At 44.3% G+C, this 144,179-nt stretch overlaps 1 protein-coding gene and 1 long non-coding RNA gene across 2 annotated transcripts; one reads left to right on the forward strand and one right to left on the reverse strand.

Annotated features, from left to right (window-relative positions):
* Positions 1-2,589: 2,589 nt before the first annotated feature.
* LOC123724515 (uncharacterized) lies at positions 2,590-5,987 on the reverse strand. The gene is made up of 2 exons (XR_006757095.2): positions 5,703-5,987; positions 2,590-5,232 (listed from the first exon to the last, which is right to left on the reverse strand). It is a non-coding gene; the product is annotated as an uncharacterized LOC123724515 (long non-coding RNA).
* Positions 4,784-81,803, forward strand: si:dkey-106n21.1 (solute carrier family 23 member 2). The gene is made up of 12 exons (XM_014125661.3): positions 4,784-5,007; positions 12,523-12,678; positions 21,783-21,940; positions 27,611-27,782; positions 33,750-33,931; positions 51,286-51,403; positions 53,230-53,386; positions 69,698-69,951; positions 70,264-70,428; positions 73,480-73,588; positions 80,955-81,050; positions 81,207-81,803. Exons 1-12 carry the CDS (start codon positions 4,936-4,938, stop codon positions 81,386-81,388), a joined length of 1,821 nt encoding a protein of 606 aa, XP_013981136.1. The 5' UTR covers positions 4,784-4,935; the 3' UTR covers positions 81,389-81,803.
* The last annotated feature ends 62,376 nt before the right edge of the window (positions 81,804-144,179 follow it).

A 144,179-nucleotide genomic window follows, 5' to 3' on the forward strand; every position in this document is an offset into this window, starting at 1 on the left:
AATATGTAGTGTCATTTTATTCAATCCATTTTTCATAGGTGTGACATGCATTGTAAAATTGAAAAACTTTATTGACCTGGAATTAGTACTAAATTCAGGTAAAACTAAGTATATGTTGTTCTCTAGAGCGCAAAAAAAAGAAGTCTGATGATTTAAGCATATGTACTTTGGTTGGTGTCCATATTGATCGTGTCCGTGCTTACAAATATGTGGGCATCTGGATAGATAAAAAGCTGCCTTTTAAAAAGCATATTGATGAGTTAGTTGAGAATAAAAATGGGCTTCTTCTATAGAAATTGGTCTCGCCTCTCACTAAATAGTAGGAAGCAGATTATTCAGTTGTTAAATGTGATGTTGTGGTGCCTCTAGGGAAATTCAGAAAGCTGATTGAGGACCTTATTACTGATGAAGGTGTTTATTTTTATTACTGGGTTTTTCTTTCTGCTTGAATTTTGTATTTATATTTTGATATGCGTATTTTCTGTAATTTATGTAATTCAGGGCTCATCTGTAAAAGAGACCTTGATCTCAGTGACTTTGTATTCCCTACTTAATGCTCTTTGTCTCTTGCTTGACATGCATGAATGTATAAACATATCAGTAACATGTATGCCTATAGAAAGTCTACATCCCCTTGAACTGTTTTCACATTTTGTTGTATTACAAAGTGGGATTCAAATAGATTTATTGTAATCTTTTGTCATTGATCTACACAAAATATCCTGTAATGTCAAAGTGAATGTTACAAATTAATAAAAATGCTATAACTAATATATAGTCATTGCATAAGTATTCACCTCCTTTGTTTAGGCAAGCCTAAATGAGTTCAAAAGTGACATTTGGCTTAACAAATCACATAATAAGTTCACTCTGTGTGAAATAATAGGGTTGGCATGATTTTTTAATTGCTACCCCTTCCTTCCTCTGTCTACATACATACAACATCTGTAAGGTCCCTCAGTCAAGTATTGAATTTCAAGCACAGATTCAACTACAAAGACAGGGGAGATTTTCGAAAGCCTTATAAAGAAGGGCAGTGATTGGTAGATGGGTAACAATAACAAATCATATATTGAACATATATTTAAGCATGGCCAAGTTAATAATTATGCTGTGGATGATGTATTAAACCACCCAGACACATCAAAAATGCAGGACAGGAAGGAAGCTGCTCAGGGATGTCACAATGAGCCCATTGGTGAATTTAAAACAGCTACAGAATCAATGGCTGTGATGGGAGAACTGAGGATGGATCAACAACATTGTAGTGACTCCACAATAATGACCTAAATTACAGATTGAAAAGAAGAGCAAAAATATACAGACTGAAAATATTGCAGAACATGCTTGTTTAATGCAACAAGACACTAAAGTAATACTGAAAAGGAATACACTTTTTGGCCTAAATGCAAAGCCTTGCTGTATGTTTGGGGGCAAATCCATCACAACACATCACTGAGTAACTGCCTCCTTATGTTCAAGCATGGTGGTGGCTGCATCATGGTATGGTTATGCTTGACATCAGCAAAGACTGGGGAGTTTTTCAGGATGAAAAGAAAAGGGATGAAGCTAAGCACAAGCAAAATCCTTGAGGAAAACCTGCTTCAGGCTGCTTTAGACCAGACACAGTGAATTAACCTTTCAGCAGGACAATAACCTACAACCCAAAGTCAAATCCAAGCTGGAGTTGCTTACCAAAAAGACAGTGAATATTCCTGAGTGAACAAGTTACAGTTTTGACTTAAATCTGCTTGAAAATCTATGGCAAAATTGCTCTCTAGCCATGATCCCCAACACCTTGACAGAACTCGAAGAACGTTGAAAAGAATAATGGGTAAATATTGCACAATACAGGTGTGCAAAGCTCTTATGAGACTTACCCAAAAAGACTCACAGTTGTAATCGCTGCCAAACGTGTTTCTAACATGTATTGACTCAGGGGGGTGAATACTTATCTAATTAAAGTATATTTGTGTTTTATTTTTCTTTCATCTTTAAAAATGTGAGAATTTTTCTTCCACTTTAACAGAGTATTTTTGTGTAGATCATTGACAAAAAAATGACAATTAAATCAATTTTAATCCCACTTTGTAACACAATAAAATGTGAAGAAATCCAAGGAGGTGTAGACTTTCTATAGGTATTTTTTCCCCTGTATGTCTAAAGAAGAACACCAGTGGAAAAGAGCATGTGTTAGTGTTAGAGTTAGAATTAGTGTTGAGTCTTCAAAATGTATGAAATCTTGACAGAATGTAATGTATGTAAAAAACAAAAGGGGATGGGATCTCCCCCAAAATATAGTCTCTGCATCTGTGCCAATCTGGTAATGAGAGTTTGTGACATAACTATCGGTGGAGTTGATTTTTATTCGGTACATGAAAACGTAAGCAAAAAAGAAAATCTATGGACAATGCATGTGATAAATGATCATATGAAGAACGTTACTCAATTTCTACACTAGAGAACTGTATACTGTCAAGGTTTTTTTCTCTCGGAGATACAGACCAAGTCCTTTGCTGTTTATTGGAAATGTTTTGGTGATAACTTAATGCAGGAAGCAGGAATGAGATTCACCAACCAATACTGTCATTTTAGCCAAATACAACATTTTATTCGGAAATCAAAGTTTGTTCGTCACATGCACAGGATGTAAACAGTACAATGAAATGCTTACTTGAAAGCTCTCCTAAACAGTGTAATACACTTTATAAAAATGTAATACAAATTAGGAACAAATATTGATGTTGGAAATGTATACACAATACGAATATACAGTAAATACTAAAAAAAATGCTAAAGTGGATAGTAATACAAAAAAAAACGTTACATTTGTAAAGCGCTTTTCATTATACCGAATAATCTCAAAGTGCATAAAATAAAAAATAAAAACCCAATTGAAAATAAATGGATGCAACTAGACACGGCAACTGACGCAAAGAGCCCAGCTGACGCTACAAGGGACGAGGACACCAAGGAGCACAGATATCAACAGAAAGCCTTCCTAAATTGAAAAGTCTTTAGGCCCATTTAAAAGGAGCCCAGAGTCTGTGGTGCCTTCATGTGGTCTGGGAGGGCATTCCAGCGGCTGGTGGCGGTCGTGGCTTGGTTAGTGACACTATCAAGTTGGTGACTTTGTATTTATTATGGATCCCCGCTACTCTTCCTGGGGTCCAGCAAAATTAAGGCAGTTTATACAATTTTAAAACATTACAATACATCACAGATTTCACAACACACTGTGTGCCCTCAGGCCCCTACCACATATCTACAGTACTAAATCCATGTATGTATAGTGCTTATGTTATCGTGTGTGTGTGGTGTGTGTATGTGTCTGTGTGTGTGTGTGTGTGTGTGTGTGGAAAAAGTCTATGCAAATAGTTCAATGTTATTTCAATGTGGGTACAGTATGGTGTGTGTGATCGTGTTTAACTATACTTGTGGGGACCAGAAGTCCCCACAAGAATAATAAACAATAAAAAATGTAACCAACTGGGGACAAGATCAAATACTATTTATAGTGGGTTTAGGGTTAGAATTGGTGTTAGGGTTAAAATCTGTGTTAGAATTGGTGTTAGGGTTAGAATTAGAGTTAGTGTTAGGCTTAGAATTAGTGTTAGTGTTAGGCTTAGAATTAGTGTTAGGGTTGGAATTGGTGTTAGGGTTAGAATTAGTTTTAGGGTTAGAATTAGTGTTAGTGTTAGGGTTAGAATTAGTGTTCGGGTTAGAATTAGGGTTAGGAGCTAGGGTTAGTTTTAGGGTTAGGAGCTAGGAGCTAGGGTTAGGTTTAGGGTTAAGGTTTTCGGGTTAGAGTTAAGCTTAGGGTACGGTTTAGGTTCAGGGTACAGGTTAAGGGTTAGGAAAAATAGTTTTTTAAAATGGTACTGAATTGTGTGTCCCCACAAAGTTAGTTGTACAAGACTTTGTGTGTGCTCCTGCTTGTGTTGTGTGCATGTTTGTGTGTGCGTGTGCGTGTGCGTGTGTGTGTGTGCTCGCCGGCATGTGTTAGCATGTGCCTGTGTATAGTGTCTCATCATCTCACATCAATGAATTAAAGGAAGGGGTTTGGTCTGCAGATATATCACACAGCCCAGCCCACGAAGTGACTCTTATCAACTGTGTGCAAGGATTCCTCAGTGTTGATCTCACCAGCCCCCATTGTCACACCTCTGGGTAGCAGAGGTTATGTTGTCTTTACAGGTCTGTACATCTCATATCTGATTGGAGGTTAAAATTACAGTAATGCTGTTGGTCAACAAATCAGATGTTATAAAGGGGTCTCAGATTCATTGTATCTTTCTCTTTTTTGTTCCTGAACTGCTGTGGTGAGATACTCTCTTTCTTTCTCCCTCTCCCATGAGCTAACGGCCATGGCTCAAGCCATGGTTTCTTTGTCTCTCTCCCACTCTGGTCATGCTTAGAATAATGCTTAGTAATGCGTGTTAATGCTTTGTAACTTTAGCTTTATGCCTTGTAAATGTAATCATTAAATTTACAAATTAATTAAATACACTTGTATTTAGAATTCTATTCTCAGACATTTCTTGATTGCCTATTATTGTAACTGAACTATAGTCTCTTGCATAATGCTAGATCATCTGATGGAGTCAGATTCTTCATTTAATAGACTTTGTTAACATATTCATTGAATAGTCTTATTACGAGGCATATATATCAAATATTACCCATTACAACATCACAATAGACACATGACAAAAGGTCAGGGGCTAAAACAACAAATAGTTTGGAGGGATTATACAACTTTTTGCTAGTGATTAAACTGTGGTTCCCTTGACAACATGACGGGACTATTCATGCTTTCCTAAGGTCCAGAATTTCTCAGAGTTTTCCAGTGAGTGTGTAGCGTGTGGAGAAGTTTGAGGGATCCCTGTGAGCCTCAGCGTCCAGCCACCACTGTCTCTGTGCCTACGCACCAGCATGCATTTTACCCAGGACCCAAAGGTGGAGATAGGACTGAGTGATCAGGGGACGGTCAACCCTGCCTTTGGGGTAAGTGCTGCGTCACTCTCTCAAAACAACTGAAGAACTGCCAAATCACACTGCCTTAAGTATCACAGACTCTCAAATGTATGTAAATGCCTTCAGTTCAGTGTTCATTGGTTCCTTGAAATCTTTGGTTTCTTAAACTGAATTTCATGATGTTGGGTCTCAATTGAACACAATTTTAGTGGGATGTGGGAACTTTTTCCCCACTGCATTCATGCTGGTTTACTTCTGTGCAGGAGGAAAACAAAGGGCTGAGTTATTCATCTTAGAAACTAGAGCTGAATTTAAGCTACTGTGGAATGTAATTTTCCCAGAGCATACTGAACAGACTGGGTAGCTCAATGGAAGACATTGTTTGATACCACAGCATGTAGCATAGACATGTCGTTATCAAATACAAAACCAATATATATATAGAAATGACAAGAAATTACATTCAAGTGGTAATAACACAGTTCTAACCTATAAACTGTGTTTGACTCCTAAGGAATCATTGAAATATTCTCTCCATACAATTGGCCTTTTTACTTATTTATATGCGTAAGTTCTCTCTCCCACTGCAAAGCCTTAATGGTAATCAATGTCTAGAAAACTGACTCAGAAAAGCAGTTAGCCAGGATGAATTAAGATGATAATAAGGATGATTATAAGGTACCCAAAATGCCATCAGATAGCTATATTGAGTCGTTTCATCTTACCGTCCAAAGGTAATGCATGCAGCCGGGCTATACACTGGTATCCTCCGTGAACGGTTTCGTACATAAAACCTTCTCCATTCAGGCTGAAAAGGAGTTCATTTCCTTTACTCAATTTAATGGCGAGAGGAAGGGAAAAACTGGGAAAATATGCATACTTTCTTTATGAAACACCATTTTCCACCACCATGCTAGTAGCTGTCAGCCAATCAGCATTCAGGGCTCGAACCACCCAGTTTATAATCATCCTTATAATTAGCCCTAAGGCCGGCAACTTGCGATATTGAATTGTTTCATCTTACCGTCCAAAGGCAATACATGCATACACTGGTATCCCTGTGGACCAGTTCGTACATAAAAGCTTCTCCATTCAGGCTACAAAGGCGTCGATGACAAAACATTTATTTTTACTGCTCTAATTATGTTGGTAACCAGTTAATAAAGCAATAAGGCAATGTGGTATATGGCCAATATTCCACAGCTAAGGGCTGTGTCCAGGCACTCCACGTTGCATTGTGCATAAGAACAGCCCTTAGCCATGGTATATTGGCCATATACCACATCCCCCAGGCCTTATTGCTTAATTATAAGATGATAATAAGACATGATAGGGGTTGTACTGTGCGTACTTATGACAAACAAGTCTTAAAATGTTTTGTAACCACTTAATAATGCATTATAGTTATGGAGCTAAAGTAAATCTTGCTGAATTAGAATTTGTATTTATTTCAGACTGAATGGAGCGCTTAGTGTACACAGCTGGATTGAGACTTTATTTATTTTCACCCCCCAAGCATATTTCTCCTCAACCTAACAAGACAACTAAAACAACAGCTGCCTGCACAAAATCTAAATAGCAACAATTGGCTGAGCCAAAGCAAACGTTGATGATAAATGTATGTGTTTATTTAATTGCTAATTCAATATAATGCATTCAACTGTGGTGGACTAAACTGCAGTGTTATACATCTTTCTTCATGTCGTGGCATTTTCCCAGCACATTGAGTTGGGAAAATGCCAAGAACAGGCAAATCCCACAGTCAATAACCCTAAGACCATGTACCACACATTAAAATTGTCAAATCAAATCAGCTAAATCAATCAAATGAATAGCACATTATTATACAATCATCTGAGAAAAACAAATAAAGAAATGTATACGTTGAAGAATGTTTTCTAATTCCTACACTATATCTCCACTGCAGTATTTCCAACAATGACTTTTGTTGTTGCTGTATTTTGACAAGATAAAGACTTTGCGGTGAATGAATAACATTTGGTCAAATATTTTTTACCAGGATCAAAATCTCAGAGTAAAAATGTCTCACAAGTGTAAAAGATTAACATTGAGACCATGACTAGAGTCCATGACTGTCTGGAGGTTTGAAATGTTTTTCCGACTTCATGACAGCAAGTGGAAGATGTATCTGAACCAACACCTTGTGTGTCCGAGATAGATCCCAGCATTTAGAGCGAAATGGTCCGGGGGACAGACTCCGAGTCCCCAAGTGTTGAAATAACAAATATGGTGTATTCAGTATGAATTGAGCAACAGCATGATGCATTAAACAGTAATGTAACTGTTGCATTCCACATCTGTTCTGCACTAAATACTATGCTCAGAAATGGAAGTGATGTTGTCTACTTAAAAAAGAGAAATATCCATAATACACTATATATACAAAAGTATGTGGACACCCCTTCAAATTAGTGGATTCGGCTATTTCCGCCACACCCGTTGCTGACAGGTGTATAAGATTGAGCACACAGCCATGCAATCTCCAAAGACAAATATTGACAGTAGAATGGGCTTACTGAAGAGCTCAGTGACTTTCAACGTGGCACCGTCATAGGATGCCACCTTTCCAACAAGGAAGTTCGTCAAATTTCTTCCCTGCTAGAGCTACCCCGGTCAACTGTAAGTGCTGTTATTGTGAACTGGAAGAGTCTAGGAGCAACAACGGCTCAGCACCGAAGTGGTAGGCCACACAAGCTCACAGAACGGGACCACCGAGTGCTGAAGCACATAGCGTGTAAAACACTCACTACTGAGTTCCAAACTGCCTCTGGAACCAACGTCAGATAAAGAACTGTTTATCGGGAGCTTCTTCCCAGAAGAGTGGAGGCTGTTGTAGCAGCAAATGGGGGACCAACTTCATATTAATGCCTATGATTTTGGAATGAGATGTGCGACGAGCAGGTGTCCACATACTTTTGGTCATGTAGGGTAATTTGCCCATATATGGTTGTTGAAGTTGGTGAAAAGCCACAGTTGATTGTGTTCGTAAGGTGGCAAATTAGTAACTGATTGCCAAGACTCTGGACTCTTATACTTCTAAAAAGGAATGAGGGAAGTGAAGGAAGTTCTAGTGGGAAGGCATATGGTTATGATTCGGGATTAGAGGGTCGTTATGCTCGTGTCATGCTGTACAGTAGGCTACACACCCACGTGCAGTGAAAAGCTCCCTTCAACTAAGCTATTAGAACATTTCTATCAATGTCTATGGCAGGGATGGGCAACTTCAGTCCTCGTTGGCCTGATTGGAGTCACACTTTTTCCCCAGCCCCATCTAGCAGACCAGACTCCAATAATCATCTAATCAAGATCTTCAGTTTAAAATACAATTAGTTTAATTAGCTGTATTTGCTAGGGATGGGGAAAAAGTGTGACACCACTCCGGCCCCTGAGGACTGGTGTTGCCCATCCCTGGTTTTGGGATGGCCACATGGTGATCCACATTTAAAGGAAGGTGGAGGGGAAATCCATTAGGTGGCAGCAAAAGGTTAGCAGATCGTAGCCTGTGCACATCCCGCTGAAACCAGCTGTTGGATAAGTCAATCTTTAGTGGCTCAAACAAGCAAAGACACATGGATTGGTTCTGAGAAATCCTGTTGAATTTTTTGACTGTGTTCATGTGATGAGGCATTGGAGGTACTGTTCTCAGATTAAAGGCTTTCAGAGTGATTTTAAGGCTTTTTTTGTGACAGTTGTAAGATTTCTTTACCTGTTGAACACATTGCTATCCATTTCTGCTTTAACCTTTTTCCCCAATACAGCACCTGCTTCCTCTCCACCTCTTGCCAGTGAAAACGTATTCATACCACACATTTCATACATATCATTCACCTTACCTCAATGACAGATTAGGCATCATGATGAAGGTAGCTATGTTAGCAATAGTTACAAAAGAAGATGTAACAGGTGCTTGTAGATACAGGTGTTTGTAGACACAAATAAGGTGTATGACTGAACATAAGCGTTATCATGTGCGTGTCTCTAGAATGCAAGGAATATCTATACCTGCTACTGTATAATTGGTCAAATCAACTTCTTGCTCGATTAAACATTGCTAACGTTACTTGAGCTCAGTCAACAAAGCAGTCCCCCTTTTTAAACAAGATTTAATCCATAGTGAATGAGTACTCTATACCATCTACTGCATCTTGCCATCTTGATGTAATGTATCACTAGCCACTTTAAACAATGCCACTTTTATATGTTTACATATCCTACATTACTCATCACATACAGTGAGGGAAAAAAGTATTTGATCCCCTGCTGATTTTGTACGTTTGCCCACTGACAAAGAAATGATCAGTCCATAATTTTAATGGTAGGTTTCTTTGAACAGTGAGAGACAGAATAACAACAAAAAATCCAGAAAAACACATGTCAAAAATGTTATAAATTGATTTGCATTTTAATGAGGGAAATAAGTATTTGACCCCTCTGCAAAACATGACTTAGTACTTGGTGGCAAAACCCTTGTTGGCAATCACAGAGGTCAGACGTTTCTTGTAGTTGGCCACCAGGTTTGCACACATCTCAGGAGGGATTTTGTCCCACTCCTCTTTGCAGATCTTCTCCAAGTCATTAAGGTTTCGAGGCTGACGTTTGGCAACTCGAACCTTCAGCTCCCTCCACAGATTTTCTATGGGATTAAGGCCTGGGGACTGGCTAGGCCACTCCAGGACCTTAATGTGCTTCTTCTTGAGCCACTCCTTTGTCTTGAGCCACTCCTTTGTTGCCTTGGCCGTGTGTTTTGGGTCATTGTCATGCTGGAATACCCATCCACGACCCATTTTCAATGCCCTGGCTGAGGGAAGGAGGTTCTCACCCAAGATTTGAAGGTACATGGCCCCGTCCATCGTCCCTTTGATGCAGTGAAGTTGTCCTGTCCCCTTAGCAGAAAAACACCCCCAAAGCATAATGTTTCCACCTACTTGTTTGATGGTGGGGATGGTGTTCTTGGGGTCATAGGCAGCATTCCTCCTCCTCCAAACACGGCGAGTTGAGTTGATGCCAAAGAGCTTCATTTTAGTCTCATCTAACCACAACACTTTCACCCAGTTGTCCTCTAAATCATTCAGATGTTCATTGGCAAACTTCAGACGGGCATGTATATATGCTTTCTTGAGCAGGGGGACCTTGCGGGCGCTGCAGGATTTCAGTCCTTCACGGCATAGTGGGTTACCAATTGTTTTCTTGGTGACTATGGTCCCAGCTGCCTTGAGATCATTGACAAGATCCTCCCGTGTAGTTCTGGGCTGATTCCTCACCGTTCTCATGATCATTGCAACTCCACGAGGTGAGATCTTGCATGGAGCCCCAGGCCGAGGGAGATTGACAGTTCTTTTGTGTTTCTTCCATTTGCGAATAATCGCACCAACTGTTGTCACCTTCTCACCAAGCTGCTTGGCGATGGTCTTGTAGCCCATTCCAGCCTTGTGTAGGTCTACAATGTTGTCCCTGACATCCTTGGAGAGCTCTTTGGTCTTGGCCATGGTGGAGAGTTTGGAATCTGATTGATTGATTGCTTCTGTGGACAGGTGTCTTTTATACAGGTAACAAACTGAGATTAGGAGCACTCCCTTTAAGAGTGTGCTCCTAATCTCAGCTCGTTACCTGTATAAAAGACACCTGGGAGCCAGAAATCTTTCTGATTGAGAGGGGGTGAAATACTTATTTCCCTCATTAAAATGCAAATCAATTGCTAACATTTTTGACATGCGTCTTTCTGGATTTTTTTGTTGTTATTCTGTCTCTCACTGTTCAAAGAAACCTACCATTAAAATTATAGACTGATCATTTCTTTGTCAGTGGCAAACGTACCAAATCAGCAGGGGATCAAATAATTTTCTCCCTCACTGTATGTATATACTGTACTCTATACCATCCACTGCATCTTGCCTATGCCGTTCTATACCATCACTCATTCATATATTTTTTTTAATGTACATATTCTTATTCATTCCTTTACACTTGTGTGTATAAGGTAATTGTTGTGAAATTGTTAGGTTAGATTACTCGTTGGATATTACTGCATTGTCGGAACTAGAAGCACAAGCATTTCGCTACCCTCGCATTAACATCTGCAAACCATGTGTATGTGACAAATTAAATTTGATTTGATTTGTTTACCGTCAGAATGGATTACTAGCTGCCCACACTGGTGCCATTTTCTACCATATTGCCTATCACATGCTCCCATCAGACTCAGTATAGATTTCCCTTTCACGGTCACAGGGTGCATGGGACAGAAGATGGACTCCATAGCTCAGGCCATAATGGTGACATGGATATGGATTCCTATGGGCCATTTCAATGATTGAACAAGCACTGTGGCCGTTAAACAGTAGCACTAGCACATATTAGACATACTCGTTTTCCTTGTGGTAAAATAAAAATCTCTTGGGATGGTAAGAATACTCCTTAGACTTCCTTCACAGGCAGATGTTTCTTGTTTTCTCTTTTAGTCTTTGGCATACTGTTCTTTTAGAATGAATTTGACATCAGAGAAGAATGTTAAAGGGAGGTAACACAATCCTGTGTGGTTGTAGTAGGACTGTTTCTGTTCTGTTTTTCTCAGAAAACCACAAAAAACTGTATCTTGAGATATAATGTTTTATTTTAAAAATGATTCTTAGTCTTTGAAGAGTACTATACTTTTCTCGCTAACTTTTTTTCTCTCCAGGAAATGGTATATGTAAGATTATAAACTGGGTGGTTTGAGCCCTGAATGCTGATTGGCTGACAGCCGTGGTACAGTATATCAGGTATACCACGGGTATGACAAAACATGTATTTTTCCTGCTCCAATTACATTGGTAACCAGTTTATAATAGCAATAAGGCATCGAGGGGGTTTGTGATATATGGCCAATATACCACGGCTAAGGGCTGTGTCCAGGCACTCCACGTTGCGTCGTGAATAAGAACATCCCTTAGCCGGGGTATATAGACCATATACCACACCCCCTCTGGCCTTATTAAGTATACTGTACTGTATGGCGTCATGGAAGTGAATGGTCAGTGAACTAATTCATCAAGAATTGTAGGTTTTTAGATCGTTTTGGGAATTTCTTATGATTATAATAATAATTTACTTTGATGTCTATTTTTTTTACTTAACGGGTAGCCTCAGAGGGTTATTTGTAGGTCATGTATGGCAAAACATGTAAGCTTATGTAAGTATGAACAGTATTGTATTGATTCTTGAAGAATATAACTTATAAATACCAAAATATAAGCTTGTTTTACTCCAATGTTTGTAAATATAAACAAACACCATATAGCCTCAAAACATAGTTAAAAATATAATTTTGATATCATTGATGGTCACCCCTTACAGCCATTGCTGTGTCTATGAATTTGAGAGTGGTTTCATTTCTCCAGCCCCACCCCTCAGCTTTTTACCAAAATAGTGGTGGGAGACAGTTTGTTATTGTTTCAACTGGAGATTGTCCATTTTAGGCCACTATATGGAACAACGAACAAAACTGCAAATTTCAACTTCCCCTCTAAAGACATTTTTCCTCGACAGGGCCCAGACAGTGGTCAGTCAGAGAGGATTGACATGGATGGGGCTCAGACGGAGGGCCTGGAAGAAGGTCTGGAGGACCAGAACAAAGGCCTGGACCTGGTCTACTCAATCAATGATAGGCCACCATGGTATCTCTGCATCCTGTTGGGCTTCCAGGTAAGGGAACAACACACTGCAGGTTGTACCCTGTGTTAACCACCAGGGTTGGGCTCAATTTAATTTTAATTTAGTTAATTCAGGAAGTGAACTGAAATCCCCCTTCCAATTGAAAATTAAGAAGCTTCGAGGAAAATTGGAATTGGAATGTCAATTTACTTCTCGAATTGACTGAATTTAAATGGGATGGACCTGAAACCTGCTGCGAACCAGACATCTTCTTTATTGAGGAAACATGTACTTACTATGACACTAACTGTAAGTTGCTCTGCATAAGATCGTCTGCTAAATGACTAAAATGTAAATGTACATCCTTTACCTACTCCCTCTTCCCCTGTATAAATATATCTTAGTCTACAGTTAAGTCTCCCTCCTATAACCATTTCCCATCTAGCATTTCTTGGAAATAGTTCTGCATGTTGGTTCCTAGCAGTCATATACTGTAAGTCCCCATCTCATGCCACTCCTGCTCTGTCTTTCCTTACTCACTTCGAAGTCACCCCATATTTGATGTCACCATTTCTCAAAGGTAAAAAAACAATGGACAGGAAACATATCTTAATTAATAAGAACCACCATTGTGCCGGAGTGATTTAAGACTTTTGACCCCTTTCAAACATTGTTTGTTTGAGCAACAGAGTTCTGGGTTGTACCATTGGATTAGTCTATTTCTTCTATTTCTTCTGCATCCGGTGGTTGTGAGACAAGGGTGGACCCCAAAGAAGCCCGGGGCCGGGTATTTTTTACAAAAACGTCTGTAGTCAGAATGGTTTGAGCTGCAAACTTGTCGTCCAAAAAGTTGTACTTTTGACTCATCTGTCCATAGAACATTCTTCCAAGAGTCTTGATGATCATCCAGGTGCTTCCAGGCACTTTTTTTGCAATCTTGAGTCAACTTTTTGGATGAGATGGTTCCCATTATGTCTGGCAAAAACCAAACAATGCATTCCACAGTAAGAATCTCATACCAACGGTAAAGCATGGTGGTGGTAGTGTGATGGTTTGGGGATGTTTTGCTGCCTCAGGACCTGGATGACTTGCCTTAATAGAAGAACCATGAATTCTGCTCTGTATCATTGAATTCTAGAGGAGAATTTTAGGCCATCCGTTTGTGAGCTGGAACTGAAGCTGAAGCGCAGCTGGGTAATGCAGCAAAACAATGATTAAAAACACACAATCAAGTCTGCATAAAAATGGTTAAAAAGCAACACATTTTAAGTTTTGGAATGGCCTATTCAAAGTTCAGACCTAATCCCAATTGAGATGTTGTGGCAGGACTTAAAACAAGCAGATCATACTTGACAACCCACAAACGTAGCTGAGTTAAAGCAGTTCTACATGCAAGAGGGGGTCAGAATTCCTCCACAGCGATAAGAGAGACTGATCAACAACTACAGGAAGTGTTTGGTTGCAGTCATTGCAGCTAAAGGTGGTACAACCAGTTATTGAGTGTAAGGGAGCAATTACTTTTTCACCCAGGGGAATTGAGTGTTCCATAACTTTGTTAATTAAATTTAAAAATATGTATATTTCTTGTTGTTATTTGTAAACTCAGGTTCCTTTGATCTAATATTAGGTTTTGGTTGAAGATCTGACAACATTTAGTATCATACAAATATGCAAAAATAGAGAAAATCAGAATGGGGCAAATAGGTTTTCATAGATACAGTGCTGTGAAAAAGTAAGACTGTCACGAACACGCACGTGTAACATGTTTTTCTCTATGACGCTCACAAGTTACACAATAGTTGTTAGAAGGTAAGAGGTTCTTCTGCACAGAAGATCATAGGAAATCCCAGGACATAGTGTCTATAATACTGCAATAAGCTCACATAGTTGCTGTCAAAAACTCCAAACTTCACACAGTTGTCACTGGATATGAATTTCCCACAGAGCAAACAATTTCTGTACTTACAGGCCTACAAAAAGGGGTGCCGCCAGTCGCCCATCCCTGACTTACAGCATTCATATAAAATCATCGTTTTATCAGGTTTTTGCTTTTGACGACCCTATTAGTTAAATTGACATTTGTCAATACCACTCATTAATGCAACTGTTTGTATCAAATTGTTCTGTGTTCTACCTGTAGCCAGGGTTGTCCTGAAAATATAATGGTAAAATTGTCACAGATGTCGTATGAAAGAGACCAAGGCGCAGCGTGCGTATCGTTCCTCCCGCATCGGCGGCGGTTCTGGTGCGGGACGAAGAACCCTCTCATCCTGCGAACCTGCCAGCATAGGAGGCGGCTCTGGTGCAGGACGAAGAACCCTCTCATCCTGCAAACCCGCCAGCATCGGTGGAGGCTCCGGGCTGGGGACCGTCGCTGGAGGCTCCGGGCTGTGGGCCGTGGGCCGTCTCAGAAGGCTCCGGGCCGTGGACCGTCTCAGGAGGCTCCGGGCCGTGGACCGTCTCAGGAGGCTCCGGGCCGTGGACCGTCTCAGGAGGCTCCGGACCGTGGACCGTCTCAGGAGGCTCCGGACCGTGGACCGTCTCAGGAGGCTCCGGACCGTGGACCGTCTCAGGAGGCTCCGGACCGTGGACCATCTCAGGAGGCTCCGGACTGTGGAACTGTCGCCGGAAGCTCTGGACTGTGGAACTGTCGCCGGAAGCTCTGGACTGGGAACTGTCGCCGGAAGCTCTGGACTGGGGACTGTCACCGGACTGGGCAGGTGCACTGGAGGCCTAGTGCTTGAAGCCTGGACAGGTGGCACCAGACTGATGACACGCACTTCAGGGCGAGTGCGAGAAGCAGGCACAGGACGTACTAGACTGGGGAGGCACACTGGAGGCCTGATGAGTGGGACCGGTACAGGTGGCACCGGACAAGTGACACGCACCTCAGGGTGAGTGCGAGGAGGAGGCACAGGACAAACCTGACTGGGAAAACGCACTTCAGGGAGAGTGCAGGGAGCAGGCGCAGGACGTATCTGACTGAGGACACACACTTCAGAGAGAGTGTGGGGAGCAGGCACAGGACGTACTGGGTTGTGGAGGCGCATTGGAGACCTGGTGCGTAGAACCGGTGCAGGATATGCTGGACCGTGAAGGCGCACTGGAGGTCTGGAGCGTAGAGCTGGCACAACCCGTCCTGCCTGAATGCTCCCTTTAGCCCGGCAAATGCGGGGCGCAGGGACAGTGCGCACCGGGCTATGAATGCGCACTGGAGATACAGTGTGCGCATCACCGCATAACACGGTGCCTGACTGGTCACATGCTCCCCACGGTAAGCACGGGGAGTTGGCTCAGGTCTCAACCCTGACTCCGCCAATCTCCCCGTGTGCCCCCCCCCCCACACATTTTTGGGGGGAGCTGCCTCTCGAGCTTCCGTCGTTGCCATGCGAGTTCCTCGCCATTCCTCTCGAGCTATCTCCGCCTGCTTTCATGGCAGGGTCTTGTCCCCTTCCATTACCTCCTCCCAGGTCCAGGATGTCCTCTACTCTCTTCTCTCCCAGGCCCAGGATCCCTGCTCCTCCTGGGCACGCTGCTTGGTCCTTTGGTGGTGGGAGATTCTGTCACGGATGTCGTATGAAAGAGACCAAGGCGCAGCGTGCGTATTGTTCCACATCTTTATTTCTATGTGAAACTATGCAAGACAGACAAACTATAAACAAAAACAACAAACCGTGACGAAGAGGTGCTACATGCATAAACTCAAAATAATCTTCCACAAACACTAGTGGGAAAAACAACAACTTAAATATGATCCCCAATTAGAGACAACGATGACCAGCTGCCTCTAATTGGGAATCATACTAAAACCCCAACATAGAAAATGTAAACTAGACAAAAAAAACAACATAGAAAAAAGAACCTAGAACACAACATAGAAAAATTAAACTAGACAAAAACCCCAACATAGAAAAAAGAACCTAGAACCAAACATAGAAATAAATAAACTAGACAAAACCCCCCAGTCACGCCCTGACCTACTCCACCATAGAAAAATACGAGCTCTCTATGGTCAGGACGTGACAAAAATTCTAAATTGGGAGGCTAAATATAAATATTAGTCGATAAATGAAAAGCAGATTTTTGCTTGGGTCTCGGGACTGATAGGGTTACATTTCCCATAAGGATGAGGAGGTTGGACAGACCCTTTAACATGAAGTTCTAGTGTATAGCATTGACCAGCTCTTTCTGGAAGACCTGAGCAGACATCAAACATGCATAAGCTCAAAGGCTCACCATAAGGTCAGGATATATAGTATATGGTGCCCTCGGAAAGTAAACAGACCCCTTAAATTTATCACATTTTGTTACCTTACGTTTTTTTTTTTTTTTTATCCTCAGCAATCTACACACAATATCCCATAATGACAAAGCGAGAACAGGTTTTTAGAATTTTTTGCTAATTTCTTAAAAATAAAAAACAGATACCTTATTTACATAAGTATTCAGACCCTTTGCTATGGGACTCAAAATTGAGCTCAGGTGCTTCCTGTTTCCATTGATCATCCTTGAGATGTTTCTACAACTTAATTGGAGTCCACCTGTGGTAAATTCAACTGATTGGACATGATTTAGAAAGGCACACACCTGTCTAGGTAGCCTAGTGTAGTGGTTAGTAGCGTTGGGCCAGTAACCAAAAGATCGAATCTCCAAGCCGACAAGGTATATAAGGTCCCACAGTTGACAGGGCATGTCAGAGCAAAAACCAAGTCATGAGGTTGAAGGAATTGTCTGTAGAGCTCCGAGACAGGATTGTGTTGAAGCACAGATCTGGGGAAGGGTACCAAAACATTTCTGCAGCATTGAAAGTCCCCAAGAACACAGTGGCCTCCATCATTCTTAAATAAAAATACTCTTCCCGCTGGCCAAACTGAGCAATCACGGGAGAAGGGCCTTGGTCAGGGAGGTGACCAAGAACCCGATGGTCACTCTGACAGAGCTCTAGAGTTCCTCTGTGAAGATGGGAGAAGGAAGGACAACCATCTCTGCAGTACTCCCCCAATCAGGCCTTTATGGTAGAGTAGCCAGACGGATGCCAGGGACTGGGAGACTTGTCAGGATCAAGGCAAAGATGAACGGAGCAAAGTACAGAAAGATCCTTGATGAAAACCTGCTCCAGAGCACTCAGGACCTCAGACTGGGGCAAAGGTTTACCTTCCAACAGGACAACGGCCCTAAGCACACAGCCAAGACAACGCAGGAGTGGCTTCGGGACAAGTCTCTGAATGTCCTTGAGTGGGCCCAGCCAGAGCCCGGTCTTGAACACGATCTAACATCTCTGGAGAGACCTGAAAATAGCTGTGCAGCAACGCTCCCCATCCAAGCTGATAGAGCTTGAGAGGATCTGCAGAGAAGAATGGGAGAAACTCCCCAAATACAGGTGTGCCAAGCTTGTAGCGTCATACCCAAGAAGACTCAATGCTGTAATCGCTGCCGAAAGTGCTTCAACAAAGTACTGAGTTAAGGGTCTGAATACTTATTTAAATGTGATATTTCAAAAATGTTCAAAAAAACTGTTTTTGCTTTGTCAATATGGGGTATTGTGTGTAGATTGATGAGTAAAAAAAACAATTTAATTAATTTTAGAATAAAGCTGTAATGTTATAACATGTGGAAAAAGTCAAGGGGTCTGAATACTTTCTGAAGGCACTGTACACAAGGCCTTCAGAGATTATTCAAAAGATAGACACACACAAAGAAGGAAGTGGATCTAGCAAACCATGAGGGTCCTGGGATGTGTCTAAAATGGCACCCTATTCCCTATGTAGTGTACTAATTTTAACCAGGACCCATAAGGCCCATGGCACCCTATTCCTTTTTTAGTACACTACTTGTGACGTGTGCCTATAGGGCTCTGGTCAAAAGTTGTGCACTAGGTAGGGAATAGGGTTCCATTTCCCACTTATTCTTTCTCATTTCGACGCCAAACTCAAAACTGGTGTGCGTGGCCAAAGAGCTCTATTTTAATGTCATCTGACCAAAGCACCGGTTCCAATCCAAGTGCAATGCCGTTTAGTGAAGTCCAGGTGTTTACATTTAATGGACAATATGAAAATAGAGCTCTTTGGCTACGCACACCAGCGGCGGGTTTAGCATCGAAATGAGAATGCATGGGCAAAAAATAACCCCATACCTACTGTAAAATATGGTGGTGGATATTTGATGTTATGGGGCTATTTTGCTTCCACTAGTCCTTGGGCCCTTATTAAGGTCAACCGCATCATGAACTTTATCCAGTACCAGGACATTTTAACCAAAAACCTGGTTGCCTCTGCCAGGAGGCTGAAACTTGGCAGTAAGTGAACAGTATCATCCAGCAAGACAATAACACCAAACACACATCAAAATCCACAAAGAAATGATTAATTGACAACAAAATTATAATTTTGCAATGGCCAGCTCAGTTTTCGGGCTTAAAACCCATTGAATTGAAGAGGGCAGTCCATAAGCACAGACAAACGATATCAAGGATCTGGAAGGATTATGTATGGAGGAATGGTCTAAGATCCCTCCCAATGTGTTCTCCAACTCATCAAACATTTTAGAAAAAGTATCAGTGTCGTTATCCTCGCAAGGTGAGACATTGATAGGTATTGAAAACAGGGGTGTCAATAATTTTGAACCTTACCTTTTTGATAAAAGAAATATGACTTGTTACACAAAATCTCAGAGCAATTATATTAGTATAAGATAATATATATTTTTAGCATACAATATTACTCAGTAATTGAATGACTTATTTTATACATCATTTTTGTTCATCTTTATCAAGGGTGTCAATAAGTTTGGACCCCACTATATGTATGTAGTAACTTATATTATTAATGGTAGCGGTATTTATATTAGTTGTAGGACTATTAGTAATTTAACAACTTATTTTGTGCTTAACTTTTTGTTGTTGTTGCTGTTAATGTAGGTTCATTGCCAAAATCCTGACCTATCCCTTTAAACCAAATGTCATTATCGACTAATAGGGTATTTTCCCACTGCACTGTGTCAACACTGGACTATCCAGTGCCAGGCATAAGCGACATAATCGGTCGCTTAGGGCCCCAGTTGGGGTCTCTTGGCAGTAAGAATACACCAGGTGCAATTTCAAAATGTGGTTGTGCATCAGCAGTTTTGCCTTGTTATGTCAGTCACTGATAGTCAGTGAATTAGCCATGTCAACTAACAATTTTTAGATTGGTAGTTAGTCTAGCCAGCTATCTAAACTTGTATTAATCATGGTCGAATACCAACTGGACACGCAGGGCCCTAACCTCCAGGGGTCCCCCATTGATTTTGTTAGTCATTCTCACTCATATTATACATTGCTCCAAAAAATAAAGGGAACACTTAAACAACACAATGTAACTCCAAGTCAATCACACTTCTGTGAAATCAAACTGTCCACTTAGGAAGCAACACTGATTGACAATACATTTCACATGCTGTTGTGCAAATGGAAGAGACAACAGGTGGAAATTATAGGCAATTAGCAAGACACCCCCAATAAAGGAGTGGTTCTGCAGGTGGGGACCACAGACCACTTCTCAGTTCCTATGCTTCCTGGCTGATGTTTTGGTCACTTTTGAATGCTGGCGGTGCTTTCACTCTAGTGGTAGCATGAGACGGAGTCTACAACCCACACAAGTGGCTCAGGTAGTGCAGCTCATCCAGGATGGCACATCAATGCGAGCTGTGGCAAGAAGGTTTGCTGTGTCTGTCAGCGTAACGTCCAGAGCATGGAGGCGCTACCAGGAGACAGGCCAGTACATCAGGAGACGTGGAGAAGGCCGTAGGAGGGCAACAACCCAGCAGCAGGACCGCTACCACCGCCTTTGTGCAAGGAGGAGCAGGATAAGCACTGCCAGAGCCCTGCAAAATGACCTCCAGCAGGCCACAAATGTGCATGTGTCTGCTCAAACGGTCAGAAACAGACTCCATGAGGGTGGTACGAGGGCCCGACGTCCACAGGTGGGGGTTGTGCTTACAGCCCAACACCGTGCAGGACGTTTGGCATTTGCCAGAGAACACCAAGATTGGCAAATTCGCCACTGGCGCCCTGTGCTCTTCACAGATGAAAGCAGGTTCACACTGAGCACGTGACAGACGTGACAGAGTCTGGAGACGCCGTGGAGAACGTTCTGCTGCCTGCAACATCTTCCAGCATGACCGGTTTGGCAGTGGGTCAGTCATGGTGTAGGGTGGCATTTCTTTGGGGGGGGGCCGCACAGCCCTCCATGTGCTCGCCAGAGGTAGCCTGGCTGCCATTAGGTACCGAGATGAGATCCTCAGACCCCTTGTGAGACCATATGCTGGTGCGGTTGGCCCTGGGTTCCTCCTAATGCAAGACAATGCTAGACCTCATGTGGCTGGAGTGTGTCAGCATTGATGCTATGGACTGGCCCGCCCGTTCCCCAGACCTGAATCCAATTGAGCACATCTGGGACATCATGTCTCGCTCCATCCACCAACGCCACGTTGCACCACAGACTGTCCAGGAGTTGGTGGATGCTTTAGTCCAGGTCTGGGAGGAGATCCCTCAGGAGACCATCCGCCACCTCATCAGGAGCATGCCCAGGCGTTGTAGGGAGGTCATACAGGCACGTGGAGGCCACACACACTACTGAGCCTCATTTTGACTTGTTTTAAGGACATTACATCAAAGTTGGATCAGCCTGTAGTGTGGTTTTCCACTTTAATTTTGAGTGTGACTCCAAATCCAGACCTCCATGGGTTGATAAATTGGATTTCCATTGATTCTTTTTGTGTGATTTTGTTGTCAGCACATTCAACTATGTAAAGAAAAAAGTATTTAATAAGATCATTTCTTTCATTCAGATCTAGGATGTGTTGTTTAAGTGTTCCCGTTTTTGAGCAGTATATTAACATGTCATAAGTCATTACAAAAGGTGTAGAACTGCAGGAAATTACCTGCAAAACGGCACATTTTTGCTCTCTACCCCATGACAAAATGAGTAGAATTGCAGGAAATTAACTGTAAAACATATATATCATTTCTCTACACCGTGAAGAGGGAGGCCACAAAAATGTTTTGCCATGCTTGTGTTATGCTAGTATAACACAAGCATTTGCACACCTGCATGCTGAAAGCTCAGGGCTAACATGTCTTTGACACATTTCGGTCTTTCTTCTGCTTCTGTCAACAGCATTATATCCTGGCATTCGGTGGCATCATTGCAGTGCCTCTGATCCTGGCTGAGCCTCTCTGTATCGGAAACAACAACGCCGCCAAGAGCCAACTCATCTCCACCATATTCTTTGTGTCGGGTGTGTGCACATTGCTTCAGACCACTATCGGAACCAGGTAGTTAGTCCTTAATAGCTTACCTTTCACGTAAGGGCACACACATACAGTTGAAGTCAGAAGTTTACATACACTTAAGTTGGAGTCATTAAAACTTGTTTTTCAACCACTCCACAAATATCTTCTTAACAAACTATAGTTTTGGCAAGTCGGTTAGGACTTGGTACATGACGCAAGTCATTAATCCAACAATTGTTTACAGATTATTTCACTTACAATTCACTGTATCACAATTCCAGTGGATCAGAAGTTTACATACACTAAATTGACTTTGCCTTTAAACAGCTTGGAAAATTCCAGAAAATTATGTCATGGCTTTAGAAGCTTCTAATTGACATAATTTGAGTCAATTGGAGGTGTACCTGTGGATGTATTTCAAGGCCTACCTTCAAACTCAGTGCCTCTTTGCTTGACATCATGGGAAAATCAAAAGAAATCAGCCAAGACCTCAGGAAAAAAAATTATGACCTCCACTAGTCTGGTTCATCCTTGGGAGCAATTTCCAAATGCCTGAAGGTACCACGTTCATCTGTACAAACAATAGTACGCAAGTATAAACACCATGGGACCACGCAAGTATAAACACCATGGGACCACGCAGCCGTCATACCGCTCAGGAAGGAGACGCGTTCTGTCTCCTAAAGATGAACGTACTTTAGTGTGAAAAGTGAAAATCAATCCCAGATCAGCAAAGGACCTTGTGAAGATGCTGGAGGAAACAGGTACAAAAGTATCTATATCCACAGTAAAACAAGTCCTAGATCGACATAATCTGAAAGGCCGCTCAGCAAGGAAGAAGCCACTGCTGCAAAACCGCCATAAAAAGCCAGACTACAGTTTGCAACTGCACATGGGGACAAAGATCGCACTTTTTGGAGAAATGTCCTCTGGTCTGATGAAACAAAAATAGAACTGTTTGGCCATAATGACCATTGTTCTGTTTGGAGGAAAAAGGGGGAGGCTTGCAAGCCGAAGAACATAATCCCAACCTTGAAGCACGGGGGTGGCAGCATCATGTTGTTGGGGTGCTTTGCTGCAGGAGGGACTGGTGCACGTCACAAAATAGATGACATCATGAGGCAGGAAAATTATGTGGATATATTGAAGCAACATCGTAAAGACATCAGTCAGGAAGTCAAAGCTTGGTCGCAAATGGGTCTTCCAAATGAACAATGGCCCCAAGCATACTTCCAAAGTTGTGGCAAAATGGCTAAAGGACAACGAAATCAAGGTATTGGAGTGGCCATCACAAAGCCCTGACCTCAATCCTATAGGAAATTTGTGGGCAGAACTGAAAAAGTGTGTGCAAGCAAGGAGGCCTACAAACCTGACTCAGTTACACCAGCTCTGTCAGGAGGAAGTGGCCAAAATTCACCAAACTTATTGTGGGAAGCTTGTAGAAGGCTACCCGAAACATTTGACCCAATTTAAAGGCAATGCTGCCAAATAGTAATTGAGTGTATGTAAACTTCTGACCCACTGGGAATGTGATGAAAGAAATAAATCATTCTCTCAACTTTTATTTTGACATTTCACATTCTTAAAATAAATTGGTGATCCTAACTGACCTAAGACAGGGAATTCTTACTAGGATTAAATGTCCGGAATTGTGAAAAACTGAGTTTAAATGTATTTGGCTAAGGGGTATGTAAACTTCCGACTTGTATATACACTGAGTGTACAAAACCGCTGCACCACTCGGGCTCCCAAGTGACGCAGCGGTCTAAGGCACTGCATCTCAGTGTAAGTGGCATCACTACAGTCCCTGGTTCGAATCCAGGCTGAATAACATCCTGCCGTGATTGGGAGTCCCATAGGGCGGCGCACAATTGGCCCAGCGCTCTCCGGGTTTGGTCAGGGTAGGCCGTCATTGTAAATAAGAATTTGTTATTAACTGACTTGTTTGACATTAGGGCTAGTACTTACTTCGACCCAGGTGCAGAAACACAGCAGGCAGAGGTAAGGATAAATCCAGAATAATTACTTAAGGTCTTCATAACAAAGCAAGGGCACATGAGAACAGTGAACAAAACATGAGACTTGAGCAACTGGCCTAGTCTACAGAGGAACCTAAATAGTCATCCAGCAGGTGATCCCAATAAGCCCAATCAGGGTCACCTGGACACTAGAGGAAACCCACGGGTGCTCTCCAGTGGCAACCACAGGTAGTACACTCCAGGTAGAAACCCTGACCTGTGACAACTTTCTGAGTTAAATAAAAGTTAAATAAAAAATATTTCAAAAAGAACACCTGCTCATTCCATGACTTAGACTGACCAGGTGAAAGCTTTGATCTCATATTGATGTTACTTGTTTAATCCACTTCAATCAGTGTAGATGAAGAGGAGGAGACAGATTAAAGAAGGATTGTTAAGTCTTGAGATAATTGAGACATGGATGGTGTACGTGTGCCATTCAGAGTGGGCAAGACAAATATTTAAGTGTTTTTGAAATGTGTATGGTAGTGGAAGCCAGGCGTACCGGTTTGTGTCAAGAACTGCAACCCTGCTGGATTTTTCACGCTCAACAGTTTCCCGTGTGTATCAAGAATGGTCCACCACCCAAAGGACATCCAGCCAACTTGACACAACTTTGGGAAGCATTGGAGTCAACATGGGCCAGCATCCCTGTGGAATGATTTCGACACCTTGTAGAGTCCATGCACCGATGAATTGAGGCTGTTCTGATGGCAAAAATGGTGGGGTGCAACTCAATATTAGGAAGGTGTTCTTAATGTTTTGTACACTCAGTGTATAGGCCTCAGTGTATAGGCACAAGGATGTATAAATGCAAACACATGTAGGAGCCTACTTTAACTCCACAAAGGCTTAAAAGAACACAGACAAGGCTGTGTGCATGCATGCTTGACTAGACACGCAATTGTGCACACATCTGAAACCAAACACACATCTGAACCCAAACACACATCTGAACCCAAACACACATCTGAATCCATACACACATCTGAACCCAAACAGAGATCTGAACCCAAACAGCGATCTGAACCTAACATAAATACTTCTCTAAACTCAGCAAAAAAAAGAAACGTCCTCTCGCTGTCAACTGCGATTATTTTCAGCAAACTGAACATGTGTAAATATTTGTATGAAGATAACAAGATTCAACAACTAAGACATAAACTGAACAACTTCCACAGACATGTGACTAACAGGAATGGAATACTGTGTCTCTGAACAAAGGGGGGGTGGGTCAAAATCAAAAGTAACAGTCAGTATCTTGTGTGGCCACCAGCTGCATTAAGTACTACAGTGCATCTCCTCCTCATGGACTGCACCAGATTTACCAGTTCTTGCTGTGAGATGTTACCCCACTCTTCCACCAAGGCACCTGCAAGTTCCCGGACATTTCTTGGGGGAATGGCCCTAGCTCTCACCATCGGATCCAACAGGTCCCAGACGTGCTCAATGGGATTGAGATCTGGGCACTTCGCTGGCCATGGAAGAACACTGACATTCCTGTCTTGCAGGAAATCACGCACAGAACGAGCAGTATGGCTGGTGGCATTGTCACGCTGGGGGGTCATGTCAGGATGAGCCTGTAGCAAGGGTACCACATGAGGGAGGAGGATGTCTTCCCTGTAACGCACAGCATTGAGATTGCCTGCAATGACAACAAGCTCAGTCCGATGATGCTGTGACACACTGCCCCAGACCATGACGGACCCTGAACCTCCAAATCGATCCCGCTCCACAGTGCAGGCCTCGGTGTAATGCTCATTCCTTCGACGATCTACGCGAATTCGACCATCACCCCTGGTGAGACAAAACCGCGACTCGTCATTGAAGAGCACTTTTTGCCAGTCCTGTCTGATCCAGCGATGGTGGGTTTGTGCCCTTAGGCGACGTTGTTGCTAGTGATGTCTGGTGAGGACCTGCCTACAAGCCCTCAGTCCAGCCTCTCTCAGCCTATTGTGGACAGTCTGAGCACTGATGGAGGGATTGTGCGTTCCTGGTGTAACTCGGCAGTTGTTGTGCCATCCTGTACCAGTCCTACAGGTGTGACGTTTGGATGTGCCGGTCCTGTGCAGGTGTTGTTACACATGGTCTGCCCATGCGAGGACGATCAGCTGTCCGTCTTGTCTCCCTGTAGTGCTGTCTTAGGCGTCTCACAGTACGGACATTGCAATTTATTGCCCTGGCCACATCTGCAGTCCTCATGCCTCCTTGCAGCATGCCTAAGGCACATTCACACAGATGAGCAGGGACCCTGGACATCTTTCTTTTGGTGTTTTTCAGAGTCAGTAGAAAGGCTTCTTTAGTGTCCTAAGTATTCATAACTGTGACATTAATTGCCTACCATCTGTTAGCTGTTAGTGTCTTCATGACCGTTCCACAGGTGCATGTTCATTAATTGTTTTTTGTTCATTGAACAAGCATGGGAAACAGTGTTTAAACCCTTTTCAATGAAGATCTGTGAAATTATTTGGATTATTTACGAATTATCTTTGAAAGACAGGGTCCTGAAAAGGGACGTTTCTTTTTTTGCTGAGTTTATTTCCATCTAGGTAATCCTTTTGGAAATATATGTCTCCAGTTCTAAGTAAAGTAAAGTTCCAGACAGCTTAATGCCCTAATGTACAGTATAGTGAGGACAGGGATAGGGCCTGGGCCTACCACAGTTTAAGAATGATTCCTGTCCAAAGCCTTATGTTGAGTTTCCATGAGTTAGAGCTGAAGAGCCCAGGTGCAGGATTGGTCAGTATGGTATTATATCACTATAAGACCAGACAATCACCCAGATGAGTCTATCACAGCACAGCAGTTATGTATCATCAACATAACATAATAGCTACCTTATTTATTTAAGCTGGTTTGAACTAATACGTGTCCCCTCTAGTAGTATAGGGTAATGACACTGAACAGGCACTAAGTATACTAAACATTAGGAACACCTTCTTAGTATGGCGTTGCCGTTCTTGATACAAACTAGTGCGCCTGGAACTTACTAAAGGCACTTCAATATTTGTCTTGCCCATTCACCCTTTGAATGACACACATACACAATCCATGTCTCAATTGTCTCAAGGCTTAAAAATCCTTCTTCAACCTGTCTCCTCCCCTTCATCTACACTGATTGAAGTTGATTTAACAAGTGACATCAATAAGGGATCATAGCTTTCACCTGGATTCACCTGGTCAGTCTTTCATGGAAAGAGCAGGTGTTCTTAATGTTTTGTACACTCAGTGTATCTCAACTGTTGTAAGACCAAAATGGGTTGGTTGTATAAGGCTAAACCACTGGACCAGGGATGCATCCAGTGGAAGAAATCAGGCAAATAGGCACCTACAGTAGCTACCCAACCAGCTACCCAACCAGCTACCTTACTAGCTACCCAACCACCTACCCATTTCAATGAAGCTTATCGTTACTATACATAATTTCTTGGCTCCAGATATCAGGGATCATTCTGTGACCTTTGAGGCGACATTGGGATAATATTGGGTATGTCGTGATCGAGTTAACTTGAGCTTCTTTAACAATCTGCATCTATACACCTTTAGGTCAAAGGTTAGCTAAACTCATCTAAAGAGCCCAGGGTACTCTTTTAAACTTAAATCTTATTTGCTACCAGGCAGACCACTGGTAGATGAACCAGACCATTCCACCCTTAACCCATGCATGCTACTGGTTGCCTCTTTCTTTCCACAGGTTGCCAATCCTCCAGGGGGGTACCTTTAGCTTCATCACCCCCACCCTGGCCATACTTGCTCTGCCTAAGTGGCAGTGCCCTGCCCCCAGTGCCATGTCCCAGCAGATTCAAAATGCCACTGGCTCCCTGCTAATAGACTCTGATGAGGTGTGGAAGTCACGCATGAGAGAGGTATGTTTAAGGTCTAGATCCAACAAGTGATATACAAAAACCTCCTGAACTAATATCACATAGCAGTATAACTCAAGACTAAATAAAATTGTATTTTTTTGCCTGGAGTAAGTGATATATTGCTAACACACTGTCTGAACTCATGTCCATACCACTCAGGACACTAAATCAATTGTACTAAGTATCGATAGCACTTCTTTTTTCCCCTTTTTTCCCCCTTTATTTAACCAGGTAGGCAAGTTGAGAATAAGTTGTCATTTACAATTGGGACCTGGCCAAGATAAAGCAAAGCAGTTTGACACATACAACAACACAGAGTTACACATGGAGTAAAACAAACATACAGTCAATAATACAGTAGAAAAATAAGTATATATACAATGTGAGCAAATGAGGTGAGATAAGGGAGGTAAAGGCAAAAAAAGGCCATGGTGGCGAAGTACATACAATATAGCTGTCACGTCCTGACCAGTAAAAGGGGTTATTTGTCATTTTAGTTTGGTCAGGGCGTGGCCGGGCTACAGTGACCATCCAGCCAGGACGGGTTGTGCAGGCCGTGCGCCCTAGACCTCCAGTGCGTCTCCAAGACCCAGTGTTCCCAGGGCCTGCTCTGCGTACTCTTCCTCCAGTGCGCCACCATAGCCCAGTATGTCCTGTTCCTGCTCCCCACACTAGCCTGAAGGTGCGTGTTACTAGTCTGGCACCTCCTAAGCCAGCCCCACGCATCAGACCTCCAGTGCGCCTGCACAGTCCAGTACGTTCTGTTACGGCTCTCTGCACTCCCCCTGAGGTGCGTGTTACTAGTCTGGCGCCTCCTATGCCAGTCCCACGCATCAGGCCTCCAGTGCGCCTGCTCAGCTCTGAGCCTCCAGCGACGCTCTTCAGCCCTGAGCCTCCAGCGACGCTCCTCAGCCCTGAGCCTCCAGCGACGCGCCTCAGCCCGGAGTCTCCAGCGACTCCTCTCAGCCCGGAGTCTCCAGCGACGCCCCTCAGCCAGGAGCCTTCAGCGATGCTCTTCAGCCCGGAGTCTCCAGCGATGCCGCGCAGTCCAGAGTTTTCTGAAGGGGAGCTACGCCCAGAGCCAGAGCCACCTGCGTAGTGGGAGGATTGGGAAGGGGGGGTGTAGCACAGGGACCGTCGTTGACGGTGGCCACCCTCCCTTCCCTCCCTTTAAGTTTGGGGTTGTTTTGTGTTTTTTTTTTTTTTTGGTGCATTCGAGGTGCATGACTTTGAGGTGCATGACAATAGCAAGTAAAACACTGGAATGGTAGATTTGCAGTGGAAGAAAGTGCAAAGTAGAAATAGAAATAGAAATAATGGGGTGCAAAGGAGCAAAATAAATAAATAAATACAGTAGGGGAAGAGGTAGTTGTTTGGCCGAAATTATAGATGGGCTATGTACAGGTGCAGTAATCTGTGAGCTGCTCTGACAGCTGGTGCTTAAAGCTAGTGAGGGAGATAAGTGTTTCCAGTTTCAGAGATTTTTGTAGTTCGTTCCAGTCATTGGCAGCAGAGAACTGGAAGGAGAGGCGGCCGAAGGAGGAAGGAGGAGGAGGCTTGAATCTGTTGTTGACTTGGCTTTCGAAGACCTTAGAAAGGCAGGGTAGGATAGATATAGGTCTCTAGCAGTTTGGGTCAAGAGTGCCCCCCCCCCCCCCCTTGACTCACTTTACATCCAGCATTCAGGTATAATGGTTTGACTTATTACTTGTTAGAATATCTTATGTATCTCTATGCATGAAATTGTCAACTGTCTCAAACTGAGGCTCCCGAGTGGTACAGCGGTCTAAGGCACTTCATCTCAGCGCTAGAGGCATCACAAACCAGACCCTGGTTTGATTCCAGGCTGTATCGTGACTCGGAGTCCCATAGGGCAGCGCACAATTGGCCCAGCGTGGTTAGGGTTTGGCTGGAGTAGGCCGTCATTGTAAATAAGAATTTGTTCTTAATAACTGACTTGCCTAGTAAAATAAAATTGTTGGGTGCACTTTCATTTAATTGTGCACCTAGCAAAATATTGTTTAGCGATGTTTCTGAAATGTACAATGTCTGGAAAGGGGGTACCAAGTCAGTTGCATAACTGAATGCAGCCAACTGAAATGTGTGTTCCACATTAATTAATACAACCCCTCTGAATCAGAGCGGTGGGGGGGCAGTTGTATTTGGTGTTAACTGCCTTTGCTCAGGGCCAGAAAGGCAGATTTTTCCACCTTGGCTACATTGGATGGCAGAATTTGCTAAACAACTGCCCTCCCGATTGATACAAATCATCATGATATCATTCTGCCAGGTAGGCTTACTTTGCAGCCGACATTTAATGCAGAATTAGCTAAACAAATGCCCTCCCAATTGATTCAAATCATCATGATATCATACTTTGCAGCCAATAATTAATTGGGAAGATTTTGGGGGAAAGCCTTTAGAAATCTTCATTCAAACAGTGCCAAATGTAAAAAACAATGTAGTTGTTTCAACTAATTATTATTAATGTCACGATTCCCACCGATGGTGGCGCCCCCTCCTGCTCGGGTGGCGCTTGGCGGGTGGCGCTCGGCGGTCGTCGTCACCGGCCTAGTAGCTGCCACTGATTCCCTAGTGGGGGTGATTAGCGGGGCTATAATTATTAGCTGGCCCGCCTTCTCTTTGTGCAGGATTGTTTATTCTGTTGTATGCTTGTGTTTGCGCTTGTGCGTTGGTTTTGCACCGACTGTGTTTTCCCCTGTGTTTGGGGCACTTTGTTTTGTGTGCGTGCTATTCACTGTTTGAGGTGGCTTGTGTTTGTTCGCCTCTTGGCCCATTAAAAGCCACTACCCTGTACTCGCTGCTTCCTGCGTTTGATTCCTCACCCACGACGCCCGAGCATTACAACTAAGTAACTGGTTCCACAGACTTTTTTGTTTTTGTTTAAAGAAATATGTCCTAAACTTAGCTCCAACTTGAGAAAACATAGGCAAAAAATCTGTCGACTTAAAATTATGTTTGCTCAAATGTTCATTTAACTCGAAATTATTATCTGAGCATCTTACCTAAAAAAGGCTACAGAAGTAGTTACACATAGAGTGCTATTAATAACATACAACATTTTCAACTTACATGATTACATTGTGCATGCTCATTTATACAGTAATTAATGTTCAACATGTCCTCTCCTGGGATTTGAACTCACAACCTCTCGGTTTATAGCATTCCGATCTTCCTGCTACGCCACCATGTCTGTGTCAATTAATGATTTCACCTGTATTTTTACACTTTGCACTTAAGAGTAAATCTCAGCTCTGTTAAAAATACACTCAAGAAAAACTATTTTATTTATCATTGTGATTAAGGAGTACAATTTAAACAGAGTAATATGCCCCACCAACATTAGACAACTATAAGTATAAAACTAAAATAGGTAGTGTAAATCAAATCAATGATGAGAGAAGACTCAGATTAATTAACTGATAATTGACACAGACATGGTGGTGTAGCTGGAGGGTTGAAGTTCAAATCCCAAGTGATGACATGATGAATAATTGTTAGTGTGTAAATGAACATGCAAAATGTAATCATGTACGTCAATGTGTGTCAAATATGTACGTTGAAAACATTATATGTTAAAAGAATTGTGTGTTTGTAACTAATTCCACAGCCTTTTGTAGGTAAGATTCACAATTGATCATTTCTAGTTGAATGAGCATATGAGACAAGTTGAGCAAACACATCATTTTAAGTTGACTGAATTTTGGCCTACGTTTTCTCAAGTTGGTAATACTTGGACCGAAAAGTTAAGTAATCTAAACAAGGCTGTGGAACCAGTTACTTAATAATAATTAGTTGAAACTATATATTTTTTTACAGTGCATGATGAATGAATTGTGCATGGCAAAGATTTAACGAATACTTCAGACCAAACTTTTTTAATACCTGGTTTGCATACCCATTGTTGCCTTAGTTAGAATTTACTGGTAGATATCATAAGTTGAAACGTCTTTCCTACCCTACCGGCTGCCGATGTCATTCAATTCTGTGAGCTGCTCCATGCCACAACCAGTTGAGAGCTGCAGGCTCTTGCTGCCTGATATTCCGGTGAAACTAGCTATGTGTGCCTGGTGCATGTGAATAGAGTTCACGTGCTTTGCGATTGTGTAGGCTACTTTGTACATTATTTCTCTATTGAATTACATAATTGATACGGCGTATACCTCAGCTATACTACTTTGATACACATCAGTGGCGATTAAGAATATGAGTATGAGCATATGCAATGCCCAATGACATTTTTTGGGGTATACCGTACATCTTAATATACCTGCGTATATCCCCCACTACAACTCTGTATGTACTGTGTCTATATCCAATAGTGAGTGCTAAAAAGCTAACAAACTGTCTTTTTTTTCACTGAGTTTCTTTAGTCTTCGTACTGTAAGACTTTAAAAATGCATTATGTATCCTCAGCTGCAGCTTGTCACAGAGCATTTCAGATATTTCAGCCCTCATCAGGTATGAGTCACTGCCTCTTATATAAGCCTTAAAAGTCATTAGAAACTACACCTAGTCCTCAAGGGAGGCCCTTACAAATATACTTGACACTGACAATTTTAGGGCTTAGGCAAGATTAATTACCTTAAATAGTTTGCAATTCAGTGCCTGTGTGCTGTGTGTTTATTGCTTCCCCCCAAATATTTGATTGAAAACATTGGTAGTTTAGCGAAGACAAGTCTGGACAGTAATTCCACCCAATGCATCTTTTACACATTGACAAGACAGGTTTGATGTGTTTTTTTTGTTTTACAATTCACAACACACCCTAAAACATTCAACGTAAAACGTTCACCCTAAAACGTGTTGATAGATGTTTATAGTGAATGTTGATGGATGTTTATAGGGAATATTGATTGATTTTAATAGGTATGACAGATGTGATTGTACTTCGTAACTCTTGCGTTGTGTTTTTAAAGAAAGGAATGCCCAGCCAGCAGCCCCAGTTGATTGATATTTATTTTGACAAGAAAAGCACATTATAGTGCATTCGGAATGTATTCGGACCCCTTGACTTTTTAAATATTTTGTTGCGTTACAGCGTTATACTGTAATTAAAAAAAAATACAAAAAGTCTTCATCAATCTACTCACAATGCCCCATAATGACAGAGCAAAAATCGTTTTTTTTACATTTTTCAAATGTATATATATAAAAACATTAAATATCACAGGTATTCAGACCCTTTACTCAGTACTTTGTTGAAGCACCTTTGGCAGCGATTACAGCCTCGAGTCTTGGGTATGAAGCTACAAGCTTGGCACACCTGTAAATACGTAATTAGAATGCACTATTTTAGAACGTAACCTACCACTTGCATGTCAATATCAGACTGGGATAAATTGAAGTTTGCAATCGCCCCTATCTGTAAGCATGACCAATGTCTAAAACGTTTCACTGGGATGCTGGCCCATGTTGACTCCAATGCTTCCCGCAGTTGTGTCAAGTTGGCTGGATGTCCAGTGGGTGGTGGACCATACTTGATACAAACAGGAAACTGTTGCGCTGGGAAAACCCGGCAGCTTTTCAGTTCTTCACACACTCGAACCAGTGCGCCTGGCACCTATTACCATACCACTTTCAAAGGCACTTAAATATGTTGTCTTGTCCATTCACTCTCTGAATGGCACACATACTGTACACCATCCATTTCGCAATTGTCTCAAGGCTTAAAAATCTTTATTTAACCTGTCTCCTCCGCTTCATCTACATTGATTGAAGTGGATTAACAGGTGACATCAATAAGGGATCATAGCTTTCACCTGGATTCACCTGGCCAGTGTATGTCATGGATAGAGCAGGTGTTTCTAATGTTTTGTACACTAAGTTTATTTCTGCAGTGGCAAGTGGAAACATAACCAACCCTCTTACATAGGAAATACATTAGCTTCCAGAGAATAAAGCTAATCCAGTCTCACGCTAATCTCTTTGCCTTGTCATTCACAGATCCAGGGGGCTATCTTGGTGTCTTCCCTGCTCCAGCTAGTCCTGGGCTTGTCAGGTCTAGTGGGTCTGGTGCTGAAGTTTATCGGGCCCCTGGCCATCGCTCCCACCATCAACCTCATTGGCCTCTCACTCTTCATAGAAGCCGGGAAGAAATCTGGGGCCCACTGGGGAATAGCTGCCCTGTGAGTAAAAGGCATTTTGCAATATTCCTGTGAAAACTGACTTTCACTGTTGTTGAATATTCAATGGAGAAGTGCAGAGGTATTGAACAGGTTGCTCGAGGCTTCACTTGGCGCCACAGCACTCAAAGTTCAGATAATTTGACACTTGTTCTGTGACCCATGCAACCTTGAGGCGAGAAAACCATTAATAATAAGAGGGGCCTGACAATGACCAAGCCTTCTTGTAGGTCTATAGACGCTCTGTTTTTGTAGCCTTTTGAATGCAAAACCAAATATGTGACCGACCGGCTCGATTCTGTCTTATGTAGCAACATTTTAAATTGTGTTTTTTACATTGGATAAAAGTAGAGTCTCAGAGCTAGAAAATGGTATATCATACACTACAGTTGAGGAACAATGGGAAAGTTATTCTGCTTGAAAAGTTGCTAAACTTTGAGAAAATTACCTGTGAATATTTGAGTACACCTACTGGAGAGCGCTTTGTCTACACCCATTTAGCATCGTTCACACCCTCTTAAACCTTAACCCCAACCATCTCTTTCATATATAATGTGCTAAACAAGTGAGTACGGTAGTGTACTAAACTATCACGTTTCAGGTAAGACCCAGATGCAGACAGTGTCGAAGTAACAACAGTTTATTACTAGTACAGAGGCAGGCAAAATGACAGGTCAAGGGCAGGCAGAGGTCAGTAATCCAGATAGGGTGCAAAAGATCCAGAATGGCAGACAGTCTCAGGGTCAAAGCAGGCAGGGGTCAATAATCTAGTGTGGTGTGGCAAAGTACAGAACGGCAGGCAGGCAGGCAGAATGATCAAAACCGAGAAAAACAGGAACTAGAACAGACAGGAGCAAGGGGAAAACCACTGGTAGGTTTCACGAAACAAAACGAACTGGCAACAGACAAACAGAGAACACAGGTATAAATACACTGGGGATAATGGGGAAGATTGGTGACACCTGGAGGGGGGTGGAGACAAACTCTATGTAAACTGGAAACCACATATCCTGAGGTTGCATTTATTGTAACTGGGGATTTTAACCTCTCTAGGGTAGGTGGCACCAAATCGTCCCACCTACGCAACAGCCAGTCTAATCCCGTGGCGCGATATTCAAATACCTTAGAAATGCTATTACTTCAATTTCTCAAACATATGACTATTTTACACCATTTTAAAGACAAGACTCTCCTTTATCTAACCACACTGTCCGATTTCAAAAAGGCTTTACAATGAAAGCAAAACATTAGATTATGTCAGCAGAGTACCCAGCCAGAAATAATCAGACACCCATTTTTCAAGCTAGCATATAATGTCACATAAACCCAAACCACAGCTAAATGTAGCACTAACCTTTGATGATCTTCATCAGATGACAACCCTAGGACATTATGTTATACAATACATGCATGTTTTGTTCAATCAAGTTCATATTTATATCAAAAAACAGCTTTTTACATTAGCATGTGACGTTCAGAACTAGCATACCCCCCGCAAACTTCCGGGGAATTTACTAACAATTTACTAAATTACTCACGATAAACGTTCACAAAAAGCATAACAATTATTTTAAGAATTATAGATACAGAACTCCTCTATGCACTCGATATGTCCGATTTTAAAATAGCTTTTTGGTGAAAGCACATTTTGCAATATTCTAAGTACATAGCCCAGCCATCACGGGCTAGCTATTTAGACACCCAGCAAGTTTAGCCTTCACCAAAATCAGATTTACTATAACAAAAATGTTATTACCTGTGCTGTTCTTCGTCAGAATGCACTCCCGGGACTTCTACTTCAATAACAAATGTTGGTTTGGTCCCAAATAATCCATCGTTATATCCAAACAGCGGCGTTTTGTTCGTGCGTTCAAGAAACTATCCGAAATGGTAAATCAGGGTTACGAGCATGGCGCATTTCGTGACAAAAGAATTCTAAATATTCCATTACCGTACTTCGAAGCATGTCAACCGCTGTTTAAAATTCATTTTTATGCAATTTATCTCGTAAAAAAGCGATAATATTCCGACCGGGAATCTGCGTTTCGGTAAATAGAGGAAAAAAAAGAAAGACGGGGGCGACCAGTGCACGCGCCTAAGCCCACTATCCCCTGATCGGCCACTTGACAAAGGCGATAATGTGTTTCAGCCTGGGGCTGGAATGACGACATTCAGCTTTTTCCCGGGCTCTGAGAGCCTATGGGAGCCGTGGGAAGTGTCACGTTACCGCAGAGATCCTTTGTTTTGGAAAGAGATGTCAAAGAAAGCCAATAAATGGTCAGACAGGCCACTTCCTGTAAAGGAATCTCTCAGGTTTTTGCCTGCCATATGAGTTGTGTTATACTCACAGACACCATTCAAACAGTTTTAGAAACTTTAGGGTGTTTTCTATCCATATCTAATAAGTATATGCATATTCTAGTTACTGGGTAGGAGTAGTAACCAGATTAAATCGGGTATGTTTTTTATCCGGCCGTGTAAATACTGCCCCCTAGCCCTAAGAGGTTAACAAGGCTAATCTGAAAACAAGGCTCCCTAAATGTTATCAGCATATCGAATTTGCGACCCGGGCTGGCAAATCCCTGGATCATTGTTACTCTAACTTCTGCGACACATACAAAGCCCTCCCCCGCCCTCCTTTCGGAAAATCTGACCACGACTCCATTTTGCTGCTCCCAGCCTATTGACAGAAACTAAAACAAGAAACGGCCGTGCTCAGGTCTGTTCAATGCTGCTCCGACCAATCGGATTCCACGCTTCAAGATTGCTTCGATTACGTGGACTGGGATATGTTCCGCATAGCGTCGGACAATAACATTGATGAATACGCTGATTCGGTGAGCGAGTTTATTAGCAAGTGCATCGCTGATGTTGTACTCACTATTAAAACCTTCCCCCAACCAGAAACCGTGGATTGATGGCAGCATTCGCGCAAAACTGAAAGCGCAAACCACTGCTTTTAATCAGCACAAGGCGACCGGAAACATGACCGAATACAAACAGTGTAGCTATTCACTCCGCAAGGCAATCAAACAAGCTAAGCATCAATATAGAGACAAAGTAGAGTCGCAATTCAATGGCTCAGACATGAGAGGTATGTTGCAGGGACTACAGTCAATCACGGACTACAAAAAGAAAACCAGCCTGTCGCGGACCACGATGTCTTGCTCCCAGACAAACTAAACAACTTCTTTGCTCGCTTTGAGGATAATACAGTGCTACCGACACGGCCCGCTACCAAAACCTGCGGGCTCTCCTTCACTGCAGCCAATGTGAGAAAAACATTTAAACATGTTAACCCTCGCAAGGCTGCCGGCCCAAACGGCATCCCTAGCCGCGTCCTGAGAGCATGTGCAGACCAGCTGGCTGGTGTGTTTACGGACATATTCAATCAATCCTTATCCCAGTCTGCTGTTCCCACATGCTTCAAGAGGGCCACCATTGTTCCTGTTCCCAAGAAAGCTAAGGTAACTGAGCTAAATGACTATCGCCCTGAAGCACTCACTTCTGTCATCATGAAGTGCTTTGAGAGACTCGTCAAGGACCATATCACCTCCACCCTACCTGACACCCTACACCCACTCCAATTTGCTTACCGCCCCAATAGGTCCACAGACGACGCAATCGAAATCACACTGCCCTAACCCATCTGGACAAGAGAAATATCTATGTAAGAATGCTGTTCATTGACTACAGCTCAGCATTTAACACCATAGTACCCTGCAAACTCGTCATTAAGCTCGAGACCCTGAGTCTCAACCCTGCCCTGTGCAACTGGGTCCTGGACTTCCTGACGGGCCGCCCCCAGGTGGTGAGGGTAGGAAACAACATCTCCACCCCGCTGATCCTCAACACTGGGGCCCCACAAGGATGCGTTCTCAGACCTCTCCTGTACTCCCTGTTCACCCATGACTGCGTGGCCATGCACGCCTCCAACTCAATCATCAAGTTTGCAGACAACACTATAGTGGTAGGCTTTATTACCAACAACAACGACGAGACAGCCTACAGGGAGGAGGTGAGGGCCCTCAGAGTGTGGTGTCAGGAAAATAACCTCACTGACCTCAATGTCAACAAATCAAAGGAGATGATCGTGGACTTCAGGAAAGGAGCAGCCCCCTATCCACACCAACGGGACAGTAGTGGAGAAGGTGGAAAGTTTTATGTTCCTTGGCGTACACATCATGGATAAACTGAAATGGTCCACCCACACAGACAGTGTGGTGAAGAAGGCGCAACAGCGCCTCTTCAACCTCAAGAGGCTGAAGAAATTTGGCTTGTCACCAAAAACACTCACAAACTTTTACAAATGCACAATCGAGAGCATCATGTCAGGCTGTATCACCACCTGGTACGGCAACTGCCCCGCCCACAACCATAAGGCTCTCCAGAGGGTAGTGAGGTCTGCACAACGCATCACCGGGGGAAAACTACCTGCACTCCAGGACAACCACCCAAGCCACTGCCTGTTCACCCCGCTATCATCCAGAAGGTGAGGTCAGTACTGGTGCATCAAAGCTTGAACCGAGAAACTGAAAAACAGCTTCTATCTCAAGGCCATCAGACTGCTATACAGCCATCACTAACATTGAGTGGCTGCTGCCAACATACTGACTCAAATCTCTAGCCACTTAATAATTAATGGATGTAATAAATGTATCACTAGCCACTTTAAACAATGCCACTTTATATAATGTTTACGTACCCTACATTACTCATCTCATATGTATATACTGTAATCTATACCATCTACTGCATCTTGCCTATGCCGTTAGGCCATCGCTCATCCATATATTTATGTACATATTCTTATTCATTCCTTTACACTTGTGTGTATAAGGCCGTTGTTGTGAAATTGTTAGATTACTTGTTAGATATTACTGTCACGTCCTGACCATAATAAGTTGTTATTTTCTATGGTAGAGTGGTCAGGGCGTGACAGGGGGTGTTGATGTGTTTTTGTGTTCTATGTTTTCTATTTCTATGTTGTAGTTCTAGTTTGTCTATTTCTATGTTGGGGTTTATTGGGTTGACCTCCAATTGGAGGCAGCTGGTCCTCGTTGCCTCTAATTGGAGGTCATATTTAGTAGGGGTGTTTCTTCATGTTGTTTGTGGGTGATTATATTTTGAGTAGTGTGTTTTTTCCCCTCTCTGCGTCACGGTTTGTTGTTTTCTGGTTAGTTTAAGTATTTATGTATTGCATCACGTTTCACTATTTAATAAAGATGTGGAACTACGAAAACGCTGCGCTTTGGTCCGCTCCTTATCACAGCCGTGACATTTACTGCATGGTCGGAACTAGAAGCACAAGCATTTCGCTACACTCGCATTAACATCTGCTAACCATGTGCATGTGACAAATACAATTTTATTTGATTTGAAGACAGGTCAAACAGGTCAGGGTGTGACACTAAACAACCAAAGCTTTCAAGAATGGTTTATACTTCGTCTATCGACATGTCTGTATACAGTTGTCTCAGTGACATCATTAATGTTTTTAGGCCTTCCGAGTGGTGCAGCTGTCTAAGGCACGGCATCTCAGTGCTAGAGGTGTCAGTACAAACCCTGGTTTGATCCTGGACTGTATTACACCCACCACTGTGACCGTTATACCGTTACCACCCACCACTGTGACCTGTATGCTCTAGTCGGCTGGCCCTCGCTACATATTTGTCGCCAGACCCACTGGCTCCAGGTCATCTATAAGTCTATGCTAGGTAAAGCTCTGCCTTACCTCAGCTCACGATAGCAACACCCACCCGTAACACACGCTCCAGCAGGTATATCTCACTGATCATCCCCAAAGCCAACACTTCATTTGGCCGCCTTTCCTTCCAGTTCTCTGCTGCCAGTGACTGGAACGAATTGCAAAAATCGCTGAAGTTGGAGACTTTTATTTCCCTCACCAACTTTAAACATCAGCTACCTGAGCTGCTAACCGATCACTGCAGCTGTACATAGTCCATCTGTAAATTACCCACCCAATCTACCTACCTCATCCCCATACTGTTTTTATTTTATTTACTTTTCTGCTCTTTTGCACACCAGTATTTCTACTTGCACATCATCTTATGCTCATTTATCACTCCAGTGTTAATCTGCTAAATTGTTATTATTCGCTCCTATGGCCTATTTATTGCCTACCTCCTCATGCCTTTTGCACACACTGTATATAGACTTTCTTTTTTTTCTACTGTGTCATTGACTTGTTTATTGTGTTATTGGCTTGTTTTTTGTTTACTCCATGTGTAACTCTGTGTTGTTGTCTGTGTCACACTGCTTTTCTTTATCTTGGCCAGGTAGCAGTTGTAAATGAGAACTTGTTCTCAACTAGCCTACCTGGTTAAATAAAGATGAAATAAAAAAATAAATAAAGGTAAATAAAAATTATATTGACATCAAACTTGTCGTTATGAAAAATTATACACAAAAACAATAAGCTACATTACATCAGCAGCGTGGTGGCCCAAAATTGCATAACTGGTGTATTTTAACACCAATAAACCCATCCGTTTAAAAATGTAGTTAGTATTATGTAAATCTAGCAAAACAGGCAACTGAAAGCAACTTTCTAAACAATGTTTTGGTTTATTTCTAGCTTGTTAGTTAGCTAACCAACGTTAAGTTAGCTGGATAGCCAGTTCAAATAATGGCTATATCATATAGCTGACAATGTTTTAACTTTAGCTCATTTGTATTCGTTATTACAGGAAAATAAACTCACAAGATCATTATTTACAAGTTAATGGAGAGCTAATTACAGAAAATAGCTTACGGTTGTGAGTGTGACAAAATAAAAGCTGGGCTTTCTACTGCAGAATTTTATAACTTGGATACTGTCTTGTTGGCCTAACGTTATATTCTAATTTGACTTTGATGCAGGTCATGTTGTTCTTCACATTATCGTTTCTGGTATTTGTATTTGTGCTACGGGCGCCCAGGAGTTCGCCATCTGAGGCAAGGGACGAGGAGCGCCCAGGAGTTCGCCATGGATTTTCGAACCCTGGCCGCCGGCGCGGGATGGAACAATAGGGCCCTGATCGACCACTATCGCTGCAGTTTGCGCGAGGACGTCCGTCGGGAGTTGGCCTGCAGAGACACCACCCTCACCTTCAACCAGCTGGTGGACCTGTTCATTCGGCTGGATAACCTGCTGGCTACCCGCGGACGTCCAGATTGGGTTCTGTCAGTTCCATCCCCCAGCACCACTTCTCCGGTGCCCATGGAGCTGGGAGGTGCTGTGCGTAGGGAGACTGGAGGAGGTTCCTTCTCGTGCACCATCTGTGGCTGCAGAGGTCACACTGCCGGTCGGTGCCGAGTTGGTTCTTCTGGGGATCGAGGCAGCAGGCAGGGCACTCTGGCGTCATCCCAGGTGAGCCGGCACCATTCTCACCCAGAGCCCTCTTTTGCACACATGTTTTTGTATGTTACTTTTCCCGAGTTTTCCCCGCATTCCCAGCATAAGGCCCTCGTTGATTCAGGCGCGGCTGGGAATTTTATAGACAGATTGTTCGCCCTTAGTTTAGGGATCCCCATTGTTCCAGTGGCTATACCCTTCCCAGTTCACACCTTAGAGAGTTGACCATTAGGGTCAGGGTTGATTAGGGAGGCCACCGCTCCTCTGGGCATGGTGACGCAGGAGGGTCACAAGGAGAGAATCAGTCTCTTCCTCATTGACTCTCCTGCGTTTCCCGTGGTGCTAGGCCTACCCTGGTTAGCTTGTCATGACCCCACTGTTTCTTGGCAACGGAGGGCTCTCACGGGGTGGTCGCGAGAGTGCTAGGGGAGGTGTTTAGGGGTTTCCGTTGGTGCTACTATGGTGGAAAGTCCAGACCAGGTCTCCTCCGTGCGCATTCCCTGTAAATATGCAGATTTTGCTCTCGCCTTCTCTAAAAGGAAGGCGACTCAATTACCACCCCATCGACGGGGTGATTGTGCAATAAATCTACTGGTAGACGCGGCACTTCCCAGGAGTCACGTGTATCCCTTGTCACAGGCGGAGACGGCGGCTATGGAAACATATTTCTCCGAATCCTTGCGTCAGGGGTACATTCAGTCCTCCACTTCACCCGCCTCCTCAAGTTTTTTTTTTTTGTGAAGAAGAAGGAGGGAGGTCTGCGCCCGTGTATTGACTATCGAGGTCTAAACCAGATTACTGTGAGGTACAGTTACCCGCTACCGCTCATCGCCACAGCAATTGAGTCAATGCACGGGGCGCTCGCTTCTTCACCAAACTAGATCTCAGGAGCGCATACAACCTGGTGCATATCCGGGAGGGAGACGAGTGGAAGACGGCATTCAGTACGACCTCAGGGCATTATGAGTACCTCGTCATGCCATACGGGTTGATGAATGCTCCATCAGTCTTCCAAACCTTTGTAGACGAGATTTTCAGGGACCTGCACGGGCAGGGTGTAGTGGTGTATATTGATGACATTCTGATATACTCCACTGCACGCGCCGATCATGTGTCCCTGGTGCGCAGGGTGCTTGGTCGACTGTTGGAGCATGACCTGTATGTCAAGGCTGAGAAATGCCTGTTCTTCCACCAGTCCGTCTCCTTCCTAGAGTACTGCATTTCCACCTCGGGGGTGGAGATGGAGAGTGACCGCATTTCAGCCATGCGTAATTGGCCGACTCCCACCACGGTAAAGGAGGTGCAGCGGTTCCTAGGATTTGCCAATTACTACCGGAGGTTTATCCGGGGTTTTGGTCAGGTAGCGGCTCCCATTACCTCACTGCTGAAGGGGTGCCCGGTACGCTTGCAGTGGTCGGCTGAGGCGGACAGGGCTTTTGGTCACCTGAGGGCTCTGTTTACCTCGGTTCCTGTGCTGGCCCATCCGGATCCTTTTTTGGCGTTCATAGTGGAGGTGGACGCGTCCGAGGCTGGGATAGGAGAGCTGTGCTCTCTCAGCGCTCGGGTATGCCACCGAAGCTCCGCCCCTCTGCCTTCTTCTCGAAGAAGCTCAGCCCGGCGGAGCGAAACTATGACTTGGGGGACTGGGAGCTATTGGCTGTTGTCAAGGCTCTGAAGGCGTGGAGACATTGGCTTGAGGGGGCTAAACACCCGTTTCTCATCTGGACTGACCACCGCAATCTGGAGTACATCCGGGCAGCGAGGAGACTGAACCCTTGCCAGGCAAGGTGGGCCATGTTTTTCACCCGTTTTGTTTTTTCCCTTTCCTACAGACCAGGTTCCCAGAACGTGAAGGCAGACGCACTGTCCCGGCTGTATGACACAGAGGAGCAGCCCATGGATCCCACTCCCATACTCCCGGCCTCCTGCTTGGTGGCGCCGGTAGTGTGGGAGCTGGACGCGGACATTGAGCAGGCGTTACGGGCAGAGCCCGCTCCCCTCCAGTGTCCCGCTGGGCGTCTGTAGGTTCCGTCTGTTGTCCGTGACCGGTTGATCTATTGTGCCCACACATCACCCTCCTCTGGTCATCCTGGGATCGGTCGGACGGTGCGCTGTTTGGTTGGGAAGTACTGGTGGCCTACCTTGGCCAAGGACGTGAGGGTTTATGTTTCCTCCTGCTCGGTGTGCGCTCAGTGTAACGCTCCTAGGCACCTATCCAGAGGGAAGCTACACCCGTTACCCGTTCCACAGCAGCCTTGTTCGCACCTGTCGGTGGATTTTCTTACCGATCTCCCCCCCTCACAGGGAAACACCACGATCCTGGTCGTGGTGGATTGGTTCTCTAAGTCCTGCCATCTCCTCTCTCTGCCCGGTCTCCCTACGGCCCTACAGACTGCGGAGGCCTTGTTTACGCACGTCTTCCGGCACTACGGGGTGCCTAAGGATATAGTGTCTGATCGAGGTCCCCAGTTCACTTCGAGGGTCTGGAAGGCGTTCATGGAACGTCTGGGGGTCTCGATCAGCCTTACCTCAGGGTTTCATCCCGAGAGTAATGGGCAGGTGGAGAGAGTGAACCAGGATGTTTGATTTGATGTGGGCAGGTTTCTGTGGTCATATTGCCAGGATCGGCCAGGGGAGTGGGCAGCGTTCGTGCCCTGGTCCGAGATGGCTCAAAACTCGCTTTGCCACTCCTCCACTAACCTCTCCCCCTTCCAGTGCGTACTGGGGTACCAGCCGGTTCTGGCGCCTTGGCATCAGAGTCAGACCGAGGCTCCTGCGGTGGACGACTGGTTCAGGCTCGCGGAGGAGACATGGGACGCCACCCATGTTCACCTCCAGAAGGCCGTGCTTCGCCAGAAAGCCAGCGCAGACCGTCACCGCAGTGAGGCCCGGTGTTTTCACCGGGGGACCGAGTCTGGCTCTCGACCCGAAACCTGCCCCTCCGCCTGCCCTGCCGGAAGCTGGGCCCGTGGTTTGTTGGGCCATTTAAAGTCCTGAGGAGAGTGAACAAGGTTTGTTAAAGCTTACAGCTTCCCCCCGATTACCGTATTAACCCCTCGTTCCATATGTCTCTCCTCAGGCCGGTGGTGGTTGGCCTGCTCCAGGAGTCTGAGGTGCAGGAGGTTCCTCCGCCTCCTCTGGACATTGAAGGGGCCCCGGTGTACTCCGTCCTCTCCATACTGGATTCGAGGCGTCGGGCGAGGGGCCTTCAGTACCTCGTGGAGTGGGAAGGGTACGGTCCGGAGGAGAGGTGCTGGGTTTCGGTGGAGGACGTGTTGGACCCTTCAATGCTTCGGGAGTTCCACCGTCTCCGTCCGGATCGCCCTGCATCTTGCCCTCCGGGTCGTCCCCGAGGCCGGCGTCGGCGCACTGCTGGAGCCGCGCGTCAAGGGGGGGTACTGTCACGACTACCGCCGAAGTCGGGTCCTCTCCTTGTTCGGGCGGCGTTCGGCACTCAGCGTCGCCGGTCTTCTAGTCATCGTCAATCCACTTTTCATTTTCCATTTGCTTTGTCTTGTTTTTCCTCACACCTGGTTTCAATTCTCTCATTTACTTGTTGTGTATTTAACCCTCTGTTCCTCCCAATGTCTTTGTGTGGGATTGTATATTGTAGTGCTTGTGCACGTTCCCCGGGAGCGCAGGACGGGTTAGTTTGTGGCCATTTATTCTTGTTGTTCTGGATGCCGTTGGTTTTGCTTAATTAATCTCTGGTTATTACCAAGTTCTGCTCTCCTGCGCCTGACTTCTCTGCCACCCATTACGCACCCCGCTACAAGTGTCTACAGTAGCAGAGAGTCAAATCCAGTTGCAAATGTTCAGAGCTGCCCTTCATAATGTCATTAAAACTCACATGGACTAAGGTATAATTGATTTCCAAGTCCTGGCGTGGTACATTCAGGAGCAGCTTAGTAATGTCTTTACTCAAGCTCCGGCATAGGATATTGTTTTTGCACCAGGTACGGTCACATTTCTTACCAGAGAGCTGCCCAAAATCACACCTTGCGAGAAGGAGGAGGAAATCCGCCCACTCCCACGCTTCAAAGGATTCGGAGAACCCTTTATGGACGGGCGAGAGGCAGGATAACCTGAGCCCATTGCTCCCGGCGCCTGGTGCAGGCCTCCGACAGATGGAGAAGCCCACTCAATCCAGAGCAGGGGCGGAAGGTTGCTGACGTCGACTTTGAAATCGTAGGAGTAGGCACTGCGGCTGCAGACACAGGTACCCCCAGCGACGAAGGCGCAGGAAGATCAGGCTCCAGGATGGCGAAAATATTTGTTGTATGTATCTGCTCCGGGCCTCTCGTTTGGAGTGTAGGCCTCTGTTTTCGTCTTCCATGGCTCATGACATGCGACCATCTTTGATTGTCATGCTCCTCTTGCTGTGCTCCTTCGACTCTGCTATCAGATGGGGGAGCTCCGGGCAAAACCGACCAGTCGGGTAACGACAAACAACAAGGTGGAGATGCATCCAACATGCGCGAACGCCGTCCAGCCATCATCATAGAAAAGGTAACATTCCACTCTGTGTTTTCTCCAATTTGTTTCGTAGGCTGGCGACCTGCGTGACCAAGGAAGCCACCTCAAGCCTATAATCCTCAGCGTCAAACAATTGCCGCATTGGAACTCTGAGTGATCCGGTTTTCCCCGAAACAAAGCATAATAGATACAGCTCCTACAGCGCTGGAACCTTTCATTTATTTCTCCAGACAAGCACACACTATATCAAATGAAATCAACCTTTATTTGTAACATGCACAGGATACAGAAGGTGTAAACTCTACAGTGAAATGGTTCACTTGCGTAGTGGAGTCTTTTGTTTAGACATGTAGCTAGCTAGACAATGAGCCATAATCCCAACTCATAATGTTACTACCATGCATGAATCTACAGGTAGCTAAAGCTAACTAGCTAGCTAACATTAGGCTATAACTAGCAATGCAAATGTCTCTGGGATACGAATAACATTACTACACAGATCATACACGTAACGTTAGCTAGCGAGCCAGCCAGCCAGTTAACTTTAGCTGGCTAGCTGGCAGTACGCCTTAACTTGCAAAGAAAACAACTTTCTGGCAAAAGTAGTAACGTATAATATCTGAAAATGTAGTTAGCTAGACTCTCTTACCTGTATACATGGATGAACGCTTCTCCCTCTCTGTTACGGATGCCATGGTTGTCCTTAGTTCGTAAATATAATCTGGAGACGTGTTTTTTTGTAGTTGTTCATGATATCTTAAAAAAATATGTGTTAGAAAGGATTACCTACACATACTGAGCAGCTCATGTTATAGACATGGCAGACCAATCTGAACTCATCTCCCGGCATGTCCAGCCCATCCATTATCTCAGCCAATCATGTATGGCTAGGGTGAAGGTTCCTGACTTTTTTCTGTGGCTGAACCAACTAGGCTCATAATTTAACAATTTTATTCGTATTGTGGTATCCTGGGAGGTCTGGAGGCGAAAGAAATGCACACCTGTTTAGGCGAGGTGCTGGTTAGTGGAGTAGAACACTCAAAAAGAAAAGGAGAGCCGCACACTCTTGGAGCTCAGATGCAATAATTGAATAACCTAATAACCAACATTTCTACAGACAAGCTATCTTCATCAGGGTACAGTATAATGACAAACACTGCAGGTCACTAGTTTAAATAGTGTCAAAGGACATACACAGGTGTCTGTAATCATAGCCGGGTGTGGCCTGCTATGATTGGTTAATTCTCAAATATAAACAGAACAAACAAAAAACATGAATGGATATCATACGATCATAGATACAATTTGGCTACATAAGCCTACAAACAATTGCAATGAATAGAAAATCACAATAATCACAAGAATGGCTTCAGATCGAAGTCTACGTTGAGACCGAAGAGAGCAAGGGTCTTTAAATTAAAGATCCAGGCAGCCTCTCATTTTAACAATAAATTGTCGAGGTCACCCCTTCTTCTAGGGAGATTGACATGTTTGATCCAAATATAACGTAGGGACAGAATCGAGTGGTTCGCTCCCAAAAAATGGGCCGCAACTAGGTAAGTCGGGTTTTGGTGCTGCGATGCTAAGAGATTCGTACTTTTAATTTGCACTTTGTTTTACCCACATCATTTTTACCACAAGAACAAGGTATAAGATAAATAACTGCCTTTGTGGAGCACGTGATAATGCCTTTGATTGGGATCTGTTTCCCTGTTTGGGGGTGTTGCATTGAGAGCAGCCATTGCACTTGTAGTTTCCATTCGGTACAAGCGCAAATATACGTGAGGTGGTAAATCAGGTTTACCCAGGAGGTTGGTGATAGAGGGGAGGTACGTGCCGCAACATTGGCTCCCTCTACTTGGAGTACCCGGGCTGGGAACCCCGAAGCTGATGGCACAAATTAGGGGCAATTAGGGGAGAGTGCCAACCAGCAGTGCAGGCCACATATAGGGAGCACTGTGGCATACTGTAGGAGAGAAAAAGAGAGGCAGGGAGTGAGCCAGGAGACGGGAACAAAGCTCCCGGGGCATGGAACCGAATACGAGGAGGTGGCCCAGAAAGTTATTTTGTTGTTACGTTTATTTTATGTTGAAATGTATGTTTTATGTTGATATTCTAGTCAGAAAGGCATGCTTTCTGACTAGAATCGCCCTGTCTCTGTGTCTATCCCTGTGCGCTCAAATCTAACACCCCGTGGTTTACCACAGTATTTACAGATGGCATACAAGTTTGTTATTAAGGCACATGTTCCAGAAGGCATTTCTGCCAAAAAACGCATTTTGATAAACAAATGTTTACTTCCAAATGCCTCTCCTGTGAAGTAGTTTCCTAAAATGAGTCACATATGATCAGCATGGTCTAACAAACAAGCCAGTAGAACATGTGACAGTCTCTTCTAAGAGGTAACTCACAGTAAGCAAGGAGAAAAAAAAGAAAGATTTTCCCAGGAGACACAGCTTGAGTTGACCCAATGTTCAGGCTTTATCTGTGTCACAATAGTTGGTTCTGATTCAAGTCATGCAACTTCAGTCCCGACTTCAGTAGTCATCCTATTCAACTCTCATCCCCAAATGACAATTTAAGTAAATGTTTCCGATTTACTGATCTGTGTTGTACTAAATGCCGTCTGTACAGGCTCTTTGCCCAGCGAACGGACGACATCTGCTCCCTACCGGTTAATCTGACAAAGCTCCAACCGCCTCAGATCTTAAAAAGTGCCCTGCAGACAGAACTGTCACCAGCCAACTTACTGCAACCCTCGCTCAGCCTCTCCTTCAACTCTTACCCCCCCACCCCACCCCACCCAAACCCCTGTGAAATGTGTCTTTATTCACAGAGGGGTTGGTGGGTGGGCGTCTCTGGATAATGTCATAACTAAATTCATTACGGTGAGAGAATCTTGTGGCCTCCTGTCTCCATGTCTGGCTACTAATCAGCCACATCCCACTTAGCCTAGTGACCTTTTCCTCTCTCTCTCCTACCATCTTGAGTCCTCCTGCGTGCTCAGGGGCTTAGCCGAGTCACGGGGACGCCACTGTTGTCGTTGTTGTGCCAGACAGTGTCGGTTTATGAATGGAAGCTGCAAAAGGGACCACTGAGCTTCTAGACCAACATCTGCATTTGATACCGTTCCATTCATTCCATTCCAGCCATCCTCATTTTCTTCACCTGCCTCCACTGCCGGCAGACAGGCATCCACACCCTTCCTTGGAACCTCTGTCAAGCGCCCTTTAGTGCTGGGGAAATTATTATGTAACCACTCTTTCTGGTAGTAAGGGGAATCCGTCTAAATTCTGGAAAGCTGTCAAATCTCTGATGCAAATCTTATCATTGATGCATTCAATCTGCATTTTATTTCAGCGGGATATATTTTTGAAAGAGTGTCTAACCCTAATATCTCTAAGAGTGGGCTAAATGCTGATTCAGGAATTTTGCATATTGAAAAGGGTAGTGACGTTTTTCCATTTCAGCATTTCATAGAAAAACAAGTCCTTGATACAGTAGCTTACTTGCTATAGATACCAAGAAATCCACAGGGGCTGACCAATTCGAGCCGGGTCTGCTCAAGTGTGCTGCCCCCCTCATTGATGTCTCAGTAATCCATATCTTAAGTTTAATTGTTATCAGGAAATATTCGAAAAGCATGGAAAACAGCTTATGTGCTGCCACTCCATAAGGGTGGGGATAGTAGTGAACTTGATAAGTATCGTCCCATCTCCAGGCTTCCATGTCTAGCTAAGATTCTTGAATCTTTGGTAAATAAGCAACTTTGCTATTTTTATCTGAGCATGATATTTTGAATATTAATGAACCTGGGTTTAGGCCACAGCACTATCACAGCAACCACATTAGTTGTTAATGATTGGATTACATCTTCACTCATCGGATGGTTCTGTAATCAAATGAGTCCCTGCATACAAATAACTTTTTAAAAAACATACGAATGAGCTGGTTAAGAAGTTAAGATTTAAAGTAGTCTTTTTCTACAGAAACAGTCAGCAGGAAGCAGATTGTGCAGTCAACTTTTTTACCTGTTCTTGATTATGGTGAAACTATTTATCAAAGTGCAGCTGCCACTACTCTCAAACCCATGGATGCCGTTTGTTTTATCACAGGAGACATTTTAATTACTCATCACTGCATTCTTTACCAAAGGGTGGCTGGACCGCTTTAAAGTAACACGCTCTTTTTGTTTACAAAGCTCTGCTCCACAAACTTCCAACTGACCTAACATCAAATTACAATTTATCAAACCCATTCACAGGGGTGTCTAGAGAGTTAGGTAAATCAGCTTTTAATTTCCTTGTACCCTATGTTTGGAATAATCTCCAAAATACAGTACGTTTCGACTGGATGCTTCGGTGTCCCTAGGGCAATTCCGACAACTGACAACTGACTGATTTTTATAATGAAGAATGTGTTTGTTTTAATTGACTGTGTTTTGTATCTTAATATGTATATTGTGTATATTTATGTTTATCTATACTTGCCTATTGATGTACTTGTTTTGTATTGTGCAGGTCAGTGCTCATTTTTAAAAAGAGACTTTAGTCTCAATATGACTTCCCTGTTGAAATAAAGGTAAATAAAGAAAATAGGGGTCATAGACCTAGCCTGTGTTCTGGGAAGGTTTGCTTATGGAGGCGAAAACTGTGGTTGCATGGTTGGAGGTGTCGATATTGAATTAGATCGACTTTATTCCTGGAAACAGTGCTGGGAGTTGAAGAGAGGATCTGCATCGTGGTGAACACCCTTGACCGGCTTCATCCAGCTGTCACAATATTAGACGGCACCGATAACACCCAAGGCCAGGCAGTGTAGTGTTAGGAAATACGCCCCAAATGGCACCCTATTCCCTATATAGTGCCCTACTTTTGCCCGTGCACCGCATAGGAAATAGGGTCCCATTTGGGATGCAAATTTAGTGAACAGGTTATCACTCATCTCAGCGCTGTTATCAAACTACAAATAGTTACCATCAGTATCCCACAATTACATAAGATAACATGCATTTGATTGTCATAATATGTTCTGGGGTATCTGTAATACACTATGAATTTTCAGTTAGTTTTATCACCCAGGATTAGCCGTAGTCTCCCTTTTGTTGTGAGCTTTAAGCAACGTCTTAACGTCTTAAATAAAGGGTGGGATCACGCTCGCACAACTGCATGTAATGACATGTTATTCCTCGAGCTAATTCACTCCAAGTTGATGTGTATGAAAACATATTAAGTCTATATATGTGGGCGGCAGGTAACCTAGCAGTTAAGAGTGTTGGGCCAGTAACCGAAAGGTTGCTGGTTTGAATCCCCGAGCTGATTAGGTGAAAAATCTGTTGATGTGCCCTTGAGCAAGACACTTTACCCTGATTGCTACTGTAAGTCCCTCTGGATAAGAGTGTCTCGTAAATTACTCAAATGTGTTTGGGGCCCTGTTGTGGCCCTATTGTGGCCCTGGGTTAGAAACCACTGGCTTAAGGTGGTCCAATGTGTGAAAACCTTGTGTTTGTCTTTCCTTCCCACAGGACAGTGTGCCTCATCCTTCTGTTTTCTCAGTACCTGAGCAAAGTTGAAGTTCCTTTGATTGCTTACAAGGATAAGAAGTGGGAAGTGTTCCAGTATCCTCTCTTTAAGCTGTTTTCAGTAAGTTACTATACCTGTTTTCTGTGCTGAAAGATACTCGCTTCATATATACAGTACATCACCGTTTTATAAACCACACTTTAATTCTGCACACGTTACAATGTTTCAGGCACAGACTCTGCGTGTACTTTGTGGCCCTTCGTAGCCCTTCGTAGCCCTTGCATAAACAACTACAGTATACAACTTACATTTTAAGAAAATGCGTTTCTTGTAAGAAAATGTATGAACATTGCTACCATTTATACATCTGTTACCATAAAAACTCTATTGTTCTAAATTAAATGTATACTTAAACGACAAATATCTTACCGTACGGACTCGGGAGAGGCGAAGGTTGAGAGCCGTGCGTCCTCCGAAACACAACCCAACAAAGCCGCAGTGCTTCTTGACACAATGCACACTTAACCCGGAAGCCAGCCGCACCAATGTGTCAGAGGAAACACCGTACACCTGGCGACCGTGTCAACGTGCACTGCGCCGGGCCCACCACAAGGCCAAACCCTCTCCTAACCCGGACGATGCTGGGCCAATTGTGCGCCACCCATGGGTCTCCCGGTTGCGGCCGGCTGTGACAGAGCCTGGACTAGAACCCAGAATCTCTAGTGGCACAGCTAGTACTGCGATGCAGTGCCTTAGACCACTGCAGGTTTCGGTTTTACTAGGACGTGACGGATGGACGTAAGCATCTACCTCTGGTGCTAAAAGTTGCATGTTCAAATCCAGTGACAGAAAGTGGTTTTTCGAGTTTTGGTTTAAGCCTGAACCTTAACCCTTACCTTAACCATTCTGATTTAAAGCCTAACCTTAAGATATAGGTGTTAATGGCTAAATTTAACCCTAACCTTAAAAATGTGGAGTTAATGCCTAAACTTAACCTTAAACACTTCGAAATTTGACATTTTTGAAGAACGTCTAAATTTGACATTTGAGAAACATGGATGAATGTCTGAATCTGATGTGAGAGCTTGTTGTTTAGTCCAGGACTAAATTTAATCTGGGTCCAGGAAACTGGCCCACAATGCGCTACAGGAACAGAACACTTTTGGAGCCAAGCATAATAAGAAAGTCACTCTCAGTGCCTTCTTTTTTAACACCAATTTAGTAACAATACATTCCTTTGGGAGTGATGATTAATGGACAGTCTGCCAAAGGCAAGTTAAAAAATGTGATAGAAAAAAAGCTAAACCATTGATGAAAAGGAGTTCACAGCAGGGTTTAGTCATTCTTATTTGCACACCACGATCTACTCCTCAATGCACCTATATAGAACTCAAATTTTACCAGTTGGGGAAGTGTCACTCAGGTGTCAACATCACAACAAAAAGCAGAGATGTAACAGAGCTAAACAGGCCTAGAGTTTAATATCAGAATGAGGATGTTCCACCCTGCAGCTAGGGAACTTCTGGAGTTAACTTGTGATAGTGTGAAAAAGATACTGTATGTCAAGACAAGCACACACTTTACATTTACATTCTAGCAGCACTTTAGAGTTGTCACCTGTCTGCATGGATACCTACCATTCACATTTCAACTCGACGTCTGATGGAAATGATACAATGAATACAAACAAAAAAATGCCACAAAGTAGCAGCATAAATACTATATGTCTCTAAACGATGTCTAAACGACATCTAAACTAAATGATATGTCTAAACAATGTATCTAAATTGTATTTTTAAATGATATGTCTCATTGAGATGTCTAAACTAACCGATGTTTCTAAATGATATGTCTAAATGATGTCTTAATGAGATGTCTAAACTAAACAATATGTCGAAACAAAGTTTAAACTAAACAATACATTTCTCCTTTCTGTTCACCCACAGGCTTTGTTTGGGATGTGTGGTGCTTGGTTGGTCTGCTTCTTGCTAACCATCTTTGAAGCCCTTCCCTCTCAGCCGGACCAATATGGCTACACAGCCAGGACTGATGTGAACCTGGATGCCGTCACCAGCGCACCATGGTTCCACGTCCCATATCCAGGTGAGATGGAGCAATATAATTTATTATTTTATTTTGAATTCTTTCGTTATTCAGGGAAAACCCATTGAGACCAGGGTTTCATTCCCAATACTGCCCTAATCCCAGGAACACAAAAAAACAACAAAAAACAATGTAAAACAAAACAGCAGAAAAGGACTATTACCATTGAGTAGGCTTGGGTTTTTCTAGGGCGTTCTGGACGGGGGTGGTGGATAGGCGCAATCCATTGACTGAAAATGGCACGCGAATGGATGGACAAAGACATCGATCATGTGACACCATTCATTCCTATGTGAAGACTCAATAGTGCATTGAAGCCAAATTACGTCGGTTCAGATGGCATCTGATGGAGACATAACATGCGCAGTTTGAGATACTCCAGGAAATGTTGTTGCAGGCTAGTTTAGTGCTGCCCCCTCTCATTGAGTAACTCAAGTTGAAGGCTGACCGGAGTACTGTAGGCTGCCATTAGAAACTAAATTATTCTTATAACTTCTTCTGTGTGCGATTTAAAAATAATGAATTCAAGGACATGCATATGTTGTATTAGAATCAGTTATTGGTACCATGATTGCGGTAGCAGAGAAAATAGTCTTTGACTTAGGTGACTGGAGTATCTGAAAATTTTATGGGCTTTCCTCTGGCACCGCCTATTATATAGGTCCTGGATGGCAGGAAGCTTGGCCCCAGTGATGTACTGGGCCGTATGCACTACCCTCTGTAGCGCCTTATGGTCAGATGCCGAGCAGTTGTGTCACGTCCTGACCAGTTAAGGGTTATTTGTTGTTGGAGTTTGGTCAGGATGTGGCAGAGGGTATTTGTTTTATATGGTTTGGGGTGGTGGTGTAGGTAGTAGGTTGTTTTATTTATGTATTCCGGGGGTTTTGGGCACTGCTCTGTGTTTATGTATTTCTAGGTTTAGTTAGTTAGTTGTGGGTATAGGTTCTAGGTTTGTTTTCTATGTAGAGTTAATTGGGATTGGACTCCCAATTGAAGGCAGGTGTGTTGAGTTGCCTTTGATTGGGAGTCCTATATTAGTAGGGTGTGTTTGTCTGTGTGTTTGTGGGTAATTGTTTTTGCACTGCGTTTTGTGTGCCTGCAAAACTGTTGCTGTCGTGGTTATTATTGGTTTTCCTGTGGATGCTTTACTCTGATTCATTAAAAATATGAGTATCCACATACCCGCGGCAGTTTGGTCAATTCAACACGGCACCTTTTGTGACAGAATTACCCACCAAACCAAGACCAAGCAGCGGAGAGAGGAGCGGCACGCTAAGTATATGGACTATGGGGAGAGATGGACTTGGGAGGAGATTTTGGACGGGGCTGGACCTTGGCATCAGGCTGGGGAATACCGTCGCCCACGGCAGGAGATCGAGGAAGCGAAGGCTGAGAGGCGGCGTTTTGAAGCCATGAACGCGCTGGCGAGGAAGCCGGAGAGGCACCCCCAAGATTTCTTTAGGGGGGGGCACACGGGTAGTTTGGCTAGGTCTAGGAAGAGCCATAAGCCAGCTACCCGTGAGTATGTGGAGATGCGTAGGGAAGGTGAGAGCGCCGTGTTTCGCTGAGGTGCGCACTATCTCGCCTACACGCACGCACAGCCCAGTCCGCCCTGCACCAGCACCCCGCTCGTGCAGGGCTACTAGTTCCATCCAGCCAGGACGGGTTGTGCAGGCGGTGCAATCACGGCCACCTGCGCGCCTCCATGGCCCAGTCTTTCCGGTTCCTGCCTCTCGTGCTTTCCCGGAAGTGAGTACCTCCAGTCTGGCACGACCAATACCAGCAACCCGGACCAAGCTTCCCAGTAGTCAGCCTAGTCCTGTTCAGCCTGTTCCCGCTCCCCGCACTAGCCCGAAGATGCGTGTGCCCAGACTGGTACATCCAATACCAGCCCCACGTATCAGGCATCTAGTGCGTCAGCCCAGCCTCGCCAGTCAGGAGTTGCCAGAGTGGCCCGACTGCCCGGGTCTGCCAGAGCGGCCCGACTGCCCGGGTCTGCCAGAGTGGCCCGACTGCCCGGGTCTGCCAGAGTGGCCCGCTGCCCGGGTCTGCCAGAGTAGCCCGACTGCCCTCTGGCCCAGCCCGAGTGGCCCGACTGCCCTCCGGCCCAGCCCGAGTGGCCCGACTGCCCTCCGGCCCAGCCCGAGTGGCCCGCCTGCCCTCCGGCCCAGCCCGAGTGGCCCGCCTGTCCTCCGTCCCAGCCCGAGTGGCCCGCCTGTCCTCCGGCCCAGCCCGAGTGGTCCGTCTGCCAGGGTCAGCCCGAGTGGCCCGTCTGCCCGGCGCAGCTATCGGCGCCACCGAAGTGAGCGACGCCGAAGGTGGAGCGAGGTCCACGTCCTGCACCTGAGCCACCTCCAGGATAGGTGGGTTGGGGAGGGAGGGTGTAGCACAGTGCCGTCGTTGACGGCAGCCACCCTCCCTTCCCTCCCTTATTGTTTAGGGGGATATTTTTGTTTGGGGGTTTGTTTTTTCTTTTAGGTGCATTCCGGGGTCTGCACCTTTAGGGGGGGTACTGTCACATCCTGACCAGTTAAGGGTTATTTGTTGTTGGAGTTTGGTCAGGATGTGGCAGAGGGTATTTGTTTTATATGGTTTGGGGTGGTGGTGTAGGTAGTAGGTTGTTTTATTTATGTATTCCGGGGGTTTTGGGCACTGCTCTGTGTTTATGTATTTCTAGGTTTAGTTAGTTAGTTGTGGGTATAGGTTCTAGGTTTGTTTTCTATGTAGAGTTAATTGGGATTGGACTCTCAATTGAAGGCAGGTGTGTTGAGTTGCCTTTGATTGGGAGTCCTATATTAGTAGGGTGTGTTTGTCTGTGTGTTTGTGGGTAATTGTTTTTGCACTGCGTTTTGTGTGCCTGCAAAACTGTTGCTGTCGTGGTTATTATTGGTTTTCCTGTGGATGCTTTACTCTGATTCATAAAAAATATGAGTATCCACATACCCGCGGCAGTTTGGTCAATTCAACACGGCACCTTTTGTGACAAGTTGCCATACAAGTTGGTGATGCAACCGGTTAGGATGCTCTCGATGGTGCAGCTGTAAACATTTTGAGGATCTGGGGACCCATGACAAATCTTGTCGTGCCCTCTTCACGACTGTCTTAGTGAGTTTGGACCATGATAGATCGTAGGTGATGTGGACACCAAGGAACTTGAAACTCTCGACCCGCTCCACTACAGCCCCATTTATGTAAATGGGGTCTGTTAGGCCCGCCTTTTCCTGTAGTCCACGATCAGCTCCTTTGTCTTGCTCACATTGAGGGAGAGGTTGTTGTCCTGGCACAACACTGCCAGTTCCCTGACCTTGTCACTATAGGCTGTCTCATCGTTGTCGGTGATCAGGCCTATCACTTTTGTGTCATCAGCAAACTTAATGACGGTGTTGGAGTCGTGTTTGGCCACGCAGTAGTGGATGAACAGGGAGTACAGGAGGGGACTAAGTACACACCCCTGAGGAGCCCCAGTGTTAAGGATCAGTGTGGCAGACATGTTGTTGCCTACCCTTACCACCTGGGGGCAGCTCGTCGGTAAGTCCAGGATTCAGTTGCAGAGGGAGGTTTTTAGTCCCAGGGTCCTAAGCTTAGTGATGAGCTTCGTGGGCACTATGGTGTTGAACATATTGTGTGTAGATGGGTGATATTTAAAAAAATATTTCATTCATTTTGAATTCAGCCTGTAACACAATAAACACAATAAAATGTGGAACAAGTCAAGGGGTATGAATACTTTCTGAAGGCATTGTATAATGGGGGATCCTGTTTTCTACTAACAACGTGGCTTTAATGAGAGGAAGTGGTCCTTCTCCCCTGGCATAATCCCATTACTCCCGATCAGAAGGTTAGATGTTCAATTCCATTGGTGGACACTCATTAAATATATATATATATATTGTGGTAAACCGTGGGGTATTGGGATGAGCGTGCAGAGATTGACACAGAGATAGGGAGGTTTAAGTCCACAAAAACAACTTTACTAAGACAGAAAATAAACATAAAGAAAATCAACAAATTTCATTTGGCCTCCACGGCTGGTTGGCACTTTCCTCCACTTAGAGCTGTCCATGTCGGGGAGCCCAGCTCCTGTATTCCCAGCAGAGGGAGCCAACGTCGCCTCACGTACTTCCCCTCTATTACCATCCCCTGAGGTAGACCTCCTGAGATACCACACTCCCCCCCCTTAGCCCTGACTGGGGGGAGGCATGCTAAGGGCTAGGTTTGCATCCCTCGGGGATAGGGCGTCCGCATTGCCATGCTGGGCCCCCGACCTGTGGATGACAGAGAAAGAGAATCGCTGTAAGGTCAGGAACCAGCGGGTGACACGGTCATTCGTGTCCTTACCTCTTGCCATCCACACAAGGGGGGCATGGTCAGTAATCAGGGTGAACTTCCTCCCGAGGAGGTAATACTTGTGGGTGTCCAGTGCCCACTTCACGGCGAGGCACTCCTTCTCGACAATTGAGTATTTCTTCTCCCTCGGGAGGAGTTTCCTGCTGACATACATGATGGGGTGCTCCTCGCTTTCCTGCTATTGGGACAAAACGGCCCCTACCCCTGTGTCAGCTGCGTCTGTCTGGACCAGGAGGTTTTTTGAGAAGTCCGGGGTGACGAGTACTGGGTGAGAACATAGTGCATCCTTCAGGGCCTGGAACGCCGCCTCTGTGTCTATCGCACCGTCTGGGGTAGTCGTGCCTTTGATAAGTCTGTGAGGAGAGAAGCTATTGCGGCAAAGATAGGTACAAATCTACTGTATTACCCTGCTAACCCCAGGAATGACTTAACCTGCATATTGGTTCGGGGGACCGGCCATCCCCTAATGGCAGCGATTTTTTTCTTGGGGTTTCACATTTCCCCTCCCGATCTGATTGCCCAGGTACTCCACCTCGGCGTAGCCCAGCTTGCACTTGTGGGGGTTTGCGGTCAGACCTGCATCCCTTAACGCATCCACCACGGCCTGTAACCTACAAAGATGTGACTCCCAACTGTCACTGTGCACAATTATGTCGTCCAGATAAGCAGCGGCGTACTCACTGTGTGGCCGCAGGACGCGGTCCATGAGTCGCTGAAAGGTCGCTGGTGCCCCGTGGAGCCCGAAAGGCAGAACCTAGTAGTGGTATAACCCCGCCGGGGTGGAGAAGGCAGTCTTCTCCCGGGAGGCCGCTGCCAGTGGCACCTGCCAGTACACCTTCGTCAGGTCCAAGGTGCTGACGTATCTCGCCATCCCCAAGCGGTCGATCAGTTCATCCACCCGGGGCATGGGGTAGGCATTGAAATGACTGACCTCGTTCAGGCCCCAGAAGTCATTACAGAAGCGGAAGGTTACGTCCGGTTTCGGAACCAGCACTATGGGGCTAGACCACTCACTGTGTGACTCCTCCAGTACCCCCATTTCTAGCATTGTCAACACTTCCCACTGGACCGCCGCCCTTCGGGCTTCTGGTATCCGGTATGGCCGTTTACGCACTTTTTCTCCTGGACCAGTGTGAATATGATGTTCCACGAGATCCATGCGGCCCGGCACCTCGGGGAACACGGCCGTATTCCGCTGGACCAACTCTCTGAGCTCTTGTCGATGGGTCGGGCTGAGGTCTTCCCCCATTGCAACTTCGACCGAGGGTGGGCCCTGTTGTGGCCGGGTCCACGTTACGCACAGCGCCTCGCGTGCGTGCCATTTCTTCAGTAAATTCACATGGTAAAGCTGGAGGGGTTTTCTCCTCCCCGGTTGGTGGACCTTATAGTTGACGTAGGGCCCATGCCACGTAGCTAGGAATTTACTCTCCATTGTAGGGATCAGCACCAAGACCTTCTCAGCTGGTTGGAACTCTTGTGGTTGGGCACCCCGGTTGTAGACACGGTCCTGGGAACGTTGCGCCTGGGCCATGTGCTCTCTCATCACTGGCCAAATTGCCATCATCCTCTCCCTCATCTCCTCCACATGTTCTGCTACGCTGCGAAGGGGGGTCGGCTGCTCTTCCCAGACCTCCTTGGCTAGGTCAAGCAGCCCGCGGGGCCGACTGCCATACAGGTGCTCAAAGGGGGAGAACCCCTTGGATGCGTTGGGTATCTCGCGCACTGAAAACATCAGGTGGGGCAGCAGCTGGTCCCAGTTCCTCACGCCTCTCTCGATGACCTTCTTCAGCATCTGTTTTAGGGTCTTGTTGAAGCATTCCACCAGCCTGTCCATTTGTGGATGGTACACACTGGTCCTCACCTGTTTTAACCTGTTTAGGATAGGGGGCAGTATTGACACGGCTGGATAAAAAACATACCCGATTTAATCTGGTTACCACTCCTACCCAGTAACTAGAATATGCATATACTTATTACATATGGATAGAAAACACCCTAAATGTTCTAAAACTGTTTGAATGGTGTCTGTGAGTATAACAGAACTCAAATGGCAGGTCAAAACCTGAGAGATTCCTTTACAGGAAGTGGCCTGTCTGACCATTTCTTGAACTTCTTTTCCATCTCTATCGTTTACTAAGGATCTCTGCTCTAACGTGACACTTCCCACGTCGTCCATAGGCGCTCAGAGCCCGGGAAAAAACAGAATGTCGTCATTCCAGCCCCAGGTTGAAACACATTATCGCCTTTCTCAAGTGGCCGATCAAGGGACACTGGGCTTATGCTCGTGACCCGACCGCCCCCGCCTTTGGGATTTTTTCCTCTGTTTGCCGAAAAGGAGATTCCCTGTCGGAATATTATCGCTTTTCTACGAGAAAAATGTCGTAAAAATTGATTTTAAACAGCGGTTGACATGCTTCGAAGTACGGTAATGGAATATTTAGAATTTTATTGTCACGAATTGCGCCATGCGCGCGACACTTCTTTACTATTTCGGATAGTGTCTGGAACGCACGAACAAAACGCCGCTATTCGGATATAACGATGGATTATTTTGGACCAAACCAACATTTGTTATTGAAGTAGCAGTCCTGGGTGTGCATTCTGACGAAGACAACAAAAGGTAATCAAACTTTTATAATAGTAAATATGATTATGGTGAGTGCTAAACTTGCCGGGTGTCTAAATAGCGAGCCCGTGATGCCTGGGCTATGTACTTAGAATATTGCAAAATGTGCTTTCACCAAAAAGCTATTTTAAAATCGGACATATCGAGTGCATAGAGGAGGTCTGTATCTATAATTCTTAAAATAATTGTTATGCTTTTTGTGAACGTTTATCGTGAGTAATTTAGTAAAATGTTAGCGAATTCCCCGGAAGTTTGCGGGGGGTATGCTAGTTCTGAACGTCACATGCTAATGTAAAAAGCTGGTTTTTGATATAAATATGAACTTGATTGAACAAAACATGCATGTATTGTATAACATAATGTCCTAGGGTTGTCATCTGATGAAGATCATCAAAGGTGAGTGCTGCATTTAGCTGTCTTCTGGGTTTTGGTGACATTATATGCTGGCTTGAAAAATGGGTGTCTGATTATTTCTGGCTTGGTACTCTGCTGACATAATCTAATGTTTTGCTTTCGTTGTAAAGCCTTTTTGAAATCGGACAGTGTGGTTAGATTAACGAGAGTCTTGTCTTTAAATAGCTGTAAAATAGTCATATGTTTGAGAAATTGAAGTAATAGGATTTTTAACGTTTTGAAAATCGCGCCACAGGCTGCCAGTGGCTGTTACGTAGGTGGGACGAATTCGTCCCGCCTAGCCCAGAGAGGTTATTCGTAACAGATTGCAGACATCTTTCATCACTCGAGACATGAACGCGGTGCCCTGGTCCGTCAGGATTTCCCGCGGAATACCCACCCGGCTAAATAAATGGAAGAGCTCCCGTGCGATACCTTTTGCTGCCGTTGTGCGTAGGGGGATTGCCTCAGGATACCGGGTGACATAATCTACGATGACCAGGATGTATTGGTGTCTCCTCGCGGTCTTCACCAACGGACCCACCAGATCCATTGCCACCCGTTCGAATGGCACTCCTATAATGGGCAAGGGAACCAAAGGGTTTCGATAATGCACCCTCAGAGCTGTGATCTGGCACTCCGGGCAACTATGGCAGTAGTCCTCCACGGCGCGCTTGACTCCGGGCCAGTGAAACCGGTTCCTGATCCGCGCCCTAGTTTTCTCCAATCCCAGGTGTGCCCCAAGCAGGTGGGTGTGGGCAAGCTGCAACACAGTCCTAACATACTGGCTGGGTATGAGTAACAAGTCTTTTGTCTCCCCATTATGCTTTACTACCTGATACAATAAATGATGCTTGATTGCGAAGTAGGGGTAGTGCCAATCACTTACCCCAGGTAACAGTACGCCATCCAACACAATGACCTGGCCCCTAGCTTTCTGGAGATTGAGGTCTTCTAACTGGGCCGTCCCGAACTGACCCGTGAGAATTCCAGTGTCGGGAGGTCCAACTAGGGCCTCCACCTCCATAAACGGGAGCCTGAGGTCTTCCTCGCACGGTGGCTCGCTTGCCAGAGCGGGGTCGTCTCCTTCCTCCGGGTCCGACTCGGGCCCAGTAGACACCTCTCGTGGCGGGGGTTGGGTTGCACAGGCCACCGTCCTTATTCCTTTTCTTCCCACCTCCCGTGCTCGCCTCCCCAGGTCCCTCCTCCACATGGGCCTAGAAGAGAGGGCAGTCTCGACCGAGGAGAATGGACATGGGTAGGTTAGGAACAGCTCCCATGCTCATCTGGCACTCCCCCCTTCGGGTGGTTATCCTCACTGGACACCGTCACCTCCTCATCCCCCGGTTCCTCCTTCCCCTCTCGTGTGAGCCACTGCGGGTAGGCCAGGGTCACCATGCTGCTGGAGTCCAGCAGAGCGCTGGTGTCGATGCCATCGATTCATACAGGAACCATCGGAGGGGCCTTCTCGGTGTGCACCCAACAGGAGGTGACATAACTCACCATCCGGGTTACCCCAGAGCTGGGAGATGCGGAGGGCATGGCCGCCTCTCGGCCGGGACAGCTCCACGTGAGGTGCCCCGGCTCACCGCACTCATAGCAGCGTCTCTGATCTGGGTCCATCAGCCACCAACGTCGTTGGTTTGGGTCACCGTCTCACTTCTGTCCTGGCCCCCTTCAGCCCCTCTCTGTGTTGTTCGTCCCCCTCGCCGTGTCTCCTCTCTCCACTCTGGCCCCTCTCAGCAGGTCTTGGTTGTTCTGGTGAATTTCCACCGCAGTCAGCAATTCCTCCAGGCTCTGGGGGTTCTGCATGCCCACCGTCTTCTTCATCTCGTATGGCAGGGCCCGAAGGTATTTATCCATGACGAGCTTCGGGAGGGACGGTACTTCCGTCAGTAGCCAGCCCTTGGTCAGGCGCACCAGGTCGCTCATCTGAGCACGGGGGAAAGGGTGGGGTCAAAGGCCCAGTCGTACACGCCGTGCGAGATTGAACCCATAACAGGTTAGTATCTCCCATTTGAGTCCCTCATAATTCGTGGCCTGGTCAGTGTTCAAATCAAAGTAGGCCTTCTGGGCCTTCCCAGAGATGTAGGGTGCCAACAGGCTGGCCCACTTGGGCTGGGGCCATCCTTCCGTCTGGGCCGTCCTCTCGAAGGTGCACAAATACATTTACATCATTTACATTTTAGTCATTTAGCAGACGCTCTTATCCAGAGCGACTTACAGTAGTGAATGCATACATTTCTTTCCGTACTGGTCCCCATGGGAATCAAACCCACAACCCTGGCGTTGCAAACACCATGCTCTACCAACTGAGCCACACAGGACCATACGGGAACTACGACTCCACGTCATCTTCCTCCCTTAACGGAACCAGGAACTGATTCGGGCCAGACTCCTGAGCCCTCCCAACCTTCAACTGGGCTACCTCCACTACCAGCCTGCAGTTTTGTTGGTGCTGCTCCTCCAGTGCTTGCTCCTGGAGAGCCTGTTGCTTCTGCTGGCTGGGGATGAACTGAACCACCAGCTACTCCATGGTAATCTCCGTACACTCGACCCCACGGCACCCAAAGCTACTGAGATGCCTGCATTCTCCACCAAATGTGGTAAACCGTGGGGTGTTGGGTTGAGCGTGCAGAGATTGACACAGAGACAGGGAGGTTTTAGTCCACAAAAACAACTTTACTAAGACAGAAAATAAACATAACAAAGAAAATAACTTAGGTTTTCCACGGCTGGTTGGCACTTTCCTCTAATTACCTCCACTTAGAGCTGTCCGTGTCGGGGTGCCCAGCTCCCGTATTCCCAGCAGAGGGAGCCAACGTCGCCTCACGTACCTCCCCTCTATTACCATCCCCCGGGGTAGACCTCCTGGGATACCACAATATATACTGCTCAAAAAAATAAAGGGAACACTTAAACAACACATCCTAGATCTGAATGAAAGAAATAATCCTATTAAATACTTTTTTCTTTACATAGTTGAATGTGCTGACAACAAAATCACACAAAAAGAATCAATGGAAATCCAATTTATCAACCCATGGAGGTCTGGATTTGGAGTCACACTCAAAATGAAAGTGGAAAACCTGTCACGTCCTGACCAGCAGATGGAGCTGTTGTTGTAGTTTTGGGGTCAGGACGTGGCAGTCTTGTGTGTGTGATTGTTCTGTGTTGGTCTTGTGACTCCTGATCAGGAACAGCTGGGGATCGTTGTTCCTGATTGGGAGTCATATATGTAGGAGTATGTTTGTCACTTGGTTTTGTGGGTAGTTGTTTTTGCACTGCGTGTTGTGTGCCTGCAAAACTGTTCCTGTCTTATATATTGTTTGAATTGTTCAGTGGATGCTCTACTCCTTTATTTTAATTAAAGATGAGTATTCACATACCTGCTGCGCCTTGGTCCATTTTTACAGAAGACAGCCGTTACAGAACTACCCACCAAAGGACCAAGCAGCAGAAGAGGAGGAAGCCACAGGAGAAGAAAATGGAAGAATGGACCTGGCAGGACGAAAGAAAATTCTGGGCGGACAAGTTAAGGGAGCTAAGGGAACCCGAGAGGCAGCCCCAAGATTTTTTTGGGGGGGGGCACACGGGTAGTTTGGCCAGGCCAGGGAAGAGCCGTAAGCCAGCTACCCGTGACTACAGGGAGGTGCGTACGAGGTGGAGGGCGTCATGTTACGCTGAGGTGCGCACCATCTCGCCTATACGGACGCACAGCCCACTTCGCCCAGTACCAGCGCCCCGCAGGTGCCAGGGCAAGGGGAGCATCGAGCCGGAAGGGGTGATGCCAACCCTGCACTCAAGACCGCCAGTGCGCCCTTTCGGTCCGGTGTTTCCCGCTAGACACACTAGCATGGAGGTGCGTGTCTCCAGGCTGGTACGTCCAATACCTGCCCCACGCATCAGGAGTCAACAGTCGTCATCAGAGCTGCCCGCCAGTCAACAGTCACCAGAGCTGCCCGCCAGTCAACAGTCACCAGAGTTGCCCGCCAGTCAACAGTCGTCGGAGCTGCCCGCCAGTCAACAGTCGTCGGAGCTGCCCGCCAGTCAACAGTCGTCGGAGCTGCCCGCCAGTCAACAGTCGTCGGAGCTGCCCGCCAGTCAACAGTCGCCGGAGTGGCCGGACTGCGCTGAACTGCCGGAGTGGCCGGACTGCGCTGAACTGCCGGAGTGGCCGGACTGCGCTGAACTGCCGGAGTGGCCGGACTGCGCTGAACTGCCGGAGTGGCCGGACTGCGCTGAACTGCCGGAGTGGCCGGACTGCCCTGAACTGCCGGAGTGGCCGGACTGCCCTGAACTGCCGGAGTGGCCGGACTGCCCTGAACTGCCGGAGTGGCCGGACTGCCCTGAACTGCCGGAGTGGCCGGACTGCCCTGAACTGCCGGAGTGGCCGGACTGCCCTGAACTGCCGGAGTGGCCGGACTGCCCTGAACTGCCGGAGTGGCCGGACTGCCCTGTTCTGCCGGAGTGGCCGGACTGCCCTGTTCTGCCAGAGTGGCCGGACTGCCCTGTTCTGCCAGAGTGGCCAGACTGCCTGGTTCTGCCAGAGGTGCCCGCCTGCCCTGATCTGCCAGGGTGCCCGGCCTGTCAGGATCAGCCCGAGTGGTCCTCCTGCCCTCCGGTCCAGCCCGAGTGGTCCTCCTGCCCTCCGGTCCAGCCCGAGTGGTCCTCCTGCCCTCCGGTCCAGCCCGAGTGGTCCTCCTGCCCTCCGGTCCAGCCCGAGTGGCCCGCATGCCTTCCGGCCCAGCCCGAGTGGCCCGCATGCCTTCCGGCCCAGCCCGAGTGGCCCGCATGCCTTCCGGCCCAGCCCGAGTGGCCCGCATGCCTTCCGGCCCAGCCCGAGTGGCCCGCATGCCTTCCGGCCCAGCCCGAGTGGCCCGCATGCTTTCCGGCCCAGCCCGAGGGGCCCTCCTGCTCTCCGGCCCAGCCCGAGGGGCCCTCCTGCTCTCCGGCCCAGCCCGAGGGGCCGTCCTGCTCCCCGGCCCAGCCCGAGGGGCCCTCCTGCTCCCCGGCCCAGCCCGAGGGGCCCTCCTGCTCCCCGGCCCAGCCCGAGGGGCCCTCCTGCTCCCCGGCCCAGCCCGAGGGGCCCTCCTGCCCCCCGGCCCAGCCCGAGGGGTCCTCCTGTCCCCCGGCCCAGCCCGAGGGGCCCTCCTGTCCTCCGGCCCAGCTCGAGGGGTCCGTCTGCCTGGCGCAGCTATCGGCTCCACCGAAGTGGGCGACGCCGAGGGTGGAGCAGGGTCCACGTCCTGCACCGGAGCCACCTCCAGGATAGGTGGGTTGGGGAGGGAGGGTGTAGCACAGTGCCGTCGTTGACGGCAGCCACCCTCCCTTCCCTCCCTTATTGTTTAGGGGTTATTGTTTATGGGTTTTGTTGGGGATTTTGTTTGTTGGTGTTTTTTCGTTGTTAGGTGCATTCCGGGGTCTGCACCTTGAGGGGGGGGTACTGTCACGTCCTGACCAGCAGATGGAGCTGTTGTTGTAGTTTTGGGGTCAGGACGTGGCAGTCTTGTGTGTGTAATTGTTCTGTGTTGGTCTTGTGACTCCTGATCAGGAACAGCTGGGGATCGTTGTTCCTGATTGGGAGTCATATATGTAGGAGTATGTTTGTCACTTGGTTTTGTGGGTAGTTGTTTTTGCACTGCGTGTTGTGTGCCTGCAAAACTGTTCCTGTCTTATATATTGTTTGAATTGTTCAGTGGATGCTCTACTCCTTTATTTTAATTAAAGATGAGTATTCACATACCTGCTGCGCCTTGGTCCATTTTTACAGAAGACAGCCGTTCCAAAACCACACTACAGACTGATCCAACTTTGATGTAATGTCCTTAAAACAAGTCAAAATGAGGCTCAGTAGTGTGTGTGGCCTCCACGTGCCTGTATGACCTCCCTACAATGCCTGGGCATGCTCCTGATGAGGTAGCGGATGGTCTCCTGAGGGATCTCCTCCCAGACCTGGACTAAAGCATCCGCCAACTCCTGGACAGTCTGTGGTGCAACGTGGCGTTTGTGGATGGAGCGAGACATGATGTCCCAGATGTGCTCAATTGGATTCAGGTCTGGGGAACGGGCGGGCCAGTCCATAGCATCAATGCCTTCCTCTTGCAGGAACTGCTGACACACTCCAGCCACATGAGGTCTAGCATTGTCTTGCATTAGGAGGAACCCAGGGCCAACCGCACCAGCATATGGTCTCACAAGAGGTCTGAGGATCTCATCTCGGTACCTAATGGCAGTCAGGCTACATCTGGCGAGCACATGGAGGGCTGTGCAGCTCCCCAAAGAAATGCCACCCCACACCATGACTGACCCACCGCCAAACCGGTCATGCTGGAGGATGTTGCAGGCAGCAGAATTTTCTCCACGGCGTCTCCAGACTCTGTCACGTCTGTCACGGGCTTAGTGTGAACCTGCTTTCATCTGTGAAGAGCACAGGGCGCCAGTGGCGAATTTTCCAATCTTGGTGTTCTCTGGCAAATGCCAAACGTCCTGCACGGTGTTGGGCTGTAAGCACAACCCCCACCTGTGGACGTCGGGCTCTCATACCACCCTCATGGAGTCTGTTTCTGACCGTTTGAGCAGACGCATGCACATTTGTGGCCTGCTGGAGGTCATTTTGCAGGTCATTTTGCTCTGGCAGTGCTTCTCCTGCTCCTCCTTGCACAAAGGCGGAGGTAGCGGTCCTGCTGCTGGGTTGTTGCCCTCCTACAGCCACCTCCACGTCTCCTGATGTACTGCCCTGTCTCCTGGTAGTGCCTCCATGCTCTGGACACTATGCTGACAGACACAGCAAACCTTCTTGCCACAGCTCGCATTGATGTGCCATCCTGGATGAGCTGCACTACCTGAGCCACTTGTGTGGGTTGTAGACTCCGTCTCATGCTACCACTAGAGTGAAAGCACCGCCAGCATTCAAAAGTGACCAAAACATCAGCCAGGAAGCATAGGAACTGAGAAATGGTCTGTGGTCCCCACCTGCAGAACCACTCCTTCATTGGGGGTGTCTTGCTAATTGCCTATAATTTCCACCTGTTGTCTATTCCATTTGCACAACAGCATGTGAAATTTATTGTCAATCAGTGTTGCTTCCTAAGTGGACAGTTTGATTTCACAGAAGTGTGATTGACTTGGATTTACATTGTGTTGTTTAAGTGTTCCCTTTATTTTTTTGAGCAGTGTATATATCCCAAACCTTCAAGGCCTAATTTTAATCTCAATATGAAATTAAGTATTTTACTGTGACTGTTTAAATTAAAATGGTCAAAAAGAAACAAAAATACCTTCTTAGCAAGAGTAATTTCTCAAGCAAGAATTTCTGTTGGCAGAGAAGTTTGGAACACTTTCTTATTGGTCTATTAAGCAATTTATTGCCTGGTAATGTATCCAGGGCAGGCCAAAACTCTATCCCACCAAACCAGACAGAAATTTCAGGCGGTCTTTTCAAACAGCTCTTACACTAAAAGGGCATTATAATAATTTTCACAATTTCACAGTATTATTCCAACCTCATAGTGTGTAAATGTCACGTCCTGGCCAGTATAAGGTTAATTGTTTTGTAGTTTGGTCAGGACGTGGCAGAGGGTATTTGTTTTATGTGGTTCGGGATGGTGTGTTTGTGTAAAGGGTGTTTGATTTAGTATTTCCGGGTTTTTGGTTTATGGTCTATGTGTTTGTATTCTATGGTTAGTCTGGTGTGTGTGTTTCTATGTTTGGTTAATTGGGGTTGGGACTCTCAGTTGAAGGCAGGTGTTGTCTATCTGCCTTTGATTGAGAGTCCCATATATTAGGGTGTGTTTGTGTGTGATTTGTGGGTGATTGTTCTGTGTTGAGCTTTGCTTTGCCAGACTGTTTGTTAGTTGTTCGTTTTTCGGTTTTGTTATTTTGTATGTTCATTTTTGAAGATAATTAAAATCAAGATGAGCATTCACGTACCTGCTGCGTTTTGGTCCTCATTCACCGACAACAACTGTGACAGTAAAACATGGGAAATCATGTTTTTGACTGCACTGGGCCTTTAAACCATACTTTAACCATTCAGGATGAATGCCTAATCTTAAAGTTTTAACCCTATCTTAAACTTAACTTTTACATTTCAGAATTGGAGCAACTTCAAAATTTGACGTTTGGAGAAACAGAACGATGCTGAGCAGGAGAGCAACCCAGGGTGTCAAAAAAACTTTGAAATTTGACTTCTGGAGAGGAAAAATTCTGCGGTGATACTTTGAGAGATTGTTGCATAAAGTAGGGTAGGTGATTGAGGTTTGTCTGTCAGTACACCTACTGGAGGCAGCCTCTTTCATCTAGGCTGTGTCCCAAATGTTACCCTTTACCTTACATACTGCACTAATTTTGACAAGGGCCCTTAGTGCTCTGGTCAAAAGTAGGGCACCATGTAGGGAATAGGGTGCCATTTTGGACGCAAACCTAGAACCTGCCAAACAAGATAACCTAGCTCATTAAACTGGCATTCCTGCAACTGCAAGTGATACAAATGTTATGAAAGTATTGGAAGGAACAAAAATAAACTATTTGTCGCCTACCACAACCTTTTTGAATAGAACACGATTTCCAACTAATTATTTGTTTTCATCATTTGGCAGTTGTTTACAGAGTTTAATTAGCATGCAGTATATGTTTGTGTCCAAGCCTTAAAGAATTTGTGAGCAAACCACACACCCTCCTTTTAAAGAGCAAGGAATTCATAGTTTATCTCTCCAAGTTCACCTCTTCTGTACTGTAGCATTTGTACCTGCCAAAGAATACATTACAATGTTGAAAGTCTCTAAAAAACTGTAGACAACTGTAATCTTTCTGTCAGTGTAACCAAATACATTTTCATTAAAAGGACATGTACAGTATATGCTTGAAAACATATATATTTTGTGTGTGTATGTGTGTGCACATGAATGTGTGTGTGATAATCTGCCTACTCTCTGTCCCTTTAGGCCAATGGGGCATGCCCACAGTGAGTGTGTCCTCTGTGTTGGGCATGATGGCTGGTGTCCTTGCCTCCACCATGGAGTCCATTGGGGACTACTACGCCTGTGCCCGTCTGTCCGGTGCCCCTCCTCCGCCCACCCACGCAATCAACAGGGGTATCGCTGTGGAGGGCATTGGCTGCATCCTGGCAGCGCTGTGGGGCAGCGGGAACGGCACCACATCCTATAGCCAGAACATTGCAGCACTGGGCATCACTAAAGTATGTCCTCCATAGACTATTTTGGGCCATATTCAGTTTAGGAATGTGATGGTGACGTTATTGTAAAGCCTCCTATAGCAATTACATGAGGCTGATAAAACATGCAGGACTATCTAAGTTTTTCTTGGCTTGCTTGTTGAATCTTGGTCTGAAATTCTTGACAGTTCTGAGTTGCGTTCCCATGATGTCTCAGGGCCCAAATAAGGCTGCCAGCCTGTCAGCCTGCCACAGATAGCATGACTGATAGCCTCCATGCCTTAATGATTAATGGCTTGTAATGCTGTGCCCTCTTTGTTGTGCCCATCATGCCAGGTTGGCAGCAGACTGGTCCTTCAGACCGCTGGTCTCCTGATGATTATCCTGGGACTCTTTGGGAAGTTTGGGGCCGTTTTCATCACCATCCCAGACCCAGTCATCGGAGGCATGTTCCTCGTCATGTTTGGAATGATTGCAGCTGTGGGAATCTCTAACCTTCAGGTAAAAAAAATGGGATGACTGAAGTTCTGTTTAGATCAATCATTTCAAACATCTACTGCACATATATCTGTGTATTGATAAAGTATCATCAATGATAAAATACACCTGCATAGATATATGTTTATGCTTAAAATATCATTAAGGATCATACATCTCTACAAGACTTCTGTCCTTTGTCAGGCAGTGGCGTCCTATAATTCTAAAAATGTTTTTGCCATAACTTATGATGTGTTCATAATTATATGTTGTCTGTGGAGGGGGGTGACTTCCTTCTTTTCAGTTATGAGTTCTTTTGTCACGTCCTGACCAGTATAGGGGTTATTTGTTATTGTAGTTTGGTCAGGACGTGGCAGAGGGTATTTGTTTTATGTGGTTCGGGGTGGTGGTTTGCTTAGAAGGGTGTTTGATTTATTATTTCCGGGTTTGGGGTTATGTTCTATGTTTTTTTGTATTTCTATGTTCTCTCTAGTTTAGTATTTGTATGTAGGTAATTGGGTGTTGGACTCTCAATTGGAGGCAAGTGTTTGTAGTTGCCTTTGATTGAGAGTCATATATATATAGGTATGTGTTTTGTGGGAGATAGTTTCTGTGTATAGCGTCAAGCCTTACAGGACTGTTATTCGTTGTTGTTTCGTTTGTGTACGTGTTTATTTTTGGTTCACCTTCTTTGCCAACTAAATAAAAAAGAAGATGTGTGCACATTTCCCCGCTGCGTCTTGGTCCACTTTATCCGACGACAACCGTTACATCTTTGCCTTTTTCTATGGTGATGAATGACAAAGGGACTTTACATGCGTGTTACCTCATTTTTATTCCACAGTGAAACAGGAAGCCATGGAAGGCCACAATAGAGTCCCTTAAGCTTCTTTAAGCTACTTAAAAAAGTTGAATTTTAATGCAGATTTTATTTGGTTTGATTTCATTTATAATAATCTTTAGGGGTGCCAATAATTTTGAAACCTCACTTATTTGAATTTTTTTAAATTCTTAAACCAAATCTCTTTTTCTGAGCAATTGTATTAGTATAAAATAATATAATTACCACATTTTTTTGAGCATACAAAATATAGCTCAGTATTTGTATTATTTATTTTACAGTCTTTTTTATCAAGGGTGCCAATAATTTTGGATCTGACTGTATTATCAAACATCACAGAAGCGTCATGAAGAGGTTATAATAGATTGAATTTATATAGCGCTTTCTACCAACTCAGGTACTGAAAGCGCTTTGCATAGTAAGGAGGAAACTCACCTCATGGCAACCATTATTGTGCCAGAACCCTCACCACACATCAGCAGGAAAGGTGAGCAGTGACATATGCCAATTAGGAATGAGGATTAGGTGGCCATGATGGAATGGGGCCAGGTAAGGAATTTTGCCAGGGCTCTTATGTTAAGTGCCATAGGATCTTTAGTGACCACAGAGAGTCAGGACACCCGTGTAATATCCCATCCGAAAGATGGCACCCTACACAGGGCAATGTCCCTTTCACTGCCCTGGGATCTCCTTAGATCAGAGGGAAGAGTGCCACCTACTGGCCCTCCAATACCACTTCCAGCAGAATCTGGTTTCCCATCCAGGACCAACCCTGCTTAGCTTCAGAGGCAAGCCAGCAGCGGTATGCAGGGTGGTATGCTGCTGGCAAGGGAGGTTAGGGAGAGTAGCCTCTCACACTGAAACATTTTCTAGTCACCGGCTTCATCAATAAGTGCATTGACGACGTCCTCCCCACAGTGACCGTACGTACATATCCCAACCAGAAGCTATGGATTACAGGCAACATCCACACTGAGCTAAAGGCTAGAGGAGCGGTACCCTAATCCGGACGCTTATAAGAAATACCTCTGTGCCCTCAGACGAACAATCAAATAAGAAAAGCGTAAATAGAGGACTAAGATTCAAACAGACCACCATAGTCCCTGTGCTCAATGAAGTGAAGGTAACCTGCCTAAACGATTACCGCCCCGTAGCACTCACGTCGGTAGCCATGAAGTGCTTTGAAAGGCTGGTCATATCTCACATCAACAACATCATGCCGGAAACCCTAGTCCCACTGCAATTAGCATACCGCCCCAACAGATCCACAGATGACGCATTCTCAATCGCACTCCACACTACCCTTCCACACCTCGACAAAAGGAACACCTATGTGAGAATTTTGTTGACTACAGCTCAGAGTTCAACACCATAGTGCCCACAAAGCTCAACACTAAGCTAAGGAACATGGGACTAAACACCTCTCTCTGCAACTGGATCCTGGACTTCTTGACAGGCCGCCCCCAGGTGGTAAGGGTAGGCTACAACACATCTGCCACGCTGATCCACAACACTGGGGCCCCTCAGGAGTGCATGCTTAGTCCCCTCCTGTACTCCCTTTTTACCCACAACTGCATGGCCAAACATGGCTCCAACACCATCATTAAGTTTGCTGACGACACAACAGTGGTAGGCCAGATCACCAAAAATTATGAAACAGCCTATAGGGAGGAGGTCAGAGACCTGGCAGTGTTGTGCCAGGACAACAACCTCTCCCTCAATGTACGCAAGACAAAGGAACTGATCGTGGACTACAGGAAAAGGTGGGCCGAACAGGCCCCCATTAACATCAACGGGGCTATAGTGGAGCGGGTCGAGAGTCTCAAGTTCCTTGGTGTCCACATCACCAACAAACTATCATGGTCTAAACACACCAAGACAGTTGTGAAGAGGGCAAGACAACACCTTTTACCCCTTAGGAGATTTGGCATGGGTCCCCAGATCCTCAAAAAGTTATACAGCTGCACCATCGAGAGCATCCTGACTGTTTGCATCACTGCCTCCCAAGTCATAGACTGTTCTCTCTGCTACTGCACAGCAAGTGGTACCGGAGACGCTGACCCGCCACTAATTCAGTAGAGTGGTGAAATGATCAGGATGCCAGGATAAGACTGATGTAAAATCAGACAGAACTCTTGGTCAGGTCGTTATTGCTTAAGATAATGTTTTTTCTCAAGAACTTAACTTAAAGTTGAAATAGATGCAATTGTAATGGATTCCTCTGCTCCCCACAGTACGTGGACCTGAACTCCTCCAGGAACTTACTCATCTTGGGCTTCTCAACCTTCAGTGGCCTGGTGCTGCCTACCTGGTTCCACTCAAACCCAGGCATCATTGACACAGGTGATTATGTCACATCAAATCAAATCAACCTTTATTTGTCACCTGCGCCGACTACAACATGTGTAGACCTTACCGTGAAATGCTTACTTACAAGCCCTTAATCAACAGTGCAGTTCAAGAAGAGTTAAGAAAATATTTACCAATAAACTAAAGTAAAAAAATAATAAAAAGTAACACAATAACATAACAATAATGAGGCTATATACAGGGGGTACCGGTACAGAGTCAGTGTGTGGGGGTACAGGTTAGTTGAGGTAATTTGTACATGTAGGTAGGGGTGAAGTGACTATGCATAGATTATAAACAGGGAGTAGCAGCAGTGTACAAAACAAATGGTGGGGGGGTCAATGTAATAGTCTGGTGGCCATTTGATTAATTGTTCAGCAGTCTTATGGCTTGGCGGTAGTAGCTGTTAAGGAGCCTTTTGGTCCTAGACTTGGCGCTCCTGTACTGCTTGCCGTGTGGTAGCAGTTAAAACAGTCTATGACTTGGGTGACTGGAGTCTCTGACAATTGTATGGCTTTGCTCTGACACTGCCTGTTATATAGGTCCTGGATTGCAGGGAGCTTGGCCTCAGTGACGTACTGGGCTGTACGCACTACCCTCTGTACACCTTATGGTCAGATGCCAGTGTTTAACGCTGAGCTGATGTCAATGATCAGCATTCTCACATAGGTCTTCCTTTTGTCCTGTTGGGAATGGGCAGTGTGGAGTGCAATTGAGATTGCATCATCTGTGGATCTGTTGGGGCGGTATGCGAATTGGAGTGTGTCTAGGGTATCCGGGATGATGCTGTTGATGTGAGCTATGACCAGTCTTTCAAAGCACTTCATGGCTACGGGGCGGTAATCATTTAGGCAGGTGGCCTTTGCTTCCTTGGGCACAGGGACTATGGTGGTCTGCTTGAAACATGTAGGTCTTACAGACTCAGTCAGGGAGAGGTTAAAAAAAAATCCATCTGGCCCGCGGCTTTGTGAATGTTGACCTGTTCAAAGGTCTTGCTCACATCAGCTACCAAGAGCGTTATCACACAGTCATCCAGAACAGCTGGTGCTCTCGTACATGCTTCAGTGTGGCTTGCCTCAAAGCGAGCATAAAAGGCATTTAGCTCATCTGGTAGGCTCGCGCCACTGGGCAGCTCATGTCTGGGTTTCCCTTTGTAGTCGGTAATATTTTTCAAGCCCAGCCACATCCGACGAGCGTCAGAGCCGGTGTAGTGGGATTCAATCTTAATCCTGTATTGACGCTTTCCTTGTTTGATGGTTTGTCTAAGGGCATAGAGGGATTTCCTATAGGCATCGGATTAGTGTCCCGCTCCTTGAAAGCGGCAGCTCTTGCCTTTAGCTCAATGCGGATGTTGCCTGTAATCCACGGCTTCTGTTTGAGATATGTGCGTACGGTCACTGTGGGGACCTCGTCGTTGATGCACTTATTGATGAAGCCGATGACTGAGATGGTATACTCCTCAATGCCGTTGGATGAATCCAAGAACGTATTCCAGACTGTGCTAGCAAAACTGTCCTGTAGCGTAGCATTCGCATCATCTGACCACTTCCGTATTGAGCAAGTCACTGGTACTGGTCACTGCTTTAGTTTTTGCTTGTTAGCAGGAATCGAGAGGACAGAATTATGGTCAGATTTATGGTCAGATAGAGTTGGTTGAGTGCGGTCTTAGTGTCAGCATTGGTCTGTGGTGGTAAATAGATGGCTACGAATAATATAGATGATAACTCTCTTGGTAGATAGTGTGGTCTACAGCTTAAGATACTCTACCACAGGTGAGAAATACCTCAAGAATTCTTTAATATTAGACATTGTGCACCAGCTGTTATTGACAAAAAGACAGAAAACCCCCATCTCTCGTCTTACCAGACGTAGCTTCTCTGTTCTGCCGGTGCATTGAAAATACCTCCAGCTCTATATTATCCGTGTCGTCGTTCATAAGATATTACAGTTCTTAATGTCCCGTTTTTAGGATAATCGTAATTGTAGGTCATCAATTTTATTTTTAAAATGATTGCATGTTAGCAAGTAGAATTGATAGCAGTGGGAGTTTACTCGCTCGCCTATGGATTCTCAAAAGGCAGCCCGATCGGCGTCCTCTTTTCCTCCGTCTTTTCTTCACGCAAATGACGGGGATCTGGGCTTGTTCGAGGGAGAGTAGTATATCTTTCTCGTTGGACTCGTTAAAGGAAAAAGCTTCTTCCAGTTTGTGGTGAGTAATCCCAGTTCTGATGTCCGAAGTTATTTTTGGTCATAAGAGACGGTAGCAACAACATTATGTACAAAATAAAAAAAAAAATAAGTTACAAACATTGCAAAAAAACAAACAAAATAGCACAATTCGTTACGGCATGTAAAATGTCAGCCATCCTCTTCGGCGCCATCTTCTCACTGTAGTATATGGGATAAATATATGGGATAAGCTGACTGTATGCGATGACACACATACGCACCAGTCTTGTCTGGTTTCATCAGGTCAGGACTGCTTACCTCCAAATCCTCTTGGCCAACCTCAGTGTCACTGCGTGACAAAAATCTGGCAGATGACTCGGTTTAGGCTCCACCTGGACAGTCGGCTACGACGGCCAGCCGGCTTACTAGTGTTACTCATTGACTTCACCTGTCCTCACCTCCCTCCCCCTTCACCTTCCTGTTAGGATTATTACAGCACAGCTGCTGCATTGGTTAAACATGGTGGTTATTATACAGGATCTTGTTACATGCACAAAGTACACCCCTGGGAATTACAGGAGCTAACCCGTGGATCGGAACTATTGACTGATGCCTCACCACCTTCCCGGATTATTGTTTACTGAACAGGTCCGTTTTGATGTGGGTTTTTTTCTCAGTCATCTACACTCAATAACCCACAATGTGAAAGAAAAAACATGGTTTACATTTTTTGGTAGCAAATCTTTTGAAAATTAATAGAGAAGTATTCACACCAATGAGTCAATACATTAGAATCATCTTTGGCAACAATTACAGCTGTGAGTCTTTCTAGATAAGTCTCTAAGAGCTTTGCAAACCGGGATTGTACAATATTTACACATTATTCTTAAAATAATTCTTCAAGCTGTGTCAAGTTGGTTGTTGATCATTGCTAGACAGCGAAGTCTTGCCATAGGTTTTCTAGCCGATTTAAGTAAAAACTCTAACTAGGTCACTCAGGAACATTCAATGTCATCTTGGTAAGCAACTCCAGTGTATATTTGGCCTTGTGTTTTAGGTTATTGTCCTGCTAAAAGTGAATTTGTCTCCTGGTGTCTGTTGGAAAGCAGACTGAATCAGGTTTTCCTCTAGGATTTTACCTATGCTTAGCTCTATTCTTTTTCTTTTTATCCTACAACACTCTCTAGTCCTTGCCAATGAAAAGCATACCCATAAGATGATGCAGCCACCACCATGCTCGAGAATATCAAGTGGTACTCAGGGATGTGTTGTGTTGGATTTGCCCCAAACACAATTATATGTATTCAGGACATAAAGTTAATTTCTTTGCCACATGTTTTTCAGTTTTACTTTAGTGCCTTATTGCAAACAAGATGCATGTTTAGGAATATTTTATTCTGTACAGGCTTCCTTCTTTTCACTCTGTCATTTAGGTTAGTATTATGGAGTAACCACAATGTTATTGATCCATCCTCAGTTTTCTCCTATCACAGCCATAAACTCTGTAACAGTTTTAAAATCCCTGAGTGGTTTCCTTCCTCTCCGACAACTGAGTTAGGAAAGGCGCCTGTATCTTTGTAGTGACTGAGTGTGTTGATACACCATCCAACGTGTAATTAATAACTTCACCATGCTCAAATGGATATTCCATGTTTTCTCTTTATTTTTACCCATCTACCAATAGGTGCCCTTCTTTGCGAGGCATTGGAAAACCTCCCTGGTCTTTGTGGTTGAATCTGTATTTGAATTTCATTGCTCAACTGAGGGACCTTACAGATAGTTGTATGTGTGGGGTACAGAGATTAGGTAGTCATTCAAAAATCATGTTAAGACAGTATTATTGCACACAGAGTCAGTCCATGCAACTTATGTGACTTGATAATATACTCTAGGGGCTAGGGGGCAGTATTTCTACCCAATTTAAACCCAATTTAAACAGTTTACTACTCTGGCCCAGAAAATTGAATATGCATATTATTAGTAGATTTGAATAGAAAACACTCTGAAGTTTCTAAAACTCTTTCAATGGTGTCTGTGAGTATAACTTGACGTTACCCTACGATAGGGTAACGTCCGTCGTGCCCATTTTCAACGGCCTACTAATCAGACTCAGAAGCTAAGATATGCATATAATTAATACCTGTGGATAGAAAACACCCTAAAGTTTCTAAAACTGTTTGAATGGTGTCTGTGAGTATAACAGAACTCATATGGCAGTCAAAACCCCGAGACCGATTGAACCAGGAAGTGGAATTCTGAATTGTGGACTCAACTTCACGTCGTTGCCTATTATTCACACCGTGAGCTATCGTTATTTGAGCACTTCCTATTGCTTCCACAAGATGTCGCCAGTCTTTACAAAGTGTTTTGAGCCTTCTACTGTCGAAACTCAGTGAATGAGACGCGTTGGAAATTGGTCACAGGGGGAGGGCCATCACCATTATGACGCCGGCGGCCCTGTCTACCCCCACCTTTGGAAACGTTTTGAAACACAATGAAATTATCCCCCTCGAATCTTATTGGCTCTCTTGTTGAAACAGGCCCTGAAGATTTATGTTATACAACGTTTGACATGTTTGAACGAACCTAAATGGGAAAAAAATAATTATTTCGAAACGGCTGTGGCGCGAGAGTAGTTGGATACACCATTCGGACGCGCTAACAACAGCAAGCTAATGGAACATAAAGGATGGACTTTTTCGACCGAAAATACATCTGTTGTGGACCTGGGATTCCTGGAAGTGCTTTCTGATGAAGACAACTAAAGGTAAGGGATTATTGACAATATTATACAACATTAGATGTGATATGCGATTGTTCCAAGATGGCGCCGAGCTGTATTTACTAGCTCATTTTCTGAGTATCGCATCCCCTTTTATCGCTAAGTGTGATTACCCAGTAAAGTTATTTTTAAATCTGGTATGACAGGTGCTTTCAAGAGATATTCATCTATAAATCTTAGAATGACAATATTACATTTTAAACATGTTTTCGAATAGTAATTCAGTAAATTGTAGCTCTGTTTCCCCGGATTGCATTTGACGGGAAAATAGTTAGTCAACGTCAGACGCCGATGTAAAATGCTGTTTTCATATATAAATATGAACTTTATTGAACAAAAGAATGCATGCATTGTGTAACATGATGTCCTAGGTGTGTCATCTGATGAAGTTTGTAAAAGGTTAGTGCTGCATTTAGCTGTTTTTTGGTTATTTGTGATGCATGTGGTTGGTCGGAAAATGGCTATGTTGCTGCTTTTACGATGGACTCCAACATAATCTAATGATTTGCTTTTCCTGTAAAACCTTTTTGAAATCGGACGACGTGGGTCGATTCAGGAGAGGTGTATCTATAAAACGATATGAGACAGTCCTATATTTGAAAAAATATATATATTACATTTCGTTATGCTAATGTCGCTAGGAGTTTTCCCTGGATTTTCCCTGGATTTTGATCCCGCTGACGGGACGAGACGCTGAAGAGGATAACAGAACTCATATGGCAGGCAAAAAAACAGAGAAAAATTGAATCAGGAAGTGGGAGAATTTAGAAATGTAGTTTTTGTTTAGAATCCCTTGGAAAACTACAGTGAAATAGGATTTACGTTACACCTCCTAACTCTTCCATTGGCTGTCAACAATCTTTATGAACAGGTTTCAACCATCATCTGTTACCGGGCAGATCATTTTGGCTCAGTCAATCATTGGCCAGTCTGAGGAGAGGTGTCTTATGATGCACGTACACATGACGTCATCGTCTTTTTATTTTTCCTCTGGGATGAATAGCTATTGCCCGGTTGTAAAATTATCGCAATTTTACGTTAAAGAATACCCTAAAGGATTGATTGTAAACATCATTTGACGTGTTTCTACAAACGGTAATGGAACTTTGAACATTTTGTCTATGGATTTGAGTCCACGTAACATGACATTGTAAAGTGTTGTGGATGGGTCAACAAAACGGACGTATTTGGACATAAATGATGGACTTTGCAGAACAAATGAACATTTCTTGTGGAAGTGGGTGCCCATCCGAGTGCATTCCGCCGAAGATCAGCAAAGGTAAGTAAATATTTCGAACATATTGTTAGAGATTTGTCGACGCCGTGGTTGTAGGCTAACTATAGCTTAGCATTGAAGGCTAAGTTCTGTACTCAGAATATTGAACAATGTGCTTTTTCCGTAACGTTATTTTGAAATCTGACAAAGTGGTTGCATAAAGGAGTAGATTATCTCTAATTCTTTAAATAATTGTTATAACATTTTTCAACGTTCATGAGTTCTTCCGTAAATTAAATGTGCCTATTCACCGGAAGTTACGGGGAGAAAACATTTTCTGAACGCCATGCGCCAATGTAAGAATTGGGTTTTTGGATATAAATATAAACTTGATCGAACAAAAAAATGCATGTATTGTCTAACATGATGTCCTAGGAGTGTCATCTGATGAAGATTGTCAAAGGTTAGTGCTTAATTTTAGCTGTATATCTGGTTTTGTGATGGCTATCATGCTTGGAAAATTGCTTTTTTTTTCTTTGCTGAGGTGCTATGCTAAAATAATTTAATGTTTTTCTTTCACCGTAAAGCCTTCTTGAAATAAGACAATGTGATTGGATTAACGAGTTGAGTATCTTTAAAATGCCGTATAATACTTGAATTTTAATTTTTAGATTATTTTGTTTTGAATATCGCGCCGTGTTATCTCACTGGTTGTTGTCCAACCAATCCCATTAGCGGGATTGTAGCCTCAAGAGGGTATTAAGCAAATCTTTACTCCTATACTTATTTAGGCTTGCCATAAGAAAGGCGTTGAATACTTATGATTCAACACATTTCAGCTTTCATTTCATTATTTTGTAAACATTTCTGAAAACATAATTACACTTTTACGTTATGGGGTATTGTGTGTAGTCCAGTGACACCACATCTCAATTTAATCAATTTGAAATTCAGGCAGTAAAATCAAGGGGTGTGAATACTTTCTGAAGGCACTGTACATGTTGTCCACATTAGATATTCTGCTAGATTGATTTCCAAGTAAGGCACAAATGCCCCCGAAGCAATATCCTGGTTCTCTTGTACCAAAATCATCTATTGAAACCAGTAAGGCGGAGAACCATGCAATGATAGGTGAAACATAGCTGGTTTGTACTGTATTTCTACAGAAGATAACCATATCTTTGTTTTCACAGGGATAAAAGAACTGGACCAAGTTATAGTTGTTCTCTTCACTACACACATGTTCATCGGTGGGTTCTTTGGATTTGTATTGGACAATACGATTCCAGGTGAGCCAATACACCAACAGTATACATCCATATGATTACATTCCACATGTGCAAGCTTAAACGCTCATCCAAGACACTGATTTCACAGTCAGGTTATGGCCACAATTGGATTCACATGGATTCATGAGGAGGTTTCAATCGTTTTCATTTTTACAGGCACCGAAAAAGAGAGGGGCATTAAAAGTTGGCGTACGAAAGTGACAGAGGAAGGCAGCACAATGATGACAGACCGGTCCTGCTACGATATACCTTTTTGTACTAACTGTTTACAGAGGTTCAAGTTCTTCCAGTACCTGCCTTTCCTTCCGTCTTACAAGTCTCCAGAACTTAGAACATAAGAATGGCTCCAGTCTTAACTGGACCCCAGGAAGACTAGCGGTGGCTAAGGTGCCAACTAATGGAGATCTGAAGAATAAAGAACAAAGAACTTGTGATTAGCACACTGTTAGCACCGCTAGCATTCTCCACCACACTTTTAGACTGAGTCTGCCAGCAGCTGTGGCTTTACTGCCAATGGCATCATAACATAACACAGGGAGGTGGGTACAGACTTGGAACTGTCCCACACCTGGTTGTGTTCTTCTCTCTTGTTTGTCAAAATCGAATGCAATTACATTCCATTGCACTGGAAGCGAAGGCGAATTCGCAAATGCATATGAATTACATACAGTGAGGGAAAAAAGTATTTGATACCCTGCTGATTTTGTACGTTTGCCCACTGACAAAAAGATTATCAGTCTATAATTTTAATGGTAGGTATATTTGGACAGTGAGAGACAGAATAACAACAAAAAAATCCAGAAAAACGCATGTAAAAAATGTTACAAATTGATTAGCATTTTAATGAGGGAAATAAGTATTTCACCCCCTCTCAATCAGAAAGATTTCTGGCTCCCAGGTGTCTTTTATACAGGTAACAAGCTGAGATTAGGAGCACACTCTTAAAGGGAGTGCTCCTAATCTCAGCTTGTTACCTGTATAAAAGACACCTGGGAGCCAGAAGCAATCAATCAATCAGATTCCAAACTCTCCACCATGGCCAAGACCAAAGAGCTCTCCAAGGATGTCAGGGACAAGATTGTAGACCTACACAAGGCTGGAATGGGCTACAAGTCCATCACCAAGCAGCTTGGTGAGAAGGTGACAACAGTTGGTGCGATTATTCGCAAATGGAAGAAACACAAAGGAACTGTCAATCTCCCTTCGGGCTGGGGCTCCATGCAAGATCTCACCTTGTGGAGTTGCAATGATCATGAGAACGGTGAGGAATCAGCCCAGAACTACACGGGAGGATCTTGTCAATGATCTCAAGGCAGCTGGGACCATAGTCACCAAGAAAACAATTGGTAACACACTATGCCGTGAAGGACTGAAATCCTGCAGCGCCTGCAAGGTCCCCTTGCTCAAAAAAGCATATATACATGCCCGTCTGAAGTTGCCAATGAACATCTGAATGATTCAGAGGACAACTGGGTGAAAGTGTTGTGGTCAGATGAGACTAAAATGGAGCTCTTTAGCATCAACTCAACTCGCTGTGTTTGGAGGAGGAGGAATGCTGCCTATGACCCCAAGAACACCATCCCCACCGTCAAACAAGGAGGTGGAAACATTATGCTTTGGGGGTGTTTTTCTGTTAAGGGGACAGGACAACTTCAAGGCATCAAAGGGACGATGGACGGGGCCATGTAGCTTCAAATCTTGGGTGAGAACCTCCTTCCCTCAGCCAGGGCATTGAAAATGGGTCGTGAATGGGTATTCCAGCATGACAATGACCCAAAACACACGGCCAAGGCAACAAAGGAGTGGCTCAAGACAAAGGAGTGGCTCAAGAAGAAGCACATTAAGGTCCTGGAGTGGCCTAGCCAGTCTCCAGGCCTTAATCCCATAGAAAATCTGTGGAGGGAGCTGAAGGTTCGAGTTGCCAAACGTCAGCCTCGAAACCTTAATGACTTGGAGAAGATCTGCAAAGAGGAGTGGGACAAAATCCCTCCTGAGATGTGTGCAAACCTGGTGGCCAACTACAAGAAACGTCTGACCTCTGTGATTGCCAACAAGGGTTTTGCCACCAAGTACTAAGTCATGTTTTGCAGAGGGGTCAAATACTTATTTCCCTCATTAAAATGCAAATCATTTTATAACATTTTTGACATGCGTTTTTCTGGATTTTTTTGTTGTTATTTTGTTTCTCACTGTTCAAATAAACCTACCATTAAAATTATAGACTGATCATTTCTTTGTCAGTGGGCAAACGTACAAAATCAGCAGGGGATCAAATACTTTTTTCCCTCACTGTATTTAAGTCAAGACTTTGGTCCTTTGTCAATTTCATTATGTTATGTTGGTTGTCATATACCTCAAAGATGAATGTGCCTTATCAACAAAATCTTTGTGAAAAGAAGGCGTCTGCCAACTAACTGAAGCTTGTTGAACATGTAACACAAAAAAGAAACTCTCCCGATATCCAAACTCATTTACTACATAGTATTAAGTGATGTATTGGACAAGTATACTTAGTAATATGCTAGCGTGGATATTATATGTACTAGTCAGCTTGACATTGCACATTTTTTCTGCAATTGATCAACTTCGCTTATGAAGGGCTATTCTTCTAAACAGTGCTTCTCAATCATGTACCTGGGGACCCTTAGCACTACACACCTGATTCAAATCATCAAAGCTTGATGAGGATGATGATGATGATGATGATGATGGATACCATTTGATCTTGATGATGATCAACGTTTGATGATGATCATGGATTCTCCATCTACTCCATCTCAAACCATGTAAAGGGCTCAGACTGTTTTTGCCCTGACACTACACAGTTGATTAAAAAATTAAACTCGTTTTTTTTTATTTCATTTAATTTAACTTTGATATTAACAGGGATTCCCATTGGGACCAAGGTCTATATCACAAGAGGGTCCTGCTAATACAAATTTAAAAAATACAAATTTATTAAAGAAAAACAATCACATTCTTCAGCAAAAAGGTCCCCAATCAACATTTATAACTCTCAGCGAGGTACCATAACATTCAGTTGTAGGGAACTCAGTAGATTGTTCCATACATTGGGTACAAAGAAACTAAAAGCAGTTGTACCTAACTCTGAGGAGACTGGAGGCCTTTCTAGAGTTAGCAATCCCTGATACTGAGTATGGTCACTCATACGTCTAAAGGTTATTGACGGAGTTAAGGTATGGCGCTTTTAAATAAAAAGAGGGCGATTTTTATTTTTTATTTAACCTTTATTAAACTAGGCAAGTCAGTTAAGAACAAATTCTTATTTACAATGATGGCCTACCCCGGCCAAACCCGGACGACACTGGGCCAATTGTACACCGCCCTATGGAACTCCCAATCACGGCCGGATGTGATACAACCTGCCGATGAATCGACCTGCGTGACTTCAAAGAGCCTACTTTTTGGTAAAGAATGCAATGATGTGTACTGAATTTGTCGCCCGTAATAAAACAAAGTGTGCTATGGTAAACTGCATCTAATGGCTTTATTGAAGCGGCATCTGCATTCATATAGATGATGTCAACATAGCCTAGAACCGTCTGGAACGTCGAATGACCCTCTTTCTACTGTTAAGTGAGCGGCAGGACATATTTATATAGAAGAAGCACATTTTTATTCTTAATTTCTTCACTAACTCATCAATATGCTTTCTAAAAGACAGCCCGTTGTCTATCCAGATGCCCAGATATTTGTAAGCAAGGACACAATCTCAGCGGGCACCATCCGAGGTGGATTTTCTTTATAGTTTGGGTAATTTTTGATGCGTTCTGGAAAACAACATATACTTAATTTTTCCCGCATTCAATACTAATTTAAGGTCAATAAAAAAAAAAATCTAATTCACTTAAAGCAGACTAGAGATTACATAGAGCCTTGTACAGCTCAGAGTTACATCCAGAGTTACATCCAGCATCCAGCTCAGAGTTGCATCCAGCATCCAGCTCAGAGTTACATCCAGCATCCAGCTCAGAGTTACATCCAGCATCTGTCTCAAAGTTACATCCAACATCCAGCTCAGACTTACATCCAGCATCCAGCTCAGAGTTACATCCAGCATCCAGCTCAGAGTTGCATCCAGCTCAGAGTTACATCCAGCATCCAGCATCCAGCTGAGAGTTACATCCAGCATCCAGCTCAGAGTTACATCGAGCATCTGGCTCAGAGTTACATCCAGCATCCAGCTCAGAGTTACATCCAGCATCCAGCTCAGAGTTACATCCAGCATCCAGCTCAGAGTTACATCCAACAGCCAGCTCAGAGTTACATCCAGCATCCAGCTCAGAGTTACATCCAGCATCCAGCTCAGAGTTACATCCAGCATCCAGCTCAGAGTTAAATCCAGAGTTACATCCAGCATCCAGCATCCAGCTCAGAGTTACATCCAGCATCCAGCTCAGAGTTACATCCAGCATCCAGCTCAGAGTTACATCCAGCATCCAGCTCAGAGTTACATCCAGCATCCGGCTCAGAGTTAAATCCAGAGTTACATCCAGCATCCAGCATCCAGCTCAGAGTTACATCCAGCATCCAGCTCAGAGTTACATCCAGCATCCAGCTCAGAGTTACATCCAGCATCCAGCTCAGAGTTACATCCAGCATCCAGCTCAGAGTTACATCCAGCATCCGACTCAGAGTTAAATCCAGAGTTACATCCAGCATCCAGCATCCAGCTCAGAGTTACATCCAGCATCCGGCTCAGAGTTAAATCCAAATGTCAAAGGAAGGCCAAGAACATCATTAAGGACCTCAATCACTTGATCCATGGACTGTTCACTTGGCTACCATCTGACAGACAGAGACAGTACAGGTTCATCAGAGCCAAGACAGAGAGACAAAAAAACAGCTTCTATTATCAGGCCATCAGACTTTTCAACAGCCATCACTAGCCAGGTGATGCACACTCACTCACACAAAACACACAAGCTTTTACACACACATACACCTCGTAATCACAAACACACTAACATACACACACACAGCCGATGCTCGTGTCACATATTATAGAGATATTGAACTACTTGACACTTCCTGTTTCACATGGTGTATTGAAATACTGCATCCCGACAAAGCTGCTTCTAATATTTCTACTACTGTACATTGTATTTTAGTTACACTGTTTATACAAACCACATATTTATTTATATACTGGATTCTTGACATACTGTAGCTGTACATATCATTCGTAGTATATCTTGTGTAAATTCTCCGGATGTACATATGTATAGATTGCATTTTGACTACTGCTGCAGTGTTATTTGGGTTGTTAATTGGATTCATCCCACCGTTCTTGATTTCTTTTTTTTTAATTCTTATATATTTTTTTACGTTTTAATTATTTGTGTACTTGTTTGATGTTCTACTGCATTGTTAGGAGCTAGTAACATAAGCATTTCGCTGCACCCACTATAACACCTGCTAAACTGGGTACGCCACCAATAAACTTTGATATGATTTCAGAGTACAGCTGCAAGCAACCCGATCGTAAAGCCCATCGTAAATTTGGTTTGACTTTGGATATCCCTATGAGGCTAGTTAGGGACGATCAGTAAATTACACAATGCACATAGGACAGTATTAAACATCAAACCAACTATAAATTGTAAGATTTCGTATACAAATATTGAAAGCATTTATTGAGAAAATTAAAAGAAAATATTGTCCCAAATCTCGTTCACAGTCACATTTCTCATTGAGGATGATTGAAACCGAGGCTAAATCAGCCAGTTCAGTCCACTTTAATGGAATGTTTTCTCAACATTATATAAAATACACTGAGTGTACAAAACATTAGGAACATCTTCCTACTATTTAGTTGCACCCCCTTTTGCCCCAAGAACAGCCTAAATTCATTTGGGCATGGACTCTATAAGGTGTCGATAGTGTTCCACAGGGATGCAGGCCCATGTTGACTCCAATGCTTCCCACAGTTGTGTCAAGTTGGCTGGATGTCCTTTGGGTTGTGGACCATTGTTGAAACACACGAGAAACTGTTGAACGTGAAAAACCCAGAAACGTTGCAAATCTTAACACACTCAAACTGGTGCGCCTGGAACCTACTACCATATCCTGTTCAAAGGCACTTCAATATTTTGTCTTGCTCATTTACCCTCTGAATGGCACACGTACACGAGCCATGCCTCAAATGCCTCAAGGCTTAAATATCCTTCTTTAACCTGTCTCCTCCACTTCATCTATACCGATTGAAGTGGATTTAACAGGTTACATGAATAAGGGATCATAGCTTTCACCTGGATTCACCTGGTCAGTCTATGTCATGGAAAGAGCTTGTTTTGTACACTTAGTTTAGATGGACACTCCACCCACTTTTTATCTTGTAACATCTAAATACATTATAAGAATTTAGCTGTCATTATCAGCAATCAAATCATTTAGACAAGTTTCTAACAATACCAAGATGTCAGGATTTGTATCCTGTACCCAAATGTAAATTTTCGACATTAATACTCCGCACATTTTAGGTGCACCAATCTGAGCCCTTTACGTGACTTGAAGACAGATGTATCCATTATCATCATCCAACTTTGATCATCATCACAAGTATCCATCATCATCATCATCATCAAGCTTTGATGATTTGAACCAGGTGTGTAGTGCTACGGTAAAATCAAAAATGTGCACCCCTTTGGGTCCCCAGGAACAGGTTAAGGACGGGATTCAATCCGTATCACAGAGGCATTGTGGAAGATCCGCGTTATAGCTCGAAATATAAAGGCAATGTTCCCACGTTCGCACAGACTGCATTCATGGTAAACGCTGCATATGTCAGCTCAATCATAAATGACCTTTACATTTTAATGCGGATCTTCTGCAATAAGGATTGAATCCAGCCATAATAAACACTGCTCTAAACATTCAATTGTGGATTTTATCATTGCAGCTTATTTTGTACAGTTGAGTTCTTACACCGTTTTACTTTACTCTTCCAAATTACCTTTGTATATGTTTTTGAACTGAGCCTAACAAGATGGAAGGGGATTGGTTGACTAATACATGTCATCAATAAACTTGATATACTATATATTCCTTATCTTATGACAAGTAAAGTAAGTAAGTAGCATTGCACAAGCCAGAGCCTATTTCAAATCAAGAATGGTCCACCACCCAAAGGACATCTTGCCAACTTGACACAGCTGTAGCATGATGTTGAAGTACACCCCCAATCCATCTCCTTTGTGCCAAGAAGAGACATATTAGGACCCATTTTTAGTCTTTGGTATGACTTGGCTATGGATCAAACTCCCAACCTTCTAATCACAGGGCAGACACTCTAACCACAAAGCCACTGAGTTGGCATTATCTCATGACAAGGGTTCTTCACAAATCTCTGTTTTTACATGAGACCGTCACAAAATATTGGATGTGTAGAAAAGAAAAGTGCCACTCTTGTTTAATATCATTGAAAAGTATTAATGAGGTGATGTCAGTATTTGTTACAACATGTAGCCCATTCAAGTCACATCCCTCAATCTTCACAGGTATTTAACACTTTCTTTCATGCTTTCCATGTTTTTTAAACTGCAGGGAGAAGGTTGGATTTAAAAGGATTTATCTACAAGCACCGCCAACTCTGCTTGGGGCCTATGAGCCTAGCTAAATGTATTAGGTTTTAGGAATAGTTAGGAGGATGAAAACCAGGGATTTATTTTTGATGACAGATCAGTTGGTTTCTGTCACAGTCTCCAGTATCCAAAGCATATGCATTCGATATAATTTTCCTTATTGTTGGTGAAAATTGACCATGGACCAAACCATTCATCTTAAAAGGAAAAGGGATTCACATTCAACGAAAAATGGAACGTATTGTGTCAATGCTTATTGTGTCAATGCTTATTTGAATTTGGCTCTCCTGTATGTCAAGTCGCGAGTTTGTGTTAGCGCACATCTTCAGCTCTTAGGCAAGGTTACTTATCAAACAAGCGCTCTTGGATGCAATGGAATATTTTGTCCCTGATCCCAAAATCTGGTGTGACATCCGAGAGTCTGCAAAACCTTTCATCTCCGTCTCAAGACAAATGCACAATTGTATTTTTAGAAAGTCTCTTGACTCGTCTGATTTTGTGCCTGCATAGGCCTCCAGTATCACAAGGTTAAACTAAACCAAAGTTGATTCATAGGGCATAACGGGAAGATATGTAACAAAGCAAAGTTAGTCAGGTCACAATAATTATATCAATAGAGCTAATCAGACGTCCCCAAGGCAGGCCCTACTAGCACTGGCATCTGATATCTACTCTTGACATTGACCGCATAAAACAACAGCAACTAAAACATTTAGGGGTTTCTGATAGACTCAAATAAGTAGGTAAAATCTTCTAAAAGAACTATGATTATATTGTTTCCAGAAAAAACAAACATCCCAACAAATTGGATGTGGCTGTTGAGGGTGGCTGTGTCAAATTTCTAAATTCAATGTTGATCCTTGAAGTTTGCACTTGACGTCACTGGACCCCCCAAAAAAGATACATGATTCATCCTGAAACCTGAGAAGTTAGCGACTCAAGGTTTGCAATCAGTAGACTTGTCTTATTTTGGCCTACAACGCACCCATTCCTCAGTTATGTTTTGCCTTTCCTAAAGAAGCTACTGCTTCCTGAGGCTTTATGACCTACTCCTGTAGGTTTTGCATTTTTCAAGCTAATAGGAACCAGTAAGGGAGGAAATGCAGCCAGCAGGGAGCAGGATCTATTACTGTAAATTAACCTGTACATGCAGAGGCTAATTTCCTGAGAGACGGGGGCCTACAGATACACTACATGACCAAGAGTATGTGAACACATGGTCGTTGGTACCCCTTTGCTGCAAAAACAGCCTCCACGCTTCTGGGAAGGCTTTCCGCTACATTTTGGAACATTGCTGGGGGGACTTGCTTCCATTCAGCGACAAGAGCATGAATGAGATCAGGCACTGATGTTGGGCGATTAGGCCTGGCTCTAAGTCTGCGTTCCAATTCATCCCAAAAGTGTTTGATGGGGTTGAGGTCAGGGCTCTGTGCAGGCCAGTCAAGTTATTCCACACTGATCTTGACAAACAATACTTGTATTGACCTCGCTGTATTGGCCTTTCCCAAACTGTCGCCACAAAGTTGGAAGCACAGAATCGTCTGAAATGTCATTGTAGGCTGTAGCGTTAAGATTTCCCTTCACTGGAACTAAGGGGCCTGAACCATGAAAAACATACCCAGACCATTATTCCTCCTCAGCTGGCACTATGCATTCGGACAGGTAGCGATTTCCTGACATCCGCCAAACCCAGATTCGCCGGTTGGACTGCCAGATGGTGAAGCGTGATTCATAATTTCAGAGAATGCATTTCTACTGCTCCAGAGTCCAATGGCCAGTGGAGCTTTACACAACACCAGCCGACGCTTGACATTGCGCATGGTGATCTTAGGCTTGTGTGCAGCTGCTCAGACATGGAAACCCCTTTCATGATGCGCCCGATGAACAGTTCTTGTGCTGACATTGCATCCAGAGGCAGTTTGGAACTTGGTAGTCAATGTTGCAACCGAGGACAGACAATTTTTGGCGCTACGCCAACCACTTCACGGCTGAGCCGTTGTTGCTCCTAGACTTTTCACTTCACAATAACAGCACTTACAGTTGACCAGGGCAGCTCTAGCAGGGCAGACATTTTACGAACTGACTTGTTGGAAAGGTGGAATCCTGTGACGGTGCCACGTTGAAAGTCACTGAGCTCTTCAGTAAGGTCATTCTACTGCCAATGTTTGTCTATGGAGATTGCATGGCTGTGTGCTCGAATGTCAGCAATGGATGTGGTTGAAATAGTGGAATCCACTAATTTGAAGGGGTGTCCACATACTTTGTATATATAGTGTAATTAAAATTACAAAACATCTTTCTGATGCTAAATTGTAATTACTTTGTTACTATGGCCTATTTATTGCCTTACCTCCTCACGCCATTTGCACACACTGTATATAGACTTTCTTTTTTTCTATTGTGTTATTGACTATACACTTGTTTATTCCAAGTGTAACTCTGTGTTGTTGTTTGTGTCGCACTGCTTTGCTTTATCTTGGCCAGGTCGCAGTTGTAAATGAGAACTTGTTCTCAACTAGCGTACCTGGTTAAATAAAGGTGAAATATACACTGCTCAAAAAAATAAAGGGAACACTTAAACAACACAATGTAACTCCAAGTCAATCACACTTCTGTGAAATCAAACTGTCCACTTAGGAAGCAACACTGATTGACAATACATTTCACATGCTGTTGTGCAAATGGAATAGACAACAGGTGGAAATTATAGGCAATTAGCAAGACACCCCCAATAAAGGAGTGGTTCTGCAGGTGGGGACCACAGACCACTTCTCAGTTCCTATGCTTCCTGGCTGATGTTTTGGTCACTTTTGAATGCTGGTGGTGCTTTCACTCTAGTGGTAGCATGAGACGGACTCTACAACCCACACAAGTGGCTCAGGTAGTGCAGCTCATCCAGGATGGCACACCAATGCGAGCTGTGGCAAGAAGGTTTGCTGTGTCTGTCAGCGTAGTGTCCAGAGCATGGAGGCGCTACCAGGAGACAGGTCAGTACATCAGGAGACGTGGAGGAGGCCGTAGGAGGGCAACAACCCAGCAGCAGGACTGCTCCCTCTGCCTTTGTGCAAGGAGGAGCAGGATAAGCACTGCCAGAGCACTGCAAAATGACCTCCAGAAGGCCACAAATGTGCATGTGTCTGCTCAAACGGTCAGAAACAGACTCCATGAGGGTGGTATGAGGCCCAACACCGTGCAGGACATTTGGCATTTGCCAGAAAACACCAAGATTGGCAAATTCGCCACTGGCGCCCTGTGCTCTTCACAGATGAAAGCAGGTTCACACTGAGCCCGTGACAGACGTGACAGAGTCTGGAGACGCCGTGGAGAACATTCTGCTGCCTGCAACATCCTCCAGCATGACCAGTTTGGCGGTGGGTCAGTCATGGTGTGGGGTGGCATTTCTTTGGGGGGCCGCACAGCCCTCCATGTGCTCGCCAGAGGTAGCCTGACTGCCATTAGGTACCGAGATGAGATCCTCAGACCCCTTGTGAGACCATATGCTGGTGCGGTTGGCCCTGGGTTCCTCCTAATGCAAGACAATGCTAGACCTCATGTGGCTGGAGTGTGTCAGCAGTTCCTGCAAGAGGAAGGCATTGATGCTATGGACTGGCCCGCCCGTTCCCCAGACCTGAATCCAATTGAGCACATCTGGGACATCATGTCTCGCTCCATCCACCAACGCCACGTTGCACCACAGACTGTCCAGGAGTTGGCGGATGCTTTAGTCCAGGTCTGGGAGGAGATCCCTCAGGAGACCATCCGCCACCTCATCAGGAGCATGCCCAGGCGTTGTAGGGAGGTCATAATTTTGAGTGTGACTCCAAATCCAGACCTCCATGGGTTGATAAATTGGATTTCCATTGATTATTTTTGTGTGATTTTGTTGTCAGCACAGTCAACTATGTAAAGAAAAAAATATTTAATAAGATTATTTCTTTCATTCAGATCTAGGATGTGTTGTTTAAGTGTTCCCTTTATTTTTTGAGCAGTATATGTATAGATATATATATATATATTAAATAAAAATACATGTGCGTGTGTGCGTTGAAGATATGGAACAAGTGATCTTACAAACTGCAATTACCAAATCAAATCACATTTTATTTGTTACATACTTTGTAAACAATAGGTGTAGAATAAAAATTAAATGCTTACTTATAAGGCCTTTTCCAACAATGCAGAGTTAAAGATAAAATTAAAATAGAAAGAGTGACACGAGTCTATAACGAATAGCAATAACGAGTACAAATAACATGGCTATATACAGGGAGCACCAGTATGAGTCGATGTGCAGTGATATTAGGTAATTGAGTTAGCTATGTACTGTACATATAGTAGGGGTAAAGTCACTAGGCAACATGTGTGTGCACAGAGTCAGTGCAAGAGAGTTAGTCAGGGGTGAAAGTAAGGCTGTACGGTCCGGTAGGGCCTCGCAGCAAAATAAATAGTGGGGGAACGTAGTACCGGTAAAACGTGAGCCTATCACAATTAATACAACATGACCCAAAAAAACTATTGGCTATTTCACCATTACGTCTCGCCTTTTTGTAGTCCAATTAAATGGATCAGACAACATTGTTTTTATTGATCTGTTTGTCCATGTCCAGTCCAGTAGACCACCCTGTACATTTTGTAGTATAAATAAAATGCTTGCGTGCACTTGGGTGTCCAGTACCGGTAAGAAATGAAATCTACTTTCACCCTTGGAGTTAGTGCACAAAAAGGTCAGTGCAGGTAGTCCGGGTAGCCATTTGATTAGATATTTAGCAGTCTTGTTTTGGCAGTCTTATGGCTTGGGGCTAGAAGCTGTTCAGGGTCCTGTTGGTTCCAGACTTGGTGCACTGGTACCGCTTGCCTTGCGGTAGCAGAGAGAACAGTATATGGCTTGGGTGGCTGGAGTCATTGACAATTTTGTCTAGATGTCCTGGAAGGCAGGGAGCTCGGCCCCAGCGCCAAGCGATGATGCAGCCAGTCAATATGCTCTCAACGGTGAAGCTGTAAAACTTTTTGAGGATCTGAGGACCCATACCAAATCTGTTCAGCCTCCTAAGGGGGAAGAGGAGCTGTTCACAACTGTGTGGGTGTGTGGACCATGTTAATTCCTTAGTGATGTAGACACTGAGGAACTTGAAGCACTCGACCCGCTCTACTAAAGCCCCATCAATGTGGATGTGGGCGTGCTTGCCTCTCCGTTGCCTGTAGTCCACGATCAGCTCCTTTGTCTTTCTGACGTTGAGGGAGAGGTTGGTTGACTGGCACCACACTACCAGGTCTCTGACCTCCTCTATATTAGCTGCCACATCGTCATCGGTGTTCACTCCTATCAACGCTGTATCGTCAGCAACTTGACAATGGTGTTGGAATCATGTGCGGCCACAGGTTACCTTGGCGTTCTTGGGCACAGGGACTATGGTGGTCTGCTTGAAACAAGTCGGTATTACAGTCCGAGTCAGGGATAGGTTAAAAATGTCAGTGAAGACACCTGCCAGCTGTTCAGCGCATGCTCTGAGTATGCATCTGGCCCCGCTGTCTTGCGAATTTGAACCTGTTTAAAGGTCTTATATCAGCTACGGAGAGCAAGATCACACAGTCATCCGGAACAGCTGGTGCTCTCATGCTTGAAGCGAGCATTGAAGACATTAAGCTTGTCTGGTAGGCTCGGATTTCTGGGCAGCTCACGGCTTGGTTTCCCTTTGTAATCCGTGATAGTTTGCAAGTCCTGCCACATCCATCGAGTGTCATAGCCAGCTTAATAAGATTCAATCTTAGTCCTGTATTGACGCTTTTCTGAATGGATCGTCGTAGCGGGATTTCTTATAAGCGACCCAACTATTATATCTTACTTAAGCCTTTTACAATGAATAAACTGGCACAAAAAATATCAATGAACATGCAATCAAGAGTGCACACCCTTGTACAATCTATCCAGGTCGCCAATAAATATTGCTTAATTGGTTTTGTCATAAAAGCATACACACTGATTTTGTAATGCATGCTTGGCAAAGGGATGAAGTGTGAGGTCTTACATTGCCAATTCATTGTTTAAAGGAGCAGTCCAGTCAAAAACATGGTTTTCCTGTGTTTTATATATATTTCCACACTATGAGGTTGGAATAATACTGTGAAATTGTGAAAATTATGATAATGCACTTTTAGTGCAGTAGCTGTTTGAAAAGGCCGCCTGAAATTTCAGTTTGTTTGGCTGGCTGGTGTTTTTGGACCGCCTGGTATAAGTTAATAGACCAGTAAAAAAGTGAGTCTGCTCTCCTCTGCCAATTACGCTCATTTTCAGGTTATACATCCCCCATTAGGCTCCTTCAGTTAGGCCCCTCTCTCAGACCACTCCCAGACAGTCCTAGCATATTTTTTATTTTTTTTTACCATTTTAATTGAAAACAATCACAGTAAGGTACTTAATTGTTACCCAGAAGTGATTTGATATTGAGATAAAAATGGCTACATTGGACAATTTAGGAATATATTGTGTTGTATCTCACTTTTGTGTATATTATGCAGGACATTGTGGGAAAATGGTAACATTAGAGTTACGCGCATTTTAGGATTCAGTCTTCTCTTAGTTCTCTCAGCTTTTCTCTACAATGCTTATACAGGTTAGACAATTTGCCTTCATTTACGTAGCTAGTGTGTTTCTTAGCCTCGCTCCCAGCACTGCCACCTCCACTTCATGGTGGTCCCTGGTTGTCCAGCCTAGCAGCAGTGCTGGCACAAATATAACAGGATTATAGCCATCCTAATCAGAATTAGATGTACAGGATTGTGCCCTATCGACAGATGCATAGGTTCATTAAGTGAAGACGCTCCTGCCACAATATGAAAATAGCATTCAGAACATGAGGTATTAGAGAAAGTTCATTGTGAAATATATCTGTCATATAAAATATGTGTTTCCGGGATGGCAGCAATCAAACAATTGTTACATACCATACATGAAATCAATAATATAGAGCATGTTATAAGTTATAATTTCCACCTTATTGTTATGTACAGTACACATAGGACCACTTCTAAGAAAAGAGAAACCTGCACACTACTCTGGCTAGTATCACTCATGCAGCGAATACAGTAGGTCTGGAGTCAAAAGAAAAAGAAACATGTTGCCAATTATAAGAATGTGCATTTCATAAATATTCAAATTGGAGTTCATACATAAACCGTATTACACATGTCTCTAAAATCACAATGCGGAAGATAACCTGCCATCGAATGCAGGTGAACAACATTTATACAGGGCAGGCGAACAACACTTAAAACATTGGGCTGCTGTTGCCTTAATTACTGTCCCTCTTGGGCTATGTAAGCACCTTTATCCAGCTTTACTGTGCCCAAAAGTACATCATATTGAATTACTGCCCGCTGGCCTGTAGTTTGGCAGCTGGAATTTCTTCCTTAAACTAATCATGATGCTCCTGGCATGGCTTCAATTGTCTGTAAGAGATCCTATTAGATTTGGGCGGAGGACAAAACTCCACTGTTCACCAAAAGGAAGCACTCGGGTATTATACGGAATGAGCTAGTAAAATGTGGGGTTTTCCAAAGGTAGCTGGCAATAATTAAGCTCTAAAAGTTTAAGCCGTTGGGAGGAGGGGGATTACAATGTGACGGAATATGTCATTAATGTCGCTAATGTCATTTTCTTTAACTACATTTTTTGGAACGCACCAGATCTCCAAGATTGGCCTGTTCTTATTTTACCCACATCTAGTCTACAGTCTTAGATGTAACAGAGTGAATGATGAACACCAACATACAAATAGAATTAACCCTTGACCCAGTGTATTGAGGGCACAGGAGTATTCCAAGGGTTGAATTGTCACGTCCTGACCATAGAGTGCTCTTATTTTCTATGGTAGAGTAGGTCAGGGCGTGACTGGGGGGTTGGGGTTTATCTAGTTTATTTTTTCTATGTTGTGTTCTAGTTTCTTTTTTCTATGTTGGGGGTTTTGTATGATTCCCAATTAGAGGCAGCTGGTCATCGTTGTCTCTAATTGGGGATCATATTTAAGTAGTTGTTTTTCCCACCTGTGTTTGTGGGAGATTATTTTGAGTTAGTGCATGTTGCACCTCTGTCGTCACTGTTTGTGTTTTGTTTATAGTTTATTGTTTGTTTGGCTAAGTTTCACAATATAATAAAGCTCTGGAACGATACTCACGCTGCGCCTTGGTCTCCTTCATACGACGCACGTGTTAGAATCTCCCACCACCAAAGGACCAAGCAGCGTGCCCAAGAGGAGCAGGGATCCTGGGCCCGGGAGAAAAGGGAGTGGAGGACATCCTGGACCTGGGAGGAGGTAATGGCAGGGGACAAGACCCTGCCATGGAAGCAGGCGGAGACAGTGAAAGAGGAATGGCGACGATACGATGAATTAGCACGGTAACAACGGAAGCCCGAGAAGCAGCTAAAACATTTTTGGGGGGGGCCACACAGGAAGATTGGCAGAGTCAGGGTTTAGACCTGAGCCAACTCCCCATGCTTACCGTGGGGAGTGTGTAACCAGTCAGGCACTGTGTTGTGCGGTGATGCGCACTGTATCTCCAGGGCGCATTCATAGCCCGGTGCGCTCTGTGCCTGCGCCCCGCATTTGCCGTGCTAGAGTGGGCATTCAGCCAGGACGGATTGTGCTGGCTCAGCGCTCCTGGTCTCCAGTACGCCTCCTCGGTCCAGGATATCCTGCGCCAGCTCTACGCACTGTGTCGCCAGTGTGCCTTCACAGCCCAGTTCGTCCTGTGCCAGCGCCCCGCACTTGCCGGGCTAAAGTGAGCATCCAGCCAGGACGGGTTGTGCCAGCCTTACGCTCCAGACCTCCAGTGCGCCTCCACGGCCCAGTATATCCTGTGCCAGCTCCTCGCACCCGGTCTCCAGTGCGTCTCCCCAGTCTGGTGAGACCTGTTCCGGCTCCACGTACGAAACCTCCAGTGATGATCCATGGCACGAAGCCTGCAGTGATGATCCATGGCCCGGAGCCTGTAGTGATGATCCATGGCACGAAGCCTCCAGTGTTAATCCATGGCCCGGAGCCTCCAGTGATAATCCATGGCCCGGAGCCTCCAGTGATAATCCATGGCCCGGAGACTCCAGCGATAATCCATGGCACGAAGCCCCCAGCGATGATCCATGGCACGGAGCCTCCAGCGAGGGTCCCCGGTCCGGAGCCTCCAGCGAGGGTCCCCGGTCCAGAGCCTCCAGCGACGGTACCCGGTCAGGAGCCTCCAGCGACGGTCCCCGGTCCGGAGCCTCCAGCGACGGTCTGGAGCCTCCAGCGACGGTCCGGAGCCTCCAGCGGCGGTCGGCGGCCCGGGGGCCTCCACCGATGCTGGCGGATTCGCAGGATGAGAGGGTTCTTCGTCCTGCACCAGAGCCACCTCCAATGCTGGTGGATCCGCAGGATGAGAAGGTTCTTCGTCCTGCACCAGAGCCGCCACCAACACTAGACACCCTCCCTTATGGTTTGAGGTTTTGCGGCCGGAGTCCGCACCTTTGGGGGGGTGTACTGTCACGTCCTGACCATAGAGTGCTCTTATTTTCTATGGTAGAGTAGGTCAGGGCGTGACTGGGTGGTTTATCTCGTTTTTTTCTGTTGTGTTCTAGTTTCTTTTTTCTATGTTGTGGGTTTTATATGATTCCCAATTAGAGGCAGCTGGTCATCGTTGTCTCTAATTGGGGATCATATTTAAGTAGTTGTTTTTCCCACCTGTGTTTGTGAGAGATTATTTTGAGTTAGTGCATGTTGCACCTCTGTCGTCACGGTTTGTGTTTTGTTTATAGTTAATTGTTCGTTTGGCTAAGTTTCACAATATAATAAAGATGTGGAACGATAGTCACTCTGTACTTTGGTCCGTTCCTACACACATGCGTGACATGAAAGTGCGTGTTATAAGCTACACTGTACATAGCATCCCATTAAACCAGTAAGGTCACTCTTTTTTTCTCTCTCTTTTTTAACCTTTTATTTAACTAGGCAATTTTTTGGTTGCTGAGAATATTCAGGTTAAGCAGGAAATGCTAACTTGTAGTTTATTCGAGGTTTAAACAGGTTTCTAAAGTTTGTAATTTCCATTTTGGATTTAATTTGCTGTTAACAAAACATTTATCAACCCCTACAAAAAATCCACATTTCCACATTCCCTGTTGCAGCAGGATTATAATCTTGCTGTAGAAAACTGGCTCCAATCTGGCTCCAATCTGGCTCCAATCATACATATGTATTAATATCAAATCACTTCTGGGTTACAATTAAGTACCTTAAAAAGTACCAAAAAACTATTTCTCAAGCAAGCATGTTGATAGGACTGTCTTGGAGAGGTCTGAGTGGGGAAGGGGAAATTGAAAACTAGATGTTATTGGTAGACAGGTTTGGAACTCTTTCTTATTAACCAATTTACCGCATGGTGAAGTCACGATGGAAACCTGAAACTCCCACCCCTCCCGCCCATGCAAAGCTGATTATAAGGTCCTGTGTATATTGTATTTTCAACCATAAACTATCAGGAAATAACACTGACACATGTTTTTCACACTTTTACAGTGTTGTACAATAGGATATAAAACACAGGTAAAACTGATTTTTGACTGCACTGGGTCTTTAAATCCAGCTGCAACTTTTTCTACTATCTCTCCTTGCGTCAAGATATTATATTTGTTTACGAGCTGTGTTACCATCACCTTAAAGACATTAGACTTCGGGGCAATTGTAAATCAATGCTAACCCATTCAGCACAAATGGTATGCATCTGAAATGGCACCCTATTCCTTTTGTAGTGCACTACTTTTGACCAGGGCTAATAGAGCTCTGGTAAAAAAAATAATAATTGTGCACTAAATGATAAATAGGGTGCATTTGGGATACACACTGTCATAGACGCAGGGCTTTTGGCATGCACCCAGTGGAATAGAAACTTTCCACTTCACTGGAGGCACAATGTTATCTGGCTTTGCTCCAACAGTTTCAGTGATTTACATTCACACTATTATCTCTTACCGCCTCCCAAACCCTTCACACGCTAGTATCTGCCCATACGCATTGATTAGTACTGTCTACTACATTTGTTTTTCACAGCCCTCATAAGTTATACCCAAATATCTTGTTGTTTGGTAGGTCCGAATGAGAACGAATGAGGACTTAAATCACATACTGTAGAGGTAAGGGGAGAGAGAGAATTTGAGCGAGGGAGAAAGTTAGGAGAGATTCAGGTTTCCATCAAAAAAGGACATGTCTGTGGTCCGTCTCATGTCATAAATTCTTTTGAGGTTTAAAGACAACAAATGAATGATTCAGCTTATAAAGGAGGTAGCAAGGTTAGCACACATCAGCAGATGATAGATTATCCTGGACTGATAGCTCCTCGGAGAGCACTGAAGCTCACAGCCTAACATGGAGGAGGAAAATTCTCCTGAAGCACAAGTTGACCATTTGACACACCTGCATATATTACCACATACACTGGTGGAGAAATCTCTGGCCTAAAGCACCTATAGAAAGTCTACACCCCTTTCATTTTTTTCCTTCACATTTTGTTGCGTTACAAAGTGGGATTAAAAGGGATTTGTCTTTTTTTTTTTGTCAACTATCCACCAAAAATACTATGTAATGTCAAAGTACAATCATTTTTTTATTTTTTTTAAGATTAATGAAAAAATAAAACACTAATATACTGTACCTTGATTAGATAAGTATTCACCCCCCTGAGTCAATACAAGTTAGAAACACCTTTGGAGTCTTTTTGGGTAAGTCTCTAAGAGCTTTGCACACGTGTATTGTGCAATATTTGCCCAGTATTATTTTCAAAATTCCTCAAGCTCTGTCAAGGTGTTGGGGATCATGGCAAATTTCAAGTCTTGCCATAGTTTTTCAAGCAGATTTAAGTCAAAACTGTAACTTGGAACATTCACTGTCTTCTTGGTAAGCAACTCTTGTCCTGCTAATGAATTCCTCTCCCAGTATCTGGTGTAAAGCAGACTGAAGCAGGTTTTCCTCTAGGATTTTGCCTGTGCTTAGCTCCATCCCATTTCTTTTCATCTCAGAAAACTCCCCAGTCTCCCCAGTCACCTAGTGACATGTTGTGTTGGATTTGCCCCAAACATAATGCTTTGCATTTAGGCCAAAAATGGTATTCCTTTGGCGTGTTTCTTTTCTCCAATATTACTTTAGTGCCTTGTTGCATATATTGGACATGCATGTTCTAGAATATTTTTAGTCTGTATATTTTTATTCTTCTTTTCAATCTGTAATTTAGGTCATTATTGTGGAGTCGCTACAATGTTGTTGATCCATTCTCAATTTTCTCCCATCACAGCCATTGAACTTTGTAGCTGTTTTAAATTCACCAATGGCCTCATGGTGACATCCCTAAGCAGCTTCCTTCCTGTCTTGCAGCTCAGTTCAGAAGGATGACTGCATCTTTGGTGTGTCTGGGTGGTTTAATACATAATCCACAACATCATTATAAATGTGACCATGCTAAAGACCAGGCACCACAGGCTGAAATGACATTTTTGCATTTACCTATCAGTTTGGACATTTGTTGGTATTTTGGCCTATTAATATTTTCAAAAAGTAAACAAAAATGTCAAAATCTTGATGAAAATGTAAATTTACTTTGTTTATCATACTACCGTCATCAAAATGTCATGGGTCCTAACCACTTTAAAATGGACATATAATTTAAAAGCTCACAACATTCATTATGTGATAGCCATTTCAGTGAGAATTTAACAATCTGGACTATACTGTATGTAGTAACTTACTTTGAAGAGATGGTGATTGGGTCTAAATAGGGGTTTGGCATTTGGTTGTTTAAATTCAGTGTACTTGTCTTTAACTGCCATTTCCGGAAAGTCAGACTCTTCCAACAAGCCAACTCATTTTCCTCAGCTTCAGAAGCATCTACATTCACCATATTGTGTGTGGTTATCCTTAGATATATTATTGAGACTTGTTGATATGTTGTCTATTTTTTATTCTAGATTTTAAAAATCTTAAGAAAAATGTGCCAAAAATGCTTTTTAGTATTTTACAGATCGAAAGATGAAAAAGTATTTATTCACAATCTGCTCTGAGCAAGTCCAGTCCTGGAGTGTCTTAATTAAATGAAACCAAAATATTTAGGCTGACTTAACCCAGTGTCCCAAAAAATGGATTTGCAGGATATACAAATATGCGCATACAGTATATGTAATTTGTATCGATATTCAACTGGTAAAAGTTGATTGTGATGACTAGCAGGGGAAAATCCCTAATATGGTGTGGTGCCTGGCCTTAAAGATACAGTATATTCAATGTCGGATGTATTATTGTTATCCATCTACCAATCACTGCCCTTCTTTATGAGACTTTCGAAAAGCTACCTGGTCTTTGTAGTTGAATCTGTGCTTGAAATTCAATACTTGACTGAGGGACCTTACAGATGTTGTGTGTATGGGGGACAGAAGAAGGAGTAGTCATTTAAAAATCATGCCAACCCCTATTAGTTCACACAGAGTGAGTCCATATAACTTATGTGATTTGTTAAGCTAAATGTAACTTCTGAACTAATTTAGGCTTGCCTAAACAAAGGGCTTGAATACTTATGCAACAACTATTGTTTCATTTAATTGTATTCATTTGTAAAGATTTGTAGAATTTCTTTTCACTTTGACATTACGGAGTATTTTGTGTAGATCGATGACAAAAAATGATAATTAAATCTATTTCAATCCCACTTTGTAACGCAACAAAATGTGAAAACAGTTCAAGGGGATGTAGACTTTCTATAGGCCCTGTATGTTGTTCGTTAAGAACTGCATGACTTGACACTGTGTACAAGTTATTACTTTCATTACAAAACAATGCTCATGGAGTTTTGGTTAGATCAGAGAGAGCACAATGTGTGAACCTAAATTGTCCTTTTGTTTTAAATGAATGTATTATGTCATGTTGCTTTCGCAACAGCTAATGGGGATCCTAATAAAATACAAGACAAAAGAAAACATCCTTCACAAGTTGACCATTTGACAAGCACTCATAAATTACCATATAAGAAATCGCTGCCATATGTTGGTCATTAAGAACATTTTACAATGTGTAAATGTGTACAAGTCCTTATTTTGTTCAAATTCTGTGTACATGGGAGTTTGCATTGATCCGAGCACACTGAGTGAACCTAACTGTAGATAGATTAATAAAGGGACTGTTGGTCGTACACTACTTTATTGAATCAAAGCCTATAAAAAGATTTAAAGAATGTGGAAAAACAACCTTGTTTGTGGAGAGCAGGAAAGCACATTTACTCTACAAACAATACTTACACAGTACGAAACAAATTTGAATTTGAATTCAGTCATGGGCTTATACTAATCAGAAGAATGTAGTCTTACACGTCACACATATCAGATGTATTTCTTGTAAAAATCAGACCTTGAAGAATAGAAAAAGTTTTCAGAGAGAAGGCAACAAGTCCTATTTTCTTGAGCATCACACCATTGGCTCTCTGTCATTATCTTTTCACTAGCAATTGTCTGTTTTTTGGGAGTTCACAACAGTGCAGCCGCTTCAAAATGGATATATCCATTTTAAAGGGTCTGGTAAATCTTTAGGTTGTCCTGCATCTAGACATACAGTATATGCATTTCTGGCCATATAATCACAGTGCATATGTTGGAAAGTAGCCACACGTACCAAGTTTCAAGTTTTAATGTCACAAGCACAAGTACAGTGAAATGCCTTTCTTACAAGCTCTAAACCCAACAATGCAGTAATCAATATCAATGTAATACTAAAAATATCAAGGTAGAACAAAAACCCACAAGATATAACATTGAGAAATAAGAAGAACACGATAGTACAATGTGGAGGGATACTGGATCGATAGAGGTAGATACATATGGGGTAAGGTTACTTGGCATCAGGATGTACTGTATGATAAAGAGAGCAGCAGCAGCGTATATATAATGATTGTATGTGAGTGGGTGTGTGTAGAGTCCGTATAAATGTATGTGCATATTATGTGTCTGTGAGCAAATTATGGAGTGAGTGTTTGTATGTGTGTTGGAGTATCAGTGTGTGTAGTGTGTAGGGCCCTGTGAGTGTGCATAGATTAAAAAATAAGAATAGAATACAAAGGTCAACACAGATAGTCCTGGTAGCCATTTAGTTAGCTATTTAGTTAGGCATTTAGCAGTCTTATTGTTACGTCCTGACCAGTAAAGGGGTTATTTGTTATTGTAGTTTGGTCAGGACTTGGCAGGGGGTGTTTATTTTATGTGGTTCGGGGTTTGTTGGGCTATGTGCTTATGTAAGAGGGGTGTTTGTTTTATGTGTTCCGGGGTTTTTTGGTCTATGTTCTATGTAAGTGTATTTCTATGTTAGTTCTAGTCTTTCTATTTCTATGTTTAGTTAATGGGGTTGACCTTCAATTGGAAGCAGCTGCTCCTCGTTGCTTCTGATTGAAGGTCCTATGTATAGGGGTGTTTTTGTAATGGGATTTGTGGGTAGTTGTTTCCTGTTTTGTGTCTGTGCACATGACATGACATGACATGACATGACATGACATGACATGACATGACATGACATGACAGGACAGGACAGGACAGGACAGGACAGGACAGGACAGGACAGGACAGGACAGGACAGGACAGGACTGTTGGTGGTGGTGGTGGTTTTTGTATACGTGATTTGTTTGTTTTTCCTTCTTTTATTAAATAAAGATGAGTATACACGTTCCCGCTGCACCTTGGTCCAATCCTTACGACGCCCGTTACACTTATGGCATGGGGATAGAAGCTGTTCAGGAGCCTGTTGGTGTCAGACTTGATGCACCGGTACCGCTGGTCGTGAGGAAGCAGAGACAACAGTCTATGGCTTGGGTGGTTGGAATCTTTAATGATTTTCACACCGCCTGATATATAGGTCCTGGTATGAGTATAACCAGTGGTAAGACCAGGAGAGGTCCTGGTATGAGTATAACCAGGGGTATGACCAGGAGAGGTCCTGGTATGAGTATAACCAGTGGTATGACCAGGAGAGGTCCTGGTATGAGTATAACCAGTGGTGTGACCAGGAGAGGTCCTGGTATGAGTGTAACCAATGGTATGACCAGGAGAGGTCCTGGTATGAGTATAACCAGTGGTATGACCAGGAGAGGTCCTGGTATGAGTATAACCAATGGTATGACCAGGAGAGGTCCTGGTACAGTATGAGTATAACCAGTTGGTTTTTGGGCATGCACCACAAACTAAGCTGTTTTTATGAAACACTGGGAATATTTGGCCAGAGACGCATATGGTTAGACATGACACCCTAATGAGTCCCCCTTTACTGACCCTTATAGGACTCTTACCTATAAAATAAAAAAAGAGCACCATGAACTGAAAACATTGTTGTTGTGGTCAAGTATGGCCGTCATTGTAAATAAGAATTTGTTCTTAACTGACGTGCCTAGTTAAATAAAGGTTAAAGAAATAAAACATTAAACAAAATGTATGGGAGTTGCTATCATCTTTCCAGGAATCTACAATGACTATACCAGATAAGCAAACTTGAAAACCTTTAGTAACACTGACCGACTCTCTTGAAAACAATTTCTTTATGTTTTTATCTATTTTATTAGTTTTTCTGAAAGTGATAAACTAGTCAAATAACCCTAAACTATCATAATGCGTTCAGGACATTCTGATTCCTGAGGACCTTTGTGGGGTCAAAGGTCAAACAGTACACCCAGACATCTAGGTGGCAACTGGTCCAGCTGTGGGAGGACTGTGTAAAGACAGGTGACTTTTGGTTCACAGGTGACTTTTGCTCTTAGTGTGGGTATTCAAATACCATAGTATTTGTTTTTTTCCTCAAACCTGTATTTTTTTTTCTTCATTTTTCCTTGCTTCATAATTGTAAAATTATAGTGTTATTTGAGATACATTATAGAACTGTTTCAGACATGCATACAGTCCAGTTGAGTCACACTGAAAACACTCAAGAGGCTGTGAATACATTAAAAATGATAGCATATTGCAACCCTGGGAAAGCAACATCAATGTATTGTATCTTATATTGTGAAAATCATCGCATCATCCATCTTTGTGGTCCCATTCACACACTCCCTCATCCTGCTAGTATGGCCTCTGGGAAATGTAGGAAAACCTATTGCCTGTCTAGGAAACTAATGGAAAATGGGAAAAAAATCGATATAGCCTCTAATATTTTATATTTCTATGTGAATGGGGAGTGTTCCTTTGTACTCTTACTGGAAGCAGAGAATTCAGAGGCCTTGAAAGTGGTGGTCTAGTTTATATTTTCACCCACTTCCATGTCTGTCTGGTTGGCAAAACGAAGGCCGGAGCTTTGGAACAGGCAAAACAAAAAGAGTGGACGATCTCTCTTAGAAACCGTCTCAACTGTACTGTTGGGCATTGGATTTACTTCACTTGGAAGTTCAGAGTGCATGGCTTGTGTTTCCATACCAAGCTCGATTCTGTCACTATAGCGTCATAGTATTAGCATGTTGTGGTAGCTACTTAGTAATCCCATTATTATTGCTTAATAAAGGAGTTGAGCAGTTTACAGTTAGGCAAGAGGAGCATAAACTTCATTCCAAACTTAATCCTGTCGTTATAGCGTCATAGTATTAACATGCTGTGGTAGCTACTTAGTAATTAAAATTGCATAATTAAGGGGTTGAGCAGTTTAGGCTTATTCCACTGGTGTAATAACATAATACCACTGTGTAACAAACTAGGCTCACTGTAATCATTACTATGTAAATACACACGGGGAAAAACGCAACTTATGGTAAAGCGTTACCCAGTCTTAGATTTGACCTGTTCTATTTCTCTTTTAATACTATTGGCTGCTTCATCGTACGTCTCCTTCACCGTGTTCTCTCCACACACATGGTATTGCTTACTGTAACATACAGAATGCATCAACGTGGACATTTGGCAGGAGCACAGTAGTAGTGAATAGCATTCTAAAAACTTCGAAACTAGCTCCATATGCCAGGGCAATTTATTGAAAGCCTAATGTTGGTTTACGGTATGTTTGAAACTGATGAACCCTTGAAGACTTTGCTACAGTTTGTAAAGGAAGGTTTAATTTACAGGCACTTTGTGGACCGTAAACTAACATATTTGATGGTTGTAAATTAACTTTCCTGTTGTCAATCACATTTCTCTGAACTATGCCAAATTTAGCCAGCGTCTCAAGAAATAAAGCTTTTGAAGTTACTGACAAATCTTAAACAGCATCAGGTCATGGGTGTTTATTTTGCCACCTTTCACTGTTTTAATTGAACCCATATTTGCAGAGGAGCTAAGCTAAGGCAACATGTTACTATTCTGAATGCATACCTGCAGTGAGCTAAGTACCTGTAGTACTATTAGACAGGCAATTAGTCACAGGCGAGCAGCAATGGTGGGTCTTGAATCCCTGTCACCAGGGGGTAGTATATATAGTCAAGAGTCGGGAGCGCTACCAATGTGCCAGACCAGCCTCAGGCCCAACTAAGAGCTAGACTACTCCACACAGACTGGCTCTGACTGAAAGTGTCCAGGGGAGACAAAACATTGACTAATCCAATCTAATTGATTCATCTATTTCCTTGTACCATGCAATGACCAGAAGGGTTGCGAACCTTGAGACCTGCTTAATACTTTCTTTCAAACTATGGACAGTAAGTACTGCTAGTCATGACATTATGGGTACATTGGTGCATAGCTTTTCAACCACCATGCATATACTTGAATTTACTTTATAAATGTTTCAACCATTTATTTCAATTTAATCATTATTATAATATATGCCATTTAGCAGACAACATGATTTCTGATATCATTTTGCTACAGTAAAAGTGCAATTTAACTTATAGGGCATGGGTACCCAATTCTACGAGGTCCAGAGCCTGCTGGTTTTCTGTTCTACCTGATAATTAATTGCACACACCTAGTGTCCCTGGTCTAAATGCCCCTGATTAGAGGGGGCAGTCGAACTGGCTTCGAGGTCCAGAGTTGAGTTTGAGGTTTCAACAATGAGGGTGGTACAGTCTGCTTCTCTAATGTTTTTTTTCAAACATCGTATTTAATATTTTCAACATACCACAGTTATCAACAATAACAACATAACACATACACATCATACACAAAACACACAACAACGACGCTGAAGTCATCCAAAAAGAAAATCAACATGTTGCAATAAGCAGATAGAGACAAGATTTTTTTTTTAATCCCATCTCCAGGGCAACCATCAGATTCCTGAACAGTTTGGACTAGACCAGACCTGCACATCTGGATTTTGTGTGGTGTTCCATGTAAAATCCAATACTGCCGGCGAATATCTGCCAAGACCTGTTCAGATCCTGGATGCAGCAACTGGTCATCAAAGTCTTTGATAAGGAGCCTTGTGGCTGAACGGCATGAGTCCAATATGACTGAATGTAACTCCTCCAGACTATTGTCCACAATTTGTCTGAGTCTTCCCTGCATTCTCTGGAGACTGGTTGTGTGGTCCAGCTCAGGAACAAGGTTACGGAGCCGGCTACTCCGAGGAACTGTTTTTGTGTCTTTAGAAACATACTGAGCAGCATCTGGGATATGATTCTTTACGTCTGTGACAGTAAAGCTGCAGAAGGTGAGTCATTTTAGTTCTACAGGGTCATCAAGGACCTGTGAACTTGGCTTCTCCATTTGACGGTATTGGGTCTAAAAGGGCATGACAGCAGAAGTAAGATTGCACTGTTGCACTGGCGTCATGTGTGACTGGTAGGGAGGCCCTCAAAGCCTTGTAGGTTCCACCCTAGTCTTGTATGGACTGCTGCAGGTTCTCCTTTGGTGCCTTGGTGCACTCTGTGGCAGCGAAGGCACCATGGAGCACATACTTGTTCTTCTTTTTAGGCTTGGAGAGAGGAGTTATCTCAAAGCTGACTGTTGTGCCCTGGAGATGGGTGACATCAGTACTGACAGTAGGGAGGATAAGGGTCTTGTCACAACTGTCTTCGTCTTCTGACGATAATGCGAAATCGTCATCAGAAAATGTGGACCAAAATGCAGCAGGTACGTGAATGCTCATCTTGATTTTTAATTATTTTCAAAACGAACATACAAAACACAAAAAAACGAACACTCGACAAATAAACAGTCTGGTAAGGCACAAGGCTATACACAGAATAATCACCCACCAATCACACATACAAACACACCCTAATATATGGAACTCTCAATCAAAGGCAGATAGACAACACCTGCCTTCAACTGAGAGTCCCAACCCCAATCAACCAAACATAGAAACACACAACCTAGACTAACCATAGAATACTAAACATAAACCAAAAACCCGGAATTACTAAATCAAACACCCTTTACACAAAACACACCACCCCGAACCACATAAAACAAATACCCCCTGCCACGCCCTGACCAAACTACAAAACAATTAACCTTATATACTGGCCAGGACGTGACAGTACCCCCCCCTTAAAGGTGCTACCCCAGAAGCACCTTAACAAAAAATAATCCCAAGCAACACCAACAAAAAGTCCCCTTTTCTAAAGGGAGGGAAGGGAGGGTGGCTGCCGTCAACGACGGCACTGTGCTACACCCCCCCTCCCCAACCCACCTATTTCTGGAGGTGGCTCTGGCTCCGGCCGTTCCAGGCTGTCGGGCCACTCTGGCATCGCCGGGGGGCAGTCGGGGCAGTCTGGCAATTCGGGAGAGTCTGGGCAGTCTGGCAATTCGGGACAGTCTGGGCAGTCTGGCAATTCGGGACAGTCTGGGCAGTCTGGCAATTCGGGACAGTCTGGGCAGTCTGGCAATTCGGGACAGTCTGGGCAGTCTGGCAATTCGGGACAGTCTGGGCAGTCTGGCAATTCGGGACAGTCTGGGCAGTCTGGCAATTCGGGACAGTCTGGGCAGTCTGGCAATTCGGGACAGTCTGGGCAGTCTGGCCACTCCGGCAGTTCAGGGCAGTCTGGCCACTCCGGCAGTTCAGGGCAGTCTGGCCACTCCGGCAGTTCAGGGCAGTCTGGCCACTCCGGCAGTTCAGGGCAGTCTGGCCACTCCGGCAGTTCAGGGCAGTCTGGCCACTCCGGCAGTTCAGGGCAGTCTGGCCACTCCGGCAGTTCAGGGCAGTCTGGCCACTCCGGCAGTTCAGGGCAGTCTGGCCACTCCGGCAGTTCAGGGCAGTCTGGCCACTCCGGCAGTTCAGGGCAGTCTGGCCACTCCGGCAGTTCAGCGGCAGTCTGGCCACTCCGGCAGTTCAGCGCAGTCTGGCCACTCCGGCAGTTCAGCGCAGTCTGGCCACTCCGGCAGTTCAGCGCAGTCTGGCCACTCCGGCAGTTCAGCGCAGTCTGGCCACTCCGGCAGTTCAGCGCAGTCTGGCCACTCCGGCAGTTCAGCGCAGTCTGGCCACTCCGGCAGTTCAGCGCAGTCTGGCCACTCCGGCAGTTCAGCGCAGTCTGGCCACTCCGGCAGTTCAGCGCAGTCTGACCTCTCTGGCGACTGTTGACTGGCGGGCAGCTCTGACGACTGTTGACTGGCGGGCAGCTCTGACGATGACTGTTGACTGGCGGGCAGCTCTGACGATGACTGTTGACTGGCGGGCAGCTCTGACGATGACTGTTGACTGGCGGGCAGCTCTGACGATGACTGTTGACTGGCGGGCAGCTCTGACGATGACTGTTGACTGGCGGGCAGCTCTGACGATGACTGTTGACTGGCGGGCAGCTCTGACGATGACTGTTGACTGGCGGGCAGCTCTGACGATGACTGTTGACTGGCGGGCAGCTCTGATGATGACTGTTGACTGGCGGGCAGCTCTGATGATGACTGTTGACTGGCGGGCAGCTCTGATGAAGACTGTTGACTGGCGGGCAGCTCTGATGAAGACTGTTGACTGGCGAGGCTGGATTGACGCACTTGTAGCCTGGTGCGTGGTGCTGGTACTGGGCTTACCAGATTATGTACACGCACCTCCAGGCTAGTGCGGGGAGCGGGAACAGGACGAGTCGGACTGGGTTGACGCACTTCCGGGTCCGCACGAGAGACAGGAGCTGGAAACCCAGGGCTATGGAGGCGCACAGCCGGTCTAGATCTTACCTCCTGCACAACCCGCCTTGGCTGGATGGAACTAGTAGCCCTGTACGAGCGGGGTGCTCGTACAGGGCAGACTGGGCTGTGCAGGGGCCTGATGGTAGCCGTGCGTAGAGCGGGAGTTGGGTAGCCTGGTCCTCGGAGGCGTACCGGCGACCAGATGCGCTGCGCAGGCATCCTCCTACCAGGCTGGATGCCCGCTCTAGCACGGCACCTGCGAGGGGCTGGAATAACGCGCACCGGACTGTGCGTGCGTATGGGTGAGATAGTGCGCTCCTCAGCGAAACATAGCGCTCTCCACCCCATACGCTCCTCCATATAACCACGAGTAGCTGGCTTCCGGCTCTTCTTACGCCTAGCCAAACTACCCGTGTGCCCCCCCCCAAAATTTTCTTGGGGGTGCCTCTCGTGCTTCTCCTTCAGCGCGTACTTGGCCTCGTACCACCGCCTCTCTGCCTTGGCTGCCTCAATTTCCCCCTGCGGGCGTCGATAATCCCCAGCCTGATGCCAGGGTCCGGCCCCGTCCAGAACTTCCTCCCAAGTCCACTTCTCCCGCCAGTCCAACTCGAACTCCGTCTGCTCCTTCCTCTGCTGCTTGGTCCTTTGGTGGTGGGTGATTCTGTCACAACTGTCTTCGTCTTCTGACGATAATGCGAAATCGTCATCAGAAAATGTGGACCAAAATGCAGCAGGTACGTGAATGCTCATCTTGATTTTTAATTATTTTCAAAACGAACATACAAAACACAAAAAAACGAACACTCGACAAATAAACAGTCTGGTAAGGCACAAGGCTATACACAGAATAATCACCCACCAATCACACATACAAACACACCCTAATATATGGAACTCTCAATCAAAGGCAGATAGACAACACCTGCCTTCAACTGAGAGTCCCAACCCCAATCAACCAAACATAGAAACACACAACCTAGACTAACCATAGAATACTAAACATAAACCAAAAACCCGGAATTACTAAATCAAACACCCTTTACACAAAACACACCACCCCGAACCACATAAAACAAATACCCCCTGCCACGCCCTGACCAAACTACAAAACAATTAACCTTATATACTGGCCAGGACGTGACAGGTCTCCTGGTCTCCTGACAGTTGGAGATGTTGGGCAGCTTCAGGCAGTAACACTTCTCGCTGCTCCATCGTCCAGAATCGCAAAAGTCTTGAGTGACCATTTCTCAAGAGCACTGGAACCACCTTCAGGAAAACCCAACCGACTTGGTTGGAATGGGCAAGGTACACGCTGCCATTGGAGACTTTGATTGGGGGAGCAGAGGATTCTTTCTGGGCAACTCTATGAAGCACCTGTAAATGTATCCCACCACAATCGTGACATGGCTTCTTCGTGGTACACTCTTCAGGCAAGTGGGTTCGGCCATTCCTCCAGCATTGTTTGCCCTCTTTAATCCACTCACCTGTCTTGCTCTTGAATTCTCCCTTGATCTTTGGGCACCTGGTGATGTAATGCTGGACCTGGGGGTCTGCCTCTCTCTGCGGGTGCTCTACCATTGTTCTTGATGATTGTGCTGAACTAGTCTGGTTGAGATTCGCTGCTGCTGAGCCTTGTCTTGAAGCCACCTTGACAGGTCTTTCAAGTTGTAGGGATTAAGGCTTGTTGAGTTTAGTTTACCCTTCAGTTGTCGGAACTCTATGAAGCTGTCCCCGAGATACTTCCGCAGTTTTCTGAGAAGTCTGTCGACATAGGAAAAGCACTTCAACCCATAACCGGAACAACCTTCCAGGGATAGCAGCATGCTCACCAGCCAATGGATCCATAAAGAGAAGCTTGGGAAACCTTAGAATTACCAACTTTCCATCAACAGGGACATGTTGCAATGAGAGGGCCTGTGAGTGGATCAGTTGACCTCAAGGTTGGAGACTCTGTAGCTGCAGAGGTAAGGCCTGTTGGAGAGTACAATCTGTTGGTGTAGCTGGAGCTCAAGTGGAGGTAAGATGACTGTTAGGTTGGTCAAGTCCAATGCACCACTGTGGGCCTGCATGGTGGTGCCACGGTGGGTCAGATGTCCATCTTGCATATGTTGGAAAGGCTTGGGTTTCTGCTGTAGTTTCTTCTGCAGTGTTGCACTCCGCTGAACTGTCACCCGTTGCACTCTTTTCTTCTGTCTGGATATGCAGTCTGGATAGGGTGAAGGGGTCTGTCACCACTCCTCAGTGTTCTCAACAGGGCAGGTTGCTCATTTGAAGGCCTGGCTGAGTCTGAAGGTATAGGTAGTTGGAACAACTTACAGGTTAAGACTGCTAACTTGTGGTTGGGTTTTACCCAGTTGTAGGACTTCAGGGTCCAAGTGGGAAGCCCCTAGTTTCAGGCGGACCCCTCTCAGAGGGGGATTGGTTTTTGTACCTGTAGGAGGGTTACCTACTAGGTTTGATTATTTAAAAAAATAAAGGAGCCACACCAGGCAACGAATACAGTACCAAAATTGCTGAGGATTATACACAACAAAAGTCAAAGACTTTGATTGTGGTCCTCTATTGGGGTGCGTCACTTGAGTGGGTTGAGTCACTGACGTGGTCTTCCTGTCTGGGTTGGCGCCCCCCCTTGGGTTGTGCCATGGCGGAGATCGTTGTGGGCTATACTCGGCCTTGTCTTAGGACGGTAAGTTGGTGGTTGGAGACATCCCTCTAGTGGTGTGGGGGCTGTGCTTTGGCAAAGTGGGTGGGGTTATATCCTGCCTGTTTGGCCCTGTCCGGGGGTATCATCGGATGGGGCCACAGTGTCTTCTGATCCCTCCTGTCTCAGCCTCCAGTATTTATGCTGTAGTAGTTTATGTGTCGGGGGGCTAGGGTCAGTCTGTTACATCTGGAGTATTTCTCTTGTCTTATCCGGTGTCCTGTGTGAATTTAAATATGCTCTCTCTAATTCTCTCTTTCTCTATTTCTGTCTTTCTCTCGGAGGACCTGAGCCCTAGGACCATGCCTCAGGACTACCTGGTATGATGACTCCTTGCTGTCCCCAGTCTACCTGGCCGTGCTGCTGCTCCAGTTTCAACTGTTCTGCCTGCGGCTATGGAACCCTGACCTGTTCACCGGACGTGCTTGTTGCACCCTCGACAACTACTATGATTATTATTATTTGACCATGCTGGTCATTTATGAACATTTTAACATTTTAACATCTTGACCATGTTCTGTTATAATATCCACCCTGCACAGCCAGAAGAGGACTGGCCACCCCTCATAGCCTGGTTCCTCTCTAGGTTTCTTCCTAGGTTTTTGGCCTTTCTAGGGAGTTTTTCCTAGGGAGTTTTTCCTAGCCACCGTGCTTCTTTCACATGCTTTGCTTGCTGTTTGGGGTTTTAGGCTGGGTTTCTGTACAGCACTTTGAGATATCAGCTGATGTACGAAGGGCTATATAAAAATAAATTGTATTTTATTTTGATTTGATATTGGTAGGCAAGTGGCTGCATGGCAAAACAAATGACATGGGCACTGTGTGCCACATGTTCAATCATACACAATGTCCACATATTTACATTTATACATCAAAAGCAAATATATACATCTAACAAATCACTCCACTAGCGCATAGTGGCTTTACACTTGGCTAGGAGGCTATCGTAACATTAACCAAGCCTTGCAGGAGTGTTTGAACCTAAGACTGGCAGAAACTGTTTCACTCTACCACTGCCGTATATAAAAATGTGTTCTGGCCAGTACCGCTCTTGGATAGTCATGGCATAAAATCTGTGTCACTGCCTCTCGTGGAGTAGGAATGAGAGTCCCTAACAGCAGTAAGATGGATCTTTAGATACTGGGGGACTGTACGATACATGATTTTTATGGGCCAATCCCAGCTTCAGCTGAATGACCCTTTTATAAACTGGTAGCCAATGGAGTTCACGGAGCTGAGAAGGGTAAACAAGAGCCAGAGGGCTAAGATTCAGAATTACCCTTGACATTTTATTCTGAGCTGTCTATACCTTGTTCTTGATTAATTTAGAAGAGCTACTGTAATGTATGCATAGTCAACGTGAGGCTGCACTAACACAGCTGCAAGTGTTTTCAATGTTATTCTATATGGAAATGTGGCTTTTGTTAACCAGAAATGTCACTTTCTGGTTGACCTTTGCAATTACTTTCTGCCCCATGCTCTCCCCTGTCAGGAACCTGTCTAGTTCACAGCCTAAGTATTTAACACAGTTCTTGGCTGTAACTGCTGTCACCAACCATGACTCTAAAGCCTGGTGATCTGCCTAACCTAATCTTAGAGCCAAATCAAATTGACTCTGTTTTCCCCAAATTAAGACAGCTTGTTGCCTGACAGCCAGATAGTGATACTTGTCAGTTCTGCACTAAGCTGGTTCTCAACTATACTCTTGTCTTTTTGAGAGATCAAAAGAGCTGAATCATCTGCATATAAAAACAGTTGACAGGAACAAGCTAATTTCATAAAATTGATATATAAACAGGAAGAGTAGTAGCCCTGAAACACTTCCTTGTGGCATTCCATAGCTGATTAACCTTGCATCTGATAAAGGTGCCATTGACATCCACACTCTGATACCTTCCTGCCAGACATGACTTGAACCACTCTACTGCTATGCTGCTAAAACCTAGGGCCCTTAGCTTGTAGAGTAGTATCTGGTGGTCTACAGTATCTAAGGCTTTACCTTACTACCTTTCTTGTGTAGTGAGATAACCCTAGCAAGTTTCAGGTCATATTGAACCCTCACTTGTTCTACTGAGAGATCTATGATATGGGTGATGCAAGGGAACATAAGTTCAGCAGTGTATTTTACAAAACTGGCAGGCATATTGTCCAGACCAGTTGCTTTAGAATATTTTAGTTCAGCTAAGCGCTTAGTTATTTTGCGTTGTGAAACCTTACCTAAATAAAATGAGTCCTCCAGCACACCCTAAAGCTGTCTGCCACCTTGATCCTGTCAGATAACATCTCCCCATTTCTGCTCAGACTGACATGACTTACTTTGGTGTTGAGCCTTTTGCTGTAGCCCAGCTGTTTCAGAGAGTGCCAAAGTGTCTTTGGATTGTTCCTGTGTTATTCAATGTTGTCATGGAAGTATAACCTCTTTGCCTCATTAATAACTTTTCTCACCTCACTTCTCAATTTCTTGAAAATAATAAAATCAGACTGATCTGTAGACTTCCTGAATTCTAAAAAGCGTCATATCTCTTGTTGATAGCATAAAAAATGACATTTTTCATCCATGGTCCAGACCTCTGCTTCATGGGTGCCACAAAGTCAATAACATTTAAAAACATCCTTAAAAAATGTCCCAAGCTTTCTCAATATCATTACACTGCAGTATGGGTGACCAGTCAACTTCATTTAAACAGGTGAAATTGTCCTTGTTGTAATTCTTGATTGATTTGATTTTGATTGTTTTATGTTGATTAAACAACTTTCACTGTCTTTTCCTTGTGCAATAAATGATAGAGTGGTTGCTCATATCACAACCCCTCTCTGGGATATCATGGACCTGTCAGAAACCAGTTTGCTCTCGGGTAGGAGGACGTCCACGCAAACAGCCTCAACAAGTTCATGTTTAAGATCAAGTTTGGTTAAAACAAATGTCTGCTCTTATGTACAGAGACTTCTCCCTTTGTGCCATCTTTCCACAAAATCATGTCATTCTCAATTTAAATTTCAGAATAACTAATAGAACAGTCCAGCCATGACTCAGTAAAAGATATGATTTTGGGTAGAAGCTCATATAAGTTTATTGCGTATTGTCTAGATAATGCTGGTTATGTAACGTTATCATTTGATAATGCTAGCAAGGCTGGGTGTGATGGGTGTGTCTTGGTGGTGGCAAGGACACACCCAAGAAACACCCACATCAAACCATAACCGCAAGGCGATTCACTCTTGGGTTCTGTTAGGACTGCCAGCATTTCTTGAGGAGCAAGCCAAAAAACGAGGCCAAATCAGCAGGTGCAGTTCCCCTTTAAGTTAGCTGTATTGGAGTTGAGTTGCCTGACGGCGGAGGTTGTGCGAGCTGTACTGGAATTGAGGCTTGGGCCAGACTATGACCAGGGTTTGACTGACTGTGACTCTCCTCCAAGAGGAATGAAGTAATGTGGTCAAGCATCTCCTGACGCCTTCTTTGGCACCTCTCATACTGGAGCAGTTGGCTTCTAAGCTGCTTAGCCTCTGCCGTCTCCTCCATTTCAACTTTAGACACTCTCTCCACAAGCTCTCTCAGTGACTACATGTTCAGAATTGCCTGTTGCACAGGGGGTTAGCCTGTCAGCTCTTGTGGTTGGTTCAGCTTCCCTGCTGTGCATTGGTTGTACTGGTGGTAAGCTGGTAGGTGCATCAGCTCTGAGGAGGTTGCCAACCTCCAGGTGAAGGTGCTCATAGCCTAACCGCTTTGGTGGTTGGAGCTGTTGAACTGGACGTCTTGCCCATAAGTCTGGCGGAGAGCTGGCTGAATATGAACGTCCGGAATCCATCCTTTTTGGTAGCCACCAAATCCATCTTGAAGGACCACGTAAGAAATGGTCTAGCTTGAAAGGACTGTATAGCTGGTTGTGTGAATGGTGATGGCCGCCAAAGGGCTCCTGTCAGAGCGACTCAAATTCAGGACTTCACTTTGATCAGCTGTATTTTGCCAGTACAATCCTCAGAGGACAATTGTATGTATGCTTCTGAGAACGAAAGGAAACAAGTGGCACTTATCATATTCAACATATTCAACATAATCACAAAAACATAAATCAGGCTTCAAATATCCTGGCTTTACACAGTTCAACAATACACATTTCCCATGTAATGGTACCTCAAAAGTGCTATAAGTAAATTGCAGTAACGTAAGTGGCCAATAGGTTAAAGGCTAAAGGCTAAATGCTACAACAATATAATATCTCACATAATTCTACAACAAAGCAGTAAGTAGCATTACTTGAATCAACAATATGCTAAATGCTAAAGGCTAAGTAGCAATAGGCAAACAATGGGGCAGTAAAACAAGGGTGAAACACAATCTGATAAGTTAGAAACTATAGAACAATTACATTTTTTATATAACTAGGTAAGTCAGTTAAGAACAAATTGTTATTTACAATGACTGCCTACCACAGCCAATTGTGCACTGCCCTATGGGACTCCCAATCACAGCCAGATGTGATGCAGCCTGGATTTGAACCAGGTACGACAGTGATGCATCTTGCACTGAGATGGAGTGCCTTAGACTGCTTCACCACTCGGGAGCCCTTAGAGTAAATAGTAAGACAATAACATCAGATAATAACTCACTTTTGGTCAATGACGCATACTGCTGGTCCTCAGATGATGGATGCTGTTTAAGGAATTATTTGGTGTGTGGTGTGTGTGTGTGTGTGTGTGTGTGTGTGTGTGTGTGTGTGTGTGTGTGTGTGTGTGTGTGTGTGTGTGTGTGTGTGTGTGTGTGTGTGTGTGTAGGGGGGGGTTCTTCTTCTTCTGTGGATTTTATATGGCGGTTGGCAACCATCTTTAAGGTGCATTAACGTCACCAACTGGACTGGAGTGTGGACCAAAGACAGTGAAGGTCTAAATCCTACCAAATATTCTCATCTCCCTAAGGAAACTAAATATACTGCTCAAAAAAATAAAGGGAACACTTAAACAACACAATGTAACTCCAAGTCAATCACACTTCTGTGAAATCAAACTGTCCACTTAGGAAGCAACACTGATTGACAAACAATTTCACATGCTGTTGTGCAAATGGAATAGACAACAGGTGGAAATTATAGGCAATAAGCAAGACACCCCCAATAAAGGAGTGGTTCTGCAGGTAGAGACCACAGACCACTTTTCAGTTCCTATGCTTCCTGGCTGATGTTTTGGTCACCTTTGAATGCTGGCGGTGCTTTCACTCTAGTGGTAGCATGAAACGGAGTCTACAACCCACACAAGTGGCTCAGGTAGTGCAGCTCATCCAGGATGGCACATCAATGCGAGCTGTGGCAAGAAGGTTTGCTGTGTCTGTCAGCGTAGTGTCCAGAGCATGGAGGCGCTACCAGGAGACAGGCCAGTACATCAGGAGACGTGGAGGAGGCCGTAGGAGGGCAACAACCCAGCAGCAGGACCGCTACCTCCGCCTTTGTGCAAGGAGGAGCAGGAGGAGCACTGCCAGAGCCCTGAAAAATGACCTCCAGCAGGCCACAATTGTGCATGTGTCTGCTCAAACGGTCAGATACAGACTCCATGAGGGTGGTATGAGGGCCCAACGTCCACAGGTGGGGGTTGTGCTTACAGCCCAACACCGTGCAGGACGTTTGGCATTTGCCAGAGAACACCAAGATTGGCAAATTCGCCACTGGCGCCCTGTGCTCTTCACAGATGAAAGCAGGTTCACACTGAGCCCGTGACAGACGTGACAGAGTCTGGAGACGCCGTGGAGAACGTTCCGCTGCCTGCAACATCCTCCAGCATGACCGGTTTGGCGGTGGGTCAGTCATGGTGTGGGGTGGCATTTCTTTGGGGGGCCGCACAGCCCTCCATGTGCTCGCCAGAGGTAGCCTGACTGCCATTAGGTACCGAGATGAGATCCTCAGACCCCTTGTGAGACCATATTCTGGTGCGGTTGGCCCTGGGTTCCTCCTAATGCAAGACAATGCTAGACCTCATGTGGCTGGAGTGTGTCAGCAGTTCCTGCAAGAGGAAGGCATTGATGCTATGGACTGGCCCGCCCGTTCCCCAGACCTGAATCCAATTGAGCACATCTGGGACATCATGTCTCGCTCCATCCACCAACGCCACGTTGCACCACAGACTGTCCAGGAGTTGGCGGATGCTTTAGTCCAGGTCTGGGAGGAGATCCCTCAGGAGACCATCCGTCACCTCATCAGGAGCATGCCCAGGTGTTGTAGGGAGGTCATACAGGCACGTGGAGGCCACACACACTACTGAGCCTCATTTTGACTTGTTTTAAGGACATTACATCAAAGTTGGATCAGCCTGTAGTGTGGTTTTCCAACTATGTAAAGAAAAAAGTATTTAATAAGATTATTTCTTTCATTAAGATCTAGAATGTGTTGTTTAAGTGTTCCCTTTATTTTTTTGAGCAGTGTACATAATTAAATACTACATCCCCTGAAGATTTCCCCAGCAGTTCACTATTACTCATCAAATCTAATAACAATTGTGCCCTTTCCCTCCCATATTTCTGCCACTGAAATAGACTATGTTCCATCTCCACCTCCTCCTAACAATGATCACACCTCCCAGTCAGATGTTTTTCCACCAATTTCACTGTACTACTGAGCCTTGTGTGTCCCAGTCTCAGCCTTGTGTGTCCCAGTCTCAGCCTTGTGTGTCCCAGTCTCAGCCTTGTGTGTCCCAGTCTCAGCCTTGTGTGTCCCAGTCTCAGCCTTGTGTGTCCCAGTCTCAGCCTTGTGTGTCTCAGTCTCAGCCTTGTGTCCCAGTCTCAGCCTTGTGTGTCCCAGTCTCAGCCTTGTGTGTCCCAGTCTCAGCCTTGTGTGTCCCAGTCTCAGCCTTGTGACTACACTTTCCTCTCTTCTCTCTTGGCCTGAGGACCTCCCTGCCCCCACCTTTTCCTGGATCTTATACAGGTGAATTCCCTTTCTCTCCTCGTTCTACAGCTCTTGCCATTTGTTTTTAACCACTATTCTTATTAAGCCCTTGGCTTCTGCTTTACTGATTGATAATTTAATCTCAACATTAGGATGTTTATGTCACGCTCTGACCTATGAGAGCTGTTTTTTCTCTGGTTAGTTAGGTCAGGGTGTGATATGGGTGGGCAGTCTATGTTTTTTGTTTCTATGTTTTGTTCTTGTTTTTCTATTTCTAGGTTGAGTTTTGGATGATCTCCAATTAGAGGCAGCTGGTTCGTGTTGTCTCTAATTGGAGATCATATTTAAGTTGGGGTTTGTCTATGGGGTTTTGTGGGTAGTTGTTTTCCGTTTTGTAAGTATTATCTGATGGAACTGTTAGCTGTCGTTTGTTGTTTTTCCTGTTTAAGTGTTATCATTAAAGTAATATGAGCACTCTACACGCCACGCCTTGGTCCCCTTTATACGACCCTTGTTACAGAACTACCCACCATGATTGGATCAAGCGGCGTGCCCAGCCAGAAATGGAATGAGGAAGCACAGTTCCCGCTCAGCCCAGTCAAAACTGTTCGCTGCTCTGGCACCCCAATGGTGGAACAAGCTCCCTCACAACGCCAGGACAGCGGAGTCAATCACCACCTTCCGGAGACACCTGAAACCCCACCTCTTTAAGGAATACCTAGGATAGGATAAAGTAATCCTTCTACCCCCCCCCCCCCCTTAAAAGATTTAGATGCACTATTGTAAAGTGGCAGTTCCACTGGATATCATAAGGTGAATCCACCAATTTGTAAGTCGCTCTGGATAAGAGCGTCTGCTAAATGACTTAAATGTAATGTAAATGTCACACGAGGAGTGGATAGAAAGGAGAAACTGGACTTGGGGGCAAGTGATAGAGAGATATCGGAGCCTACCGGGGAAGAACTGGAGGCACCCCCAAAGAATATTTTGGGGGGGGCACACGGGTAGTTTGGCTGGGCCAGGACTGAGACCTGAGCCAACACCCCGTGCTTATTGTGGCGAGCATGTGCCTGCCTCCCGCGCTCTCTCTCCAGTACGTCCTGTGCCTGCTCATCGCGCTCTCCCTCCAGTGCGCCTCCATAGCCCAGTACGGCCGGTGCCTGCTTTGAGCACTCAGTCCTCAGTGCGTCTTCCTAGTCCGGTGAGACCTGTTTCAGCTCCATGATCTAAGCCTCCAGGGATAAGCGATGGTCCGAAGCCTGTAGAGATGATCAATGGCACGAAGCCTCTAGTGATGATCCATGGCCCGGAGCCTGTAGGGATGTTCCATGGCACGAAGCCTCGAGAGGTAATCCATGGCCCGGAGCCTGTAGAAATAATCCTTGAAAAAAAGCCTGAAGGGATTATAAATGGTCCGGAGCCTGTAGAGGTCATCCATGGTATGAAGCCTCCTGTGATGATCCACGGTGCGGAACCTGTAGAGATGATCCATGGCATGGAGCCAGCAGCAGCGGTCACTAGTCCGGAACCGATAATGACGCTCCACAGTCGGGAGCCTCCAGCGACGCTCCCCAGTCGGGAGCCTCCAGCGACGCGCCCCAGTCCGGAGCCTCGTCAGCGGCGGTCCGCAGCCCGGAGCCTTCAGTGGCGGTCCGCAGCCCGGAGTCTTCAGCGGCGGTTGGCATTTCAGAGCCTCCGGCGATGACCCACGGTCTAGTTCCTCCAGACATACAGAAGCGGGGGGATCAGCGGGCGGTAGGGGTGCTACGCCCCGAACCAGAGCCGCCACCGAGTACAGAGGCCCACCCGGACCCTCCCCTATAGGTTCAGGTTTGCGGCCGGGAGTCCGCACCTTTGGGGGGGGTCAGGGTGTTATATGGGTGGGCAGTCTATGTTTTTTGTTTCTATGTTTTTTTCTTGTTTTTCTATTTCTAGGTTGAGTTTTGGATGATCTCCAATTAGAGGCAGCTGGTTCGTGTTGTCTCTAATTGGAGATCATATTTAAGTTGGAGTTTGTCTATGGGGTTTTGTGGGTAGTTGTTTTCCGTTTTGTAAGTATTACCTGACGGAACTGTTGGCTGTCGTTTGTTGTTTTTCCTGTTTAAGTGTTATCATTAAAGTAATATGAGCACTCTACACGCCGCGCCTTGGTCCCCTTTATACGACCCTTACAGTTACAGTTTAAGAGCCTGCTTGGCGATAACATCCACCTCATTATTCTCTACTCCCACATGACCTGGTACCCAGAGGAACATCATGTCACGTCCTGACCATAGTAAGTTGTTATTTTCTATGGTAGAATAGGTCAGGGCGTGACAGGGGGGATTTCTAGGTTAGTTTTCTATGTTGTTATGTTCTAGTTTTGTATTTCTATGTTGGGCTTTGTTTGGGATGAACTCCAATTAGAGGCAGTTGGTCATTGTTGTCTCTAATTGGAGGTCATATTTAAGTTGGTGTTTGTCCGACCTGGGTTTTTGGGAGATTCATTTTGAGTAGTGTATGTTTCACCTCTGCGTCACGGTTTGTTGTTTTTTGTCATTCAGTTTATTTATGTATTGCATAGTTTCACAGTATAAATAAAATGTGGAACGACACACGCTGCACTTTGGTCCGCTCATTCCTATGACAGCCGTGACACATCACAATTACCCCCATCTGTCTCACCCTATACAAGCACTGCAAAACCTCATACAATACATTCTGTCTACTCTGAGACACAAATTAATTTAAGCTTATCAGTGCTGCACAGGAGTCAGAGCAGATGATGACTCATTTTGGCCTCACCTCCTCCACCGACTCTGTAGCCAATAGTATGGTCAACAACTCCATTGTGTAAACAGATAAATGATCCATAGCTCTTTTGTCACTGCCATCTTATACTCAAACACTAAAAGCTGCACCTGTCCTCCCTGTTTTAGGGTCCTTAGATCCATCTGTGAATATATTCAAGAAAGCGTAGTATTGTGTTGTTAAATGTTCACATACAACTGAATCTACACCTTCCTCAACATCTCTTAACCTCTCAAGCAACCCTAGATCTATCACTAGTTGAGGAAGAAACCAAGGTGGCATAGCAGGAAGAACCACAGAAGGGATAAACTCCCTCCCAAACAACCCCATCTCTTTCGCCATCCCATTGCCTATCCACCCGACGCTTGTATTCAGATTTCATTCATGTTCCCAGCACTCTAGGAGCACCTTTTCTGTAGGATGTGTAACCTTATGTCATTGTAGATTTACTGAATATGTCATGGCCAGCTGTTTTAACTTTATCGGTATCTCTCCCAAATCTACCTGCATCGCTGCCACAGAGGAGGTCGTGAGTGCGGAGAGGTTCTTAGGGCTTGGGCCAGGATTACATCTAGCTTTTTAAAAGATGTCTGAGCTGCTGTTCCATATGCTATACTTCCATAATCCAGTGGTGACCTTAACAGCACTATATATAGCCTTTTCAACACCATTTTATCAATCCCCCCACTCCATTCCTGACAGGCAACGCATCACATTCAGTATTTTCTTTCCTTTGACAACTACTCTGTTAATATGTGCCGCCCATGTCAATCGAGTGTCAAACCAGACCCCCGAAACCCTCACACCCTCCAGATTCCTTCAGGTATATTTCCCACTCAACCGTCCTTCTACAAAAAAACACAGTCTGTGTTTTCTCAACTGAAAACGTGAAGCCCCACCTGAGGGACCACTGCTCAACTTCACTAATCGCTTCTTGAACTCTTCTGGCTGTGTGGGTAATATTTCTCACTATCTTCCACAGTGCTCCATAATCCACAAACAATGACCTCCCAATATCAGGTCTCACCTGCCTTCTCTATATCTCGCACTGCAGCAATTTCCACACTTTTCAGCACAGAGATATCCCAATCTCATCTGACCCCACTCATCTTCTTAATGATTCCACATACCACTCCCACAGGAGTGATCCTGCCTATGTTTCCACAGAACTGGTGCAATACTCCCTCTCAGCTGTCTTAATGATCCTCCTTACTACTGCTTGTGCTTGTTTATACTGTATCAGGCATTGGTAATTCTGGGACCTTTTCAACATTCTGAAAACCCTGTTCCTACACTTCATTGCTTCTCTAGACTCTTCAGTCCACCAGGGAACTGCGTTACTCTTTCTCCCTCCGTACCCATAGGAATCACCTACCTTGCGGCCCCTACTATTACTCCATCGTCCACTATTTCTATATGCTGTATCTGAATTGAGATCAACCTGAGACACCTCCTGTTCACGCAACTCATGTAACTGACCCCACTTTGCTTTCCCAAATACCAATCTCCTCAATCCACTTCCTGCTGAATCTTCCACCCTCAATCTACCCCCTGTAGATTCCTCCAAAACCTCCCAACTACATCTGCCTGCCATTAAACTTGAGATCAAAGTAATATCCAGAGCAGCTTCAATTCCAGTTACTGGGTCAATCCTGGTTCCCCGGTCATTATTAAGACTCATAAGACATTTCTCATCCACTAGTTCCGCCAACACTTGTCCATTTACATCAGTCCGTAACCCTCCCCAGAGTGTACTATGAGCATTAAAATCCCCACACCACATTATCTGTCTTCTCTCTTCACCTTCTACATTCCCAAAGGCCATCAACTCTAGTCTCTTACACGGGTTGTAAAAGTTCACCATTACCATATTCCTCCCTCCCAACCACACCTCGACATACTCCTGTTAAACTCCCTCTCCCACATACACTACCTTTCAAAAGTATGGGGTCACTTAGAAATGTGCTTGTTTTTGAAAGAAAAGCACATTTTTTGTCCATTAAAATAACATCAAATTGATCAGAAATACAGTGTAGACATTGTTAATGTTGTAAATGACTATTGTAGATGGAAACGGCAGATGTTTAATGGAATATCTACATAGGCTTACAGAGGCCCATTATCAGCAACCATCACTCCTGTGTTCCAATGGCACGTTGTGTTAGCTTATCCAAGTTTATTATTTTAAAAGGCAAATGTATCATTAGAACACCCTTTTTCAATTATGTTAGCACAGCTGAAAACTGTTGTGCTGATTTTAGAATTAATAAAACTGGCCTTCTTTAAACTAGTTAAGTATCTGGAGCGTCAGAATTTGTGGGTTCGATCACAGGCTCAAAATGGCCAGAATCAAAGAACTTTCTTCTGAAACTCGTCAGTCTATTCTTGTTCTGAGAAATGAAGACTATTCCAAGCGAGAAATTGCAAAGAAACTGAAGATCTCGTACAATGCTGTGTACTACTCCCTTCACAGAACAGCGCAAACTGGCTCCAGATACTCAACTAGTCTAAAGAAGGCCGGTTTTATTACTTCTTTAATTAGCACAACAGTTTTCAGCTGTGCTAACATAACTGCAAAAGGGGTTAATAATGATCAATTAGCCTTTTAAAATGATAAACTTGGATTAGCTAACACAACATGCCATTGAAACAGAGGGATGGTTGCTGATAATGGGCCTCTATACGCCTATGTAGATATTCCATAGAAAATCAGCCGTTTCCAGCTACAATAGTCATTTATAACATTAACAGTGTCTACACTGTATTTCTGATCAATTTGATGTTATTTTAACGGACAAAAAAATGTGCTTTTCTTTCAAAACCAAGGACATTTCTAAGTGACACCAAACTTTTGAAAGGTAGTGTACCTATATGGGATCCCCCACATAATAAAGGTAGCACACCCTCCCCCTACCACCCTATCTCTACAGACTGCAACATAACCTTGTACTACAAAATCTAGAGTAGGTTTAAGCCACGAGACAAATCACATCAGGTTTGCCTGGTAACTCCTCAAGAAACTGTTTGAACTATTGCCCATTAGTCATCAAACTTCTGGCATTTCATTGAAGGATTATCACTGCTCAGCCTCCGACCGCAAGGCAATACAGAGTGAAGTGTGTACGGCTCAATACATAACTGGGGCCAAGCTTCCTGCAATACAGGACCTCTATACCAGGCGGTGTCAGAGGAAGGCCCTAAAGACCCAAAAATTGTCAAAGACTCCAGCCACCCTAGTCATAGAATGTTCTCTCTGCAACTGCACGGTAAGTGGTACAGGAGAGCCAAGTCTAGGTCCAAGAGACTTCTAAACAGCTTCTACCCCCAAGCCATAATACTCCTGAACATCTAATCAAATGGCTAACCAGACTATTTGCATTGCCCCCCCCCCCCCCCCCCTCTTTTACACTGATGCTACTTTCTGTTATTATCTATGCATAGTCACTTTAATAACTCTACCTACATGTACATATTACCTCAATTACCTCGACTAACCTGTGACCCCGCACATTGACTCTGTACCGGTACCCCCTGTATATAGCCTCACTATTGTTATTTTATTGCTGCTCTTTAATTATTTGTTTCTTTTATTTTGTATTTTTGAGGGGTATTTTTCTTAAAACTCCATTGTTGGTTAAGGGCTTGTAAGTAAGCATTTCACTGTAAGGTCTAAACCTGTTGTATTCGGCGCATGTGACAAATACATTTTGATTCAATTTTTGATTTGATTATCATGAAAAAGAACCAGTACATGATTCCTGGCTGGACTGATTCTCAATCTTATTGAGGTCATCCTGTACGTTTTGTCAGTCCTGTGATCCCAAAATACCTCATTGCCTGCCCCACTATGATCTATATCTTAGTCTTTGATTGTAATTGTTCTATGCAATTGTCCCAAATGTAACAACCTTCCTCATGTCTACTACCAGTCTTGTGTTCTGCCACATTATTCTCCGTACATCACGCCCAACCTGCATCCTGATCTGCCCTGGAATACCTGCTCTTCTAGGTGCCCAGATTGTTTCTGCGTGTACTACCTTCACTGCTTCTGCATACAAGATTTTTCACTCACTCCTCACCTGCTGCACTTCCACCTGTCTTTTCATCAGTGAACAACCCCCATAGTTACAACACTTTAACTGGACCCCATATCCACATTCCCCATATGCATGTTCTCCCCCACACTTCGCACATCTCCTTTTGCCTTTACATACCTCCGCCACATGGCCAAACCTCTGAGAGTTATAGCAACACAATGGTTTCGGAACATATGCTGGCGCATAGTAACTCATATACCCAATACTAACTTTTTCTGTCTGTACCAGATCCTCAAAGTTTAGTAGCACTGACAGGCTATCCATCTTCTTCCACTCTCATGTCATCTGGAGGCATTTTGCCTCAATAAGAGAGCCTCCCTTCAAGTGGTCCTTTATTTCTTCCATGTTAACAATTTCTGTAACTCCTGTAAAAACTCCCTTCACCCACTGCCGTCCAGTTTGGTCCTGCATACCACGAGTTTACATACAGTACCAGTCAAAAGTTGGACACACCTACTCATTCAAGGGTTTTTCTTTATTTTTACTATTTTCTACGTTGTAGAATAATAGTAAAGACATCACAACTATGAAATAACACATGGAATCATGTAGTAACCAAAAAAGTGTTAAACATATCAAAATATGTTTTATGTTTTTGATTCTTCAAAGTAGCCACCCTTGGCCTTGATGACAACTTTACACACTCTTGGCATTCTCTGAACCAGCTTCACCTGGAATGCTTTTCCAAAAGTCTTGAATGAGTTTCCACATATGCTGAGAACTTGTTGGCTGCTTTTCCTTCACTCTGTGGTCCAACTCATCCCAAACCATCTCAATTGGGTTGAGGTCGGGTGATTGTGGAGGCCAGGTCATCTGATGCAGCACTCCAACACTCTCCTTCTTGGTCAAATAGCCCTTACACAGCCTGGAGGTGTGTTGGGTCATTGTCCTGCTGAAAAACAAATGATAGTCCCACTAAGCCCAAACCAGATTGAATGGCGTATCACTGCAGAATGCTGTGGTAGCCATGCTGGTTAATAAGTGTGCCTTGAATTCTAAATAAATCACAGACAGTGTCACTAGCAAAGCACCCCCACACCATCACACCTCTTCCTCCATGCTTTACGGTGGGAACCACACATGCAGAAATCATCTGTTCACGTACTCTGCGTCTCACAAAGATACAGCGGTTGGAACCAAAAATCTAAATTTTGGACTCATCAGACCAAAGGACAGATATAATGTCCATTTCTCGTGTTTCTTGACCCAAGCAAGTCTCTTCTTCTTATTGGTGTCCTTTAGTAATGGTTTCTTTGCAGCAATTTGACTATGAAGGCCTATTCACGCAGTATCCTCTGAACAGTTGATGTTGGATGTGTCTCTTACTTGAACTCTGTGAAGCATTTAATTGGACTGCAACTTCTGAAGCTGGTAACTCTAATGAACTTATCCTCTGCAGCAGAGGTAATTCTGGATCTTCCTTTCCTGTGGCAGAAACTCTCCCCTCTACATTTCATGGGAATTCCCCCCCAGAAACCGGCTGTGCATTCATTCACTCACATTTTGATCACCTAATTGGGGTGTATATCATCTCTACATAGTCCATGCATTCATGATCCCTGGCATACAAATGCAAGTTTCAAGTTGTATTAATCGTGTGTACAGGATACGCATGGTATACATTGTCCAACGAAATGCTTACTTGCAGGTTCCTTCTCGACAAAGCAACAACAATAAGAAATAATACAAGATAAGAATACCGCCATAAAGTAAATGGCTCAGTAGAAACATATGAAGTAAGCATATGAAGTACAGTATGTTTGAGAAATGCCCTCTGAAACAAGTGTTAAAGGAAGAGTTCCTCCTCACGGTCATTGGGATGACATGTGCGGCAGGCTTTGTTGCCCAACCCAGCCTCCTGGGATGGGCAACACAAAAACCTTCTGTCATGTGTCTTTGAGGAGTGTTCAGTGTTTACTCTTTGCATCCAGGTGCCTATCGTCACTCATGCTTTTTAACATGCCAGCTATACTGTGGGCTTTCTGTGTGCTGGGTTTGGGCTTAGGTTGCTTAGGTTAAGACAAGTGATATTTCAGTGAAAGATCGAGATCTTCAATGTAAATACACTTTAAAGCACCACTTCCTTGTATTCATAGGCAACACTATTGAGTGTGTGTAGTATTTTGACAACCCTTCTTCCTCTGGCATTTCACTTGTACTGTATGTTTTTCTGTCACTTTTCATATTGATTTTGTTTGAGAGCAGTGGCGTAAAGTACTTAAGTAAAAGTACTTTAGAGTACTTAAGTCGTTTTTTTTAGGGTATCTGTACTTTACTATTTATATTTTTGACAACTTTTACTCCACTACATTCCTAAAGAAAACATTTGCTTTTTACTGCATACATTTTCCCTGACACCAAAAAGTACTCTTTAAAGAATAGATGTATGGTCCAATTCCCGCACCTACCAATATAACTTGATGTCTGACGGACTCGCTAAACACAAATACTGTGTTTGTAAATGGTGTCTGAGTGTTGGAGTGTACCCCTGTCTGTCTGTATATAAATAAAAAAACAAGGAAATTGTGCATTCTGTTTTTCTTAATTTAAGGAATTTGATGTATAGCATTTACTTTTACTTAAGTATGAGAATTGAGTACTGTACTTAAGTACATTTTAAACCAGATACTTTTAGACTTTTTCTCAAGTATTATTTTACTAGGTGACTTTTACTTTTACTTGAGTCATATTCTATTAAGGTATCTTTACTTTTACTCGAATATGTCAGTTGAGTACTTTTTCCACCACTGCTTGAGAGATATGGTGTAGCTTTAGCTTCAACGCATACACATATAGGCAATCCTACTCTGGAGTCATATAGGCAAACCTACTCGAGTCATATAGGCAATCCTACTCGAGTCATATAGGCAATCCTACTCTGGAGTCATATAGGCAATCCTACTCTGGAGTCATATAGGCAATCCTACTCTGGAGTCATATAGGCAATCCTACACTGGAGTCATATAGGCAATGCTACTCTGGAGTCATATAGGCAATCCTACTCTGGAGTCATATAGGCAATCCTACTCTGGAGTCATATAGGCAATCCTACTCTAGTCATATAGGCAATGCTACTCTAGTCATATAGGCAATGCTACTCTAGTCATATAGGCAATGCTACTCTGGAGTCATATAGGCAATCCTACTCTGGAGTCATATAGGCAATCCTACTCTGGAGTCATATAGGAAATCCTACTCTGGAGTCATATAGGCAATGCTACTCTGGAGTCATATAGGCAATCCTACTCTGGAGTCATATAGGCAATCCTACTCTGGAGTCATATAGACTACTACTCTGGAGTCACTTGACAAGGCTGCCACTGAAAACTCTAGGCTTTCCCTTGTGTGTCTTTCCATCACCAGTATTTAGACTTTCTTTGTTTGAGAGACATGGTGTGGCATGCCATTTACCATCCCTACCTGGATTCAAAACCAAGATCCCTCCAGCAGCCCACAGTTATTACGTAACATAGAGGAATGTGTTTTACATTTCCTGATAAAACTGTTGCCCTAATGTAACCTGTTACTTTTCCCCTGTGTGGAAATCAGATTATTCTTAAGCAGTTAAGCAGTCAGCCCACTGCCATCAACATTAACAGGGAGGGCATGAAGTCTTGTTATACAAGTTCCCTTAAGCATAGCCAACTGTGTACATATCTATGCTGTGGTATCAGTTATGTTTCTCTCTGTAATCTAACTTTCTTGTTATCTGTCTCTCTGATATAGATTTGTACTTGTAACCCAGATTTTGAAACGTGAGCAAGCAGTTTGCAGAATTTATCAATAAAGAGTTTGCAGCGCTTATCTACTCTATGCTGTCGGAGCTTCCTGGTTCAATAAACTTTCACTGTATTTGAGCCTTTATTAATGATATCATAATTTGTACCCATTTCATGTCAGCAAGGTCATTGCGTGGCACCTTGAATGTGTGTGACTGACTAATGACAATGAGTTAGTCGTTCAATTGAAGTCAAGTGAAGCCACAGTATTGTTATGCCTGTTGATGTCATATTTGTTTTTGTAAAAAGAAAAAACAAAAGTGATTTGTCTGCACGATATCTAAGGAAGTCTCAAGGTTTTGCTCGCATGAGGTAGAGAGTATCTCATGATAAGCTGTAGACCACACTATCTACCGAGAGAGTTATCTATATTCTTCGTAACTGTCTATTTACCACCACAAACCGAGGCTGGCACTAAGACCACACTCAATGAGCTCTATACGGACATAAGCAAACAGGAAAACGCTCATCTAGAGGTAGAGCTCCTAGTGGCCGGGGACTTTAATGCAGGGGAACTTAAATCAGTTTTACCACATTTCTACCAGCATGTTAAATGTGCAACCAGAAAAAAACTCTAGACCACCTTTACTCCACACACAGAGACACGTACAAAGCTCTCCCTCGCCCTCCATTTGGCAAATCTGACCATAATTCTATCCTCCTGATTCCTGCTTACAAGCAAAAACTAAAGCAGGAACTACCAGTGACTTGGCCAATAAAAAAGTGGTTAGATGAAGCAGATGCTAAGCTACAAGACAGTTTTGCTATCACAGACTGGACTATGTTCCAGGATTTTTCTGAGGCCATTGAGGAGTACACAACATCAGTCACTGGCTTCATCAATAAGTGCATGGATGACTTCACCCCCACAGTGACTGTACGTACATACCCCAACCAGAAGCCATGGATTACAGGCAACATCCGCAATGAGCTAAAGTGGAGAGCTGATACTTTCAAGGAGCGGAACTCTAACCCGGAAGCTTATAAGAAATCCTGCTATGCCCACTGATGAACCATCAAACAGGCAAAGCATCAATACAGGACTAAGATCGACTCGTACTACATGCTCGTCGGATGTGGCATGGCTTGCAAACTATTACAGACTACAAAGGGAAGCAAAGCCGCGAGCCTCTCTATTGTTATTTTACTGCTGCTCTTTAATTATTTGTTACTTTTATTTCTTATTTTTCTTAACCTGTCTGGGCTAGGGGGCAGTATTTTCACGGCCGGATGAAAAACGTACCCAATTTAAACAGGTTACTACTCTGGCCCAGAAACTAGAATATGCATATTATTAGTAGATTTGGATAGAAAACACTCAGAAGTTTCTAAAACTGTTTGAATGGTGTCTGTGAGTATAACAGAACTCATATGGCAGGCCAAAACCTGAGAAGATTCTGTACAGGAAGTGCCCTCTCTGACCATTTCTTGGCCTTCTACACCCTCTTTATTGAAAACAGAGGATCTCTGCTGTAACGTGACACTTTCTAAGGCTCCCATAGGCTCTCAGAAGGCGCCAGAACGTTGAATGATGACTTTGCAGTCCATGGCTGAAAAACAGTAGCGCATTTGGATAGTGGTCGATCTGAGAACAATGAGACAGGTTCGCGCGTGCACGTGAAGAGTCCATTTTACATTTTCAGTCTTTGAACGAAAAAGACGTCTCCCGGTCGGAATATTATCGCTATTTTACGAGAAAAATCGCATAAAAATTTATTTTAAACAGCGTTTGACATGCTTCGAAGTATGGTAATGGAATATTTTTTATTTTTTTGTCACGATACGCGTCCGTGCGTCACCGTTCGGATAGTGTCTTGAACGCAAGAACAAAACAGAGGATATTTGAACATAACTATGGATTATTTTGAACCAAAACAACATTTGTGGATGAAGTAGAAGTCCTGGGAGTGCATTCTGACGAAGAACAGCAAAGGTAATCCAATTTTTCTTATAGTAATTCTGACTTTGGTGAGGGCTAAACTTGGTGGGTGTCAAATTAGCTAGCCCGTGATGGCGAGCTATCTACTCAGAATATTGCAAAATGTGTTTTTGCCGAAAAGCTATTTTAAAATCTGACACCGCGATTGCATAAAGGAGTTCTGTATCTATAATTCTTAAAATAATTGTTATGTTTTTTGTGAACGTTTATCGTGAGTAATTTAGTAAATTCACCGGATGTTTTCGGTATGTTTGCTAGTTCTGAACGTCACATGCTAATGTAAAAAGCTGTTTTTTTATATAAATATGAACTTGATTGAACAAAACATGCATGTATTGTATAACATAATGTCCTAGGAGTGTCATCTGATGAAGATCATCAAAGGTTAGTGCTGCATTTAGCTGTGGTTTTGGTTTTTGTGACATTATATGCTATCTTGAAAAATGGGTGTGTGATTATTTCTGGCTGGGTACTCTGCTGACATAATCTAATGTTTTGCTTTCGTTGTAAAGTCTTTTTGAAATCGGACAGTGTGGTTAGATTAACGAGAGTCTTGTCTTTAAAATGGTGTAAAATAGTCATATGTTTGAGAAATTGAAGTAATAGCATTTCTAAGGTATTTGAATAACGCGCCACGGGATTCCACTGGCTGTTGAGTAGGTGGGACGATTTCGTCCCACCTAGCCTAGAGAGGCTAAGTACGGTAATGGAACATTTTGACCTTTCGTCTCTCGTTACGCGCTTGCGCGTTATGCCTTTGGATAAGTGATCTGTACGCACAAACAAAACTGAGGCATTTGTACATAAATATGGATTATTTCGAACAAAAACAACATTTCTTCTGAAAGTAGCAGTCCTGGGAGTGCATTCTGACGAAGATCAGCAAAGGTAAGAGAATATTTCTAATACTAATTCTGAGTTTAGGTTGCCCCGAACTTGACGGGTGTCTGAAGAGCTCACCTTGATGGCTGAGCTATGTACTCAGAATATTGAAAAATGTGCTTTCTCCATGAAGCTATTTTAAAATCTGACACAGCGGTTGCATCCAGGGGTAGTCTATCTATAATTCTTTAAATAATTGTTATATATTTTGTCAACATTTATGATGAGTATTTTTGTAAATTGATGTGCACATTCAGCAGACGTTTTGGTGGGAATACATTTTCTGAACATCACGCGCCAATGTAAAATGCTGTTTCTGGATATAAATATGAACTTTATCGAACAAAACATACATGTATTGTGTAACATAATATCCTAGGAGTGTCATCTGATGAAGATCGTCAAAGGTTAGTGCTTCATTTAGCTGTGTTTTGGGTTTTATTGACACATGTCCTTGCTTGGAAAATGGCTGTGTGATTATTTTTGTCTATGTACTCTCCTAACATAATCTAATGTTTTGCTTTCGCTGTAAAGCCTTTTTGAAATCGGACAATGTGGTTACATCAAGGAGAAGTGTATCTTTAAAAAGGTATAAAATAGTTGTATGTTTCAGAAAGTTGAATTATGACATTTTGTTGTTTTTGACTTTGACGCCCTGATATTTCTCTGGCTGTGTCCCGCAGGTGGGACGCTAGCATCCCACCTAGCCCATAGAAGTTAAAACTGCATTATTGAATAAGGGCTTGTAAGTAAGCATTTCACTGTAAGGTCTACACCTGTTGTATTCGGCGCATGTGACAAATAACATTTGACTTGAGTGGTGAATACTTTAGCTCCTTGTCCAGCTTTACTACCCCATTCTTGCCAATAAACAGAGGACAACTTCAGGTCTTAAAGATGACATTACTGCACGCGGCTGAGCCAGCTAGCCAGGTCATGAATGTTTACTGCCGGAAGACCTCAAAAGCTGCAGCATCAAGAAAAAATATTGAAGTAGCTATAGCCTATTACCAGCAAGAAAGGACACAACCCCCCCCCCCCCCCCCCCCCCCAACCACAACCGATCCTTGTCCCATCTAATCCTGATGTGCCCTCATGTGTTTCGAGGCTGAGCAACAATTAACAACCAAAGGCTGACTCCAAATGTGTCTGTTTGTTTATGTTGACCAGATAGCGATGTTCTGCTGGGCTGACCGAGCATGACAGCACAGAGTCAATAAGAGCAATTAAGAAAGCAAGAGGTGAGATAAGCGGTAAGACAGAGGAGAAGAGAAGGCTGCATCACCGCCTGTTCTGGCAAATGCACCGCCCCCAACCGCAAAGCTCTACAGAGGGTGGTGCGGATAGCCCAGTACATCACTAAGTCTGAGCTCCCTGCCATCCAGGACCTTTATATGTGGCAGTGTTAGAGGAAGGCCCGAAAAATTGCCGAAGACTTCAACCACCCAAGCCATAGACTGTTCTCTCTGCTATTGTCCGATAAATGGTACCGGTGCATCGGCTCTCATACCAACAGGCCAATAAGACAGATAAATAGCCATAAGACTGCTAAATAGTTAGGGACATTTACTGGGGGGGTACTGGTTCAACTCAAGGTGTCATAAATAAAATGCACCACCCTCCCCAACGTAAAAAAAAATCACAACCTCCCCCCTCATAGAATTAACTCAAAATAAAGCATACCAACTTTTGGCAATTCAATTACATGTTTGCAACACAATAAATAGGAAAATACATATGCAGACCTGATTAAAGGTTATCGACAAAAAGAAAATACATCCCTCCCTAACTTGTAAGCTTACCAAGTATTGAAGGCTTGGCTTGACAATAAACGTCATTAAACGCTTGGGTGTTTACTAACAGATGTCTCTTTCCATTCATCAGTTGGCCACTGCACAGTTTGGATAGATTGATTGATCTGATTTATCAGTTAAAAAACACATACATAGCATTTGGAAAGAATTCAGACCTCTTCCCTTTTTCCACATTTGTTGCGTTACAGACTTATTCTAAAAATGATTAAATTAAAGGTTTCCCTTATCAATCTACACATAATAACCCATAATGACAAAGTGAAAACAGGTTTTTAGAAATATTTGCACATTTCTAACATTTTAAAACAGAAATACCTAATTTACATAAGTATTCAGACCCTTTGCTATGTGCCTCGAAATTGAGCTCAGGTGCATCCTGTTTCCATTGATCATCCTTGAGACGTTTCTACAACTTGATTAGAGTCCACCTGTGGTAAATTCAATTGATTGTACATGATTTAGAAAGGCACACACCTGTTTTGTCACGTCCTGACCAGTAAAGGGGTCATTTTGTTATTGTAGTTGGCAGGGGTGTGTTTGTTTTGTGTGTTTCGTTTTTTTGGGGTTATGTTCTATGTTAATATATTTCTGTTTGTTCCAGTTCTTCTATTTCTATGTTGAGTTTATTGGGTTGAACTTCAATTGGAGGCAGCTGTTCCTCATTGTCTCTAATTGAAGGTCCTATTTAGTAGGGGTGTTTTTCCATGGGTTTTGTGGGTAGTTGTTTCTTTGTATAGCTGTGTAGCCTTCCAGGACTGTCATCCGTTTTCTTGTTTTGTTTAGTGTTCATGTTTAAAAATGTACATGTTAGGGCTAGGGGGCAGTATTTTCACATCCGGATAAAAAAACGTACCCGATTTAATCTGGTTATTACTACTGCCCAGAAACTAGAATATGCATATAATTATTGGCTTTGGATAGAAAACACCCTAAAGTTTCTAAAACTGTTTGAATGGTGTCTGTGAGTATAACAGAACTCATATGGCAGGCAAAAACCTGAGACGATTCCTTATAGGAAGTGGCCTGTCTGACAAGTTCTTGTTCTTCTTGACTCTCTTTATTGAAATCTGAGGATCTTTGCTATAACGTGACACTTCCTACGGCTCCCATAGGCTCTCAGAACCTGGGAAAAAGCTGAATGATGTAATTCCAGCCACTGGCTGAAAAACATTAGCGCCTTTGGTAAGTGGTCTATCAGAGGACAATCAGACTGAGGCGCGTGCACGAGGCGACCCCATGTTTTTATTTTCTCTCTCTTTGTACTAAAACACAGATTCCCGGTCGGAATATTATCGCTTTTTTACGAGAAAAATGGCATAAAAATTGATTTTAAACAGCGGTTGACATGCTTCGAAGTACGGTAATGGAATATTTAGATTTTTTTTGTCACGAAACGCGTCGGGCGCGTCACCCTTCTTCACCCTTTCGGATAGTGTCTTGAACGCACGAACAAAATGCCGCTATTTGGATATAACTATGGATTATTTTGAACCAAACCAACATTTGTTATTGAAGTAGAAGTCCTGGGAGTGCATTCTGACGAAGAACAGCAAAGGTAATACAATTTTTCTTATAGTAAATCTGACTTTGGTGAGGGCTAAACTTAATGGGTGTCTAAATAGCTAGCCTGTAATAGCCGGGCTATCTACTCAGAATATTGCAAAATGTGCTTTCACCGAAAAGCTATTTTAAAATCGGACATAACAAGTGCATAGAGGAGTTCTGTATCTATAAGTCTTAAAATAATTGTTATGTTTTTTGTGAACGTTTATCGTGAGTAATTTAGTAAATTCACCGGAAGTTTGCGGGGGGGTATGCTAGTTCTGAACGTCACATGCTAATGTAAAAAGCTGGGTTTTGATATAAATATGAACTTGATTGAACAAAACATGCATGTATTGTATAACATAATGTCCTAAGATTGTCATCTGATGAAGATCATCAAAGGTTAGTGCTGCATTTAGCTGTGGTTTGGGTTTATGTGACATTATATGCTAGCTTGAAAAATGGGTGTCTGATTATTTCTGGCTGGGTACTCTGCTGACATAATCTAATGTTTTGCTTTCGTTGTAAAGCCTTTTTGAAATCGGACAGTGTGGTTAGATTAACGAGAGTCTTGTCTTTAAAATGGTGTAAAATAGTAATATGTTTGAGAAATTGAAGTAATAGCATTTCTAAGGTATTTGAATAACGCGCCACGGGATTCCACTGGCTGTTACGTAGGTGGGACGAAATCGTCCCACTGGCCCTAGAGAAGATAAAAGTATAAGTATGGACACTTACCACGCTACGTATTGGTCTGATATTTCTTATTCCTCAGAAGACGAAGATTATGACAGAACTACCCACCAAAAGAGGACCAAGCAGCAGAGGAAGGAGCAGCAGAGGAGCTATGAAGAGTCATGGACCTGGGAGGAGATCCTGGATGGGGCAGGACCATGGCACCAGGCGGGAGAGTACCGGCGCCCTAAGGAGGAGCTGGAGGCAGCTAAGGCGGAGCGGCGCCATTACGAGGCGTTATACGCAAGGATTGGTAAGTGCGAGAGGCAACCCCCCCAAAAAACATTTGGGGGGGGGCACACGGGTAGTCAGGTTGTAGACCTGAGACAACTCCCTGTGCTTATTATGGGGAGCAACGGATCATGAAGGCACCGAGCTATGCGGAAATACGCACGGCAGCCATCATGCCTCAGCACAGACCAGTTCGCCCTGTGCCAGCACTCCGCTCGTGCCGGGCTACGGTAACAATCCAGCCAGAACGGGTTGTGCAGGTTGTGCACTCTAGACCTACAGTGCGTAGTCAAGGCCCCGTGTATCCAGTTCCTGCTCCTCGCACTAGCCCTGTGGTGCGCGTTACTGTTCTGGCGCCTCCAAAGCCAGCCCCATGCACCAGGCCTCTAGTGCGCCTGCCCAGTCCAGTACGTCCTGTTCCTGCTCCTCGCACAAGCCCTGTAGTGCGTGTCCCTAGTCTGGCGCCTCCAAAGCCAGCCCCACGCATCAGGTCTTTAGTGCGCCTGCCCAGTCCAGTACGTCCTGTTCCTGCTCCTCGCACTAGCCCTGTGGTGCGTGTTACTAGTCTGGCGCCTCCAAAGCCAGCCCCACGCACCAGGCCTTTAGTGCGCCTGCCCAGTCCAGTACGTCCTGTTCCTGCTCCTCGCACTAGCCCTGTGGTGCGCGTCCCTAGTCTGGCGCCTCCAAAGCCAGCCCCACGCACCAGGCCTTTAGTGCGCAGTCCCCGTCTAGAGCTTCCGGCGACAGTGCCCCGTCTAGGGCTTCCGGCGACAGTGCCCCGTCTAGAGCTTCCGGCGACACTGCCCCGTCCAGTGCTTCCGGCAACGTCACACAGTCCGGAACCGACAGAGACGGTCCACAGTCCGGCGCAGCCAGAGTCGCCCGCCAGTCCGGCGCAGCCAGAGTCGCCCGCCAGTCCGGCGCAGCCAGAGTCGCCCGTCAGTCCGGCGCAGCCAGAGTCGCCCGCCAGTCCGGTGCAGCCAGAGTCGCCCGCCAGTCCGACGCAGCCAGAGTCGCCCTCCAGTCCGGCGCTCCCAGAGTCGCCCTCCAGTCCGGCGCTCCCAGAGTCGCCCTCCAGTCCGGCGCTCCCAGAGTCGCCCTCCAGTCCGGCGCTCCCAGAGTCGCCCTCCAGTCCGGCGCTCCCAGAGTCGCCCTCCAGTCCGGAGTTCCCAGAGTCGCCCTTCAGTCCGGAGCTCCCAGAGTCGCCCTCCAGTCCGGAGCTCCCAGAGTCGACCTCCAGTCCGGAGCTCCCAGAGTCGCCCTCCAGTCCGGAGCTCCCAGAGTCGCCCCTCAGCCCGAGGTCTCCAGAGACGCACCTCAGCCCGAGGTCTCCAGAGACGCACCTCAGCCCGAGGTCTCCAGCGACGCGCTACAGCCCTAAGCCTTCAGCGGGGGTGGACAGGTTAGAGTGGGGATTAAGCCCAGAGCCAGAGCCACCTCCGTGGGGGGAGGTTTGGGAAGGGGGGGTGTAACACAGGAATCGTCAGTGATGGTGGCCACCATCCCTTCCCTCCCTTTAGTTAGGGTTTATTGTTTTGTAAATTTTTTGTTTCAGGTGCATTCGAGGTCTGCACCTTTGGGGGGGGGGGGGGGTACTGTCACGTCCTGACCAGTAAAGGGGTCATGTTGTTATTGTAGTTGGTCAGGACGTGGCAAGGGTGTGTTTGTTTTGTGTGTTTCGGGGGGTTTTGCGTTATGTTCTATGTTAATATATTTCTATGTTCGTTCTAGTTCTTATATTTCTATGTTTAGTTTATTGGGCTGACCTTCAATTAGAGGCAGCTGTTCCTTGTTGCCTCTAATTGAAGGTCCTATTTAGTAGGGGTGTTTTTCTATGGGTTTTGTGGGTAGTTGTTCCGTGTATAGCTGTGTTAGCCTTACAGGACTGTTTTTTTCGTCGTTGTTTATTATTTTTGTTAAGTGTTCACGTTTTTCCAAATAAATAAGGAAGATGAGCATTCACGTTCCCGTTGCGTTTTGGTCCACTTTTTATGACGCACATGACAGACACATTACGTAGATACAGACACATTACATAGATTCAGACACATTACATAGATACATATACAATTACATAGATACAGACACATTACATAGATACAGACAAAATATATTGATATTGAGACATTACATAGATACATATACAATTACATAGATATTGACACATTACAGAGTTACAGACACATTACATAGATATTGACACATTACATAGATACATATACAATTATATGGATATAGACACATTACATAGATACAGCCACATTACATAGATACATTACAGAGACACATTACATAGATACAGACACATTACATAGACACACTTACAATTACATAGATAGAGACACATTACATAGATACAGACACATTACATATAAATAGACACATTACGTAGATACAGACACATTATATAGATGCATACAAATTACACAGACACAGACACATAACATAGATACAGACACATTACATAGATACAGACACATTACATAGATACAGACACGTAAACACATTACATAAATACAGACACATTTCAAAGATATAGACACATTAAAGAGATAGATATACAATTACATAGATAAAGACACATTACATAGATACAGACACATTATATAGATACAGACACATTACAGAGAAACAGACACATTACATAGATACAGACACATTCCAGAGATACAGACACATTACATAGATACAGACACATTACATAGATATAGACACATTACATAGATTCATATACAATTACATAGATAAAGACACATTACATAGATATATACACATTACATAGATACAGACACATTATATAGATACAGACACATTACAGAGAAACAGACACATTACACAGATAAGGACACAGTACCTAGATACAGACACATTACATAGATACAGACACATTACATAGATACAGACACATTACATCGATACAGACACATTACATAGATACAGACACAGTACATCGATACAGACACATTACATAGATACAGACACATTACATAGATACAGACACATTACATAGATACAGACACATTACAAAGATACAGACACATTATATAGATACAGACACATTACATAGATACAGACACACTACATAGACACAGACACATTACACAGATAAGGACACATTACATTGATACAGACGCATTACATTGATACAGACACATTACAGAGATACAGACACATTACATAGATACAGACACACTACATAGACACAGACACATTACACAGATAAGGACACATTACATTGATACAGACGCATTACATTGATACAGACACATTACAGAGATACAGACACATTACATAGATACAGACACACTACATAGACACAGACACATTACACAGATAAGGACACATTACATTGATACAGACGCATTACATTGATACAGACACATTACAGAGATACAGACACATTACAGAGATACAGACACATTACATAGATACAGACACACTACATAGACACAGACACATTACACAGATAAGGACACATTACATTGATACAGACGCATTACATTGATACAGACACATTACAGAGATACAGACACATTACAGAGATACAGACACACTACATAGATACAGACACATTACATAGATACAGACACATTACATAGATACAGACACATTACATAGATACAGACACAGTACATCGATACAGACACATTACATAGATACAGACACACTACATAGATACAGACACACTACATAGATACAGACACATTACAGAGATACAGACAAATTACAGAGATACAGACACATTGTAGAGATACAATTACAGAGATACAGACACATTACAGAGATACAGACACATTACAGAGATACTGTCACGGTTGTCATAAGGAGAAGCGGACCAAAGTGCAGCGTGTGTGTCGTTCCACATTTTATTTACACAAACCGTGACGCAGAGGTGAAACATACACTACTCAAAAAACAATCTCCCACAAACCCAGGTAGAAAAAAAACCTACTTAAGTATGATCTCCAATTAGAGACAACGAGGACCAGCTGCCTCTAATTGGAGATCATCCCAAACAAAACCAACATAGAAATACAAAACTAGAACATGACAACATAGAAAAACTAAACTAGAAAAAAAACTGTCACGCCCTGACCTACTCTACCATAGAAAATAACAGCTTTCTATGGTCAGGACGTGACACATACAGACACATTACAGAGATATAGACACATTACATAGGTACAGACACATTACATAGATACAGACACATTACATAGATACAGACACATTAAATAGGTACAGACACATTACAGAGATAGATTTACAATTACATAGATACAGACACATTACAGCGATATAGACACATTACATAGATATAGACACATTACATAGATATAGACACATTACATAGATACAGACACATTACATAGATAGACAAAACAATTCTCAACCTCCAGACGAGTATGAGGGGGAAGACGAAGTTCAATTCTTACAAGCTTGTTTGGCTGGAAGCTTATTCTTTAGATGTTTCGGGCTGCTGGTGATCCATGATGTGCATAATCAAAGTGACACTGGACTAGCGCACTTGCCAGAGAATTTATGGTGTCTATAGCTAGTTTTCCATCCAATTGACGTCAGATTTTCATTTGAATATTCTAAAGTCTTCATAAAACAACATACAATTTCAGAGTTTGCTTTACGAAAATGTGTCGACGGACAACATGACCGGGAACATTTTAATATACCGGATTTGAGACATTTTATGCACATCTGTATGCATTCAGATCCAACCTGGCGCAGCCAGCGCAATCAAGAAACGAGGGATGTTGGCCAAATTAGCCACATTTACGTGTCATTAAAAACAGGGTTAGGCTACTTTCCTAAAACAATAACTGTCCACCTCACGGTTCAGCTGTAAGAGATTTGAGCACTAAATATTTCAGGGCATTGACCAATGGGCTTAGGTGTTGACTGTATCTTACATTTAACATTCTGTAAAAGCTTTCCCTTGAACTACAAAAACACTTTTTTCAGTTAGTGCAAACAGGTTGATATGGGGGTGTCACGACTTCTACCGAAGTTGATGCCCCTCCCTGTTCGGGTGGTGCTCGATGATCGACGTCAACAGTGATCAGTTTTTCATTTTCCATTGGTTTTGTCTGGTCTCCTTACACACCTGTTTCTTATCCCAGTAATTACATGTTGTGTATTTAATCCTCTGTTTCCCCTCATATCCTTGTCGGTGATTGTTTGTTATGTTATGTACGTGTTGTTGATGTATCGGTGTGCGACGGGTTATTGTTTACCCGGATTATTTTCTACGTTGGTTTTGGAGTTAGTTTTGTTAATAAATACTCCATTTTTTAACCACTTTGGTTTCTCCTGCGCCTGACTTCCCTGCCACCTACATACACGGATTATGACAGGGGGACAGATTACATTTAGTTGTCAACTCTGCATTATATACTGTACCAGTCTAAAGTTTGGACACACCTACTCATTGAAGGGTTTTTCTTTATTTTACTATTTTCTACATTGTAGAATAATAGTGAAGACATTAAAACTATTAAATAACACATATAGAATCATGTAGCAACCAAATATTTTATATTTGAGATTCTTCAAAGTAGCCACCCTTTGCCTTGATGACAGCTTTGCACACTCTTGGCTTTCTCTCAACCAGCTTCATGAGGAATGCTTTTCCAACAGTCTTGAAGGGGTTCCCACATTTGCTGAGCACTTGTTGGTTGCTTTTCCTTCACTCTGAGGTCCAACTCATCCCAAACCATCTCAATTGGATTGAGATTGGGTGATTGTGGAGGCCAGGTCATCTGATGGAGCACTCCAACACTCTCCTTCTTGATCAAATAGCCCGTACACAGCCTGGAGATGTGTTGGGTCATTGTCCTGTTGAAAAACAAATGCTAGTCCCACTAAGCGCAAATCAGATGTGATGGAGTATCGCTGCAGAATGCTGTGGTAGCCATGCTGGATAAGTGTGCCTTGAATTCTAAACAAATCACTAACAGTGTCACCAGCAAAGCACCCCCACACCATCACACCTCCTCCTCCATGCTTTACAGTGGGAACCACACATACAGAGATCATCTGCACTTACTCTGCATCCCACAAAGACACGGCGGTTGGAACCAAAAATCTCAAATTTGGACTCA

The sequence above is a fragment of the Salmo salar genome, chromosome 10 (assembly GCF_965601325.2).
Source record: "Salmo salar chromosome 10, fSalSal1, whole genome shotgun sequence".
NCBI lineage: Eukaryota > Metazoa > Chordata > Actinopteri > Salmoniformes > Salmonidae > Salmo > Salmo salar.

Coding starts and splice junctions, on each gene's coding strand:
- si:dkey-106n21.1 (XM_014125661.3), top strand. CDS start 4,936: ATGCATTTTACCCAGGACCCAAAGGTGGAGATAGGACTGAGTGATCAG. Junction 12,679..21,782: donor GCATCCTGTTGGGCTTCCAG/GTAAGGGAACAA, acceptor TTCTGTCAACAG/CATTATATCCTGGCATTCGG. Junction 70,429..73,479: donor TGGGAATCTCTAACCTTCAG/GTAAAAAAAATG, acceptor TGCTCCCCACAG/TACGTGGACCTGAACTCCTC.